This window comes from Chlorocebus sabaeus, chromosome 23, assembly GCF_047675955.1.
Source record: "Chlorocebus sabaeus isolate Y175 chromosome 23, mChlSab1.0.hap1, whole genome shotgun sequence".
NCBI lineage: Eukaryota > Metazoa > Chordata > Mammalia > Primates > Cercopithecidae > Chlorocebus > Chlorocebus sabaeus.
The window spans coordinates 2,374,694-2,516,038 of record NC_132926.1 but is presented as its reverse complement, the minus strand read 5'-3'; the positions used below and the strand labels follow the sequence as shown (position 1 = coordinate 2,516,038).

At 47.5% G+C, this 141,345-nt stretch overlaps 3 protein-coding genes, 1 long non-coding RNA gene and 2 pseudogenes across 6 annotated transcripts; 5 read left to right on the top strand and 1 right to left on the bottom strand.

The window, feature by feature from the left end:
• The first annotated feature begins 2,052 nt into the window (after positions 1-2,052).
• LOC140710001 (uncharacterized) lies at positions 2,053-9,019 on the top strand (annotated as a pseudogene).
• Positions 9,020-15,462: 6,443 nt separating this feature from the next.
• CBY3 (chibby family member 3) lies at positions 15,463-31,420 on the bottom strand (the record flags this gene model as incomplete). Its single annotated transcript, XM_073010800.1, has 3 exons — positions 15,463-15,672; positions 17,199-17,300; positions 30,428-31,420. A coding segment is annotated over one exon (684 nt), but the record flags the coding sequence as incomplete, so codon positions are not given.
• A 24-nt stretch (positions 31,421-31,444) lies between these two features.
• LOC119621914 (uncharacterized) lies at positions 31,445-40,761 on the top strand. Its single transcript, XR_005238543.2, has 2 exons — positions 31,445-32,536; positions 40,467-40,761. It is a non-coding gene; the product is annotated as an uncharacterized lncRNA (long non-coding RNA).
• Positions 40,762-45,052: 4,291 nt separating this feature from the next.
• LOC103245106 (high mobility group protein B3 pseudogene) lies at positions 45,053-47,313 on the top strand (annotated as a pseudogene).
• A 4,149-nt stretch (positions 47,314-51,462) lies between these two features.
• On the top strand, positions 51,463-83,747 carry CANX (calnexin). Of its 3 annotated transcripts, XM_073010418.1 has the most exons (16): positions 51,480-51,642; positions 54,764-54,838; positions 58,533-58,706; positions 59,117-59,190; positions 60,006-60,064; positions 61,422-61,563; positions 62,013-62,094; positions 62,912-63,104; positions 69,071-69,260; positions 72,495-72,608; positions 73,231-73,387; positions 75,607-75,822; positions 76,465-76,584; positions 77,439-77,565; positions 78,877-78,956; positions 81,424-83,747. In XM_073010418.1, the coding sequence occupies exons 3-16, from the start codon at positions 58,536-58,538 to the stop codon at positions 81,475-81,477; spliced, it is 1,779 nt and encodes a 592-aa protein (XP_072866519.1). In that variant the 5' UTR covers positions 51,480-51,642; positions 54,764-54,838; positions 58,533-58,535; the 3' UTR covers positions 81,478-83,747. The 3 variants fall into 3 exon arrangements, with proteins under 3 accessions (XP_008013709.3, XP_072866520.1, XP_072866519.1); XM_008015518.3 differs by lacking the exon at positions 54,764-54,838 and having other exon boundaries at positions 51,463-51,642; XM_073010419.1 differs by lacking the exon at positions 54,764-54,838 and having other exon boundaries at positions 51,474-51,590.
• Positions 83,748-85,605: 1,858 nt separating this feature from the next.
• Positions 85,606-140,455, top strand: MAML1 (mastermind like transcriptional coactivator 1). Its single transcript, XM_008015524.3, has 5 exons — positions 85,606-86,250; positions 128,145-129,560; positions 131,693-131,932; positions 134,337-134,433; positions 137,077-140,455. Exons 1-5 carry the CDS (start codon positions 85,915-85,917, stop codon positions 138,057-138,059), a joined length of 3,072 nt encoding a protein of 1,023 aa, XP_008013715.2. The 5' UTR covers positions 85,606-85,914; the 3' UTR covers positions 138,060-140,455.
• Positions 140,456-141,345: the final 890 nt, after the last annotated feature.

Sequence of the window (141,345 nt, the reverse complement as noted above, 5' to 3'; positions counted from 1 at the left end):
GGCGTTCAACAAATGTGTTTTATATTTAGGTCTATGGCCCCGGAGTGGTGGCTCAGGCCTGTAATCCCAGCACTTTGGGAGACTGAGCTCGGCAGATCACCTGAGGTCAGGAGTTCAAGACCAGCCTGGCCAACATGGTGAAACCCCATCTCTACTAAAAATACAAAAATTAGCTGGGTGTGGTGGCGCACGTCTGTAATCCCAGCTACTCAGGGGGCTGAGGCAGGAGAGTCACTTGAACCCGGGAGGTGGAGGTTGCAGTGAGTTGAGATTGTACACAATAAATTAATGATTTAATGCCTATATAATGGAGTGCTGTGAAGCTCTTAAAAAGAATGCCATGAGGATGACCAACACATACTGTTCTCCTGGATGAGGATGATTACCATCAGCTCCATTTTTCAGATGAGAAAACCGAGACTTAGAGAGGTTACATAATTTTCCGAAAGTCACTCCCTACTGAATGTAGGAGCGGGGATCTGACAACCACCTGATCACACAAAAGAATAGCATTCTCTCCTCCACTCTCCTCCATGACCCCCTGTGACTCCCAGGAGACCTCCCCAGCTCTGCAGTCCCCAGGGCCCTGGTGTCCATAACCCGAGGAAGGGGAAGGGCTGTGAGATCTTGGGCTTTCTCACTCTCCGAAAATGAGCAAGTGAGAATGAGACTTTGCTTAGAAGTATAAACAAATGCGACATTTATTGCCTATCAAATATGAGAAGCAGTTTCTCTGTTTAACATGTGTGTTAGTATCGGTGTCCCTTGTTATTCAAACTCTCCCTATTGAGCTCAAGAATCAAAGTCAGATAACTTTGTCGATAAATCCCTTCCTCTCTGCACCCTTGCTACTCACTGTCTCAAGACCCAAACTCACTGGGACAAGACGCTGGCCCTCCTGATTCTAGCCTGGTGTCTGCCTCTCACTGCGCACATCGGGAGCCAGAGAGCAGAGGAGGGGCGGCTGTGAGTGCACAGAGCACACACGTGCGATTGCCCCCACCCCGCCCCCATTATCTCTATGGGTGTGATGACGAGAAACTTTCACCTTTCCAGTGAGCTACTGTGCTGCTTTGACTTTCACAGGCGTGTTTACGTGATGGATTTTCATAAATACAGCCCTCAGTGGAGGCCTCTTGTTCCCATCTCGGGAACCATAACCCAGATTCCCAAAGGGGAGCTTGCCCTCATGGATGGAAACTGAGGCCCTCAGAGATGCCATCGTCCTTGATCCCTTGCTCCTATTCAAAGATCTCGACATTACCGGAGATTCCTTGGGGCAGCCGGACATTCCTGTGTTGAGGAAGCACCCACTCACGTGCCGTGGGAACGTTGTAGATTTTACTGTGATGCAAACAACTCCCGATGAGGCCCCCGGTGCCCAGGGTCCATTGTTGGGTGCTTTTGAGGGTGGGAGGTGGAGGCGTTTCCATTTTGCTTGGGGGATCAGCCTCCTTTCTTTCTCCTTTTCCTCTAGGCTGGTGCTCAGATGGTGAGAGCACAGTGCTGATGAGGTGGGCCCTGGGGTGGAACCCACGGTCGCCTCTGACTCCCAGGAGACCTGGCCAGCTGCAGTGGACCCCGTGGACCAGCAGAGAGACAAGAGAGGAGCTGACGTGGAGGAGCCGAGGCCCACTGGGGGCTCCTGGAGAGTCCGTCTGCCTGTGGACAGCAGCTCAGGGCTTCAGCTGCTTCCGCAGAGGAAACACCGCTCCCTAGACTGAGGCATCGTTTTGGTTAAAAAAAAAAAAAAAAAAAAAAAGTTGAGTTTTTTCACCTTCGTGTAAATTTTTGTTTGTAACAATATGTTAGTTGTGACAGTTACCACTTTTTTTTTTTACATTTTTGAAATTATTTTTAGAGATGGGCTTTCGCTATGTTGCCCAGGCTGGTCTCAGACTCCTGGCCTCAGTGGTCCTCCCACCTTGGCCTCCCAAAGTGCTGGGACTACAGGTGTGAGCCGTGGCAGCTGGCCTGTTTTCCTTTATACTACAGATGTTATCTGGAGCTTTAAAGCCTCCTGGAGTGAGAGCTAGTTCATAACCACGCTGTTTGGAGAGAAGAGAACTACCTGGAATTCTTGTTCTCCAAAGATGTGGAATTATCATCCCAACAACAGCCATCCCTCGCTCTGTCCTGAGGACCCTCAGGTGTGGCCCATCCATCCTCTTAGTGTTTCCCTCCGTCCTTGGTACACTCAGGTGTGGCCCATCCACCCCCTCAGCGTTTCCCTCTGTCCTTGGTACGCCCAGATGTGGCCCATCCACCCCCTAAGTGTTTCCCACGGTCCTGGGGCCGCTCAGGTGTGGCCCATCCATCCCCTCAGTGTTTCCCTCTGTCCTGGGGGCCGCTCAGGTGTGGTCCATCCCCTCAGTGTTTCCCTCTGTCCTGGGGACCCTCAAGTGTGGTCCACCCTCTCAGTGTTTTACCTCCCACGTTCTCTATGTTTTGTTTCCAATCTTCCCACACAGGTGGAGAGAGGAGGGGATCCCATTGCCTGTGAGGAGGACACGGCTCCTGGGTGGGCCCTGCAGATTGTGAAGTTCAAGTCACAGCTCCTGGGAAGGTCTCTGTGTGTCAAGATCATGGGGGTGAGACAGATGCAGGGACCACACTCTGCCCTGCTCTGTACCTCTGAGTGTTGATTCAGCTGCCTTGTGACCAGGACACTTAGAAGAACCGTAGATCCTGCAAGAGGGCAGGTTTGGAGAGTGAGATGAGCATGCCTGAGGGATTAAAGTGTAACTTGAACCACTGCCTTGCAAACTACGTGAGGATGTGCAGGTGTGTGTGTGTGCTGGGGGGATGTTTAGCAGCCTCACGGAGGGGTAACTGACATACAAGAGAACAAGGCTGGGCGCGGTGGCTCATGCCTGTAATTCCAGCACTTTGGGAGGCCGAGGTGGGTGGATCACCTAAGGTCAGGAGTTCGAGACCAGCCTGACCAACATGGTGAAACCCTGTCTCTACTAAAACTACAAAAAATTAGCCAGGTGTTGTGGTGGGTGCCTGTAATCCCAGCTATTCTGGAAGGGTTCCAGATGCCGGGAGCCATGGAAATTATCCTCATCCCGATCATCTGGCTTGGCAAATGATGATGAAGGTAGTTTTCCCACAAGATAGGCATAGCCTTTGGGACATTGCCTTGTTTATTTTCTAGCACAAAATAGGCATTATAACAGTGGGACTTTGTAGGCATATGGAGATTTTTAAGGTTCCTTAGGAGTCAGGTAAAAATTTCTTCAATAAGACAGACAAAACACTATCCCCAAAGAAAATGATTGATACATTGGGTGATAGTAAAATGAAGAATTTTTCGTCAATAAGAGAGCAAAAAGATGGGACTGGGTGTGGTGGCTCATGCTGTAATGCCGGCACTTTGGGAAGCCAAGGTGGGAGGATCTCTTGAGGTCAGGAGTTAGAGAACAGCCTGAGCAACTTAGCAAGAACTTATATCTAGCAAAAACGAAAAATTAGCTGGGCGTGGTGGTGCATGCCTGTGGTCCCAGATACCTGGGAGGCCGAGGCAGGAGGATCACTTGAGCCTGGGAGGTTGAGGCTGCAGTGAGCCATGACTGTACCACTGCACTCCAGCCTGGGTGACAGGGTGAGACTCTGTCTCTTAAAAAAAAAGAGACGGGGCCGGGCGCAGTGGCTCACGCCTGTAATCGCAGCACTTTGGGAGGCCGAGGCGGGCGGATCACAAGGTCAGGAGATCGAGACCATGGTGAAACCTCGTCTCTTCTAAAAATAGAAAAAATTAGCCAGGCGCAGTCGCGGGCGCCTGTAGTCCCAGCTACTCGGGAGGCTGAGGCAGGAGAATGGCGTGAACCCGGGAGGCGGAGCTTGCAGTGAGCCGAGATTGCGCCACTGCACTCCAGCCTGGGCGACAGAGCGAGACTCCGTCTCAAAAAAAAAAAAAAAAAAAGAGACGGGAATGGAGGAGGGTGAAAAGATAAATCACAGGTAGAGTATAAAGAGAATTCCTGTACATTAATAAGAAAAATTCATGCAGGGCTTAACACCTAGGTGACGGGTTGACAAGTGCAGCAAACCACCATGGCACATGTTTACCTGTGCAACAAACCTGCACGTTCTGTGCATGTGTCCCAGAACTTAAAGTAAAATAAAATTTTTTTAAAAATTAAGAAAAAAGCTGGCAGACCAATAGGTGAAATAAATGAAGAGGGACAAAAAAGGGAAGGAGGAGGGAGGAGGGAGGAAGGGAGAGGAAAGAACAAATGAACATCCCAGTGGCCAAAAAGCATATAAAACATGCTCAACCTCATAAGCCATCAAATTTAAACCACAGTGAGAAACCAATATTACACCTACTCGAATGGCTAAAATTAAAAACACTGTTGATACCAAGTTTGGGCAAGAATGTGGAGTAACTGAAACTTCATATACTACTTTTGGGAATGTAAAATAGCACAACTACTTTGGAAAACCCTTGGGTAATACCTACTAAAGGAGACCACACCTGTGATCCCCACATTCCACTCCTATGCATAGACCCAAAAGAACTGTGCACTGGGCCGGGCGCAGTGGCTCAAGCCTGTAATCCCAGCCCTTTGGGAGGCCGAGACGGGCGGATCACGAGGTCAGGAGATGGAGACCATCCTGGCGAACACGGTGAAACCCCGTCTCTACTAAAAAATACAAAAAACTAGCCAGGCGCGGTGGTGGGCGCCTGTAGTCCCAGCTACTCGGGAGGCTGAGGCAGGAGAATGGCGTAAACCCGGGAGGTGGAGCTTGCAGTAAGCTGACATCCGGCCACTGCACTCCAGCCTGGGCGACAGAGCGAGTCTCCATCTCAAAAAAAAAAACAAAACTGTGCACTGTACATGTGTTCACCAAATGATGTGCACTAGAATGTTTATATCAGCGCAATTCACAGTAGCCCCAACTTCCAACAGGAGAATGGGTAAGTACCTCTCAGTATATTTATAGAGTAAAATTCTTACAGCACTGAAAATGGATTAACAGCCGCCATGCACAGTTGGTGAATCTCAGCAACATAATGCTGAGCAGAAGAAGCCAGACACAAATGAATGCGTACTGCACGATTCTGTTTCTGTGACGCTCTAAAACAAGCCAAAGAAACATCTGGTGAGAAGTCAGGATAGCAATTATCTTAGTGCTCTGGGGGAGGGTGGCTCTGGTAATATTCTTTCTTGATCTGAGGGCTGGCGTTCAGACATATTCACTCTACGATAATTTACCAAGCTGCCCTCTGGGGATTGGTGGTTTCTCTGTATGTATATTATACTTCAATTAAAAAAAATAGTCAGCCGGGCGCGGTGGCTCAAGCCTGTAATCCCAGCACTTTGGGAGGCCGAGACGGGCGGATCACGAGGTCAGGAGATCGAGACCATCCTGGCGAACACGGTGAAACCCTGTCTCTACTAAAAATACAAGAAAATTAGCCGGGCGAGGTGGCGGGCGCCTGTAGTCCCAGTTACTCGGGAGGCTGAGGCAGGAGAATGGCGTGAACCCGGAGGGGCGGAGCTTGCAGTGAGCTGAGATCGCGCCACTGCACTCCAGCCTGGGGCACAGAGCAAGACTCTGTCTCAAAAAAACAAACAAACAAACAAACAAAAACCTAACAATCAAATTAAGAAATGAGCAAAGCCAGGCGCAGTGGCTCACACCTGTAATCCCAGCACTTTGGGAGGCTGAGGCGGGCAGATCACCTGAGGTCAGGAGTTTGAGACCAGCCTGGCTAGAATGGTAAAACCCTGTCTCTACTAAAAATACAAAAAAATTAGCTGGGCGTGGTGGTGGGAACCTGTAATCCAAGTTACTTGGGAGGCTGAGGCAGGAAAATCATTTGAAAGCAGAAAATCATTTGAAAGCAAGTGGAGGTTGCAGTGAGCACAGATCGTGCCATTGCACTCCAGCCTGGGCAACACAAGTGAAACTCTGTCTCAACAGAAAACAAACAAACAAAAAAATTAGCCAGGTGTGGGGGCACATGCCTGTAATCCCAGGTACTCAAGAGGCTGAGGCAGGAGAACCACTTGAAGCCAGGAGGCAGAGTTTGCAGTGAGCAGAGATCATGCAACTGCACGCCAACCTAGGTGACAGAGGGAGACTCCGTCTCAAAAAAAAAAATTCTAGTTTGTTGTTTAGTGTGTGTGTATACATATATGCACATGTGCGTGCACACACACATATAAAACAGTGTGTTAAAATATTTCATATGAATGCAGGAAAATCATAATTTTTTTTTTTTTTTGAGACACAGTTTTGCTCTGTCGCCCAGGCCAGAGTGCAGTGGTGCGATCTTGGCTCACTGCAAACTCCGCCTCCCAGGTTCACGCCATTCTCCTGCCTCAGTCTCCTGAGTAGCTGGGACTACAGGCGCCTGCCACCACGCCTGTCTAATTTTTTGTGTGTGTTTTTAGTAGAGACAGGGTTTCACTGTGTTAGCCAGGATGGTCTCGATCTCCTGACCTTGTGATCCACCTGCCTCGGCCTCCCAGAGTGCTGTGATTATAGGCGTGAGTCACTGCACCCGGCCAGGAAAATCATAATTGTTTTGGTAAATTGATCACTTTGCAAAGCATGTGAATTCAGACCATTACAGGAAGGTATTAACATAAATTAAGAGGGTAACGGTTAACTCTGTTTTTGTAAATGTGATTTTTTTTAGGCTTGCCACAGAATTCTGAAGGAATGCTACTCACTAAATTCATTTTTCCTCTACTTCAAATAGTGCTATTAATATCCATGTGGAAATTAGAGTGTGAAGGGGATAACCGAATCGAGAATGGTAATATTCTGTACTCCCGAATAATTGATATCATCAGTCCTTTAGAGGCATATTCTTAGCCCAAGAAATTCGCAAATTACGCTTTGAAATGGCAGTGGGATAATTAGGGAATCAGAGAGACCCAGGGTTTGAGGAGGAATTATTTAATTATTTAGGTGCACCCACCCAGTCGGATTAACATCCAAAGGACTGAGCCCCGAACAAAGAGTCGAGTTACCTTTTAAGCATTTCGTGGGGTGGGGGGAGATCTGTGCAGGGGGAAGCACGTTACAGAAGTGAGAAACAAAGACAGTTATTCAATTGAGACACGCATTACATCATTTTTTACTTCTCAAGGAACAACATGTTTTACGACTTATCTGTCTAGTGCCCTTGCAGCTGCACAGCTGGAGAAACAGGGTCTTCACAATGCCTGGGATAGGGAGAGATAAGGCTCAGTAGCCACAGACAGAAAAACAGGCAGTTAATTTTTAGAGGACTCCACCTCTTTCTCTTCCTCAGGGGGAATTGGGTTTTCTTACATACAACTGAGTTTTTGTTTACACGTTCTTTAATTTCTTTTCATTCCTGTTTCATTTCCCCCCTTTGGTGCTTTGTATAACAAAGGTGTTAATAGAAAGCACCACTATTTGCCACCTCTTGGTGGAGCTGAGCTGCTGCTTTTACTGGCAGTGGCTGATATTTGGTTAATGCCATCCACAGCGTGGTAGTGTGTTGGGTTACTGCTGCCTCTGTAGTTGACTGAATACTCCTAATACACAGGGTAAAAGGCAAGGGAGGATGAGGCAGATGCCAAGAATAAGCAAAAACCTACCAATGAGGGTTTTGAATCCTCCAAAGGTTGAGAACCATCCTCCAAACAAGGAATCCGGGGACCATCCGGACCAAGTCTAAACTGGAGCTTGGGCCAACTTGCGTATTCTAGCTGTGATTATGCTTCTTCTAGTGTTTTTATTTTTATCATAAATTGGATACCCTAAGAGTTCCCCTTGGTTTAGAGGAAGTAAAAAGAAGGATGGCTTGATTGTTTCTAACACACATGTCCTTGTCCATTTAGCCGGCAGTTGCCGATATGCCCGTGCTCCACATGTCCAATATCGGCCAGGGGGTGCTTTCCAAGCATCTGGAGCCTCTAGCTGATGCCAAGAGTGGCTTAGAGTAGAGAATCGAGAGAAAGGGTTTGGAGCTGGTAGGTAGGAGTGGTTCTGGGCATTTCTCCGTTGAGTTTTGTTTTCGGCTCGTTGTAATACGTCGCCCTGGGCAGGTTGTTTCTCGTACTGCCTCTGGGAAAGTCCTTAATGGGAGATACAGTATTTTCCAATTATGGAGGGTTTTTTTTTTTTTTTTTTTTTTGAGGCGGAGTCTTGCTCTGTCGCCCAGGCTGGAGTGCAGGGGCGCGATCTCGGCTCACTGCAAGCTCCGCCTCCCGGGTTCACGCCATTCTCCTGCCTCAGCCTCCCAAGTAGCTGGGACTACAGGCGCCAGCCACCTCGCCCGGCTAGTTTTTTTTTGTATTTTTAGTAGAGACGGGGTTTCACCGTGTTCCCCAGGATGGTCTCGATCTCCTGACCTCGTGATCCGCCCGCCTCGGCCTCCCAAAGTGCTGGGATTACAGGCGTGAGCCACCGCGCCCGGCCAATTATGGAGGTTTTAACAACCAAACACTGGCTGAGGCTGTAGGTTCACTGGCAGGGTTAGGCGAAGTGAAGTTATCTTGTGGCATTAATTTCTTTGCCTCTCCTGGCCACTGGTTCCCCATATCAGTTCCTCCACATACGAAGGATGAGGAAATTCCTAAGCTGCCCGCTATGTTTTCAGCTGGTTGAGTAAGTTTTTGGTTGATGGGAAAACTCAGGCACTGACTGATCAAAATGCTTATTGAATGACTTATGGACCTGAAATTGTGGGGTTGGACGTATTTGAGTCTTTTTAGTCTATTTGACCATTAGTAGTGGAACTTTTTTTGTTTGTTTGTTTGTTTTTTGTTTTTGTTTTTGAGACAGAGTTTCGCTCTTTTTGCCCAGGTTGGAGTGCACTGGCGCGATCTCGGCTCACCGCAACCTCCGCCTCCCAGGTTCAAGCGATTCTCCTGCCTCAGCCTCCCGAGTAGCTGGGATTACAGGCATGTGCCACCACCCCGGCTAATTTTGTATTTTTAGTAGAGACGGGGTTTCTCCATGTTGGTCAGGCTGGTCTTGAACTCCCGACCTCAGGTGATCCACCTGCCTCGGCCTCCCAAAGTGCTGGGATTACAAGTGCTGGGATTACCGCGCCCGGCATTAGTAGTGGAACTTCAAGGCCTGCTTCTTGTCTATTAACTCGTAATAGTGCTGTCTGTCCTGTAGACCAAAAAGGTAGCTCTGGCTTTAAGATAGTAAATTTTAAAGGATTGCATGTTCTTGTCTTACAATTTGGTTTGATTGACATACTACTTAGCAGAGCAGTCCTTCCTGAATATAAGTGTTGGAGCTGTGTTAGCATAGACCACTGAATGTTACAGTCTGGGCATCCGATTTGTGGTTCTCTGTACAGATACTTAGGGCTGCTCCTGCTAAGCCTCTCTTGTGTTAAACCATTGCAGACTGTTTCTGGTTGTATGTGTAGGTTTGTAACTTGGTTCTTATACATTTATAGTAGATATGATACAGTAGAGTTTTAACTATCGTATGTTTTTACTCAGTTAGTGTGTACACAGTGTGGGCATCCTTCTAAAGGTTCCTCCTCTTCTAGTATAGGCGGAAATGGTAACAACATCAGTGTATGTAATAGAAACATGCTAACACTACACATGGGCAGAGCAAACCTTCTTCTGGGCATAGACATTTGCAGCATTTGCAGTAATAACATAACAGAACAATCAGTACTGATAGAATTATAACTAGGCTTATAAATGGTATCCACATTCACCTATCCGGAGATGGTCCTCTTAGCTTCAGCTGTGCATAGATTTGTCAGCTTCCAGGATGTGACTAGAGCAGAGCTTGCAGGATCCTCAAGCTTCAGCCGTGCGTAGACTGACCAGCCTCCGGTGTGATCAGAGCAGGGCAGTCGTCCTTCTTATCGGTGGGAGTAGGACTATTCGGGTGGGGAGATCTGGGTCTTGTTCGTTAATCCACTGGTCATCGTTGGGAGTCACTGCTGCCGCTGGTTTCAGCCAGCTAGGATGAATCCAAGGTGTGACACCTGCAACTTTCACAGCAGTGGAAGTAGACATGATTACAATATGAGGCCTAGCCTATATGGGTCCTAGATTGGTTGGATTCCATTTTTTTTTAGCTTAAACAAAATCCTTAGGTTTAAAGGGTGTACTGGGTCTGTTAGACTTACAGTCATTTTTCTATACCTAGCCATGCATTTTTACATGGCCATACCTAAAGTGTGCATTTGCCTTCTTAAAGTTAGTTGTTCTCGTTTATAGAAATTACTTTTAATCTGACTTATGATGGGGGTGGGGGTGGCCGGCCAAACAAAATCTTAAAGGGCGAATACCCAGTTTGTTTGGTGGAGGTGCACCCGACTTGGAGGAGGACCATGGGCAAGACCTGATCCTACCTCTGATGAGTTTCTTGACACAATTTCTTCAGTAGTTGTTTGAATGTCCGGTTCATGCGTTCCACCTTCCCTGAACTCTGTGGTCAGTAGGCTGTGTGCAGTTTCTATTTGATCTTTAAAAGTTGAGTCAGCTGTTGTACAACTTGTGCCACAAATGCAGGACCATTGTCTGATCCTAGGGTTAGAGGCGACCCACACTTTGGTATGGTATCTTTCAGTAGCACCTTTGTCACCCCTCGTGCCTTTTCAGTTCTAGTGGGGAAGGCCTCAACCCACCCCGAGTAGGTGCAAACAAACACTAGTATATACCGGTAACCCCCTGCTTGAGGCAACTCGGTAAAGTCTACAAGCAGGTTCTCACAGGACACAGCTCCCACTTCCTGAATTCCTGGAGGTTGAGTAGGTCCTTGTTTTGGATTTTTCCCGGCACAGGATAGACACTGTTCACAAACAGCACGGGTGATGGCAGAGAGCCGTGGCACACAGAAATGCCGACCTATTAAAGTGTCCAGGGCCGTCCTTCCAATGTGTGTTCCTTGATGGATCTTCTTCACAAACCTTGGGGCTACTGTTTCTGGGATGGCTAGCCTCCCATCAGAGAACAGCCACCATCCACCTTTAATATATTTTCCTGTTTCCTGAGCAAACCAAGCTTTTTCACTTGAGAGTAATTGGGTACCTCCGGTAAAGGGGGCTCTATAAGGAGAGGCATTGCTAGAGTTCTTTCTTCAGGTGAAGCCCTGCTCCTTGCTGCCCGCCGAGCCTCCTGATCTGCCTTTCTGTTGCCTTGTGCCTCATAGCTTTTCCTGATTTGGTGTCCTTTGCAATGAATGACAGCCACCTTCTTTGGAGCTTATATGGCTTCTAATAATTGCAAAATGTCCTCTTTATTATTATATGTTTACTTTCTTCCCCTTGGCCAATAACAGTGCTCTGGTTAATGCTATTAATTCAGCCTTCTGAGCAGAAGTCTCAGAAGGTAAGGCTTGAGCCTCAACTACCGAGTGTGGGTCACTACTGCATACCCCGCCTATCGCACCCCATCTGTTATGAAACTGCTACCATCAGTGAAGTATTTAACATCTGGGCTTTCCAAGGGGGTATCTCTGAGATCTTCCCGGCTCGAGAACACTTGGTCCACCATATTTATGCAACAGTGGGGAAGCTGCTACCAGCAGTGAGGCAACCCATGGTCCTTCCAATCAGGTTCCTCCACAGGCAGCAGGGTAGCTGGGTTCAAGGTATCTGCAGTCTCCAGTGTTACCTGGGGATTTTCACACAGAAGACTTTGATACTTTAGCATTCTACAGTTGGACAGCCAACGATGTCCTCCTTGCTCCATTAAGGTGACTACAGCATGTGGCACCTGGACTATTATCTTCTGACCTAGGGCCAACTTGCTGGCATCTTCTATGAGGATTGCAGTAGCTGCCAATGCCCTGAGGCAGTGGGGCCAACCTAAAGCCACCAAGTCTAGTCTTTTGTATAAGTATGTTACTGGCCAGTGCCAAGAGCCTAACAACTGAGTTAAGACTTTGACTGACATCACTTTCGTTTATCCACATACAAAAAGAAGGGCTTTTTAAAAATCTGGCAACCTTAGTGCCGGGGCTTGAATGAGAGCTTCCTTTATACCTTTGAAGGCCTTTTTTTGTTCCTTTTCCCATAGAAGGGGCTCTCTTTCTTTTCCTTTGGTAGCGCCATATAAGGGCCTTGCTATAAGGGAGAAGTTTGGAATCCAGGTTCGGCAGAATCCCACCGCACTGATCTGCTGCCTTGTAACTGGGGTGGGCAACACACATCCAGCTTCCTTGCATGCACTTCCAAGCCTGCACTGGCCTTGGGATACTATGAATCCTAGAATCCAACCTCCTGAAAACAGACTTTTGCCTTGTCCTTGGACACTTTGTAAACTGGCCTGTAGTCACCATTTGGTTTGCAAACAGGCAGCAGAGGAGTATTCCAGGAGGACTTGCATTTTACTATAATCCCATGTTTATAGGGCTGATTTAAATGGTTTGTTATGCCATCAGTTGCCTCTCTGGGTAGGGGGTATTGACGGACTCATACTGGGGCAGTGTGAGGGTTAAGCTCTACTACCACCGGGGGTCTGTTTGCAGCAAGTCCAGGGGGTTGTCCTCAGCCCACACACCTGGTACCTTGAAAAGCATTCCCCACATATTGTGTAGGTCCGGCTGTGGTAGCTTGCTGGCACACAGTTCACAGAGCCGCCATTCCTCAGTTCTCCAGACAGTTAGAGTCAATACCATTGCCTTAGTCTTTTCAAACTCCAGTGTCATATTCCCTTTAGATGTAAAGGAAATTTGTGCCTGCAGTTTCTGGAGTAAGTCTCTTCCCAACAAGGGCACTGGACAGTTTGGCATGTATAGAAACTCATGCTGCGCTTCTTGTCCCCCAATAACACATCTCCTGGATTTGCAAAAAGGTCTCTTTTCTTTGACCCCAGTAACCCCTACAATAGTAGCACAGTTCTTCGTTGAGGGGCTAACTGGGTGAGTTACCACAGAGAAATCAGCACCAGTATCGACCAAAAAATCCATTAATCGGCCCTCTACTTCCATAGACACCATAGGCTCCCCAGGGCCTAAAAGGAGGGAGGCCAGTCTGTCTCAGTCCTCTAAATTCTCGGCCCCTGCTAAGCCAATCATCAGGATCTGCCTCACAATTGCTGATCCACATGCGCTGATGAACCCTCACAAAGTCTTTCTTCAAACTCATTGGTGCTTTTATCTGCACCCCGGAGCACCTCTGAGAGTTTTTTTATATTGGTTGCCTTTTTCTTTTACCATCCTTTAGACTTTGCAGAAGTGCTTCTCAGCACTTTTGTAGGTGCTGAAGCTGGACTGCATCATCTGGGTCCTAGTGGGGGTCCTTTTGTCCTCTTAAGAGGCATACGCATAATTTGGCATGGCCAGACCTGAGACAGCATGCCTGACTTTTCCAGCCTTTCACTTTAACTTCCAGGAGCTCTGATTTCTGCTTCTTGGGTGATACTAGGAGCCTGTACCTCTTAACCCCTTAGGGGCAGTTAGCCTTGGTAAAGGGGGGAAGATTGGAATGTAGGGAGGAGGGGTCTCTATTCCCTCCTCTGGTTCTTGCAAAACCGGTTTTCTCTTTCCTGAGACTTTTCTTTTGTTTCCATAGCTGCCTGGGCAGCTGATTTTTACTTCCACTTTTCGCTTTTTACTGTTGGAGTTACAAGCCTCTGTGACTTTCCCTTTAACTCTGTAGCTGCCAGCGCAGCTGGTTTATCTTGGCATGAGCTGCGAGCATTCTACAGCAAACTGCTAGGCAGGGCTGCATTTATTTAGCCATGAATCAATATAAAGACTAGGTCTCACTGCCCTGGCTGTCCTTCGACCCCAGTCACCACCTTAAAACACATGGCCAATTTCTCTATATTGCCTTCGGCCAGCCATCCAACACTAAAAGAGGGCTGTTCTAATTCATAGTATGTCCTTAAGTTTTGAGCATCCAGTTTCATCCCACAATCACCTCTAAATCCTTTTTAAAAACTTTTTTTTAACATGCACTCCAAAGGAGTTGGTTTCGATGCTTTTCCTCCCATTTCCTTCCTTGTGGCACACTTTCAGTCTCGGGTCTACCAGACCAGGTCCTATTATGAGAGTTTCGGATGCTGCTTAGCCAGGAATGTGCCTTCCCATCTCACAGCCTGCTGCAGCCGTGGGGCTGGTCCTATCAGCCGTATGCAGTGCCCTAGGTCGGATTTCCCCTGCACTCACCTCGGAGCACACAGCCCACACTAAGGGATCTGTGCCTCCCCACGTCACTCCCTGCGTTGGCTTCTCCCATACCATCTCTTTCACACACTTTCACACACCTCCTCTGCCCCAGGACTCCTCATCAGATGAAACGGGCCTCTCCTGTGTCCCGGGTGAACCTAGTTAGGCTCCCACGTTCACACACATACATACATACACCACTGCTACCCCAGGGCTCCTCATTGGATGAAATGAGCCCCTGTCATGTCCCCGGTAGGTTCATACGCACCCACACACTCCCAGTTCACATGCACCCACACACCCCCAGTTCACATGCACCCACACACTCCCATTTGGGGTAGCAAACCACTCTTGCCACCCTGCCAGCAAGCTCTTTCTTGCTGTACTTGCTACTCTGTTGGCCTGTTTTCTCCCTTCCACCTTATTAGTGGGGACATGAGGTCCATCCAAATTGGCAGGCCACTCCTGCCACCCCCAGCCACTCTGGGTTGGATTAGTGGTCGGTCCCCAGGAGGTGATCAGGCTCCCCTTTGTCCCTATGGGACGGGTTTCCTGCCTTGGGCCTTTCTCCTTACAGCAGTTCCTGAAGTGCTGCTGTCGTCCTGCAGCCCTGTCTCTGGTTCCACTGCACTGTGGGGCAGGGCACCAGGACACAGGCACAGCCGGTCTCCATCCAGTATTTTTAGTAGAGACGGGGTTCACTGTGTTAGCCAGGATGGTCTCGATCTCCTGATCTTGTGATCCGCCCGTCTCAGTCTCCCAAAATGCTGGGATTACAGGTGTGAGGCACTGCGCCTGGCCTGGCCTCCTGCTTTTTAATTTAACATGGTGCAGATGACAGTGTTCACTAAAAGCTGTGATCCATCCTGACTACTGACTCATGAATATATAACAACTACAAAAAGAACCCAAACAAATAAGAAACAGGCTTGACCTACAGGGCTAGAGCCAAGGAGCCCTGTAGGAGGAATGAGGAGGCTGTTATCAGAGCCCTGTGGGATGGCCCACAGCCCCAGAGTCCACTCCAACCTGCAGCCTCACAAGGCCATGATGTAGATGAGCACAACACAGAGCAAGGGCTGGACCTAACTGAGTAGCTGTGACCATGGCCCTCCAGCTCAGAGTGGGAGCTCCCACACCTTCAGCTCAGTGTGAACGTGAGGTGTGCCAACCTTGATTTAAGCATACTTTTCACTTGCCATCCAGCATCCAAGGAAGGAACTCTGGATTCTCAGGGCTCAGAGTTTCCAGGGAAATAATCTGTCTGCCTGTCTGTTTGCTAGTTTGCCTGTACTGTTTTGTTTCTGAAAGGATTTAGGATGTGTTAGTCAGGATGGGCCCGGTTTGCTGCAATAACAACCTCAAATCTCAGTGGCTTCACATGACAACGTTTATTTCTCACAGCTCATACTACAGGAGGGGAATGACGCCTCCGCCATCTGGATTCATCACTATGGCTCTTAAAGGCTTTTGCCCAGAAGTGACACACATTCCTTCTGCCAACATTTCATTAGTCATATAAGTCACATGGCCAAACCTTTCCTCAAGATGCCAGGAATGAAAAACCTTCCCATACACCTAGAAGGAAAAGAAGCAGAAATATCAGTGAACTACGGGAAAGACCACCCTTGGTGGTGTGTCTGTATTTATATTATATACACATTGAAAAAATATATATTTATACACATTGAAGAGGAAATGCCTCTTGCACTAAAAATAGAGCACCTTCTTGATAGCACAGCTAAATTTCATTTAGCCTTTGAACCGTTTACCTTGGTCAATACTCACCTAATCAATCAGGCAGGAGGTGATGGCAGTATACCAGAGAGCTGGGCCTCCTCAGTGACACCCAAATACACCAAAGCCCTTGCCCTTCTCCCCTTCCACACCTTTCCTCCAGGGTTTCCCCCACTCACCGCTGTGTCTATTGACTGACAAGACCTAGACTTTTGGTCCTGAAATTTGACAGATAACTATTTTATTTTAATTATTTTTTAGAAGGCCGGGCGCGGTGGCTCAACCCTGTAATCCCAGCACTTTGGGAGGCCGAGACGGGCGGATCACGAGGTCAGGAGATCGAGACCATCTTGGCTAACACGGTGAAACCCCGTCTCTACTAAAAAATACAAAAAAACTAGCCGGGCGAGGTGGCGGGCGCCTGTAGTCCCAGCTACTCGGGAGGCTGAGGCAGGAGAATGGCGTAAACCCGGGAGGCGGAGCTTGCAGTGAGCTGAGATCCGGCCACTGCACTCCAGCCTGGGCGACAGAGCGAGACTCCGTCTCAAAAAAAAAAAAAAAAAAAAAAAAAAAAATTATTTTTTAGAAATGGGATCTTGCTGTGTCACCCAGGCTGGAGTCCAGTGGCACAATCATAGTTCACTGGAGCCTCCAACTCCTGGGCCCAAGCTCTCCTCCCGTCTCAACTTCCCAACAGGCTGGGACCACAAGCAGGTGCCACCACACCCAAGTAATTATTTTTAATTTTTTATAGAGACGAAGACTCGTTTTGTTTTCTGGGCTGGTTTTTTTTGGTTTTTTTTGTTTTTTTTTTGAGATGGAATCTTGCTCTGTCACCAGGCTGGAGTCAGTGGCATGATTTTGGCTCACTGCAATCTCCGCCTCCCGGGTTCAGGCAATTCTCCTACCTCAGCCTCTTGAGTAGTTGGGACTCCAGGTGCACGCCATCACGCCCAGCTAATTTTTGTATTTTTAGTAGAGACGGGGTTCCCCCCATATTGGCCAGGATGGTCTCTATCTCTTGACTTCGTGGTCCACCCGCCTGGGCCTCCCAAAGTGCTGTGATTCCAGGTGTGAGCCATGGCACCCGGCCCCTGTTGGGATTACAGGCGTGAGCCACTGCACCGGTCTCAAATAATTATTTTAGAGTTGACTTTTTACTGAATCTGGTGAGTTTGACTAATGCAAGACTTCCTTTTGGCCCTGGGCAAGTATAAAAGCCCGGGCGCTGTGGCTCAGGCCTGTAATCCCAGCACTTTGGGAGGCTGATGCAGGCGGATCCCAGGAGTTCGAGACCAGCCTGATCAACATGGAGAAACCCTGTCTCTACTAAAACTACAAAATTAGCCGAGCATAGTGGTACATGCCTGTAATCCCAGCTACTCAGGAGGCGGAGGCAGGAGAATCAATCGCTTGAACCCGGGAGGCAGAGGTTGCTGTCAGCCGAAAGTGCGCCATTGCATTCCAGCCTAGGCAACAAAAGAGAAACTCCGTCTCAAAAAAAAAAAAAAAATTAAAGTTAAAATTAGAAAAATGAAAACGAAAGGTAAAGCGAAGCCCATGTGTCAGGAGCAAGCACAGGACAAAACCACACAGAGCGGTGAAAGAGGGAGACTGGGAGGGCAGCCACAGCTGTGTGGGGTGGTCTGGAGAGGACATGGGGCAGCCACAGCTGGGTGCGGGGGCAGGGGCTGGGGAGGAGAGGAGGAATGTGCAAGCTCAGCTGTGCAAGTTGCGGTCAATGGCTACATCAGAAGCAGGCCCCATTGCTGGTAGCTTCTCCGTCTCGCTCTCATGGGGCCTCCCAGCTATCCCAAGCCTCCAAGAAACAAGCTCAGAGACCTGCGCAGTCAGAGGTCCAGCAAGGGGGAGCGCGGAAGTGAGCTCCAGGCCACGTGCAAGTGCAGTCCCGGTCCCCCGCCATCAGCACAACCTGTGTGACAGTACAGGGTATCGGGGCAGAAGGAAAACTAGGGGAGCCTCATCCAGCGCTGGAGATGGAGAAGCTCTGGGCTCCTCGACGGCGAGGCACCCGGGGAACGGGGAGTCACTTGGAGCCTCAAAGCAGCCTCCGGCGGGAACCAGCAAAGCAATTCCAAGCTTAGCAGGGCACCGAGGGCGCGAAACCCGCCCCGCGCTCCGGCCGGCCGGCAGGGGGCGCGCGCTCCCCGAGCTCCCGCGCACCGCGGGGAAGGCGGCCGTGGCGCCGGGAAGCAGGGTGAGGACTTTCCATTTCCAGCCCTGCTCTTTAAGTACGAAACATGCCGTCTGGCGCATGAGCAAACGTGTATTATTTTGATCCAGTGCGCGTGCCGTAGGTGACCTGGCTTGGCTTCCCGTGAAAGCGGGGGCGGTGGGGAGTTGATTGGGAAGTGAAGGGCCCTGGGCGACCCGGCGAGTGGAGCCAACACCAGCGCTGCTCCTGAGCGAGGGGTCTCCCCGCGCGGTGGCTGCCGGCCCCGAGGACAGGAGGGATGTGTGCACTGGCTCCTGGCGCCGTCCTCCAGCACTGCTCTGAAGGGAGCCTGTGCAGTGGCACCTGTGCGAAGCCAGCCAAAGCCTGCCGGGACTGCCCTGTGCAGGATGCAATAAAAGGTGAGCCCAGGGGGTCTGATAAAATGACCTCAGTAGCCACCTGTGGGAAGGGGCCACGAGGAAAGCACACACAGTGACTACCAAGCGCCTTATCTCTGGGCTGTTTGTGACGGGGGATGCGTGTTTGAGATCCATTCTGTGAAGTGGAACTGCCTGGTCAGAGGGTGAAGGCACACGCGGTTTTGCTCCCCGTTGTCAACTCTCCTTACGTAGGCATTTTCCATTGTACATTCTCTTCAGCAGTTTTATGTGAGTGCCCGCCCACAGCCCTGCTGGCAGTGGATGTTGCAAACTCTTGGGTTTTTGCTAATCCCTCAGGTGAGCAGAGATTTTTATTTTTATTTTTTTGAGGCAGTCTCCTCTCCCAGGCTGAAGTGCAGTGGCTCCATGACGGCTCACTGCAACCTCTGCCTCCCGGGTTCAAGCGACTCTCCTGTCTCAGCCTCCTGAGAAGCTGGGTATTACAGGCATGCGCCACCACACCTGGCCAATTTCTGTATTTTTAGTAGAGACGGGATTTCACCATGTTGGCCAGGCTGGTCTCGAACTCCTGACCTCAGGTGATCCACCCACCTCGGCCTCCCAAAGTACTGGGATTACAGGCATGAGCCATCGCCCCCGGCCTCTTTGTTTTTGAGACAGGGTCTTGCTCTGTCGCCCAGGCAGGAGTGCAGTGGCTCAATCTCGGCTCATTGCAACCTCCACCTCCTGGGTTCAAGTGATTCTTCTGCCTCAGCCTCCCGAGTAGTTGGGACTACAAGTGCCCGCCACCATGCCTGGCTAATTTTTTGTATTTTTAGTAGAGACAGGGTTTCACCATGTTCGCCGGGATGGTCTCAATCTCTTGACCTCATGATCCACCCGCCTCGGCCTCCCAGAGTGCTGGGATTACAGGTGTGAGCCACAGTGCATGGCCCTAATTTTTGTATTTTTTAATAGAGATTTAGTAGAGATGGGGTTGACCATGTTGGCCGGGATGGCTCTTAGTTTATTTTTAATTTTTATTTTGCATTTCTGTGATTAGGAGGAAGACTGAGCACCCTACCTTATACTCAAGACTTTTCATTACAGTTTTGTTTTGTTTTGTTTAGATGGGGTTTCCCTCTTGTTGCCCAGGCTGGAGTACAATGGCGCGATCTCGGCTCACCACAACCTCCACCTCCCTGGTTCAAGGGATTCTCATGCCTCAGGCTCCCGAGTAGCTGGGATTGCAGGCATGTGCTACCACGCCCGGCTAATTTTATATTTTTAGTAGAGATGGGTTTTCTTGATGTTGGTCAGGCTGGTCTCGAACTCCTGACCTCAGGTGATCTGACTTCAGGTGATTCGCCCGCCTTGGCCTCCCGAAGTGAGCCACCACTCCCAGCCTCATTGCAGTATTAATTGTATTAATGAAAGACAGGAAACACAAAACCACAGTGGGGTACCACCTCACACCCATCAGGATGGCTAGTATTAAACCAACAGAAAATAACAAGTGTTGGCTGGGCGCAGTGGCTCACATCTGTAATCCCAGCACTTTGGATGGCCAAGGCAGGCGGATCACCTGAGGTCAGGAGTTCAAGACCAGCCTGGCTAACATGGTGAAACCCTCACCGTCTCTACTAAGAAAATACAGAAATCAGCTGGGTGTGGTGGCAGGCACCTATAATCTCCGCTACTCAGGAGGCTGAGGCAGGAGAATCACTTAAACCCAGGAGATGGAGGTTGCAGTGAGCCGAGATCGTGCCATTCCACTCCAGCCTGGGTGACAAGAGCGAAACTCCATCTCAAAAAAAGAAAAAAAAAAAAAAAAAGGAAAATAAGTGTTGTAAGGATGTGGAGAAATTGGAACCCTTGTGCACTGTTGGTGGGAATGGAAAAAGATACAGCTGCTGTGGAAAATGGTATGGAGGTTCCTCAAAATATTTAACATAGAGTGGATATGATCTAGTAATCCCGCTTCTGTGTACATACCCAAAAGAACTCAAAGCAGGTTTTTTTTTTTTTTTTTTTTTGAGACAGTGTCTCACTCTGTCACCTAGACTGGAGTGCAATGATACAATCATGGCTCACTGCAGCCTGGAACTCCTGAGCTCAAGCCATCCTCCTGCCTCAGCTTCCCCAGTAGCTAGGACTATAGGCATATACCACTGCATCTGGCTATTTTATTTATTTATTTAGAGACGGAATCTTGCTCTATTGCCCAGGCTGGAGTTCAGTGATGCAATCTCGGCTCACTGCAACCTCCGACTCCTGGGTTCCAGGGATTCTCCTGCCTCAGCCTCCCAAGTAGCTGGAACTACAGGCACCCACCACCATGCCCGCTCAGCTAATTTTTTGTGTTTTTAGTAGAGATGGAGTTTCACCGTGTTAGCCAGGATGGTCTTGGTCTCCTGACCTTGTAATCTGCCCTCCTTGGCCTCCCAAGGTGCTGGGATTACAGGCGTGAGCCACTGTGCCCAGCCATTTTTTTTTTTTTCTTTTTGAGAAGTAGTCTCACTCTGTAGCCCAGGCTGGAGTGCAGTGGTGCAATCTCGGCTCACTGCAGCCTCCGCTTTCCCGGGTTCAAGTGATTCTTCTGCCTCAGCCTCCTGAGTAGCTGGGATTACAGGTACACACCACTGCACATGGCTGGTTTTTTATATTGTTAGTGGAAACGGGGTTTCACAATGTTGGCCAGGCTGGTCTTGAACTCCCAACCTCAGTAATCTGCCCGCATCAGCCTCCCAAAGTGCTAGGATTACAGGTGTGAACCACTGCGCCCATGCGTCTGGCTAATTTGTTTTTTTTAGAGAGGGTCTCAATTTGTTACCCAGGCTGGTCTCAAACTCCTGGGCTCAAATGATTCTGCTGCCTCAGGCTCTCAAAGTGCTGTGATTATAGGCATGAGACAGCTTTATTTATAATAACCAAACCTGGGAACAACATAAATAATTTCCATCAACAGGTGAATGGATAAACAAATTGTAGTATTTATTTATTTGAGACAGAGGCTTCCTCTGTCACTCAAGCTGGAGTGCAGTGGCACGATCTCGGCTCACTGCAACCTCCGCCTCCTGGGTTCAAGCAACTCGTGCCCCAGCCTCCTAAGTAGCGCGTGACATCACACCTGCCTTATTTTTGTATTTTTACTAGAGATGGGTTTTCACCAAGTTGCCCAGGCTGGTCTCGAACTCCTGGCCTCACGTGATCCACCGGCCTTGGCCTCCCAAAGTGCTGGGATTACAGGCTTGAGCCACCGCGCCCGGCCCAAACTTTTTTCATATATAGGCCCACCCACTTTCTCTACTCACATCCTAGATTACTTGGAAACAAATGGCAGACATCATATCCCTTTATCTGTAAATACTGTAGTAATATCTCCAAAAGATAAGAATTTTTAAAATCCCATAATCCTCATCTGTACATGTCACACATGCATCTAACAATACTGCAATAGAAATCTAAGAATACTGCAATAGAAAATCTTTGGTCTGGCCAGGCACGGTGGCTCACGCCTGTAATCCCAACACTTTTGGAGGCTGAGGCGGGCGGATCATGAGATCAGGAATTTGAGACCAGCCTGGCCAATATAGTGAAACCCCATCTATACTAAAAAATACAAAAATTAGCCGGGCGTGGTGGCGGCGCCTGTAGTCCTGGCTGCTTGGGAGGCTGAGGCAGAATAGCTTGAGCCCAGGAGGCGGAGGTTGCAGTGAACCGAGATTGCACCACTGCACTCCAGCCTGGGTGACAGAACGAGACTCTGTCTCAAAAAAAAGAAAATACTTGGTCCATTTTCACTCTTCTCCAGTTGTCTTACGTGTTGCCGTTGTTGGTAGTATATGTTGTTGTGTTTTGTTAGGTTTGCTTGAATCAAGAGGCAAATGAAGACCTCGCATTGTGACTGGTTGATCTCTCTGTCTCCCCCCAGGTCTGCTTGAGGTTTGCGAGTCCCAGCTCCCACTGCCCCTGCCACCTGCCTTTCCCTTCTCAGGACATACACAGGACTGGGAGAAAACGAACTAAGCGTTTGCTATTACAGTATTGTTAGGTTTTTATATGTGCGGTATCTTAGGAGGGAACAGAAAGCAGCAGACACACCACTGACGATGGCTCCCAGTGCAGCAGGGGCCAATGCCCTCGCTCTGTGGCTCCAGGGACAGGCTGTGCAGGCCCAGCCTGGGGCCCCTCATGCTCCCCGGCCCCACACAACGCCAATCCCGTCTCAGCATAGGCTTCCTTCTTTCCACTGTTCCTGGAGACCCAGCAGGCTGTCATGGGCCTTTGGTCCCTGCACAGTCCACTCCGGTGGCCACCAGGCTTCTGTGGCCATCATTTCCCATGTGCACATGGGAAAGAACTCAGCCAGGCTTCTAAGTTATCTAGACCTTCTTTTCTTTTTTTTTTTTTTAAGACACAGTCTCACTCTGTTGCACAGGTGGTACAATCTCGGCTCACTGCAACCTCTGCCTCAGCCTTCCAAGAAGCGGGGATTACAGGTGCACACCAACATGCCCAGCTAATTTTTTTTTTTTTTTGAGATGGAGTCTCCCTGTCACCCAGGCTGGAGTGCAGTGGTGTGATCTCGGCTCACTGCAACCCCACCTCCCGGGTTCACGCCACTCTCCTGCCTCAGCCTCCCGAATAGCTGGGACTACAGGCATGAGCCACTGCACCCAGCCTAATTTTTGTATTTTTAATAGAGACGGGCTTTCACCATGTTGGCCAGGCTGGTCTTGAACTCCTGACCTCAAGTGATCCGCCCACCTCAGCCTCCCAAAGTGTTCAGGTTACAGGCGTGAGCCACCATGCCTGGCCTGGACTCTCTTTTTGACATGTGTGAGCATAGGCAGCAAGCAAGGCTGTGCAGAGAAGGGGTGCTTCCAGACTGACCAGGCCAGGGGCATCATTAAGGATGGGAATGTGTCAGGAGTGTCATAGGAGAGTTGAGACCAACATGCAACTGTCAGAATTGACGGTTGAGGCAGGAGCAAGATTTTTTGGGGTTTTTAAGATGGGGTCTTGCTTGTAGCTCGTAGCAATCATAGCTTACTGCAGCCTCGAACTGCTGGGCTCACGTGGTCCTCCCAACTCAGCCTTCGGAGTGACTAGGACTACGAGGACTACAGGTGGGCCCCACTGCGCTGGGCTAGGGTTAATTCTTACCATAGGTTTTATGCTTTGTACTGGGTTTGCATAGGCCATTTCCCCTCTGTCTGCAGGGTACTGATGTCCCCATCTCTCTGCATAGCTGCAGACGGGACCAGGGAGGCATTACTGTGGCAACAGCCATGGCAGAGTCAAGGAGTTCCTTGTGTGACTTTCATACTTCTGACGGGCTGAGATCCAGGCCCCAGACCTGTGGTAACGCTGCCCATCTGGCCACCACCTGGGCTGAGGGGCAGAAACGAGACCCCCAGGCCAGAGCAGAGACCTGCCAGAGCAACCTCCATCATCAGCCCTGATGTGGGGCCACCCTCTCATGTCCCTCATTCTCTTGCCCAGCGAAGCAGTGGCTGCTCCAGCTGGAACTCCAGGAGACAGGGCTATGCTATGCCTTGAACCAGAGCCTGGGTGATGGAAGGGCCCCAAAGTGGGACCAGCCTGACTGTCCCCATCCACCAGGCAGAGAGGAAAAGCATGGCACTCCCCTGCTGGGAAATACCCCTGCAGTCACAAGTCACAAGATGAACTGGCTAGATGTGTGGACACTGCTAGGCCTTTTTTTTTTTTTTTTTTTTAAATTAGAGATGGGGTCTCACTCAGTTGCCCAGGCTGGAGTGCAGGGGCACAATCATGACTCACTGCAGCCTCGAACTCCTGGGCTCAAACCATCCTCCCATCTGAGGCTCCCAAGTAGCTGGGACCACAGCTATGTGCCACCACGTCCGGCAGGAGCAAGATTAAAGTACACAGTGGGAAGCCATTCAGAGCTGAGCAAGATGTAGGCAGGAAAAATAGAGAAGTGGCGACTGTGGGCAGGGCGCGGTGGCTCACGCCTGTAATCCCAGCACTTTGGGAGGCCGAGGCGGGCGGATCACGAGGTCAGGAGATCGAGACCATCCTGGCTAACACGGTGAGACCCCGTTTCTACTAAAAAATATAAAAAATTGGCCGGGCGAGGTGGCGGGCGCCTGTAGTCCCAGGTACTCGGGAGGCTGAGGCAGGAGAATGGTGTGAACCCGGGAGGCGGAGCTTGCAGTAAGCTGAGATTGCGCCACTGCACTCCAGCCTGGGCCAGAGGGAGACTCTGTCTCAAAAAAAAAAACAAAAGAGAAGTGGGGACTGTGGTTGTGAACACTGTGCTCCTGGCCAGACATGGGGCAGGCAGGTGGTTTTCTGGAGAACACTCTGCCAGCTGTAATCAGACACCCTGGGACCCCTACGGAAAGGAGGGCACACTCCCATCCTGGCTAACACAAAGCCAATGCGTGGGTCCTCCATGGGACCTGTGGCTGTGGCACAGTCGCATATGTTTTTCATCCTTTTTACCCTGCCCACGCTCTCTCAAGCACCTTTTATATTTACTTTTTATTTTTTTCAGACAGGGTCCTGCTCTTTTGCCCAGGCTGGAGTGCAGTAGTGTGATCATAGCTCACTGCAGCCTCAACCTCCTAGGTTCAAGCGATTTTCCTGCCTCAGCCTCCAGAGTAGCTGGGACCACAGGTGCATGCCACTATATCTGGCTAATTAAAAAAAAAATTTTTTTTGTAAAGATGGAGTCTGGCCATGTTGTTCAGGCTGTTTTTCTTTGTTGTTGTTGTTGTTTTTTGAGGTGGAGTCTCACACTGTCGCCCAGGCTGGAGTGCAGTGGCGCAATCTTGGCTTACTGAAACCTCCACCTCCCAGGTTCAAGTGATTCTCCTGCCTCAGCCTCCCAAGTAGCTGGGACTACAGGTGGACGCCACAACACCTGGCTAACTTTTGTATTTTTAGTAGACACAGAGTTTCATCATGTTGGCCAGGCTGGTCTTGAACTCCTGACCTCAGGTGATCTGCCCGCCTCAGCCTCCCAAAGTGCTGGGATTACAGGCATCAGCCACTGCACCCAGCCTCAAGGACTTCTGACCTGGGCTTTGCAAGGTCAGTTTTTCCTCTTAAGAGTTGTGCTTCTTGTGCTTTTCTGGCTAATATTCCATTCTGGACAACCATCCCTGCACAATCGCCACTGACAATTTTTTTTTTTTTTTTTTGAGACCGAGTCTCATTCTGTTGCCCAGGCTGGGGTGCAGTGGTGTGATCTTGTCTTACTGCAACCTCCGCCTCCTGGGTTCAAGCGATTCTCCTGCCTCAGCCTCCAGAGTTGCTGGGACTACAGGTGTGTGCCACCACGCCCAGCTAGTTTTTGTATTTTTAGTAGAGATGGGGCTTCACCAAGTTGCCCAGGCTGGTCTTGAACTCCTGACCTCAAGCGATCCGTCCGCCTCCGTCTCCCAAAGTGCTGGGATTACAGGCTTGAGCTGCCACCCCGGCCGCCACTGACAGTTTTTACTGCCACTTGTTACAGTCCCAGATGCCACCTGCCACCTGCATTAGGGGCTTCTGAGTGCTTAGCTGCAGGTTGAGGTCCTGGTCTCGTCACTGGGCTCGCTGAGCCTGCTTCCGACGCACACATCACATTTACTTCCCCACAGGCCATTCCTTAGCATCTCCTACTGCCTGGCCTCCTCCTTAGTCCATGTGGCTGGCACAGCTCTCACTCCACATTCTCAAATGGTTTTAAAATGTTTTTCTTTTGGCTGGACGCGGTGGCTCACGCCTGTAATCCCAGCACTTTGGGAGGCTGAGGTGGGTGGATCATGAGATCAGGAGATCGAGATCATCCTGGCCAACACAGTGAAATGCTACTAAAAATACAAAAAATTAGCTGGGCGTGGTGGTGGGCACCTGTAATCCCAGCTACTTGGGAGGCTGAGGCAGGAGAATCACTTGAATCTGGGAGGCAGAGGTTGCAGTGAGCTGAGATCACACCACTGCACTCCAGCCTGGGCGACAGAGTGAGACTCTCTCAAAAACAAAACAAAACAAATGTCTTTTTCTCTGATTTTCTTTTTTTAGAGATGGGGGTCTCATTATACTGCCCAAGCTGGTCTTGAACTTCTTGCTTCAAGCAATCTTCCTGCCTTAACCTCCCAAAGGGTTGGGATTACAGGCGTGAGCCACTGCACCTGGCCTAAAATATCTTTGTGTAATTCAATCTGTGGGTCAAACCTGCCACTCTACTGTAGTGGTAGAAACTGAATTGCAGTTAATTGAGAGGTTTTCCTGTCTTTCCCAAAGGGGTGTGGCACCGTCAGAGGAAGACTGTCAGATCTCCGCAGCATGACCCTCGTCCTTGTTCCCAACCTTTCCTGTCAGTCACCGTCTGCCTCCCTTTCTTTGGTTGGCTGCCCATCAATGACCTGTTATTGTCACTGCCATAGATCCCTGAGCAGCACGCCCCCTCCCACAGTTGCCATTCCAATCTTGCTGCACAGTATGATAAGAATGCCCTCTTGGCTTCTGAGGGTTAAATGTTGCCATCCAGAACGGTTAAATGCCATTCCAGAATTGTGTCATCCCCAAGACACTGAGGAGCCAAGTTCCATGGCAGCATCTCCTAGCCACAAAGCACAGCCACCACCAGCTTTCTGACACCCGTGCCCCCTCACGTCCACATTCTGCATTGCCTTAGTGAAGGGCAGCTCCATGCAACACTTCTGGTCTCATGTAATAAATCCATTCTGACACTCCCACTTCCCTGAGCCTTCATCTTTTTTTTTTTTTTTTTTGAGACAGAGTCTGGCTCTGTCGCCCAGGCTGGAGTGCAGTGGTGCGATCTCGGCTCACTGCAACCTCCGCCTCCCGGGTTCAGGTCATTCTCCTGCCTCAGCCTCCCGAGTAGCTGGGACTACAGGCGCCCATCACCACGCCAGGCTAATTTTTTGTATTTTTTAGTAGAGATGGGGTTTCACCGTGTTAGCCAGGATGGTCTCAATCTCCTGACCTCGTGATCCGCCCGCCTTGGCCTCCCAAAGTGCTGGGATTACAGGCATGAGCCACCGCACCTGGCCTGTGGATACCCCTTTCTTTTTTTTTTTTTTGAGACGGGAGTCTCGCTCTGTCGCCCAAGCTGGAGTGCAGTGGCGCGATCCTGGCTCACTGAAAGCTCCGCCTCCTGAGTTCACGCCATTCTCCTGCCTCAGCCTCCCGAGTAGCTGAGACTACAGGCGCCCGCCACCGCGCCCGGCTCATTTTTTGTATTTTTAGTAGAGACGGGGTTTCACCGTGGTCTTGATCTCCTGACCTTGTGATCCGCCCGCCTCGGCCTCCCAAAGTGCTGGGATTACAGGCGTGAGCCACCGCGCCTGGCCAGATGCCCCTTTCTAAACAGGGCCTGCACTCGGCTGTAAGGCTCCCTGCCTGCTGCAGGTTTGGTGGGGCAGATGCCTTTCTCCACCCTAGGACTGTGTGTGTTTTCAAGTACTCTGGCCAAAGCAATATTCCCTAAACTTTAGGCATTCTTGGATCCCTTTATGAGTTTTGCTATTTTTGGCATGCTACATATAAGTTTTGCTTCATGTTTTTATGTAAAGCATCTTCCTCCTTTTACTTCTTTTATTGTGATAAAATGCACATAAAATTCACCGTTTTGGCCGGGCGCGGTGGCTCAAGCCTGTAATCTCAGCACTTTGGGAGGCCGAGACGGGCGGATCATGAGGTCAGGAGATCGAGACCATCCTGGCTAACACGGTGAAACCCGTCTCTACTAAAAAATACAAAAAAAACTAGCCGGGCGAGGTGGCGGACGCCTGTAGTCCCAGCTACTCGGGAGGCTGAGGCAGGAGAATGGCGTGAACCCAGGAGGCGGAGCTTGCAGTGAGCTGAGATCCGGCCACTGTACTCCAGCCTGGGCGGCAGAGCGAGACTCCGTCTCAAAAAAAAAAAAAAAAAAAAAAAAAAAAAAAAAAAAAATCACCGTTTTGAAGTGTACCATTCAGTGACTTTTATTACAATGTTGCAAAACTATCACCACTATAGTGCTAATTTCTCACCACCCCAAAAGGAAGCCCCCTTGTGTTCTCACACACACAAACACACACACACACTCTGTCCTCCCATCCCTTGGTAACCTAATCTGCCTGGTTTTTTTTGAGACAGAGTCTCACTTTGTCATCCAGGCTAGAGTGCAGTGGCTCACTGCAACCTCCACCTCTCCGGTTCAAGTGAGTTTCCTGCTTCAGCCTCCCAAGTAGCTGGGATTACAGGTGTCTGCCATCACGCCTGGCTAATTTTTGTATTTTTAGTAGAAAGAGTGTTTCACCATGTTGGCCAGGTTGGTGTCGAACTCCTGACCTCAGGTGACCCACCCACCTTGGCGTCCCAAAGTGCTGGGATTACAGGTGTGAGCCACCGTGCCCGGCTGGATTTCTAAATTTTATTTTATTTTTTTGAGACAGAGTCTGGCTTTCGAGTGCAGTGGCATGATGGTGGCTCACTGCATCCTCTGCCTCCCCGATTCATGCGATTCTCCTGTCTCAGCCTCAGCAGTAACTGGGACTGTAGGCACATGCCACCAAGCCCAGCTAATTTTGTTTTGTTTTGAGACAAGAGTCTCACTCTGTCTCCCAGATTGGAGTGCAGTGGCATGATCTCGGCTCACTGTAACCTCCACCTCCCAGGTTCAAGTGATTCTCCCGCCTTAGCCTCCAGGGTAGCTGAGACTACAGGCATGCGCCACCACACCCGGCTAATTTTTTTGTATTTTCGTAGAGATGGGGTTTCACCATGTTGTCCAGGTTGGTCTCAAACTCCTGAGCTCAGGCAATCCGCCCACCTCAGCCTCCCAAAGTGCTAGGCTTACAGGCACCCGACACCGCGCCCGGCCGATTTTTGGTATTTTTAGAACAGACGTGGTTTCACCTTGTTGGTCAGGCTGGCCTTGAACTCCTGACCTCAAGTGATCGGCCCGCCTCGACCTCTCAAAGTGCTGGGATTACAAGCATAAGCCACCATGCCTGGCCCCAGGAAATCTGGATTTTTAGTGTGGTATCTCCAAATTCTGAAACTTTGGCAACTAATGCAATTTTTAAAAGATTGTGAGCCAGGCAGACTGCATTCTATGGAGGTAGAAAAGGAGGCCTGAGGACGGGCGCGGTGGCTCACGCCTGTAATCCCAGCACTTTGGGAGGCAGAGGCGGGCAGATCACGAGATTAGGAGTTCGAGACCAGCCTGGCCAATATGGTGAAACCCCATCTCTACTGAAAATATAAAAATCAGCCGGGCGTGGTGGCGCGCGCCTGTAGTCCCAGCTACTCAGGAGGCTGAGGCAGGAGAATCGTTTGTACCCGCGAGGCGAGCTTGCAGTGAGCCGAGATCGCAGCACTGCACTCCAGCCTGGGTGGCAGAGCGAGACTCTCTCAAAAACAAAAAAAGTAGCCGGGCGTGGTGGCGCATGCCTGTAATCCAGCTACTTGGGAGGCTGAGGTAAGAGAATCGCTTGAACCCAGGAGGCGGAGGTTGAGGTGAGCCGAGATCGCGCCATTGCACTCCAGCCTGGGCAACAAGAGCCAAAGTCCGTCTCAAAGAAAAGGTAAAAGAAAGAAAAGAAAAAGAAAGGAGGCTTGAGCCCGGCGCAGAGGCTCACGCCTGTAATCCCACGTTTAGGAGGCTAAACTGGGAGGACTGCCTGAGCCCGCAAGCTCGAGCTTGCAGTGAGCCATGATCGTGCCACTGCGCTCCAGCCTGGGTGATAGAGCGAGACCCCGTGTTTAAAAAAAACGGGGGGGCCTGTAACACAGACGCCACTCCCCAAAATGCCGCACAGGCAAGTGGGTGCCGCACAGCCCATGGTTTCCAGAAAGCTTCTCTTGGGAATGTAAAGTAACACTTACCCTGGGACTCCTAGTTTCTAGACCTCCTGAGCCTAGAGGCCCTGAGGACGGACTAAGTGCAAAGTCCCCGACCCCCCACACCGTCCTCGGCTCGCTCTGCACCGCACCCTTCATTCCCCGAGCACCGCGGTTCCTCCGTCTCCGGGACTTCGCCCTCCGTTACCTGGATGGCCTACAAGGCCATTACTCGCCACTCCGCCCTAGCTGGGTTATGTCGGCGGCAAGCCTTGCTTCCACTCCGCACCACGGAGAGCCACGCGCAGACCCTCCTCCACGGCCCCATCGCACCCTCCCAAAACAGGCAGCTTAGGCTTGCGTCCCCCGCCGACAGCCAGCACCGAGGGGCAGTCCCGGAGGCCACGCAGACCTCCCCCACCCACGCGCAGAGCCCGGCCCAGGGATCCGCGGGGGCCAGTCTAGCGCAGAGGCAGTGGCAGAAGAGAGGCGCATGCGTAGCGCAGCCTTTATTTCGTCACTGCGAGTCCGGAGCGCACGGCTGGATCATGAGCACGCCCCCGCTGGCGCCTGCGCGCTTGCGCATCTTCCTCTGCCAGGCGCGCGCCGCAGCCGTAGGGGTCACCTCGGGGTTGAGCTTCTTCTCCAGCAAGTGCATGCGCGCCATGGCCTCAGTCATCATGTCCATGAGCAGTTCCTGCCGCAGCTTCAGGTAGTTGTTCTCCTCCAGCAACACCTGGCTCTTGGTCTGCTGCACCTGCGCCTTCCGGCTCGAGGCGGTCCGCGAGAGCAGCGGCGACCGCGTCCGCGCCAGCGGGCCCTCAGTGGTCCACCGCCCGCCGCGGAACACGAAGGCCTGGTTGCTGAGGCGCACGCGCGGCGCGCCGTAGGCGAGGTCCAGCTCTGCCTCGCGCGTGTTGTGGTCCAGCAGGTAAAAGGTGGACTGGGAAGACATGCGGCGCGGCGGCGGCCGCCGTGGCGAGAAGGGCCGCGAGATGTGATCGGTCCAGAACTGCTGCAGCTGCCCCCACAGGCGGCTGGCATGGCTTGTAGCCAGGCACTCGAAGGTTGCCAGGGCGTGGACCTTGTAGGGCACGCAGGAGCTCGGAGGGGAGCCTCGGGAGCGCTGGCGACTCGTGCTGCGCGCTTGTCGCGGGAGCCCGGATGTCCAGAATGATGAAGGCGAGCCAGGGGGCGCTGCTAGGAGACAAGAGTCCGGGTGAGCAGCGTGCTTGGTACAGGCCGCCTCTCAAACCGCGAGGCCGGTGGACATGTCTTAGCCCTGCACCTAGTGCTGCGGCTGTGGCTAACCGGCTGCTGGCCACCGAGGCGCCCCTCCCTCCACGCTGCACAGGCAACAGTCTCACCTAAACCACCTTCCCCAAAGACCACTGAGGGTTCAGGCCCTGGGATAGATATGCAGATGGAGGACGGGAGGAGGGCCCTGTTCTCTCAGTTGCAGCTGGAAGGGTGAGGGGTAGGGAATGATAGCAAGACAAGTAAGTAGATATTTAAAGGAGGAGTAGGAGTGTGCCAGGTGGGTTGAGGATGGAAAATGGAGAGCTTCTAGGCAGAGGGAAGAGCCGAGCAGGGCTTTTTCTTTTTTTCTTTTTTTTGAGACCGAGTCTCGCTGTTGTTGCCCGAGCTGCAGTGCAGTGGCACAATCTTGGCTCACTGCAACCTCCGCCTCCAGGGTTTCAGCAATTCTCCTGTCTCAGCCTCTTGAGTAGCTGAGATGACAGGCGCCTGCCATCACCCCCAGTTAATTTTTGTATTTTTAGTGAAGACAGGGTTTCACCATGTTGGCCAGGCTGGTCTCGAACTCCTGACCTCAGGTGATCTGCCTGCCTCGGCCTCCCAGAGTGCTGGGATTACAGGCATGAGCCACTGTATCCGGCAGGGCAGGACTTTCATATTTCAGATGTGAACACGAGCTTGGATAGGATTGGTGCTGGGAAGAGCAGAAGAGGAACCTGGGAAGGTGGACCAGTGCACTACGTGAAGGTGCTGTACAGGCAGGCTCAGAAGCTTAGACTTCCTTTTGTGGGTAAGAGGGAATTGTGGAAGGATTACAAAGCCAGGGTTAGATCTGGATTCTGAAAACAATCTGGGAGGATGTCTAGCATAGCCAACAGCATTATTGCCCTCATCATTCAGTCATTTGATGGACTTGAACTAGCATCCGCTCTGTGCCAGGCTCTGGTCTTGGGAAGGGGACCCGGAACAGCCTCTACCTGCCCTCAAGATGCTCCTAATCCAGCTTGGAAGACAGATGTGTATACGGACCACAGTCCAGTGTGTTCACTGACATCCTGGGGTATGTGCTATAGGCTAGACCTATGCATAGGGCTCCAAGTAACAGGAATTGTGCACACTAAACATGACCTTTGTTCCAAACAAACTATGCCCTCAGGGAGTCCAAAGTCCAGAAAACAGACAAGTCCCATTTTGCTCACTTCTCCCTGCACCCACCCACCCCCCAGCCCAGTAAGTACTGATCCTGTTATGTGAAAAAGGGAGTTATGTGTTGTTTCTAATTCCTCTTCTGCCCATGGACAGTAAGAAGAGAAAGAACTGGAGCAGGGTTCCCCCTCTGTTATGTCTTCGTTAATTCATAAGACACTTATCCCTCACATATAGGTGGACAGAGGCTGGATGGTACATACCGTCCCCAAGATCTGGTTCAGGGAGATGGTCTCTGGAAGCCCACATCCAGGCGCACCCTTGAGATTGTATCTTCTCAGAGGATCCTTCCCTGTTAATCCTCACTGTATGTTGTGCCTCACCTGGAAGATGTGGTGGAGTTGCGGAGCTGCTGTCCCAGGGCTAGTCCCATCTCTGACCCACTCAGCTCCTGTCCACCTGCTGTGACTCACAATGCCTCCAGGCCAGGCCACGCCCGGACAAGAAGGGGTGCTGACCACTGAGCTGTCAAATAGACTCCGGGCTCTCCCCTGCATGCATTCAGTGCATCATTGAGCACCTACTGTGTTCTAGGAACAGTTCCAGGGAAATGAAGAAGATATTCCCTCCTTAAGCTGTCATTCTTGGCAGGGGAATGAGGGGAGTGGTCATAAGCAGAGTCCAAGACAGGAATTTGTTCTAGGGGAACTAACAAGATAGTCTCTCAGGAAGCTAACGGAGGGTGTCATGAGTCAGGTTCCCCGGCAGAGCCTCAGATGCGCATTCTTATTCAAGTGAATTATTGGGGAAGTGTTCTCAGGAGAAGGGGGTGAGGGAAGCAAGACGGGGCAGAGAAAACAGGCTAAGGCTGAGCCAGAGTGTGGTCTCACATGGAGCCTAGCTTCTGCTTGCTCTCATGGGGAACTCGGAGCACAGATGGCACCACAGTTAGGCCTCCTTAAGGCAAGGGAGCCAGCCTTTTGTACCCTCCTTTTACATGTCAGTCAGTTATTGGCCAGGGCAGCTGAGAGTTATCATCCAGCACCTACAGCACCTTTGGGTGCACCCAGGGATCTGGGTTCTCAGTAGGGTGCCAACTGAGGAGGGAGGAAGATAATAGAATAGATGATAAAAATGAAAGGGTAGACTAGCCAACATGGCAAGACCCCATCTCTACAAAAACAAAGTAGCTGGGTGTGGTGGCATGCGACTCTAGTCCCAGCTACTCAAGAGGCTGAGGCGGGAGGATCACCTGAGCCCAGGAGGTGAAAGCTGCAGTGAGCAGTGATTGTGCCACTGCACTCCAGCATGGGCGATAGAGACCTTGTGTTAAAAAAAAAAAAAAGAGGGCCAGGCATGGTGTTTCACGCCTGTAAATCCCAGCACTTTGGGAGGGGAAGGTGGGTGGATCACCTGAAGTCAGAAGCTCGAGAATAGCCTGACCAACATGGTAAAACTCCATGTCTACTAAAAATAGAAAAAAATTAGCTGGGCGTGGTGGCAGGTGCCTGTAATCCCAGCTACTCAGGAGGCTGAGGCAGGATAATTGCTTGAACTCAGGAGGCAGAGGTTACAGTGAGCGAAGATTGTGCCACTGCACTCCAACCTGGGCAACAAGAGCGAAACTCCATCTCAAAAAAAAAAAAAAAGGAATGACTAAATCAATAAGAATATTCAGGCCAGGTGCGGTGGCTCACACCTGTAATCCCAGCACCTTGGGAGGCCGAGACAGGTGGATCACCTGAGGTCAGGAGTTCGAGACCAGCCTGACCAACATGGAGAAACCCCATCTCTTCTCAAAATACAAAACTAGCCAGGTGTGGTGGTGCATGCCTGTAACCCCCACTGCTTGGGAGGCTGAGGCAGGAGAATCACTTGAACCCAGGAGGCAGTAGTTGCAGTTGGCCGAGATCGCACCACTGCGCTCCAGCCTGGGCAACAGAGCGAGACTCTGTCTCAAAAAAAATCAAAGAATAAATAAAAAGAATGTCTAATTCTGATACATACAGTGAAGAAAACAAACCAGGGAAATACAGAAAGTGATTTTGGGACAGGGTGAGGAGTAGGAACTAATTTAGATGTGGTGCTCAGTGAAGGCCCTTGACATTCATGCTAAAACCTGAACAATAAGGAGACTCCAGTCCCTTGAAGACCTGGGGGTAGAGGAAGGAAGTGGCTGGGCATGTTTGAAGGACAAGTGCCATGTGTGCGGACAGTGGAAGGAAATGAAGTCAGTCCTAACTGCTAAGCCCACCCACCTGGCTACAAGGGACAGACCCAGAATCACAGGGCAAGCTGTGGCAGAGCCCACTGGTAGTGCCACCTCCTAGGAAACTTCTGTAATCGTTTTATTGAGGTATAACTGACATAATCAACTACATTTATTTATTTTTTTATTTTTATTTTTATTTTTTGAGATGGAGTCTCGCTGTGTCGCCCAGGCTGGAGTGCAGTGGCGCAATCTCAGCTCACTGCAAGCTCCGCCTCCCAGGTTCACGCCATTCTCCTGCCTCAGCCTCCCAAGTAGCTGGGACTACAGGCGCCCGCCACCTCGCCCGGCTAGTTTTTTGTATTTTTTTTTTTAGTAGAGACATGGTTTCATGGTGTTGGCCAGGATGGTCTCAATCTCCTGACCTTGTGATCCGCCCGCCTCAGCCTCCCAAAGGGCCGGGATTATAGGCGTTGAGCCACCACGCCCGGCCAACTACATATATTTATAACATATAATGTGAAGTATTTCAATAATTTGTTACGTGAAATCATTCCCAAAATCAAGATAATGAATGTATCCATCTGGTGGTATCCATTACGTTTTTTTCTTTTTTTTTTGAGAGGAGTCTCACTTTGTTGCCCAGGCTGGAGTGCAGTGGTGCGATCTCAGCTCACTGCAACCTCTGCCACCTGGGTTCAAGTGATTCTCCTGTCTCAGCCTCCCAAGTAGCTGGGATTACAGGCGCACACCACCACACCCAGCTAACTTTTGTATTTTTAGTAGAGATGGGGTTTCACCATGTTCACCAGGCTGGTCTCAAACTCCTGGCCTTCAGTGATCCGCCCACCTCGGCTGCCCAAACTGCTAGAATTACAGGCACGAGTCACCGTGCCTGGCCTCAGTATAGATTTTTTTGGCATTGGCTTCTCACCACATAATTATTTTAAAATTTATCCATGTTGTTGCATTTATTAACAATGCATTACTTTTTATTGCTGAGTAGTATTTCATTGTATGGAAACACCACACAATTTGTTTTGCCATTCAGCTGTTGATGCACATTTGGGTTGTTTCCAGTTTGGGGGCTACTGCAAATAAAACTGCTCTGAACATTTTTGTTCCTCTTTATGTGGACATATGCTTTCATTTCTCTTAAGTAAATCCCCAGGAATGGAATGGCTGGGTCATATGGCAGGTGCATGTTTACCTTTTTATTAAGCCACTAACAGTGAGTGAAAGTTTCTGTTTCTGTGTAGCCTGGCCGACACTTAGTTTGATAAACGTTCATTTTTAAAAATTTGCTTAATTAAAGGTGGTGATGGTGTTTTGTGAGACAGGGTCTCACCGTGGTGCCTAGGCTGCAAACTCTTGGGCTCAAGGGATCCTTCCACCTGGGCCTCTGGGCCTCCCAAAGTGCTAGGATTATAGGCAGGAGCCACAGGACCCAGCTAGTAAGCCCTTTTTTTTGAGACGGAGTCTCGCTCTGTTGCCCAGGCTGCAGTGCAGTGGTGCGATCTCTGCTTACTGCAAGCTCCACCTCCTGGGTTCACGCCATTCTCCTGCCTCAGCCTCCTAAGTAGGTGGGACTACAGGTGCCTGCCACCACACCTGGCTAATTTTTTTGTATTTTTAGTAGAGACGGGGTTTCACCATGTTAGCCAGGATGGGCTCGATCTCCTGACCTCGTGATCCACCTGCCTCGGCCTCCCAAAGTGCTGGGATTACAGGCTTGAGCCACCCTGCCTGGCCAAGCCTTTTTAATTTTAGCCATAGTGGTAGCGTGTCGAAATTGTGGGGTTTTTGCTGTTTTGTTGTTGTTCTTTTAAATTTTTAACAAGCTCATCCTTAATTAATTTATTTTATTTATTTGTCTATTTATTTTTTGAGATGGAGTTTCGCTTTTGTTGCTGAGGCTGGAGTGCAGTGGTGTGATCTCGACTCACTGCAACCTGCACCTCCTGGGTTCAAGCGATTCTCCTGCCTCAGGCTCCCAAGTAAGTGGGATTACAGGCGTGTGGCACCACACCTGGTTAATTTTTTTTTTTTTTAACTAGAGACGGGGTTTCACCATGTTGGTCAGGCCAGTCTTGAACTCCTGACTTCAAGTGATCCATCCACCTCTGCCTCCTTCAGTGCTGGGATTATAGGCTTGAGCCACTGCGCCCAGCCTTAATAAATCTGTTTGTTTACTTATTTAATTTTTGGAGGCAGAGTCTCGTCCTGTCACTCAGGCTGGAGTGCAGTGGTGCAGCCTTGGGTCACCGCAACCTCTGCTTCCCAGGTTCAAGCGATTCTTCTGCCTCAGCCTCCTGAGTATGTGGGATTACAGGCACACGCCACCATGCCTGGCTAATTTTTTTTTTTTGAGATGGAGTTTCACTCTTGTTGCCCAGGCTGAAGTGCAATGGTGCAATCTTGGCTCACCACAACCTCCACCTCAGCCTCCCGTGTAGGTGGGATTACAGGCATGTGCCACCATGCCTGGCTAATTTTGTATTTTTAGTAGAGACGGGGTTTCTCCAAGTTGGTCAGGCTGGTCTTGAACTCCTGACCTCAGGTGATCACCCACCTCGTGCTGGGATTACAGGCGTGAGCCACTGTGCCCAGCCTTTTTTTTTTTTTTGAGATGGAGTTTCGCTCTCGTTGCCCAGGCTGGAGTGCAGTGGCATGATCTCGGCTCACTGAAACCTCTGCCTGCTGGGTTCAAGAGATTCTCCTGCCTCAGCCTCCCAAGTAGCTGGAATTACAGGCACCTGCCACCACGCCTGGCTAATTTTTATACTTTTAGTAGAGATGGGGTTTCACCATGTTGGCAAGGCTGGTCTCAAACTCCAGACCTCAGGTGATCCACCTGCCCTGGCCTCTCAAAGTGTTGGGATTATAGGCGTGAGCCACTGTGCCCGGCCCAATTTTTGTACTTTTAGTAGAGATGGCTTTTTACCATGTTTGCTAGCCTGGTCTCAAACTCCTGACCTCAGGTGATCTGTCTGCCTTGACCTCCCAGAATGCTGGGATTACAGATGTGAGTCATTGCGCCCGGCCTCATCCTTAATAAATTGAGGTTTTAATTTGCATTCTCTAACAGCTAATGCTATTAAGCATCTTTCCATGTGGGTATTTGTTATCTATTTTAATGAAGTGGTTGTTCAAGTCTTTTTTTTTTTTTTTTTTTTTGAGACGGAGTCTCGCTCTGTCACCAGGCTGGAGTACAGTGGCACCATCTTGGCTCATTGCAACCTCCGCCTCCCGGGTTCAAGTGATTCTCCTGCCTCAGCCTCCCAAGTAGCTGGGATTACAGGCACATGCCACCACACCCAGCTAATTTCTGTATTTTTAGTAGAGGTGAGGTTTCACCATGTTGGCCAGGCTGGTCTTGAACTCCTGACCTTATGTGATCTGCCTGCCACGGCCTCCCAGTGTGCTGGGATTACAAGTGTGAGTCACCAAGCCCGGCCATCTTTTTTTTTTTTTTTTCAGTGGTTCAAGTCTTTCTGCCTATTTTAAAAATTGGATTGTTTGTCTTAACACTCTTGTCTTAATGCTCCTGTTGCCCAGGTTGGAGTGCAATACGCGGCTCACTGCAACTTCCGGCAGCTCACTGCAACTTCCGGCTCTGGGATTCAAGCAATTCTCTTGCCTCAGCCTCCTGAGTAGCTGGGACTACAGGCGCCTGCCACCATGCCCAGCTAATTTTGTATTTTTAGTAGGGACAGTGTTTTGCCACATTGGTCAGGCTGGTCTTGAACTCCTGACCTCAGGTAATCCATCCGCCTTGGCCTCCCAAAGGTCTGGGTATATAGGCATGATTGCAGCTTTTCTTGTTGTTGTTGTTTTGAGACAGGGTCTCACTGTCACCCGGCTGGAGTCCAGTGGTGTGATCATGGCTTACCACAGCCCTGACCTGCCCAGGCTCCGGTGATCCTCCCACCGTGCCTCCCAAGTAGCTGGGACTGCAGGCAGGCACCACCACAGCCTGCTAACTTTTGTATTTTTTAGTGGAGGTGGGCTTTTGCCATGTTGCAAAACTCCTGGGCTGGAACTCCTGGGCTCAAGCGATGTGCCTACCTCAGCCTCCCAAAGTGCTGGGATTACAGGCATGAGCCACCACGCCTGCTCAAATTGCAGTTTTTGTTTGTTTGTTTTTCTTTTTTTTTTTTTTTTTTTGAGACAGAGTCTCGCTGTGTCGCCCAGGCTGGAGTGCAGTGGCGCGATCTCGGCTCACTGCAAGCTCCGCCTCCTGGGTTCACGCCATTCTCCCGCCTCAGCCTCCGAGTAGCTGGGATGACAGGCGCCCGCCACCTCGCCCGGCTAGTTTTTTGTATTTTTAGTAGAGACAGGGTTTCACCATGTTAGCCAGGATGGTCTCGATCTCCTGACCTCGTGATCCACCCGCCTCGGCCTCCCAAAGTGCTGGGATTACAGGCGTGAGCCACCGCTCCCGGCCTGTTTGTTTTTCTGTTTGAGACAGTTTCGCTCTTGTTGCCCAGGTTGGAGTGCGATGCGTGGCTCACTGCAATTTCCGGCTCCGGGATTCAAGCAGTTCTCCTGCCTCAGCCTCCTGAGTAGCTGGGACTATAGGCGCCTGCCACCATGCCCAGCTAATTTTGTATCTTTAGTAGAGACAGGGTTTTGCCATATTCTTCAGGCTGGTCTTGAACTCCTGACATCAGGTAATCCGTCTGCCTTGGCCTCCCAAAAGTCTGGCTATACAGGCATGAGCCACCGCACCCAGCCTGCAGTTTCTGTTTTTGTTTTTGTTTTTGAGATGGAGTCTCCCTCTGTAGCCCAGGCTGGAGTGCAGTGGAGTAGTGCTATCTCGGCTCACTGTAAGCCCCGCCTCCCAGGTTCACGCCATTCTCCTGCCTCAGCCTCCCGAGTAGCTGGGACTACAGGCGCCCGCCACCACGCCTGGCTAATTTTTTGTATTTTTAGTAGAGACTGGGTTTCACCGTGTTAGCCAGGATGGTCTCCATCTCCTGACCTCGTGATCTGCTCGCCTTGGCCTCCCAAAGTGCTGGGATTACAGGCGTGAGCCACCGTGCCCGGCCTTTTTATTGAGATGGAATTTTGCTCTTGTTGCCCAGGCTGGAGAGCAATGGTACAATCTCGGCTCACCACAACCTCTGCCCCCTGGGTTCAAGGGATTCTCCTGCCTCAGCCTCCTAAGTTGCTGGGATTACAGGCCAGCTAATTTTTTTATTTTTAGTAGAGACAGCATTTCTCCATGTTGGTCAGGCTGGTCTTGAACTCCCGACCTTAGGTGATCCGCCCATCTCGGCCTCCCAAATTGCTGGGATTACAGGCATCAGCCACCACGCCCAACCCCAGCCTGCAATTTTTACATTCTAGATAAAATCCTTTGTTGGATATGTTTTGCAAATATTTCTTCCCAGTCTGTGGCTTGCCTTTTAGGGCAAAAGTTTTTAGTTTTGATGATGTCCAATTTGTCAAGTTTTTCTTTTTCACGTTTTTTTGTGTCATATTTATGAACTCTGCCAAATATAAAGTTACTAAGATTTTCTCCTTTTTATTCTAGAAGTTTCATAGTTTTAGCTTTACATTTAGGTCTCTGCTCCATTTTAAGTTAATTTTTGTTTATGATGGTTTTTTTTTTTTTTTTTTTTTTTGACAGAAATGCCAAATTGACTCAGCACCATTCACAGAGAAGACTGGCCTTTCCCACAGTAACTGCAGTGACGTCCCTGTTGTTCATCACGTGACTGAGGACGTGGCTTTGGTTCTGTGCTCTGTGTTCGTTTGCTTGGTCTGTTTCTCGTGGCACCAATACTGTTGATACCTGGTAGTGTAAACCTTCCGATACTATTCTTTAAGATTGCTTTGGCTTTCTAGATCCTTTGTATTTCCATATAAGTTTTAGAATTTGATTGTCAGTGTTCACAAATAAACCCTCATGCTCACTGTTTAAAGCTTTCTCTTCTTGTCATGAGGACACTCAAGAACTCAAATCATCCCCCAAAGGTTGTCCGATAAGACACGGAATCAGAGCCCAGGAATATTTTAGCCAAGCCAGTGATTCATATTCTTTATGTCTCCACATTGTATCTATGTTATTAAAGTTAATTTTCGGCCATGCGCAGTGGCTCATGCCTGTAATCCCAGCAATTTGGGAGGCTGAGGCAGGCAGATCACTTGAGGCCAGGAGTTCGAGATGAGCCTGGCCAACATGGTGAAACCCTGTCTCTACTAAAAATACAAAAAATTAGCTGGGTGTGGTGGCACACACCTGTGGTCCCAGCTACTTGGGAGGCTGAGGGAGGAGAACTGCTTGAACCCAGGAGGTGGAGGCTGCAGTGAGCCGAGATCGTGCCACTGCACTCCAGCCTGGCAACAGAGCGAGACTCCATCTTGAGGAAAAAAAAAAAAAAGAATACTGACTTTATCTATCTATTATCTATTAGGCGGCACCCAGCCGCCTAAGGTCACTTTTCATTAGCAATCATGATATTTGGCCAGGCATGGTGGCTCATGCCTGTAATCTCAGCACTTTGGGAGGCCGAGGTGGGTGGATCACTTGAGGTCAGGAGTTTGAGACCAGTCCAGCCAACATGGTGAAACCCCATCCCTACTAAAACTAAAGTATTAGCTGGGCATGGTGGCATGCGCCTGTAATCCCAGCTAATTGGGAAGCTGAGACAGGAGAATCGTTTATACCCAGGAGGTGGAGGTTGCAGTGAGCAGAGATCATGCCACAGCACTCCAGTGTGGGCAACAGAGCGAGACTCTGTCTCAAAAACAACAAGAACAACAACAAAAAACAACAAAAACATACTTCAGACAGATCATAGATGGCCACCAGGAATGGCATGCAGCTTCCCTTATTTCATGGCCTACCAAAAAGAGAATACTACAAAACCCAAGGAAGTCTTTCCCTTTTTTTTTTTTTTTTTTGAGACAGAGTTTTGCTCTCGTTGCCCAGGTGGGAGTGCAATGGCGCGATCTCGGCTCACTGCAACCTCTGCCTTCCGGGTTCAAGCAATTCCCCTGCCTCAGCTGCCTGAGTAGCTGGGATTATAGGTGCCCGCCACGATACTCGTCTAATGTTTTGGTATTTTTAGTAGAGACGGGGTTTCACCATGTTGGCCAGGCTGGTCTCGAACTCCTGACTTCGGCTGATCCACCTGCCTCAGCCTCCCAAAGTGTTGGGATTACAGGCGTGAGCCACCGCACCCGGCCTCTTTTATTCTTCTTCTTTTTAAAGTTCTTGCCTACTCCTGGAAGTCCTTATTTGATTATTTGAACAGGAAAAGTTAGGAGAGATGATGGATAATTCCCAGTTAACATGGATGTTAACTCCTTTCACAAGAAGACCTTGATTTTGAGGACATTTAATGAAGCCTTCAGAATTTAAAGATTCACAATTTTAAAAATGGCTCCTGGTTCCTTTGAGGATCCCCATCTCAATGTCACTGAAAAGACAAGGTTTGAAGCCTGTGAGGAAGGGAAAGGTGTGCCACCGGGTCCCAGCAGGTCTGAATTGAAGGACATAAGGTTTATTCTGATGGCAGAAAGGAAAGGAGAAGAGCATCTGAAAATTTTTCAGATTTTTCCACATCACAAGCATTTGTACCACACTGGCTGTGAATCACACTGGGTGTGAACGTCAGTGGGTCCCTTCTGGCAACCAAGAGGAATGTTAATATTCCCCAAACTAAGGAAGCTAAATCTTGTTTTTCCCCATGGAAATTTCAGTCTGGCTTCTGAGATATTCTGTTAATGACACTTGCCCTTCCCTGAAACAACATGGTGTTCTCTGTGCTAATATAGTTTTAAAAAAGAAGTTGGCCAGGCATGGTGGCTCACGCCTGTAATCCCAGCACTTTGGGAGGCTGAGGCGGGCAGATCACCTGAGGTCAGGAGTTCAAGACCAGCCTGGCCAACATGGTGAAACCCCGTCTGTACTTAAAATACAAAAATTAGCTAGGCGTGGTGGTACACTCCTGTAATCCCAGCTATTTGGGAGGCTGAGGCAGGAGAATCAGTTGAACCTGGGAGGCGGAGGTTGCATTGAGCCGAGATCGCACCATGGCACTCCAGCCTGGGGGACAAGAGTGAGACTTTGTCTCAAAAAAAAAAAAAAAAAAGGCCGGGCGCGGTGGCTCAAGCCTGTAATCCCAGCACTTTGGGAGGCCGAGACGGGCGGATCACGAGGTCAGGAGATCGAGACCATCCTGGCGAACACGGTGAAACCCCGTCTCTACTAAAAATACAAAAAAATTAGCCGGGCGAGGTGGCGGGTGCCTGTAGTCCCAGCTACTCGGGAGGCTGAGGCAGGAGAATGGCATAAACCCGGGAGGCGGAGCTTGCAGTGAGCTAAGATCCGGCCACTGCACTCCAGCCTGGGAGATAGAGCGAGACTCTGTCTCAAAAGAAAAAAAAAAAAAAAAAAATCTGAAAAAAGGCTGGGTGCAGTGGCTCATGCCTGTAACGCCAAAACTTTGGGAGGCTGAGGCAGGTAGATCACAAGGTCAGGAGTTCGAGACTAGCCTGACCAACATGGTGGAAGCTGTCTCTACTAAAAATACAAAAATTAGCCAAGTGTGGTGGCACAGGCCTGTAATCCCGCATACTCAGGAGGCTGAGGCAGGAGAATCACTTGAACCTGGGAGGCGGAGGTTGCAGTGAACTGAGATCGCACCACTGCACTCCAGCCTGGGTGACAGAGCAAGACTCCATCTCAAAAAAAAAAAAACACTTAAGAAAGTCACTTTGAGAGGTTGTGGCAGGCAGATCACTTGAGGCCAGGAGTTTGAGACCTACCAGGACAACATGGCAAAACCCTGTCTCTACGAAAAATACAAAAATTAGCTGGGCGTGGTGGCACAAGCCTGTAATCCCAGCTACATGGGAGGCTGAGACATGATAGTCACTTGAACCCAGGAGGCAGAGGTTGCGGTGAGCCGTGATCATGCCACTGCACTCCAGCCTGGACGACAGAGTGAGACTCTCTCAAAAAAAAAAAAAAAGGTAACATAAATGTTAATTTGACTTTTTGGTTTGTATTATAGGTAAAATTATAAACTTACGGTTTTATATTGACATAGAGCTGTAAATTAATTTATAGTGGGTTTATGTTTATAGACATTGATTTATTATTTTTTTACTTTAGTTTTTTGAGACCATGTCTCACTCTGTTGCCCAGGCTGGAGTACAGCAGCACGATTTTGGCTCATGGCAACTTCTGCCTACCAGGTTCAAGCGATTCTCTTGCCTCAGCCTCCCGAGTAGCTGGGATTACAGGACCCACCACCATGCCTGGCTAATTTTTGTATTTTTAGTAGAGATGGGGTTTCGCCTTGTTGGCCAGGCTGGTCTCTAACTCCTGGCCTCAGGTTATTCACCCGCCTCAGCCTCCCAAAGTGCTGGGATTACAGGCATGAGCCATCGTGCCTGGCCTATATACATTTAAACAAGACTGTGTGGTGGGTTAATATTTTGAAATGTTAGCCAGTGTATGGTTGTTTTTTCAGGCTGACTAAGCTGTGTAAAAAGGTGAGTGGGCTGGGCACACTGGCTCATGCCTATAATCCCAGCATTTTGTGAGGTCAGGGCAGGAGGATCCCTTTAAGCCCAGGAGTTTGAGATCAGCTTGGGCAACACAGGGAGATCCCATCTCTGCAAAGAAAACAAAGAAAAAAAATGAGTGAAAGTGCCTGATCAAGAAAGGGAGGTTGAAGCAGATGTCAGTTGGCTCTGGAAGACAGCAAGAGCCGCTACACTGCAATCCCAGCTCGGGATAGCATGAGGCAAAGCAGTACTCTCTTCCTCTCCTTGGGTTCTTTGACATCCCTATGTACTTTCCTTGAGGTAGTTTCAGTATATCTCTCTTCTTTATTATTATTTATTTACTTATTTATTTTATTTATTTTTTCGAGACGGAGTCTCGCTCTGTCGCCCAGGCTGGAGTGCAGTGGCACGAACTCGGCTCACTGCAAGCTCTGCCTTCCGGGTTCATGCCGTTCTCCTGCCTTAGCCTCCCAAGGAGCTGGGACTACAGGTACGCACCACCATGCCTGGCTAATTTTTGTATTTTTTTTTTTTTTTTTTGAGACGGAGTCTCGCTCTGTCGCCCAGGCTGGAGTGCAGTGGCCGGATCTCAGCTCACTGCAAGCTCCGCCTCCCGGGTTCATGCCATTCTCCTGCCTCAGCCTCCCGAGTAACTGGGACTACAGGCGCCCGCCACCTCGCCCGGCTAGTTTTTTTGTAGTTTTAGTAGAGACGGGGTTTCACCGTGTTAGCCAGGATGGTCTCGATCTTCTGACCTCGTGATCCGCCCGTCTCGGCCTCCCAAAGTGCTGGGATTACAGGCTTGAGCCACCGCGCCCGGCCAATTTTTGTATTTTTCGTAGAGACAGGGTTTCACCATGTTGGCCAGGCTGGTCTAGAACTCCTGACCTCAAGTGATCTGCCCGTCTCGGTCTCCCAAAGTGCTGGGATTACAGGCATGAGCCACTCTGTCCGGCCACCTCTGTTCCTTATAACCAAAAAGAGCCCCCAGTTTAAAAGCTCTTGAAGGTCTGGGCGCAGTGGCTCCCATCTGTAATCCCAGCACTTTAAGAGGCCAATGTAGGAGGATCACTTGAAGCAGCCCCTGGCCAACAAAGAGCCCCTGTCTCTAGTTATTTGATTTTTTAGAGACAGGGTCTTGCTCTGTTGCCCAGGCTAGTGGAGTGCAGTGGCATGATCACGGCTCACTGCAGCCTCAACCTCCTGGGCTGGATCTGTCCACCTACCTCAGCCTCCTGAGTAGCTGGCACTCAGGCACATGCCACTGATTTTTTATTTTCTGTACAGATAGGGTTTTGCCATGTTGCCCAGGCTGGTCTCAAACTCCTGGGCTCAAGTGATCTGCCTGCCTCGGCCTCCCAAATTGCTGACATTACAGGCAAGAGCCACTGCATGTGCACATAGTACCTAATGATTCCTTACAAACCAGTATGAAAAAGACAAACCCTATAGTGGAAAAATGGACAAACGACATGAATAGAGAATTCACAAAGGAAGAAATATACGTATGGTTAATGAACATGAAAAATGTTGGCCAGGTGCTGTGGTTCACGCCTGTAATCCCAGCACTTTGGGAGGCCGAGGCAAGTGGGTCACCTGAGGTCAGAAGTTTGAGACCAGCCTGGCCAACATGGCGAAACCCCATCTCTACTAAAAATACAGAAATTAGCCAGATGAAATGGCACATGCCTGTAGTCCCAGCTACTCTGGAGGCTGAGGTATGAGAATTGCTTAAACTCAGGAGATAGAGGTTGCAGTGAGCCAAGACTGTGCACTGTACAACAGAGTGTGCCTGGGCAACAGAGTGAGAATCTGTCTCAAAAAAATAAAATAAAAATAAAAATTAGCCACGCATAGTGGTGCATGCCTGTAGTCCTAGCGACTTGGGAGGCTGAGGCAAGAAGATCCCTTGAGCCCAGAAGTTTGAGGCTGCAGTGAGCCATGATTGTGCCACTGTACTCTAGCCTGGCTGGGAACTTGTCTTAAAAAAAAAAAAAAAGGTTTAATTTCACTGTAATAAAATAAACTTCAATTAACGTAGTTACATATCTTTTTCTTTGTCCATCATTCTGACAATGCCAGATTAGCATGAGTATAGAGAAACTATAGAGAAATGACCATTACCAGCCTAACTATTAAGAAAGTAATGGACTGGGCGTGGTGGCTCACGCCTGTAATCCCAGCTACTCAGGAGGCTGAGGCAGGAGAATCGCTTGAACTCAGGAGGCCAAGGTTGCCGTGAGCCGAGCTCGTGCCATTGCACTCCAGCCTGGGCAACAAGAGAGAAACTCTGTCTCAAAAAAAAAAAAAGTAATGGGAGTGAACAATATAGTCAGGATGGCTAAAGGTGACCCTGAGAAACCAAAGGGCAAGATGTCTGCTTATGTCTTCTTTGTGCAGACGTGCAGAGAAGAACGTAAAAAGAAACCGTCAGTTTTGCAGAATTTTCCAAGAAGTGCTCTGAGAGGTGGAAGACGATGTTCAGAAGAGAGAAGTCGAAGTTTGATGAAATGGCAAAGGCGGATAAAGTGCGCTGTGATCAGGAAATGAAGCGTTATGGACCAGCTAAGGGAGGCAAGAAGAAGAAGGATCCTAATGCCCCCAAAAGGCCACTGTCTGGATTCTTCCTGTTTTCTTCAGAATTCCGCCCCAAGATGAAATCCACAAACCCCAGCATCTCTATTGGAGACATGGTCAAAAAGCTGGGTGAGATGTGGAAGAACTTAAATGACAGTGAAAAGCAGCCTTACATCACTAAGGCAGCAAAGTATGAGAAGGATGTTGCTGACTATAAGTTGAAAGGAAAGTTTGATGGCGCAACGGGTCCTGCTACAGTTGCCCGGAAAAAGGTGGAAGAGGAAGAGGAACAGGGAGATGAAGAGGAGCAGAGGAGAATGAATAAACAAACTGTTTATCTGTCAAAAAAAAAAATAAAGTAATGGATAAAAATGTGAGTGCGCCCTTTCTCTGTGTGCCCACTTTCTCCTTCAAGCAAAAGGTAGGCATGAGCAAGGATGAGGGTGGCTTTGAGGGAAGAGTGGAGAGACAAGTTAAGCTATGAGAAAAAGCTGGATACAAAGGACAAATGGATCAACAATTTTGTTTACTGTTTGAAATATACTGCCTATTTTGAAAAAAGCACAAAAGCTAAAGCTAAAATTTATTATTCTTTTTTTAAAATTTTTATTTAGTTTATTCATTTTTTTTTTTGAGACGAAATCTCGCTCTGTCTCCCAGGCTGGGGTGTGGTGGCGCGATCTCAGCTCACTGCAAGCTCTGCCTCCCAGGTTCACGCCGTTCTCCTGCCTCATCCTCCCCAGCAGCTGGGACTCTAGGCGCCCGCCACCATGCCTGGCTAATTTCTTTTTTTTTGTATTTTTTTTTTTAGTAGAGATGGGGTTTCACTGTGTTAGCCAGGATGGTCTCGATCTCTTGACCTCATGATCCACCCACCTCGGCCTCCCAAAGTGCTGGGATTACAGGCATGAGCCACTGCGCCTGTCCTAATTTTTATTTATTTATTTATTTATTGAGACGGAGTTTCACTCGTTGCCCATGCTGGAGTGCAATGGCACGATCTCGGCTCACTGCAACCTCCACTTCCCAGGTTCAAGCCATTCTCCTGCTTCAGCCTCCCAAGTAGCTGGGATTACAGGCATGCACCAGCATGCCTGGCTAATTTTGTATTTTTAGTAGAGACGGGGCTTCTCCATGTTGGTCAAGCTGGTCTCCAACTCCCGACCTCAGGTGATCCACCCGCCTTGGCCTCCCAAAGTGCTGGGATTACAAGTGTGAGCCACCACACCCGACCTATTTTTATTTTTTTAGACAGGGTGTCACTTTGGTACAGTGGCCTGATCTTGGCTCACTGCAGCCTCAACCTCTTGGCCTTAGACAATCCTCTCACCTCAGCCTCCCAAGTAGCTGGGACTACAGGCTCAAGCCACTATGCCCAGTTAATTTTTGTACATTTGGTAGAGATGGGGTCTCGTCATGTTGCCCAGGCTGGTCTTGAATCCTGGGTTCAAGTGACCCACCCACCTTGGCCTCCCAAAGTGCTGGATTACAAGCATGACCTACCTCACCCGGCCTGATTCTTTGTTAAAAAAAAAAAAAAAATCACATGCATGTTTAAAGAAAGTGTCTTTTTTTTTTTTTTTTTTTTTTTTGAGACAGTCTGACTGTCACCCAGGCTGGAGTGCAGTGGCACAATCTTGGCTCACTGTAACCTCCGCCTCCCAGGTTCAAGCGATTCTCCTGCCTTAGCCTCCCAGTAGCTGGGACTATAGGTGTGCATCAGTATGCCCGGCTAATTTTTGTATTAGTAGAGATAGGGTTTCACCATGTTGGCCATACTGGTCTTGAGCTCCTGACCTCAGGTGACCCTCCTGCCTCCCAAAGTGCTGGCATTACAGCCGTAAGCCACTGTGCCTGGCCAAGAAAGTATTTCTGCTTCTAGAGTTTCAGGTCCCCTCTCCAGCATTAACCTCTCCTAGCAGTTTCTTGTGTATCTTTCTAGTAAGCTTGTTTGGCCAAGCTTACATGTATGAGAATACATCTCCCTTTTCAGTGTGAAACACACCTTTCTCTGTGCTTTTTCACATAACACTAAATCTTGACTGTTCCTCCATGTCAGAATGTAATCAGGCTGTAAACCTCTTGTTACTGCACTTCCCTTTATTGCTTTTCACAGATACTGTGTTTTTTTACAAATTGAATGTGGCAACCCTGCATCAAGCAAGTCTATAAGCACCATTTTTCCAACAGCACGTACTCACCTCTGGTCTCTGTGTCACATTTTGGGAATTCCTATAATATGTTTTCATTATTATTATATCTGTTATGGTAATCCAGGTTGATGTTACTATTGTAATTGCTTTGGACCACACAAATGGTGCCCATGTAAATTTGTTTTTATTATTTATTTATTTAGAGACAGGTTCTCTGTTGCCCAGGCTGGATGTAGTGCAGTGGCCCGATCTTGGCTCACTGCAGCCTCCTCAACCAGGAAGGAGTCAAGGATACTCCTGCCTCAGTCTTCCTAGTATCTGGGTCTACAGGTGTGCACTATGCCAGGCTAATTTTTTTTTTTTTTTAGATGGGAGTCTTGCTCTGTCACCCAGGCTGGAATGCAGTGGCGCGATCTCGGCTCAGTGCAACCTCTGCCTCCCGGGTTCACGCCATTCTCCTGCCTCAGCCTCCCGAGTAGCTGGGACTACCGGCGCCCGCCACCATGCCCGGCTAATTTTTTGTATTTTTAGTAGAGATGGGGTTTCACCATGTTGGCCAGGATGGTCTGGATCTCCTGACCTCGTGATCTGCCCCTGCCTCGGCCTCCCAAAGTGCTGGGATTACAGGCGTGAGCCACGGCACCCGGCCATGCCAGGCTAATTTTTTTATTTTTATTTTTGTAGAGACAGGGGTCTCACTATGTTGCCCAGGCTAGTCTTGAACTCTTGGGCTCAAATGATCCTCCTGCATCAGCTTCCCAAAGTGCTCAGACTACAGGGAGAGCCACCGCACCCAGCCAATTCTAACCTCTTTGCTGGTCCATTCTGGATGGAAGCAGTTCCTCCCCCTCAGAATCCCACTGAATTCTCCATAGTACCACAGTCTTTCGGCACTTACCTTTGCAGGAGTAGCTCTTTTGCTCACAAATGTGGTTCCTGTAACTACATTTTAAGCTCGTTATTTGGATCATGTACCATCCAGAATTTTATTCTGCTTTGAATAGCTGCTTCCCCAGGTAGACAGGAAACCAAAATTCTCCTACACAAATTTTGGGGCTGACGGCAGGGGCCTGGCTCATGCCTGTAATCCCAGCACTTTGGGAGGCCGAAACAGGTTGATCACCTGAGGTCAGCCTGGCCAACATGGTGAAACCTGTCTCTACTAAAAATACAAAAATTAGCCGGGCGTGGTGGCGGGCGCGTGTAATCCCAGCGACTCGGGAGGCTGAGGGAGAATCGCTTGAACCCGGGAGGCGGAGGTTGTAGTGAGCTAAGATCGCACCACTGCACTCCAGCCTGAGCGACAGAGCAAGACTTCGTCTCAAAAAAATAAAAATAAAAATAAAAAATTGGGGAGCTGAGGGTTGGATGACAGTAACTCATGCAAATACCAAACCCTGCCTTTCTTCCCCTTCCAGGTGGCAAGAGGGCTTCGAGATCAGTGCCACATCCGCTGATTCTCGTGTTTTCCACCCAAGTTTTCAAGCCTTTGGGTGTCCAAACAAACAGAGGACAAGAGATCAAGATCTCTAAAGGTCTAGAAAAACCCGGGGCCACTTCCATTTTGTGAGGTTCTCAGCATACTGAAAACTGAAGACGTGCTAAGAGTGGGTTACTAAAATGGTGGCGTATCTGAAATCTTTCCACGGCACCATGCTTTCTCTCATCCTGTCATCCCTGTATCTCAGGGCTCATCCTCTGCCCTGACACCTAATCTCACTTCAGGAAACATAAATTGAAAGTTCAAATAACCTCGGATTATGTTACTCTGGACTGTGTGTTATGCTGGGCGACGAGGCTGCGCAGGCTCCTGGGCCGAGCCATGACTCTGCAGGAACTGCGGCGCCGGCTCACACGGCGCGGAGCGGTGCACGGCTGGCCGGCCAGGCGCCCGCGCTGCGTTCTGCTCACGCCCATAGAGGCCCGCGTTCGCTGCAACCGGCCCTCCTTGATGGCTGGTCGTCGGACTCCTACCCCTCCTGCCTGCTGCCGTTTGCCCCCTCAGCTAAGGGCGCGCGATGCGTCCCAAGTCTCGGCTCCAGCAACCGGACGGGTGAGGGCCGCTGGGGGTTGGGTCGGAACGCCCCCGAAGGCACCACGGCAACCGAGCGCGGGAACGCCTGTTAAACCAGCCCCGCCCCGGGAAGCGCGCGCCCGGCGGTCTCGATCCAGCGTGGCCCGCCCCTCACCTCCCGCCCAACCAACAGCCACTTCCTGCCTCACTCCCGACCAATCTTCACACTCCACGAAGAATAGCCGTAGGGGGCGTATGGGACGGTGCGTAGAGCGATGCCCACGCCGGCCAACCGGATGTCGGGGCTTGCGCGGGGGGGCGGGACTTGGCGCCGGCTGTGGCTACTCAGGGGCCAGGGGCGGGCGCAGGGCCGGGCTTAGTGCGGTGGGGCTCGCTCGCGCGGCAGCGGTGTCCGAGGCTTCTTGGTTCTGCGGCACGTGACGGTCGGGCCGCCTCCGCCTCTGTCTTTACTGCGGCGCGGGGCCAGGTGTGCGGGCGGGAAGGGGCACGGGCACCCCGCGGTCCCCGGGAGGCTAGAGGTGAGACGGGAGACCTGAGTGCGTCCTCGGGCCTGTGAGGACCCCGGGGGCTGGGAGCGCCTCTGCGGCTGAGGGGTCGGGCGTGGCCGGGGACTGAGGGGTCGGGCTGGCTGTTGAGGGCCCAGGCCCTGTCCGACGCGCCCACCGTGAGCGGGGAGGCCCGAATTCGGGCCTCTTTGGTTGGGGAGCGGGCCCAGGCCGCGCGGCCGGGGTCGGGAGGCGTGGCAGGTGGCCCTACAGCCTTCTTTGACCTCTGGGAAAGCTGACTTATTCCTGTGGCTTTGCTTCTAGGGCTTTCTTCGGCCTCTTTGCCTGCTGCCTGGCAGCCGCGAGGTGGGCTGGAGTAACTGGGTAAAAGTGTGGAGTGGAATCGGGCCTGCTGGGTACCCCTAGTAGTAGGGAAGGATGGTGTTAGACCGAGAGGGAATGTTTAGGCTTAGCGTTACAGTTTAGTATTTGAAAATCCAAAGAGTAGACTGGACCCTAGCTCCCTGAAGAGAAAGGGGAATGTACTAGAAGGAGAACACGCAGTGGTTGAGAAACTTAACAGTTACAGCACCTATTCTGGAGGGGAGTCGTCCAGTTGGAGATGGACAGGGCGTTAAAAGCAGGAAAGCACCCGAAAACTCATCTAATGCATCTGTTTTTACAGTGGAGGCCTAGAGGTATGAAATGACTGGCCCAAGGTCATGCGATTAGTTTAATGATGGTGCTGGGATTATAGTTCAGGGATAGGCAGTGCAGTGGTTAACGTTAAGGCCCTAGCTCAAGTCTTTCATTGGTCATTTGTTCCTCTGTGAACTTCGGCAGTTTTCTTACCCTTTGTGCCCCCGTTCTTGTCAAGTGATGGCTATAATAATACCTGATGGATCTGTGAGGATTACATTCAGATATGTATACAATAAGGGAAGTCCGACATTTAGTAACTGCCCTATAATTACTGCAATACATTACTGTAATCTGAATGCCTTTGGACCAATACACTGCCATCCTAGTGAACTGGTTCAGTCCTGTTTCCCAGGACCTGAAGTCACAGTTATGGTGATGGAAGAAACTGGGCATTGTGTATTAACTGTTAGGTATGACACAAGTGATTGCTGGTTGAGGGAAGTTAAACTGAGCTTAATATTAAAAGATTGAGAGGACAAGATGAACTATAGTTAAGTCTTTTTACCTCTGATTTAGGAAATGGAATATTTTGCTTAATTTTTTAATTAGATTTTTTTTAAGGGGGAAGAATTTTATTGATCTTTAAAATCATTCTGTATCTCAGTCTTTGCCCAATATTGTTTGAGGGTCATGAATAGAATCAACTGCCATGTTACTCAACTGTTGTACATTTGGTGTAATTATACTTAGAGCAGAGGTAAAGGACTATGTGGGAGTTCTTTGCATCAACCAGGGTGCACAAACAAGCCAGGTAACTGGGTCATGAGAATGCCCGAGTGAACTGTGTGTGGGGTCAGTGTTGCACAACAGACATTTTCTGACTTGGCTGCAAGTGCGTGTCAGCATTCCCCCACACCTTACTATCTGGACTCCACAGTTCATTTAGCGCATTATCTTCTCAGGGCCATAAGGGGTAAATGTTTTGACAAAAGTCGTTGCTGCCGTTTTGGCAATCACACTATTGCATCCTTGTAGTTAGAGTTCTCTTTGCCCTGGAAGACAGCTTAAGGGGATGAAGTGGCAGTTGGTGAGCATGAATTGCAGGCTCATGAAGCTTGAATTGTGGCCCCAGTGTGGTAGCTTTGTTTTTTTTTTTTTTTTTGAGGCGGAGTCTCACTCCGTCGCCCAGGCTGGAGTGCAGTGGCGCCATCTCGGCTCACCGCAAGCTCCGCCTCCCGGGTTCCCGCCATTCTCCTGCCTCAGCCTCCCGAGTAGCAGGGATTACAGGTGCCCGCCACCTCGCCCGGCTAGTTTTTTTGTATTTTTCAGTAGAGACGGAGTTTCACCGTGTTAGCCAGGATGGTCTCGATCTTCTGACCTCGTGAACCACCCGCCTCTGCCTCCCAGAGTGCTGGGATTACAGGCATGAGCCACCACCGGTAGCTTTTGTCCCACTTTGGTTTCCGTAACTTTAGGAATAAGAAGTCTGCTGGGTTCTTCACCTTTAGGGGACAATTGGGAGGGGCAGATAAAACGGTGAACATGGAACTACTTTAAAAAGTGTAATGAATTGGCTGGGCACGGTGGCTCTCACGCCTGTAGTTCGAGCACTTTGGGAGGCTAAGATGGGCAGATTACTTGAGGCCAGGAGTTGGTGACCAGCCTCGCCAACATGGTGAAACCCTGTCTCTACTAAAAATACAGAAAAAAATTAACCTCTAGCTACTCGGGAGGCTGAGGCAGGAGAATCACTGAACCTGAAAGGCGGAGGTTGCAGTGAGCGGAGATGGTGCCATTGCACTCCAGCCTGGGTGACAGAGTGAGACTCCATCTCGGGAAAAAAAGAAAAAAAAGTGTAATGAACTGTGGAAATAGAATACGTAGTTCATAATAACTCCTAGGAAATAATAAAAGTACCTAAACACAGTTATAGCCTGTATACTTATGGTAAAACTTGTCAGGAAAGTCCTGGTTGAATTCTTTGTTACTGCAACAGATGTACTTTTTTTTTTTTTTTTTTTTTTTTTTTGAGACTGAGTCTCCCTCTGTCACCATGCTGGAGTGCAGTGGTGTGATCTTGGCTCACTGCAACCGACGCCTCCCGGGTTCAAGCAGTTCTCCTGCTTCAGCCTCCCAAGTAGCTGGTACTACAGGCACACGCCGCCACGCCCGGCCCATTTTTTTGTATTTTAGTAGAGATGGAGTTTCACTGGGTTGTCCAAGCCGGTTGCGAACTCCTGAGCTCAGGCAGTCTGCCTGCGTCGGCCCCCCAAAGTGCTGGGATTACATGTGTGAGCCACTGCGCCCGGCCCTACTTTTTTTTTTAGAGACAGGGTCTTGCTCTGTCATCAGGCTGGAGTGCAGTGGCGTGATTATTGCTCACTGCAGTCTTAAACTCCTGCACTTATTGGTTCAAGTGATCTTCCTGCCTCAGCCTCCTGAGTAGCTGGAACTACAGGCGGATGACACTACTCTTAGCTAATTTTTTTTTTTTTTTTTTAATTTTTCGTAGATACTTCACTTTGTTGTTCAGGCTGGTCAAGCGATCATCCTGCTTCCTCCGACTCCCAGAGTTCTCGGATTACAGGTGCGAGCCACCATGCCAACCAGGAGACCAGAAATTAAGCTCAGCTTTCTCTCCCTCCCTCCCTTTCTTTTTTTTTTTTTTTTTTTTTTTTTTTTGAGACGGAGTCTTGCTCTGTCGCCCAGGCTGGAGTGCAGTGGCCAGATCTCAGCTCACTGCAAGCTCCGCCTCCCGGGTTTACGCCATTCTCCTGCCTCAGCCTCCGGAGTAGCTGGGACTACAGGCGCCCGCCACCTCGCCCGGCTAGTTTTTTGTATTTTTAGTAGAGACGGGGTTTCACCGTGTTAGCCAGGATGGTCTCGATCTCCTGACCTCGTGATCCGCCCGTCTCGGCCTCCCACAGTGCTGGGATTACAGGCTTGAGCCACCGCGCCCGGCCCCCTCCCTTTCTTTCTTCCTTCTTTTTTAAAACTTTGTGGTATCTGTTTGTGAATTGCTTATTTTACTTAGCATATTGTCTTCAAGGGTTCATCCATGTTATAGCCGGTGATGGGATTTCCTTTCTTTTTGAGATTGAATAGTATTCCATTGTATACCTGTACCACATTTGGTTTAATCATTCATCCATTGATGGACATTTGGGTTGCTTCTGACTCTTGGCTGCTGTGAATAGTACTGCTATGAACATGGGTCTGCAAATATTTCTGAAACTCTGCTTTCTTTTTCTGTTTGTTTGTTTGTTTGAGACAGTCTTACTCTGTTGCCCAGGCTTGAATGCAGTGGTGCCATCACAGCTCATTTTATTTTTTATTTTTTTGAGACAGTCTCACTCTGTCACCCAGGCCCAGTGCAGTGACATGATCTCAACTCACACTGCAAACTCCACTTCCCGGGTTAAAGCGATTCTCCTGCCTCAGCCTCCTAAGTAGCTGGCCACCACGTCCGCCTAATTTTGTATTTTTAGTAGAGTCGGGGTTTCTCCATGTTGGTCAGGCTGGTCTTGAAGTCCTGACCGCAGGTGATCCACCTGCCTCGGCCTCCCAAAGTGCTGTGATTACAGGTGTGAGCCACCATGCCCAGCCTGCCCAGCTAATTTTTGTATTTTAGTAGAGACAGGATTTTGCCATGTTGGCCAGGCTGGTCTTGAATTCCTGACCTCACGTGATCAGCCTGCCTTCGTCTCCCAAAGTGCTAGGATTATTGGCATGAGCCACTGCGCCTGGCATATTTTTTATTTTTATTTTTTGAGGAGATGGAGTCTCTCTCTGTGGCCCAGGCTGGAGTGCAGTGGCGCCATCTCGGGTCACTGCAACCTCCGCCTCCCAGGTTTAAGCGATTCTCCTCCCTCAGCCTCCTGAGCAGCTGTGGCTACAGATGTGCGCCACCACGCTTGGCTAATTTTTTGTATTTTAGTAGAAAGGGACTTTCACCATGTTTCCCTAGCTGGTCTCAAACTCCTGAGCTCAGGCAGTCTGCCAGCCTCCCAAAGTGCTAGGATTGCAAGCATGAGCCACCCCACCCTGCCCAACGGCTCACTTTAGCTTCAACCTCTCAGGCTCAAGCTTCTCCTATGTTAGCCTCCTGAGTAGCTGGGACAACAGGTGTGTGTGCTACCATGTATGGGTGAAGTTTTCTTTTTTTGATTTTTTGTAGAGACAGGATCGTGGTTTTTGTTTTTTGTTTGTTTGTTTGTTTTGGTAGAGACGGGGTCAGGCTGTGTTTACATTGGCCAGGCTGGGAAATAAGGTCTTAATCGAGGGAGTTGAAGATTCTTGGGGAAATGGCACGTAGAGCAGCTGTGGAGGGAGAGGGTGCTGATTGCTAGCTAAAGACTTAGACATTTTTGCAGACATGGACTCATGATAGTTTTTGGGTGATGAGTCTGTCTTGTTGTAGGATAGCTTGAAAGAGGAGGAAGAAACTAGAGGCCATAGTAATATAAGGTAACATTAAGTATCCTGATGTCAGTAATGGAGAAGAATGAAAGACTAGGATTGATCGGGTGACTGTGTGGGCAGAGGATGTGAGGAGAAAAGGACATCTTGTGTGTGTGTGTGCACACATTTCTAGTTATATATTTTCTACTTGTTTTCTCCCCCACCTTTTAGCTGTGCTTTCTCAGGGCCAAAAATGAAAATTTCCCTGCTACCGACCATATCATCTTGTGCATCTGTGTAGCTCAGTTTTTATTTCTTTAGATCTGTGGTCCTTGGAAAGAGAGCCCACTACCACCCAAGACACGTCTAATATAATACACAGGGCACTTACGTGGTTAGCAAATAAGAGATAAAAGTAGCTTGTTGGCCAGGCACAGTGGCTCACTCCTGTAATCCTAGCACTTTGGGAGGCTGAAGCGGGCAGATCATGAGGTCGAGAGATTGAGACCATCCTGGCCAACATGGTGAAAACCCGTCTATACTAAAAATACAAAAATTAGCTGGGTGTGGTAGCACACACCTGTACACCTGTAATCCCAGCTACTTGGGAGCCTGAGGTAGGAGAATCACTTGAACCCAGGAGGCGGAGGTTGCAGTGAGCCGAGATAGCACCAATGTATTCCAGCCTGGCGATAGAGTAAGACTCCATCTCAAAAAAAAAAAAAAAAAAAGTAGCTTGTTTTGTCCAGGTGCAGTGGCTCACACCTGTAATCCTAGCCCTTTGGGAGGCTGAGGCAGGCAGATCACCCGAGGTCAGGAGTTTGAGACCAGCCTGGCCAACATGGCGAAACCCCGTCTCTACTAAAAGTACAAAAATTAGCCGGGCGTGGTGGCGGGTGCCTGTAATCCCAGCTACTCAAGAGGCTGAGGTGGGAGACTTGCTTGAACCTGGGAGGTGGAGGTTGCAGTGAGCTGAGATGGTGCCACTGCACTCCAGCCTGGGCCACGGAGGGAGAATCCATCACAAAATAAATAAATAAAGTAAATATATGAATTTTAAAAGTAGCTTGTTCTTAGTTTAATATTCTTGTTGAGTTCTAAAACACTAATTTGAAAACATGTCTATTGATGATATTTGAGCAACAGTATCCATATTAAACCTTTAATGTGAGAGGAATTATCTTCTGTGTTATTTTTTTTTTTTGAGACGGAGTCTTGTTCTGTCGCCCAGGCTAGAGTGTAGTGGCGCGATCTTGGCTCACTGCAGGCTCTGCCTCCTGGGTTCAAGCAATTCTCCTGCCTTAACCTCCCAAGTAGCTGGGATTACAGGCGCCCACCATTGCGCCCAGCTAATTTTTGTATTTTTAATAGAGACAGAGTTTTGCCATGTTGGCCAGGCTGGTCTTGAACTCCTGACCTAGTGATCCACCTGCCTTGGCCTCCCAAAGTGCTGGGATTACAGGTGTGGGCCACGGCGCCCAGCCATCTCTGTTATTTCATTGTAATGTTTTAACAGGTACCCATTGTAAATTAGTGTAGGAAAGGTCTTTTGTCTGTTGTAAAGCACTTTACAAATGCAAAAGTTTGTTGGAAATTGTATTTGAATGCCTCACATCTATGTAACCAATCCTCTCTATATGAGGATGGTTGTGTATGTTTCAGTTTTATTTTGAAATTTTCTAGAAATGGAATCTTCTAACTGATTTTAGGGAAACCCTTTATCCTCTCTAGGCTGCCTTTCCTTATCTATAAAATGAAATAATAAGTTCTTTTTAGCTCTGTGATTTGAAAGCTTTAATTTTAAATGAGAGAGGTAGTGGTCTTTATGAAGTTTGATAAATGGCAATACATTTAACTGATTTTGCTCTTTTTATGTGTAGATCATGGAAGGGAAGTGGTTGCTGTGTATGTTACTGGTACTTGGAACTGTTATTGTTGAGGCTCATGATGGACATGATGATGATGTGATTGATATTGAGGATGACCTTGACGATGTCATTGAAGAGGTAGAAGACTCAAAACCAGATACCACTGCTCCTCCTTCATCTCCCAAGGTTTGAAATGGTCTTTGAATCTATTCCTTTTACCTCTTGAGATGATAAAATTTTGAAGATAGCCAGGTGCAGAGACATGTAGTCTCAACTACTCAGGAGGCCTAGGACAGGAGTGTGAGTCCAGCCTGAGCAACACAGGGAGATATCATATCTAAGAAAATATAAAAGAAAAACATCGTGAAGATAAATGTGGAACATTTTCAAAGGCAAAGCAAAATTTGCTAAAATACTTATTGATCTCTCTGGCAGCCTTTGTTATATCTTGCTAGAGGCCAATTATATGGGTTGAATTTGAAGGCTAGCTATGAAATTTTTGTGACAGTTGAAAGCAAACCAGGATAAATGATTCTAGGTAAAAAGGCATGTTGCTGAAAATTTAAATTTTTAATTCATTTATATATTTAACACAGGTCACCTACAAAGCTCCAGTTCCAACAGGGGAAGTATATTTTGCTGATTCTTTTGACAGAGGAACTCTGTCAGGGTAAGTGTTTTCCAGAGAAATATATCTTAGAGGCAAACATTATGTAAATAAGATGGGATAGTGGATTCCTTTTTGGATAGCATCTTATATAGTGAAATGTCTTACTTTATTTTATTTTATTTATTTATTTTTTGAGACGGAATTTCGCTCTTTTGCCCGGGCTGGGGTGCAATGGCGTGATCTCAGCTCACCACAACCTCCACCTCCTGGGTTCAAGTGATTCTCCTGCCTCAGCCTCCGAGGTAGCTGGGAGTATAGGCATGTGCCACCATGCTAGCTAATTTTTGTGGGGTTTTTTTTTTTTGTTTTGTTTTTTAGTAGAGATGGGGTTTTAACATGTTGGCCAGGCTGGTCTTGAACTCCTGATCGCAGGTGATCCACCTGCCTCAGCCTCCCAAATTGTTGGGATTACAGGTGTGAGCCACCATACCTGGCTTGAAATTTCTAACTTTAATATCTTCAGTGTTAACATCCATGTAGGAAAATAGTCTTTTGGAATTTGTGGTTTTTACTTCCACTCCTTTCCCTCCCCTACTCTACCCTGTATTTTGTTCTTTGATTGAGGAAAAAAAATCTTCTCTTGATCTTGAAACATCAGTGGAATTATCTCATAGGTTTGGTACTTTTTCATATAGATTTGTGAGTTGAAGATAATATATTATTATTAGTTGTGTGACAGATTTAAAGGTTGGAAGTAGAGTGGTTAAATAGGCTAAGAGCAGAATAAGTCTTATTTTTATGAGTATTTACATAATTTTCCCTCGCAAGACAACTGTCATTTTTAAGACTGATTTTGGGATTTGTGTTACTTACAGGTGGATTTTATCCAAAGCCAAGAAAGATGATACCGATGATGAAATTGCCAAATATGATGGTGAGAATTCCATTTGGTTTAGATATAATAGCAGATAGAAGTTTGACATGTTGTCTCCATGGCATTTCCTAAGACTAGTTTAAAAGGAAATCGTAAGCTTTAAGATTTTTCCGGCCGGGCGCAGTGGCTCACATCTGTAATCCCAGCACTTTGGGAAGCCAAGGCAGGTGGATCACGAGATCAGGAGATCGAGACCATCCTGGCTGACACAGTGAAACCCTGTCTCTACTAAAAATACAAAAAATAAGCCGGATGTGGTGGCATGTGCCTGTAGTGCTAGCTGCTGGGGAGGCTGAGGCAGGAGGATGGTGTGAACCTGGGCGGCAGAGCTTGCAGTGAGCCTAGATCACACCACTGCACTCCAACCTGGGCGACAGAGAGACTCCATCTCAAAAAAAAAAAAAAAAAAAAAGGCTGGGCATGGTGGTTCATGCCTGTAATCCCAGCACTTTGGGAGGCCGAGGCAGGCAGATCAGGAGGTCAGGAAATCGAGACCATCCTGGCTAACACGGTGAAACCCCGTCTTTACTGAAAATGCAAAAATATTAGCCAGGCGTGTTGGCGGGTGCCTGTAGTCCCAGCAACTCGGGAGGCTGAGGCAGGAGAATGGTGTGAACCCAGGAGGCAGAGCTTGCAGTGAGCAGAGATCATGCCATTGCACTCCAGCCTGGACAACAGAGCGAGATTCCGTCTCAAAAAAAAAAAAAAAAAAAAAGATTTTTCCATGAAAGTTTTGCCACCTTTGTGCGTTGCCTCATGTTTCTTTTCTTTTATTTTATTTAAGGTTCAGGGGTGCATGTGTAGCCTTTTATTTAATAGGATTAGATCTGTTTAATCACCCGTGCTGCTGAATGTTGGAAATAAGTTATTTCAAGACAGTATAATATACTACAGTTTTATAAAACCATATCCTAATAATATTTGCCAAATAAAGTGTGTTTATTTATTTATTTACTTTCTTGAGACGGAGTCTCACTCTTGCTGCCCAGGAATAGAGTGGCGCGATCTTGGCTCACCGCAACCTGTGTTTCTTGGATTCAAACGATTCTCCTGCCTCAGCCTACTGAGTAGCTGGGATTACAGGTGCCCATCACCAAGCCCGGCTAATTTTTGTGTTTTTATTAGCAATGGGGTTTCACCATGTTGGCCAGGCTGGTCTTGAAGTCCTGACCTCGAGTGATCCGCCTGCCCTCAGCCTCCCTAAGTGCTGGGATTACAGGTGTGAGCCACCATGGCTGCCCCAGTATAATATATTTATGCAACTAGGAGTTTTTTGTTTTTTTTGTTTTTTTTTTGGTGTCTGTAGGACCTTCAGAGGTAGAGTTAAGGAATAGAACCTTTTTGTTTTGTCTTGTAGGAAAGTGGGAGGTAGATGAAATGAAGGAATCAAAGCTTCCAGGTGATAAAGGACTTGTATTGATGTCTCGGGCCAAGCATCATGCCATCTCCGCTAAACTGAACAAGCCCTTCCTATTTGACACCAAGCCTCTCATTGTTCAGTAAGTGAAATGCTTGTTGGATAAAAGCTTTCTACAAAGGGTAATCTTAGAAGACATTATACAACTTTTATTCTATGTTAAAAAATTATAAGATTATATAACTTGTGGTAGGGATTTTTGGGTGAATTTAAACACCTTGTAATTAATAGTTTTTCCTGCCTAATAAATTATTTTGAAACAAACTGGCTACTCATTTTCCTGACTGTAAATAACTTGTAGATTTTGCAGAACAAACTTACTGGAAATCTGCATTAATGTTCAATTTAATTTTATTTATTTTTGTGGGATTTGATAGCTATTCAAAAACAATGGAAGATGGAATCCTTTGTAAGGGTAAACATTTGACCTATGATAAAACATGACCAAGATGAGGGAGAGAGGAAATACATTAAGAGAGTTTTGATCTTTCAAAATGCCATACGGTTTTCTGCTTTTCTCTCTGATATTAGGTACGAGGTTAATTTCCAAAATGGAATAGAATGTGGTGGTGCTTATGTGAAACTGCTTTCTAAAACACCAGAGCTCAACCTGGTATGTAATTCCCATTTCTGGAATGTAGCTGGACACCCACTATTACCTTGTAAGAATTTTGTAATTTGCGCCAGGTGCAGTGGCTCATGCCTGTAATCCCAGCACTTTGGGAAGCTGAGGCAGGCGGGTCACGAGGTCAGGAGATTGAGACCATCCTGGCTAACACGGTAAAACCCCGTCTTTACTAAAAATACAAAAAATTAGCCAGGTGTGGTGGTGGGCACCTGTAGTCCCAGCCACTCAGGAGGCTGAGGCAGGAGAATGCCGTGAACCCGGGAGGTGGAGCTTGCAGCGAGCCGAGATTGCACCACGGCACTCTAGCCTGGGCGACAGAGTGAGACTCCATCTCAAAAAAAAAAAAAAAAAAAAAAAAAAAAGAATTTTCTAATACTTGTGAAAATAAAGGCTTCCTCCTGCTGTTTAACTCTTTTGATGAGTTGGGAATATTGACTTTGACACTAATGTGCTTTTTATTCAAAGTGTAAATTACAAAGTTGATACCAACTGTTTTTATCTGAATTTCTGGTTTTGCTTCTGTGTAAGTTTTAGTTTTAGCAAGCTTATTTCTTTGTTTTATGAGGAAGCAGTAACTGTCTAGATGTGTGCATTACTTTTTTTAGGCACTTAAATGTTATTTTAAATTTACTGATGATTGCTTGTTATTCCTTTTCACTAAATAAACTTGTAGTTAGCTTTTCCTGTAACTGTCATTAATATATTTGGAATTTTATAAGAGGAATTACCATACACTTTTGAAATGTTGCTTTTGAACACTTTGACTACAGTGACTTCAAATACTCCTTTTTTGTTTCTGAAGGATCAGTTCCACGACAAGACCCCATATACGATTATGTTTGGTCCAGATAAATGTGGAGAGGACTATAAACTGCACTTCATCTTCCGACACAAAAATCCCAAAACGGGTATTTATGAAGAAAAACATGCTAAGAGGCCAGATGCAGATCTGAAGACTTATTTTACTGATAAGAAAACACATCTTTACACACTAAGTAAGAAAAACCATTAGTTTGGGGGCTTATGGTATTACATATTTATCATCCATTTACTTTAAAGATTGTATATCTGGCTGGGCACTGTGGCTCACACCTGTAATCCCAGCACTTTGGCAGGCTGAGACAGGCAGATCACCTGAGATCAGGAATTTGAGAACAGTCTGGCCAAACTGTTGAAACTCCATCTCTACTAAAAATACAAATATTAGCCAGGCGTGGTGGCACACGCCTGTAACCCCAGCTACTTGGGAGGCTGAGGCAGGAGAATTGCTTGAACCCGGGAGGGAGCCAAGATCATCGTGCCACAGCACTCCAGCCTAGGCAACAGTGAGACACCATCTCAAAAAAAAAAAGATTGTAAATCTTACCCCAGCCTCCAAATAAGAAGAATCTCATCCTGGTATGGTTGCTCATGCCTGTAATACTAGCACTTTGGGAGGCTGAGGCGGGCGGATCACTTGAGGTCAGGCATTCGAGACCAGCGTAGCCAACATGGTAAAACCCCATTTCTACTAAAACTACCAAAATTAGCTGGGCGTGGTGTCAAGTAGCTGGTATAATCCTAGCTACTCAGGAGGCTGAGGCAGCAGAATTACATTAACCCAGGAGGCAGAGGTTGCAGTGAGTCGAGATCGTATCACTGCTCTCCAGCCTGGGAGGCAGAGGAAGATTCTGTCACCCTTCACTAAAGAAAAGAATCTCTTTAATATCTTAGTTGGGAAATGACCTTAATTTGTCAGCATTAAAAGAAGCTTCTTGGCCAGGTATGGTGGCCCACACCTGTAATCCTAACACTTTGGGGGCTGAGTCGGATGGATTGCTTGAGTCCAGGAGTTCCAAACCAGCCTGGCAACATAGAGAGACCTTGTCTCTACAAAATATTAAGAAATTAAATGAGTACAGTAGCATGTGCTTGTAGTTTCAGCTACTCAGGAGGCTGAGGTAGGAGGATTGCTTGAGCCCAGGAAGTCAAGATCGTAGTGAGCCATAATCTTGCCACAGCACCGTAGCCTGGGTGAGAGATGCTGTCTCAAACAAAAAAACACACACAAAAACTTCTTTTCCACAAGAATTGAGGTTCGAGATAATTTTAAGAATAGGTATTTTTGGCCGGGCACAGTGGCTCATGGCTATAATCCCAGCACTGTGGGCATCCAAGGTAGGCAGATCACCTGAGGTCAGGAGTTTGAGACCAGCCTGGCCGACATGGTGAAGTCCTTTCTCTATGAAAAATACAAAAATTAGCCGGGCGTGGTGGAGGGTGCCTATAATCCAGCTACTCAGGTCGCTGAGGCAGGAGAATTGCTTGAACCCTGGAAGTGGAGGTTTCAGTGAGCCGAGATTGCGACAGTGCACTTCAGCCTGGGCGACAGTAAGACTCTGTCTCAAAAAAAAAAAAATTGGTGTTTTTTGCTGGATATGGTGGCTCACGCCTGTAATCCCAGCACGTTGGGAGACGGAAGCGAGCAGATCACTTGAGGTCAGGTATTCAAGACCAGCCTGGCCAATATGGTGAAACCTCGTTTCTACTGAAAATACAAAAACTAGCCAGGTGGAGTGGAGGGTGCCTGTCATCCCAGCTACTCGGGAGGCTGAAGCAGGAGAATCACTTGAACCCGGGAGGCAGAGGTTGTGGTGAGCCAAGGTCATGCCGTTGCACTCCAGCCTGGGCCACACAGTGAGACTCCGTCCCCAACCCACCCCCCAAAAACAAAGTTTTTTTTTTTTTGTATCCTATAAAGAGCTTTTCTGATCTACCTAATTTCTTCCTTTTGTTGTTGTTGTTGTTGTTGAGAGATGTTGAATAATAGAATAAGTTATATATATAATTATACATAAATCCAATGAAAATAGTTTTTCAGAAGTAACTTATAGTTGAACTTCTTTGGATGTTCTAATACCTGGACAATTGACAATTGAGTTGAATCATTTTGATACAGGTTTATTTTGGTTTGTTTATTGAAGCTTTTCCTGCTAGTTTGAGATCATATATAGGCATGCCTCTTTCTGAAGAATATAATAACCTTTTTTTCTTTTCTTTTCTTTTCTTTTTTTTTTTTTTTTTTGAGATGGAGTTTCACTCTTGTTGCCCAGGCTGAAGTGCAATTGCGTGGTCTCGGCTCACCACAACCTCTGCCTCTTGCGTTCAAGCGATTCTCTTGACTCAGGCTCCCGAGTGGCTGGGATTACAGGCATGTGCCACCACGCCTGGCTAATTATTTATTTATTTTTAGTAGAGATGGGTTTTCTCCATGTTAGTCAGGCTGGTCTCAAACTCCTGACCTCAGGTGATCGCCCGCCTCAGCCTCCCAAAGTGCTGGGTTACAGGCATGAGCCACTGCACCCAGACTACCTTTTTAATTTTTTTGAGGCGGAGTGTTGCTCTGTCACCCAGGCTGGAGCACGGTAGCGTGATCTTGGCCTACTGCAACCTCTGCCTCCCGGGTTCCAGTGATTCTCATGCCTCAGCCTCCTGAGTAGCTGGGATTACAAGCTTGTGCCACCATGCCCAGCTAATTTTTCTATTTTTAGTAGAGACCAGGTTTCACCATATTGGCCAGGTTGGTCTTGGACTCCTGACCTCAAGTGATCTGCCCGCCTCAGCCCCCAAAAGTGCTGGGATTACAGGTGTGAGTGACTGTACCCAGCCTAGAATATAATAACCTTTTTTCTTTTTTTTTTTTTTTTTTGTGACGGACTCTTGCTTTGTTGCCCAGGCTGGAGTGCAGTGACGCCATCTTTGCTCACTGCAGCCTCTGCCTCCTGGGTTCCAGCGATTCTCTCGTCTCAGCCTCCCTGGTAGCTGGGATTACAGGCACACACCATCATGCCCAACTCATTTTTGTATTTTTAGTAGACAGGGTTTCAGGGTTTCACATTGTTGGCCAGGCTGGTCTTGAACTCTTGATCTCAATTGATCCGCCCACCTCGACCTCCCAAAGCGCTAGGATTACAGGTGTGAGCCACTGTGCCCGGCCCAACCTTTTTTTGTTATTTCCAAAAGTAATACATATTTAAGGTATAGAAATTCAGAAGCCATAAATAAGCAAGAAGAAAACACTTCAAGTGAGGGAGAGGGTTGAAGACAAGTTGGTTAATTGGTACAGAAATATAATGAGGTAGAAGGAATAAATTCTAATATTTGATAGTACAGTAGGGAAATTATAGTTAGAACAATTTATGGTATATTTCAGAATAGCTGGAAGAGAATTATAATGTTCCCAATACAAAGAAAAAGTAAATGGAGTCAGGTGCAGTGGTTCAAGCCTATAATCCCTGCGCTTTTGGGAGGCTGAGGTGGGAGGATCACTTGAGGCCAGGAGTTCTAGACTAGCCCGGGCAGCATAGTAAGACCCTGTTCCTACAAAAAAACAATTATTCAGGCTTGGTGGCATGTACCTGTAGTCCCAGATGTTTGGGAGGCTGTGGTGTGGAAAGATCCCTTGAGTTCAGGATTTCAAGATTGCAGTGAGCTGTGATTGGGCCACTGCACTCCAGCCTCAGTGACAGAGTGAGGCTCTGTCTCTATAAAATAAAAAGAAAGAAAAGGTAAATGTTTAAGGTTACAAATATTTCAATTACTGTGATTTGGTTTTTTGTTTGTTTGTTTGTTTTTTGAGATGAGAGTCTTGCTCTGTTGCCCAGGCTGGAGTGCAGTGGCCTGATCTCAGCTCACTGCAACTTCCGCCTCCTGGGTTCAAGCGATTCTCCTGCCTCTGCCTCCCGAGTAGTTGGGACTACAGGCGTGCGCCACCATGCCTGGCTAATTTTTTTGTATGTTTAGTAGAGTTGGGGTTTCACCGTGTTGGTAAGCCTGGTCTCAGACTCCCAACCCCAAATGATCCGTCTGCCTCAGCCTCCCAGAGTGCTGGGATTATAGGCATGAGCCACCAGGCCCGTCCAATTACTGTGATTTGGTCATTACACGTTATATACACCTGCCAAAATATCACACGTACCCCAAAAATATGTACAAGTATGATATGTCAATAAAAACATAACACAATGGGCTGGGTGCAGTGGCGCATGCCTGTAATGCCAGCACTTTGGGAGGCCGAGGCGGGCGGATCATGAGGTCAGGAGATTGAGACCACCGTGAAACCCTATCTCCTAAAAATACAAAAAATTAGCTGGGTGCATTGGCGGGTGCCTGTAGTCCCAGCTACTTGGGAGGCTGAGGCAGAAGAATGGCGTGAACCCAGGAGGCGAAGCTTGCAGTGAGCTGAGATCGCACCACTGCACTCCAGCCTGGGCGACAGAGCGAGACTTCATCTCGAAAAAACAAAAAACATACACAAAGAGGTCACTTAAAATTATCTTAAACATCAACATTGTGATATATATTTGTCCATATGTGTATGTACACATATACAACTTTACGTGCTGTATCTAACTTTTTTTTTTTTTGAGACGGAGTCTCACTCTGTCGCCCAGGCTGGAGTGCAGTGGTACGATCTTGGCTCACTGCAAGCTCCGCCTCCTGGGTTCACGCCATTCTCCTGCCTCAGCCTCCTGAGTAGCTGGGATTACTGGCGCCCGCCACCGCGCCCAGCTAATTTTTTGTATTTTTAGTAGAGACGGGGTTTCACCATGTTAGCCAGTATGGTCTTGATCTCCTGACCTCATGATCTGTCCGCCTCAGCCTCCCAAAGTGCTGAGATTACAGGCATGAACCACCACGCCTGACCCTAATTTTTTTTTTTTTGAGACAGAAACACTGCAATCTCTACCTCCCAGGTTCAAGTGATACTTGTGCCTTACCCTCCCAAGTAGTTGGGTTTACAGGTGTGCACCAACGTGCCCACCTAGTTTTTGTATTTTCAGTGGAGACAGGGTTTCACTATGTTGGCCAGGCTGGTCTCGAACTCATGGCCTCAAGTGATCTACCTGCCTTAGCCTCCCAAAGTGCTGGGATTACAGGCATGAGCCACCACACCCAGCCTTGACTTTCTTAACAACAAAAGAGTGTGAAGTTCTTCCTCACAAAAATATTCGTTTTCATTATCACTGATGCAGCAGCATAGGATTTCTTGTCAGGATGTGCTATAACTCAGTCACGCACGTGTTAGATATCTAGGTGTGGAATCTGGCCTTTACGTCACACTTAAGATGCTTTTATGGGGCCCATGTGGCTGGGCATGGTGGCTCACCCCTATAATCTTAACAGTTTGGGAGGCTGAGGTTAGGTGGATTGACCAGCCTGGGCAACATGGCAAAACTCCATCTCTACTGAAAATACAAAAAATTAGCTGGGCATGGTGGCATGGGGCCATCTGTAGTTCCAGCTACTCCAGAGGCTGAGGCAGGAGAATCACTTGAACCTGGGAGGCAGGAGTTGCAGTGAGCCAAGATCACACCACTGCACTCCAGCCTGGGAGACAGAGCAAGACTCTTTGTCTCAAAAAAATAAAATTAAACTAAAAAAAAGCTTTTATGGATTTAAACTTGTTTTTTCATTCTCCATGGGAGTTAAAAAGGAGAACCATGAGTGGACATGCGTTTTAATAAATTAGAGGTTTGTGTAATTTCAGTGACGTGGTAATAATACCAGCTCTATTAGAAATAAAGAAATGGACCTTTTGTACTGGGAAGTAGTTATAAGTCCACTAATTTGTCTGCTCACTGTTATATATATGTAAGCCCAATAATCGTGTTAGTTTATTAAGGTTTCTTGATTTATTATTTTTTTTAGTGTCTATAAGTAAAGTCTTTGGTGTTAAAGATTTTAACTATCATTTGTTGTAATTCTTAGAAATCTGAGAAACTAAGCATTCATGTTTTGTGCATAAGGAAATGGGTGCTAACTTGCCCAAGACCCCAAGAACCAGGCATTGTTCTTACCCCAAAGCCTCAGGTCATACTTCTGTTCTGCTGCTTCATGTTAGAAGTCATGATCTTTTGTATTATGGTAAAGGGAGCTTGGGAAATTAAGTACTTTTAATTCCATTTAATGTTTTTTTCAGTCTTGAATCCAGACAATAGTTTTGAAATACTAGTTGACCAATCGGTGGTGAATAGTGGAAATCTGCTCAATGACATGACTCCTCCTGTAAATCCTTCACGTGAAATTGAGGACCCAGAAGACCGGAAGCCCGAGGATTGGGATGAAAGACCAAAAATCCCAGATCCAGAAGCTGTCAAGCCAGATGACTGGTGAGTCTTGGGGACCTGTCTTCAAGTGTAAGGAAGCATTTCACATATTCCATGTGGCTGGAACAGCCAAATGTTGGTTAAGTGAGCTCTGATAATTTCAGTAATCCATGATGCAGTCCAATCTGTAGGGAAACTATTAGAGTAGCTGGAAAGGGGTGAGAGTCAAGGAGTTGGTGAATACAGGAAGGGGTGTTTCTGATTGAAGAATGTCATATGCAGAGGTAGAGGAGCAGCAATAAGCTTGACATGCAAGGGAGAAATTACATGGCCTTTTATGTAGGGTGCACATTGAAGAGTGAGGAGAAATGAAGATAGCTGGGGCTGGATTCTTGTATATGGCTATCTTTGAGCTTCCAGCTTCCATACAGTGACTCCAGAAATGTCAGAAACTGAAGAAATTCTTACCCTTTGTAAAAGTATCCTCCTATGCCTAGCAATTAAATTCTAGATGATCTTTTTCCTCCTTGAAAGGTAAGATACATATAACTGAACTTTTATACTGCACTAGTATAAATGCCAAGTTTATTTGTATATTTGGTGCATATGAGATTTGGACTTAGCCTTGTTCAGTATTATACACCTTAACTAGCTTTATCACCTAAGAAGACTCCTGTACCCATTCAGCAGTCACTCCCTGTTTCCTCCCCGCAGCTCCCGGCAACCACTAACCTGCTTTCTGCCCCTCTGCAGTTGTCCACTTTGTACATTTCATATAAATGGAATCATACAGTCTGTGGCTTTCTCTGTCCAGTTGCTTTCATTTAGCACAGTGTTTTCCAGGTGTATCTGTGTTGAAGCATGTATCAGTACTGCATTCCTTTTTATGATTGAATAAGTTCTACTGGTTTGATAATGCCACATTTTATTTATCCTGCCTTGGTGGACATTTAGGTTGTTTGCTCCTTTTTGTCTGTGATTATGAATGATGCTGCTATGAATGTTCATGTACTGGTTTTTATATAAATATGTTTTTTCTTTTCTTGCTTTTTTTTTTTTTTTTTTTTTTTTTGAGACGGAGTCTCGCTCTGTCGCCCAGGCTGGAGTGCAGTGGCCAGATCTCAGCTCACTGCAAGCTCCGCCTCCCGGGTTTACGCCATTATCCTGCCTCAGCCTCCCAAGTAGCTGGGACTACAGGCGCCCGCCACCTCGCCCGACTACTTTTTTGTATTTTTTTAGTAGAGACGGGGTTTCACTGTGTTAGCCAGGATGGTCTCGATCTCCTGACCTCGTGATCTGCCCGTCTCGGCCTCCCAAAGTGCTGGGATTACAGGCCTGAGCCACCGCGCCCGGCCCTTTTTTCTTTTTTTTTGAGATGGAGTCTGGCTCTGTTGCCCAGGCTGGAGTGCAGTGGCGTGATCATGGCTCACTGCAACCTCTGTCTCCCAAGTTCAAGTGATTCTCCCGCCTCAGCTTCCCAAATGGCTGGGATCACAAGTGCGTGCCACCACGCCCAGCTAATTTTTGTATTTTTAGTAGAGACAGGGTTTTACCATGTTGGCTAGGCTGGTCTCGAACTCAGGTGATCCTCCCGCCTCAGCCTCCCAAAGTGCTGGGTTACAGGCGTGAGCCACCACGCCTGACCTCTTTTCTTTAGACATGGTCTCTTTGTGTTGCCCAGGTGGGAGTGCAGTGGTAAGGTCATGGCTCACTGCAGCCTCCACCTCATCGGGTCAAGCGATCATCTCCCGCCTTAGCTTCCCAAGTAGCTGGGACTGTCGATATGCACACCTGGCTAATTTTTGTGGGTTTTTTGTTTGTTTGTTGAGACAGAGTCTCGTTTTGTCGCCCAGGCTGTAGTGCAGTGGCACGATCTCGGCTCACTGCAACCTCTGCCTCCCGGGTTCAAACGATTCTCGTGCCTCAGCCTCGAAGGAGCTGGGACTAAAAGCGTGCACCACTGTGCTCATGCCTCAGCCTCTAAGTAACTGGGACGACAAGCGGCACCACTACAAAAAATACTTGTATTTTTAGTAAAGATGGGATTTCACCACGTTGGCCAGACTGGTCTCAAAATTCTGATTTCAAGTGATCTACCAGCCTCGGCCTCCCAGAGGGCTGGGATTACAGGCATGTGCCACCGTGCCTGGCTGTGTATGTTTTTTCTTTTTTGTTTTGAGACGGAGTTTCGCTCTTGTTGCCCAGGCTGGAGTGCAATGGTGCGATCTCGGCTCACCGCAACCTCTGCCTCCCAGTTTCAAGTGATTCTCCTGCCTCAGCCTCCTGAGTAGCTGGGATTACAGGCATGTGCCACCACACCTGGCTAGTTTTATATTTTTAGTAGAGATGGGGTTTCTCCATGTTGGTCAGGCTGGTCTCAAACTCTGGACCTCAGGTGATCTGCCCACCTTGGCCTCCCAAAGTGCTGGGATTACAGGCATGAGCCACTGCACCTGACCTAATTTTTGTGTTTTTTAGTAGAGACAGGGTTTCATCATATTGTTCAGGCTGGTCTCGAACTCCTGTCCTCAGGTGATCCGCCCGCCTTGGCCTCCCAAAGTGCTGGGATTATGGGTGTGAGCCACCACACCTGGCCTTGTGTATTTTTTTTACTAGAGACTGTGTTTCACCTTGTTGCCCAGGTTGGTGTGGCCTCAAGTGATCCTCCTGCCTTGGCCTCCCAAAGTGCTGAGATTACAGGCATGAGCCACTCTGCCTTGCTATAGATATATATTTTCATTTCTCTTGGGTATATGTACCTAAAAGTGGAATTGCTGGGTCATGTGGTAACTATTTAACTTTTTGAGAAACTGCCAAACTGTTTTCCAAGTCAGCGGTACCATTTTACTTTCCCACCAGCAGTGTATGAGGGTTTTCAGTTTCTCTACATTCTCTCCAACATTTGTTTTTATGAGTCTTTTTTATTATAGCCATCTTGGTACTAAGTGGTATCGTGGTTTTGATTTGCATTTCCCTGATGGCTAATGATGTTAAGCATCTTTTCATATGCTTATTATATGTTTGTATTGTATATTTATACATTTGTATGTCTTCTTTGGAGAAATGTCTATTAAAATCATTTGCCCATTTTTAAATTGGCTTGTCTTTATATTATTGAGTTGTAAAGAGTTATTTTACTAGACCCTTAGCAGACATATGATTTACAAGAATCTTCTAAGAAGAATTATTTAAAATTTTGTGATTAAAACCAAAATATTTTCAGAATACTCTGTTCTGATCCACAAAGTGGTACTGTACTGTGACCAGCATTGGCATAATTTTTCTTTTGTGTTTAAGGGATGAAGATGCCCCTGCTAAGATTCCAGATGAAGAGGCCACAAAACCTGAAGGCTGGTTAGATGATGAGCCCGAGTATGTACCTGATCCAGACGCAGAGAAACCTGAGGATTGGTAAGAACTTCAGTTAACTTTCTTAATTATGTAGGTTGTTTTGTTTGTGTTTTTGAGATGGAGTCTCACTCTGTCTCCCAGGCTGGAGTTCAGTGGCAGTTTCAGCTCATTGCAACCTTCATCTCCTGGGTTCAAGCGATTCTCCTGTATCAGCCTTGCGAGTAGCTGGGATTACAGGTGTGTGTCACCACACCTGGCAAATTTTTGTATTTTTTGTATTTTTAGTAGAGACGGGCTTTAACCATGTTGGCCAGACTGATCTTAAAAAGTCCTGACCTCAAGTGATCTGCCTGCCTTGGCCTCCCAAAGTGCTGGGATTATAGGCGTGAGCCACCACACCCAGCCTAAGTTACCTCTTTTTATTGAAGTCAAACTTAATACTTAAATATAGCCAAGTTCCCCAATTTCAGGGTAGAATTTGACAATTTTAATTATATTTTCTTCTTTTTTAAAAAATATATTTTTCCTGAAAAACTGTTATTACTGGAAAAACAGAAACAGGAGAAGCTGGTCTGATACTGTGAAAACATTTCAGCAGGATCTTGGCAGCCCTGGGCCAGCCAGCTGTTCATAGTCTTGCATCACAGAACCTGTTTATAATTTGTTGTTTGTACCTCCATAGGGATGAAGACATGGATGGAGAATGGGAGGCTCCTCAGATTGCCAACCCTAAATGCGAGTCAGCCCCTGGATGTGGTGTCTGGCAGCGACCTATGATTGACAACCCCAATTATAAAGGCAAATGGAAGCCTCCTATGATTGATAATCCCAGTTACCAGGTTTGTGCCTCTTGATGGTTGAGTTGCTTTCATTGATCTGTTTGTATTCAGATAGAAGTTTTATCTAGAGTCAGGCTGCCAGGGTGGTCATTATGGTTGTTCATTATATTCAAGCTATTGAATTAAAAGCAGAAGGTAGACATCCTAAGTTGAAAGAGAGCTTATTGGGTAAGGTGTTGCAAAGATAAACCTAGAAACTGGAGTGAATAACTTTCTGTAACTTTTTTTTTTTCTTTTTTTTGAGACGGAATTTCGCTCTTCTACCCAGGCTGGAGGGCAGTGGCGTGATCTCGGCTCACTGTAACTTCTGCTTTCCAGTTTCAAGCAATTCTCTTGCCTCAGACTCCCTAGTAGCTGAGATTCCAGGCGCCTGCCACCACGCCTGGCTAATTTTTGTATTTTTAGTAGAGACGGGGTTTCACCATGTTGGCCAGGCTGGTCTCAAACTCCTGACCTCGCGATCCCCCACCTCAGCCTCCTAAAATGCTGAGATTACAGGCATGAGCCACCATACCTGGTCAACTTCCTTTTCTTTGAGACTGAGTCTCACTCTAGCGCCCAGGCTAGAGTGCAATGGTGCAATCTGCCACCTCCACCTTGGGTTCAAGCGATTCTCCTGCCTCAGCCTCCTGAGTAGCTGGGAGCACAGGCGTGCACCACCTCACCTGGCTAATTTTTTGTACTTTCAGTCGAGACAGGGTTTCGCCATGCTGGCCAGGCTGGTCTCGAACTCCCGACCTCAGGTGATCCACCTGCCTCGGCCCTTCAAAGTCCTGGGATTACAGGCAGGAGCCACCGTGCCCAGCCAAGAATAACTTTCATAATTCCTTTGTAACTATATTTAAAAACAGAAGGAAAAGAAAAATGGAAAACTGTTGATTTGGGTACCCTGCTCTTGGGTGCCAGGGTTGCTTCAGCCATAAGATCCACAGCTGAGTCTGGACAGTCTGTGACGTGGTGGGTAGAGGACTGTGGTATGAGTCGGCATCTTGACTACAAGTCAGCTCACTGCTTGGCCTCAATGCTTGCAACTAGAAAGAGATTGAGGCCCAAAGGGGAGATGGTAAGGATACAAGTAGTAAGGTTGTGAAGCTTTGGGCCTCATGCAGAAATGTACACCCTCAGACCTTTGTTTCTTTTATCTTTCTAGCCAAGTAAAATTATTTATAATCTCTACAAAGAGTGGCAATTAAAATTATTTATAATCATTAATTTCTACTTTGTTTATATACATATGCTAATATATGTACATAGATATACAGAAACGGGGAAGCTGCTCTGATACTGTGAAAACATTGCAGCAGGATCTTTGCATAGTTACGTACATATACATATACTAATACATGTTTTTCTGTTTGTAAATTTTTTTTTCCTCATAATCTTTAAAGATGTTATGTGAATATATTTTTAATTGTGTAGTCAAGCAATAAGATAAAATAAAAATTTTACTTTAAAAAAGTTGCCCTTTAGGCCGGGCGTAGTGGCTCAATGCCTGTAATCCCAGCACTTGAGAGTCCGAGGTGGGTGCATCACCTGAGGTCAGGAGTTCGACACCAGCCTGGCCAATGTAGTGAAACACCATCTCTACTAAAAGCACAAACATTGGCTGGGTATGGTGGCACACACCTGTAGTCCCAGCTGCTCAGTCACGAGGCTGAGGCACAAGGATCACTTGAACACAAGAGGCAGAGGTTGCAGTGAAAAAGAAGTTGCCCTTTAGTTGTTCTCCTGTTGGTGGCCATTTAGGTGGATTGTCACTTTTGCTTTCAGAGTCACTGCTGCTGTAATAATCCTTGTACATATGTGGGTGTATGTTGTAAGTATTTCTCTAGGTAGTTATCTAGAAGTGACTAGCTGGTTGATGATCATGTATGTTTTATTTTAAATCACCACTGAAGAAGTATGTACTGACTTACACTCCCATTCTCATTAGCAGCTGATAAGAGTGGAGGCTGTTGAATGGGCCAGGAACTTGAGGGGCTGGTTTGGACCAAGGTCATGGGTGATAGTAGAAATTGGAAGCAGTTGGAGTCCTGCAATCTTAGAGGCAGAGTGTGTAAAATAATCTGTAGCATTTATTATTTATTTTCCTGTTATTTCAAGTTTCATGAAGTTGGCATTTCTCTCCATTGTTCATGCAAAATTTCTCTTACAGTAGATTCACCACAAACTTTTGTTGATCATTATCTGAAATCATTTTCTAAAACATTTTTTTCTAGGGAATCTGGAAACCCAGGAAAATACCAAATCCAGATTTCTTTGAAGACCTGGAGCCTTTCAGAATGACTCCCTTTAGTGCTGTTGGTTTGGAGCTGTGGTCCATGACCTCTGACATTTTTTTTGACAACTTTATCATTTGTGCTGATCGAAGAGTAGTCGATGATTGGGCCAATGATGGATGGGGCCTGAAGAAAGCTGCTGATGGGGCTGCTGAGGTTCGTGTTTGCTGCTGGTGCATTTGTATGTTATTGTAAGGAGCTGTTATTTTGTGAAAGTCTGTGTTAAGGTTTATCTTTTTCTTCATTTGGCAATATTGGCATAAAAAGTACAACCATATATATGCCTGTAGAAGACACAACATTGGGTTTGGGGCATGATTTCATTAGTCTAATGTAGTGGCTTTAGAGTCTATTTGTGTTATGTTCAGGGTTTTTTTTTTAATCTGGGTATATATTTCAAAATTTGTCATTTAGGCTATATTTTTATGCACTCTTATATGTTGAATCTCGGTTTACACTACATACAGAATTTTCAAACAACTGGTCATGTGACCAACCTAAGAATTGGAGAGCCAGGGATACTGAGATAAGAAATTCACTGGACCCTGAGGTTGGGGAGCCTTTTGCAGGTGATGTAGAAGCCAGCTTTTGCACCTATGAGAGTGAAATCACCTTGATTATAAGGAGAGCAAGAGGATGGAGGCTTTCTCTAATTTCTTTTTTACATTTAATGAACATTTTCTCTGAAAAAGAAGGTCCTGTGTAGTGCCGTGCCATAACTAAACTGTGGAAGAACAACGCGGTCTATGTTTGGTGTCCAAAGCCGGAACTTTGAGCCAGTCCTGTCTTGTTTTCCAGCCAGGCGTTGTGGGGCAGATGATCGAGGCAGCTGAAGAGCGCCCGTGGCTGTGGGTGGTCTATATTCTAACTGTAGCCCTGCCCGTGTTCCTGGTTATCCTCTTCTGCTGTTCTGGAAAGGTAGGAAGTTTGGTTTTTTTAGAATCACTTTTAGAGACATCACTCTGGTGATTATTAAAAATAACTAAGAAATGTTGCCTGAGGTTTTCTTTGTAGTGGCTCAGTAATAACTGAGCCATGTTTGGTGATGACTTCAGAAACCTTACTTACTGTTCCTCAGTGGCCATTTATTCTGCCCAAATGGGAACAGGATTTATAGCCCCTTGGTTGCTTTTATTATTTATCCTAATCTATTACTCTCCATAATGTTCGGCAGCAGCTTTCTAAAAAAAACCAATAAACTTCGATATAAAACTAGTCACTTGGCCAATAATCAGCTTTTCCTGCTGGCATACCTATTTCTATTATTTGAAATTCAGTCTTTGATTCCTCATTATCCATTTTGCCTTCACCTTCCCCACTCTGAAAACAGTATGTTGGGGTACCACAGCCTTATTGTTAGTTTTTCTTGTCTAGCCTTTTTTGCATGTGCTATCATAAAAAAAGGAAGTCTTATTTTGGCCCTCTACTTCTACTAAATGAGGATTATGCTTCATCTGGCATTCATAGCACTTTGTAACTGGATCCCAAGTTCCTTTTCCAGCCTTATCCTCTGACACTATTCTTTGTATCTGTGCTGCAGTCACCTTTTTTGACCTGTATTTTCCTGTCTGGCCCTTTTGTTTTTATTCTACCTTGAAACACACAAGCGCATGTCCGCACACGCTCTTCAGGGTAGGAGTTACATCTTATTCGTTTCTATATATCTATCCCTGTATACAGCCTGGAACAGAACTTTGCCTGTAGGCATTCAGGAATTATATAACATAATACCTGAACATGTAAACAAAATTGTACTTTGGGGAACGTTTCAGAAACAGACCAGTGCTATGGAGTATAAGAAAACTGATGCACCTCAGCCGGATGTGAAGGAAGAGGAAGAAGAGAAGGAAGAGGAAAAGGACAAGGGAGATGAGGAGGAGGAAGGAGAAGAGAAACTTGGTAAGAAATAGAGTCCAGAAAATCTGCTTTAAGCCAAGACCCTACGATGTTGTTAAACCTTTACAGTCAAGTTAAAGATTGTTTTTAGCCAGGCATGGTGGCTCAAGCCTGTAATCCTAGCACTTTGGGAGGTTGCAGCAGGAAAATTGCTTGAGCCCAGGAGTTTAAGGCTGTAGTCAGCCAGGATAGTGCCACTGCACTCCAGCTGAGCAACAGAGTGAGGTCCTGTCGCTCTCTCTCTCTTTTTTATGTTTATTTTGTATGTATATATGTATGTATTTATTTATTTGAGATGAAGTCTCGCTCTGTTGCCCAGGCTGGAGTGCAGTGGTGCGATCTCGGCTCACTGCACGCTCCGCCTCCTGGGTTGACACCATTCTCCTGCCTCAGCCTCCCGAGTAGCTGAGACTACAGGCGCCCGCCACTATGCCTGGCTAATTTTTTGTATTTTTAGTAAAGACAGGGTTTCGCCGCATTATCCAAGATGGTCTCGATCTCCTGACCTCATGATCCGCCCACCTCGGCCTCCCAAAGTGCCAGGATTACAGACGTGAGCCACTGTGCCCGGCCTCTATTTTTATTTTTTAAGACATGGTCCCACTCTGTCACTCAGGTTGGAATGCAATGGCACAATCACAGTTCACCACAGCCTCGAACTTAGAGGCTCAAGTGATCCTCCTACCTCAGCCTCCCCTGTCCCCAAGTAGCTGGGACCACATGCCCAGCTGATTTATTATTTATTTATTTATTTGATGTGGTCTGGCCCTGTTGCCTAGGCTGGAGTGCAGTGGTGTGATCTTGGTTCACTGCAGCCTTTGCCTCCCGGATTCAAGCGATTCTCCCACCTGGGCCTCCCAAAGTGTTGGGATTACAGGCGTGAGCCACCACACCCAGTGAGATCCTGTCTCTTAAAAAAAAAATTGTTGACCAGGCACGGTGGTTCACACCTGTAATTCCAGCACTTTAGGAGGCTGAGGCGAGTGGATCACAAGGTCAGGAGATCGAAACCATCCTGGCTAACACGGTAAAACCCCGTCTCTTCTAAAAATAAAAAAATTTAGCCGGGTGAGGTGGCGGGCGCCTGTATCCCCAGCTCCTCGGGAGGCTGAGGCAGGAGAACCGCTTGAACTTGGAGGCAGAGGTTGCAGTGAGCTGAGATCGCGCCACTGCACTCCAGCCTGGGTTGACAGAGCGAGACTCCATCTCAAGAAAAAAAAAAAAAGTGATGTAGATCTAGAGATTTGTTCTAATGCTAATGTATAATCACCAGGAATAGTCAGGTTTTGCTCAGTTGTTTAACTTCTGTCTTAGAAGAGAAACAGAAAAGTGATGCTGAAGAAGATGGTGGCACTGTCAGTCAAGAGGAGGAAGACAGAAAACCTAAAGCAGAGGTAAAGGAAAGGGGCCACACATTTTATTTTTCCAAGTTTAAGGTACATTTATTTAAAGGGAATATTTTAATGGGGTAGTTTACAGTGGCTTATGGCAGTAAAAATTCTGTTAAAACCAATTTTGTTGAAGTGGAATTCTTTGTGATACTAGTCAGTGTTTTGTTTGATAATCTTAAGCTACATCTGCCTCTCCAAAGTATCTTTTTAGCTGAAAATGATTTTCTGGAATAAGCAGAAGGTTGTAGGGGGATAATAAAATGCTTGCTAAGAAGGAAACTTCGGGTCATTAACAGTCTATTTGCCTCTCCTCACAGTGCCCTGAAAAGTATTTCTTTTTTTTTTTTTTTTTGAGATGGAGTCTGGCTCTGTCGCCCAGGCTGGAGTGCAGTGGCCGGATCTCAGCTCACTGCAAGCTCCGCCTCCCGGGTTTACACCATTCTCCTGCCTCAGCCTCCGGAGTAGCTGGGATTATAGGCGCCCGCCACCTCGCCCAGCTAGTTTTTTGTACTTTTTAGTAGAGACGGGGTTTCACCGTGTTAGCCAGGATGGTCTCGATCTCCTGACCTCGTGATCCGCCCATCTCCGTCTCCCAAAGTGCTGGGATTACAGGCTTGAGCCACCGTGCCCGGCCGAAAAGTATTTCTTATACAAATCACTGTGTTCTAAACTTTTTGTCCCCGTTATCCATAGATTGGTTCATTCATTCATTTACCTGATGTGTGTTGAGTGCCCATTTTGTTGCAGGCATTGTCCGTGAATAAGACAGACAAAGATACCCTGCCTTTAGGGAGCTGAAACTCTACTTGGGGGAAACAGGCAATGAGCAGTAAACATTGTAAGGAAGTAAACAACACAGCATATTAGGAAGCGAGAAACTATGAAAAATTAAAACAGGAAAAAGTATTAAAAGTGCTAGAGGTAGGGCGGGTCACCATGTCAAAAACCTTACTCGAAAGATGACACTGGACCAAAGACTTGAAAGAGAGAACTTTTCCATGGGGATGTAAGTGGGAAGAGCATTCCAGGCAGAGAGAACAGCCAGTATTGAGAGCCTAAAGTGGTCTACAAAGCCAGTATGGTGAGTGGACAGACAGAGTGGAGAAAAGAAGGGTGGAGAAGTCTCCGGGTTAGATAGGCTGTTGTGTGGACTTGGCTTTCCCTCCTAGTGAAGCAGGCAACCATCACAGGCTACTGGACACAGTTGTCACAGGATGATGACCGTCTGCTGTGTTTCCTATATACCAGTGAGAATCAGGGAGACCAGTTAGGAGGTTCCTGTAATCATCTAGGAAAGATATGGTGGCCCCACAAACGGTGACAGGAGAGGAACAGAGGGTATGAGAACTAGTTGGGGTTCTGGATCTTGGTTTTGTGGTGGATTGGATATATAGAGTATGAGAGAAAGGGAACAGTCATTGTACCATTGCCCACTAAAGTCCTTCCCCCAGCACCTCTGTGTCTCAGTCTGGTCTCTCCTGGAAAGCTCTCCTCAGGTTTTACTTCCAGCTACAACTCTGCCTTCCTATTAATAAAGGTCATTGCTATCTGTATCTTTTGTATATTTTCTTTTTTTTTTTTTTTTTTTTTTTTTTTTTGAGACGGAGTCTTGCTCTGTCGCCCAGGCTGGAGTGCAGTGGCGCAATCTCGGCTCACTGCAAGCTCCGCCTCCCGGGTTCACGCCATTCTCCTACCTCAGCCTCCCCAGTAGCTGGGACTACAGGCGCCCGCCACTGCGCCCGGCTAATTTTTTTTCTATTTTTTTAGTAGAGACGGGGTTTCACCATGGTCTCGATCTCCTGACCTTGTGATCCGCCCGCCTCGGCCTCCCAAAGTGCTGGGATTACAGGCGTGAGCCACCGCGCCCGGCCATCTTTTGTATATTTTCAATGGATATGTTCTGTCTTAACTAGAATGCAGTTCTTAAAAGTAGAGACCATGTTTCCCCCAAACTCCCTCACATGTTAAAAAGTTGCTGGCGCATTTAAAAAAGGAATATTTTCATAGGGTAATTTACAATCTTAGCAACTTGTGATAGAGTACAAAGAGCAGCAGCCTTGGAGTCAGTCTACTTGGATAGTCTTCCATCTTCATGAATCCTTGGTTTCTTACCCTCAGACTGGGGCGAGTGTGCCATAGGCCAGTAGATTGTTTGGGATTAAGCAAGATTAAGAAATCACTTAAGCAAGATTAAGAAACCACAGTGTCTGATCCCTTTTTAAGAATATGTTTATGGGTTAGATTGAGAAAGTGTATGCTTATAGAAAACAATGAAGACTAAACTGAAGTAGGAATAATTCCACCACCTCTGAGACAACCATTCTTCTTGGTGCATTTTCTTCTAATCATTTTTCTCATTTTTTCCTCAAATAAGTTACCCTCAGCCTGGCTGATCTTGAAAATATGGTGAACTTTTATTATGTTTTAAATGTGCTAATTATAGTGAATTTATTTTCTTTTCAATCAATAGGAGGATGAAATTTTGAACAGATCACCAAGAAACAGAAAGCCACGAAGAGAGTGAAACAATCTTAAGAGCTTGATCTGTGATTTCCTCTCCCTACCCCCTGCAAGAGTGGTCCTAGGAGAGGACCTGGCACACCTTAGATTGAAATTCAGAAAACTTCAAGACATCACCATCAGCAGGCTCCAGTTGAACACTAGTCTGTGTAACTTTAAACATCTAGCAGTAAATACTTGCAGTTGTGATATAAAGGACCCTGTTTCTGTAGAAAAGAAAACATTTAACATAATGGTTGTGAAATGTAACATGAAGCAAACTAACTTCTTTTTTTTTTTTTTTTAACATCTTTGTTTTTTAAAATAGAATGATAGAACTTTGCCAGTCTTTAAGATCTTGGCTTAATTTAATGTATTAATCTGTTTGTGCAAACATAATACCACCATTTAAAAATGTTAGGGAGATGAGTTGCAGTTTTTATAATAGATTTTTTTTAAAGTTTGGTATTGTAAAACATTCACATCTCTGTCCCTCAAAATTGATAATCATGTTTAAAGTGCAGTCATTTGTGGTTATAATCTTGTTTTGTTTGCTTCCATTACTCAGTTCCTCCTAAGGAAATTGAGGAGAGGGACTGAATAGAAGCCCAAATTTATATAAAAGTTGCGTTTAAGTTGTATTAAAAATAGATATATAAGAAAAAAACTCTTTCACTTGATGTTGGTTAGACCAGAAAGCGCGTGTGTTCTGTAGCTCAGTTCCCAGACAGCTTTGCAGGTAGTGGAGGAGGTGGCTTCATGTGGCACTTGGGCATTCATACTCCACTTGGGAGGGTCAGGCTGTGGCCTTCTGGAGCAGGTGGCTTGTTAAGGAACGCTAGCAGGGCATGGCACGTGAGCTCCGGAGTAGATGTCTTCATCACTTCTTCCACTGTGTTGACACTGTTTTCCTTACCTATTTCCTCAAATCCCCAGCTTTCTCCTCTGCTATGCATTTTCTTCACAGTGCAGCTTGCAGTCCGTTGCTGAAAATGATTATAAGCCCTGCATAATGTTAAGCTTTATTGTGATTATGTGTATGTTTCTTCTTTCTTTTAAGCAGACCCGTACCTTTCCAGGGTCAAAGTACAGAATAGAATACAATCTTTGATTTTTATCCATTTCTTTTACTCTGTGTAAAGACTTTAGAAGTCTAATTCACAGGCGAGCCAATACAGAATTGACTGCAGTTGAACAGACTAGAAGTATTTGTGGGAGGAGTGACATGAAGCATGAGTTATCTGATTTTTTTTTGTAGCTGCTAAATATTTTAAGCCTTCATTTGCAATTCATGTAACAGTTGTGTCATAAATTACACAATAAAGCAGTCCTGTTCAAATTTTTTTTTAATGTGGCTTGTAGAATTTTTAAAAAAGTGATCTTAGGTTTTTTCATGCGGAATGCAGATGGGTGCTATCAGAGCCTCTCCCACACCACTATAGTGTAATAATGTTGTTATTACTCTACACTGAAACGTATTCAGAGTTAGATGTTATTTTAGCTTTAGTTGTTCTTTAGAGGCTTTCAAATGTACCGATGATACTGTTTCTTGCACTGATTATATAAACACTCCACAGTGTTTATATTGGGAAGATATTGGGAAGGAAATATATTTGTAAAAGATGAAGGCTGTATGTATTTTTTTTTCTTTTTAAACTGGTTCACTTAAATTCTTTAGAGGATGGGATGTATTTTTCTTGCTGAATGTTCAGTGCTTTTTCCTTTTCATTTGTTGTTCTGTGGTCACACTATGACCTTAGCTACATAGCAGACTTTCCCAGATGTATTGATTACAAATAAACAGTTGTTACTTAGCAAGACCTGAAAATATGTCTGCAGGTTTCTCCTTGAAGCAAATGTGTGGGATCATTGCATTTCCAGAAATCTGCCTCCTTCACCCTCCGTTGACAGTATATGTCATGCCTCACTTTCTTCTAGCTGAGCTTTAAATCATTAGAGCTTAAATTGTCAGATCGTTCATTGCCTTTCCAGGGTTATTTAGTAAAGTTTGTTCAAAACAAAAATGCCTTTTCTGGGTTCTTTTTTCAGTTTTTTTTTGAAGGTCCAGCTTCCTGATTAAATGTCTGACATATTAATGAATGACCAGCAGCAGCTTTCAGCTCTTAAAAAGACACTTATATTATGATTTTACATGCTGCTTACCTGTTCCATTGTTGTCAAATGCCCACTCTCCATCAGATGTGTTCCTCCATTTTCTTGTCCACAAAGTACTCCTCACTTTTCAATTTGTCACGTTACTAAATGGTGTTACATTAAAGCCCTGTGTTAAGTGTCTGCTTTTGACTGAATTTCTTCATAGTAACCTTCAATGTGTGTGTGTTACTATGTTCAAGTGGGTTGATCTTCCTTTAATTGGCCACTATGTGAAAGTTCACTAATATGCAGAAACTATTATGGACAGTGAAATAATGATTTTGTCTCACCACATGAGTTTGATGCAGTCTTTTATGTTTAGCCCTTTCCTCTTCCTGCCCACATGATTGCAGTGCAGTAGTTTCTGTTGTATAATAGTGTGGACAGCAGCTCACAAAAGGAGGGAATGCTACTGGTAATTTGTAGATAATATTCTTTAAGACTTAGGGGAACCATTGAACTTTGAAATGTTTATTAGAAAATTCTTTGTTCAGAATCAGACTCCATATTTTACGTATACTTAAATACTTCAGGGATATTGTTGAAAGTTAGCCCAGTTTTTTTATGTGCTATTAAATTTTTAGGTTACATACTGAAGAAAAGTATGTACACAGAATGTAGTGCTCCTAGTTACTATTTTTTCTATTAATGAAATAGTTTAGTTCTGGTGTAAAAGTTCTATGTTTGAATGCTAAAAAAAAAAAGCTGGACTGCATTATGGCACTTTTGCCTTGGTGGCCCACCTTCTCCATTTGAAACATTAGTATTTGTATTTTTCTGCTGCGTTTGTATGAAGACATACTTGACTGTTCTCTTGATTTTAAAATAAAACCTCATGGGCTAAAAAGCTAGAGTAACAAATGTTTGAGCTACTGATGGTGTATCTCAGTGTGCAGCCTCCTGCCACCTCCTGCTTAACCTTTTAGCAATTAGAGTGCCAATATCTAGAGTTCCTGATATCCTTTGGCATCACACTACCTAGTTTTAGTACTAACACTGTTTCATTGCTCCAGTCCCTCTACTCCCCTTTGCCTATTAGTTTTAATTATGGGTCATAATTTGTCTTGGTTTGGTTTTGTTGAGTAACTCAGTTTTATCTAAAGGACCGTATTTGGCCGGGCGCGGTGGCTCATACCTGTAATCGCAGGACTTTGGGAGGGCGAGGTAGGCGGATCACCTGAGGTTGGGAGTTGGAGACCAGCCTGACCAACATGGAGAAACCCCGTCTCTACTGAAAATACAAAAATTGCCGGGCGTGGTGGCTCATGCCTGTAATCCCAGCTACTCGGGAGGCTAAGGCAGGAGAATCGCTTGAACCGGAAGGCGGAGGTTGCAGTGAAATGTCATCCTTTGCATTTCCAGTTCCCTCTAATGGAGCTGGACTCCTGCATGCTTTTGCTCACATCTTCTGGACTTTTTTTTAAAGTAGTGAGTAATACTGCACTTTTGAAACTTGCTCGGGCTTTTATAAATAGGTGGAAACTGACTACCAGTGATTCGGGATCGTGCAAGAGGAAACTACCAGCTCACTAGATTCTGACCAATTATGGGGCTGGATACAAGGAATAAGGTCAAAGTAAAACGGTTAAAATAGCATAGTTACTTAGAGTTCATCAAAGTCGAAATTTGAAAGATAAAAAGAAAGGTCTCTGTACCGCCAGGTGGGCGACGGGGACTGGCCAGCTGCGCCGCACCCGCCTGCCAGATTCCCGTTTCCTCGGGGGAGCCGGAAGGACCTGCCTTCAGCGGGCGACGTGCAGGAAACCAATAGCCGCCTCTTGGACGGACTCCTGTCAGTCACGTTTAGCTCCGCCCCCAGGACTAAGGCCCGCCCAGGGGCTTCCCTCCGCCCTTCGCTTGAGAGTTCCTTTTAAATACCGCTCTGGAGCCTGAGCGCGCCTCTTGCGTGCTCGTCCCCACGCCCTCGGGCGGCCGGTCCTTCCTTCTCTGATTGGCCGGGGCCCCTGCTCATCAGCCGTGACGCACTAGGTCTCTTACCGAGGGCCCGCCTTCTTCCGAGAGGCCCGAAAACAATTTTAAGATGGCGGCCGCGGAGGTAGCGCGGAAAACAATGGGGCCGGGGCGGTGGGGACAGGCCGAGGCTTGAGGTGGGCAGTAAGCGCCGGCTGGGGGTCGGGCCGAGCGGGGCAGGAGGAAAACCCGCCGCCGCGCGCGAGCCCGCTCCGCTACCCTCGGGGGCATGGCGCGGCCGTGAGGCGTACAGAGGTAGCCGCGGGGAGCGAAGCCCGCAGTGCCAGCCGGCCCCGAGAGGCCCGGCCCCGGGCCCGGCCCGTGCAGCCCGCGGCCCATGGTGCTGCCCACCTGCCCCATGGCGGAGTTCGCGCTGCCGCGGCACAGCGCGGTCATGGAGCGCCTTCGCCGGCGCATCGAGCTGTGCAGGCGCCACCACAGCACCTGCGAGGCCCGCTACGAGGCCGTGTCGCCCGAGCGCCTGGAGCTGGAGCGCCAGCACACCTTCGCCCTGCATCAGCGCTGCATCCAGGCCAAGGCCAAGCGCGCCGGCAAGCACAGGCAGCCGCCCGCCGCCCCGGCCCCGCCGCCCGCCGCCCCGGCCCCGGCGCCCGCCGCCGCGGCCCCGCGCCTGGACGCCGCTGACGGCCCCGAGCACGGCCGCCCGGCCACGGTGAGTAGGGCGCGGGAAGGCGCTTGTCGGGGCGGCAGCCCCCTCTCCCGAAAACGCTTCCTCTGACGAGGATCGGGCCGCTGGGCGACTTCCCCAGGCGTCCGCGACTCCTGGATCTGGCTGGAGGGAGGGGAACATGGCAGGGAGCTGAGAGGTTGTCATCTTCGGGAAGTAGCACGGTGGCGTTACTTTGGGAAAACAGCACCGTGAGGGCCTTGCAGGAGGCCCGACCTGGGAAGGCTGGCGAACGTTAACCGGAGGGTTTTTCTTCCAGACTTGATTCCTGGATGTTGAGATATTTATTCGAAATAGACTGGCATTCGAGTTGCCTGTGATGGAGGGAGTTCCTGCACCGTAGGCCTGGCCTCATTTATTCTGCAAATGTTTATTGGGTCCTTGCCCTTTACAAGATCCTGTGCTGTAAGCAGGGTCAGGGCTTTCTTATGGAAATAAGTCGGCCTTCGGTTGACCAACTCAAACTTCTCTGAATGGAAAATCAAGAAATCTTTGGAAAACTTAGTAAAACGTTCAGTGAGTTGCATATAAGTATTCCTTGTTTAGGTAGCCTGAACTTTGTGAACTTGAGATTCCTGCAATATTATTGACAATTCTAGTTTTAATTTATCAGGCCTGTTTAAAATCTCTGATGATGTTAGATTGTTGGTCAATTATTACTCCCTTTGGGCTCTCAGTAAATGTTCCTGAAATTTGTTGGTTAGAGGTTTTTCTCCCTGAAACAGATTCACAAAAGAGACAAGATTTTTCAACGGTTTTCTTGGGGATTTTAGTTTAAAACGAATGTTAAAATCTAACTTGTTCTGTGTATTTTTAAATTCATACCTTTATTATCTCTCACCTGGGCTATTGCAGTGCCCGTCCCTAGCTAACTAACCAGTCTTTAGGCATCTAGTTTCTTTCTCTCTTCCTCTCGAAATGCTAGAAATCCTTCTTTTGCTTGAAGGGATGAAGTTCAGAGTCTTTGGTTTGGCAATTGGGACCAGTCTGACCTAACCTATCTTTTAATGTCTCTCACAGGTCCTCTGCTCTGGTTGAATTATATTTCTCATTCTCTTCCCCACTAGCCTTGATTGCTGGGCTAGAAGGGAAAAAACCACTTAGATTTCCTTGCTTATTGTATCAACTGGTCAAGGCTTCTCATCTTCACTTTTGTCATCTGTAAACTAGGGGCATGTTGGGCTTATTATCTCCCAGTGTTCCTTCCCTGCCCTCCTCTCACTCTGTTGCCCAGGCTGGAGTGCAGAGGCACAGTCATGTCTCACTGCAGCCTCAACCTCCCTGGCTCAAGACTCCTCAATCCTTCCGCCTCAGCCTCCTGAGTAACTGGGACCACAGTTGCACACCACCACGCCTGGCTAAATAAAAAAAGTTTTTTTTCTGTTAGAGATGGGGGTCTCATTATATTGCCTAGGCTGGTCTTGAACTCCTGGGCTCAAGTGATCCTTTCTTCCAGCTTGGCCTCTAAAAGTGCTGAGGTTATAGTCATGAGCCACCTCACCCTGCCACCCCCAGGGTTCTTTTAAAAATAAAAAGAAAGGAGTGTGGACTTGAAAATACAGTATTTCATAAATTTAAAGACTGCCTGTGGGACCCTCCTCCATGCCTTTCAGAATCCTGCCACCCTGCCAGTCCCAGCTTATCTCTTCTGCCTTAAAGCTAGTTCCTGACCACCCTAACTCACAGCAGTAAGAATCTCCTTTGTCAAAACATTTAGGAAACATATTGTCTATACTATTTATTTTATTTATTTATTTTGAGACGGCATCTTGCCCTGTCGCCCAGGCTGGAGTGCAGTGGCGCGATCTCGGCTCACTGCAACCTCCGCCTCCCAGGTTCAAGTGATTTTCCTGCCTCAGCCTCCCTGCTAGCTGGGACTACAGGCGCTGGCCACCATGCCCAGCCAATAATTTTTATGTTTTTAGTAGAGATGGAGTTTTACCATGTTGGCCAGGCTGGTCTCAAACCCCTGACCTCAGATAATCCACCCGCCTCAGCCTCCCAAAGTGCTGGGATTACAGGTATGAGCCACCGTGCCTGACCTATTTATGTTTTTTGAGACGGAGTCTCGCCCTGTTGCCCAGGCTGGAGTGCAGTGGTGATCTCTGCTCACTGCAACCTCTGCCTCAGCGATTCTCCTGCCTCAGCTTCCTAAGTAGCTGGGATTACAGGCGCACACCACCACACTCGGCTAATTTTTGTATTTTTAGTAGAGACAGGATTTTTCCGTGTTGACCAGGCTGGTCTTGAACCCCTGACCTTGTGATCCACCCGCCTTGGCCTCCGAAAGTGCTGGGATTACAGGTGTGAGCCATTGTGCCCAGCCTGTGCTATTTATTTTTAGCACATGGTCACTTATTACTTTAGGTCGCATCTTTCCAACTAGACTGTCAGCTCTTGGAGGCAGGGAGGGCTTGGGCTCACAGTTGGGTAGTACACATCTTAGGTGTATCTTAAGTGCCTGTTTGTTGAGTTATTGATATAAACTTGGTAGTGCTTTACTCAGTAATCTCTCCTCCTATACACTGACCTCAAGCAAGATGATGTAACTTCATGAGCCTCCTTTCATGGCTCAAGAGTAACAACTCTTGTAAGGCTTTTTTTTTTTTTTTTTTTTTAAGGAGTCTTGCTTTGTCACTAGACTAGAGTGCAGTGGCGCCATCTCAGCTCACTGCAACCTCCACTTTCCAGGTTCAAGCAGTTCCCCTGCCTCAGCCCCCCAAGTAGCTGGGATTACAGACATGAGCCACCACGCTCGGCCTGTGTTAGGAAGGACTTTTAGGAGTAGTTTGTGGTCGTTGCAATTGAAGGAAATAATGAAAGCTCATAAAAATCATTGTTTTATACACAAATAGTTGCCTTGAACCCTCCTTAGAAAGTATATTAGTGGGGGCTGGGCGCAGTGGTTCACTCCTGTAAATCCCAGCACTTTGGGAGGCAGAGGCGGGCGGATCACCTGAGGTCAGGAGTTCAAGACCAGCCTGGCCAACATAGTGAAACCCCGTCTCTACTAAAAATACAAAAATTAGCTGGGCATGTGATGTGCGCCTGTGGTCCCAGCTACCTGGGAGACTGAGGGAGGAGAATCACTTGAACCTGGGAGATGGAGGTTACAGTGAGCCAAGATCGTGCCACTGCACTCGAGCCTGGGCAACAGAGGAAGACTCTGTCTCAAATTAAAAAAAAAAAAAAAAAAGGTATATTAGTAATGATTCAATTTTTGTTTAAAGTTATTCTAAGAATTTAGACCCTGTTTGATTTTTTTTAGTCCTGAGTCAGTGGAGGAAACTGGGCATGCTGTTTGAAGATAAATTAATTCTGAGTGTGTTAGAATTTGAATCTAATTTGTCAGTCATTCCCTTTAATGTCAGAGCTTAATCAGATGTGCCATGTTAAGGTGATGTCTTTTTATCACATTAAACCTTGATCTATGGATTTCTTGAGTTTAAACTCTACAGTTGGATGTGCTTTTCTGTGTCTCTGCTAGGAAGAGGGACCCTTTCCACTTGGACTGCGAGTTACTCTAGCTGATCTCTTTGGTCTTGGAATGGGGTCATAGGAATAGAAGATGAGTGTCATTAAGAAAACAGTGGCTCCTTCAATTCGGGGGGAAGAGAGTCCTTGAGTGTGTAGGATTTTGGCTTGGAGAAAACAGCTTTGCACACACAGATGGAAAGAAGGTACCTCTTAGTCATTGTTATTTTTGACAACTCCATGTATTTGATCTCATTAATATTTCTTACATAAGGAATATTATAAGTTCTTAATTTTTTTCCAAGTGAACTGTATACTTTTTGGCAGTCATTTCAAAGTTACTTCACCAGCAGCCCATTTGTACAACTGAGAAGAGATCAGATTTACTGCTAGAGTTTACTTCACTTCAGGTTATTGTTTTCTCAGGATATCCCACCACAGCAAATTCTTAGCTACTATCAGCTTAGTCTGTTAGAGATGAATCAGAAACACTGTTTCAGGCTTTTTCTCTATTCTAATTTTCTTTTTTTCTTTTTCTTTTTCTTTTTTTTTTGAGATGGAGTCTCGCTCTGTCACCCAGGCTGGAGTGCAGTGGCGTGATCTTGGCTCACTGCAAGCTCCGCCTCCCGGGTTCACGCCATTCTCCTGCCTCAGCCTCCCGAGGAGTAGCTGGGACTACAGGCGCCGCCATCACGCCTGGCTAATTTTTTGTATGTTTTTAGTAAAGACGGGATTTCACCGTGTTAGCCAGGATGGTCTCGATCTCCTGACCGGGTGATCTGCCCGCCTCGGCCTCCCAAAGTGCTGGGATTACAGGCGTGAGCCACCATGCCCAGCTTCTAATTTTCAAGGAATGAGTCTATTAGGTTTTCATTTTTTTTTCCTTTTTCTTGAAACAGGGTCTGGCTCTGTCACCCAGTGGCGCCATCGTGGGGCACTGCAGCCTTGAACTCCTGGGCTCCAGGGGTCCTCCCACCTCAGCCTCCTGAGTAGCTGGGACTACAGGTGTGCACCACCACGCCCGGCTAGGTTTTAAAGTTTTGTGTAGAGATGTGTGTGAGCCACCTTGCCTGGCCGGAAGTTGCTTTTCTTACTTAGTTTTAGGTGTGTGAAGTTTCTTTCTCTCTTTTTTAACCTTTTATTTGTAAATAATGTCAAACTTAGAGAAAAGCTCTAAGCTTGGTACAAAGAATATCTGGATACCCACTACCTAGATTTACCTGTTGTCACTGTTGTGCCCCATTTGCCTTATCATTTGCACGTTCTCTCTTTCCCACTCTCTGCTTCTTTCTCTCTCTCTCAAACTTTTATTCTCTGAACCACCTGAGAGTGTGCTGCACACCTCATAGCTCTCTGCTCCCAAACACCCCATGTGTACCTTTTAAGAGTTAAGAAAGCTGCCGGGCGCGGTGGCTCAAGCCTGTAATCCCAGCACTTTGGGAGGCCGAGGTGGGTGGATCACGAGGTCAGGAGATCGAGACCATCCTGGCTAACACGGTGAAACCCCATCTCTACTAAAAATACAAAAAAATTAGCCGGGCGTGGTGGCAGGTGCCTGTAGTCCCAGCTACTCGGGAGGCTGAGGCAGGAGAATGGCGTGAACCCAGGAGGCGGAGCTTGCAGTGAGCCGAGATAGTGCCACTGCACTCCAGCCTGGGCGACAGAGCAAGACTCCGCCTCAAAAAAAAAAAAAAAAAAAAAAAAAGAGTTAAGAAAGCTGTTAATTTTGTAGACCAAAGGCATGCAAGAATTACAAAATAACAAATTATTTCCAGGAGGTAGATATTTCTGAATATAAAACAGATACTGTACTGTAATCATATGGGGTAGGTTTTTTGTTTTTTGTTTTTTGTTTTTTTTGAGACAGTCTCGCTCTGTCGCCCAGGCTGGAGTGCAGTGGCGCGATCTCGGCTCACTGCAACCTCCGCCTCCAGGGTTCACGCCATTCTCCTGCCTCAGCCTCCTGAGTAGCTGGAACTACAGGCGCCCGCCACTGCGCCCGGCTAATTTTTTGCATTTTTAGTAGAGACCGGGTTTCACCGTGTTAGCCAGGATGGTCTCGATCTCCTGACCTCGTGATCCGCCCGCCTCGGCCTCCCAAAGTGTTGGGATTACAGGCTTGAGCCACCGTGCCCGGCCTGGGTAGTTTTTGTTAAAAAGATCATCAGTGTGGCTTTAGGATCTCGTTTCTTCCTGTAATGCCTGAGACCTTGTCTAGAACCCTCTTTCCTTTTTTGTCTTCTGTATCTCCCTTCCCAACTGAGTCTTTCCCTTCAGCTTGAAATTATGAACAAATATTCTCCACACCGACAAGTCCTGTGTTTTCTCACTGTCAAAATAGTATTCCATATTCTTCCTTCCCTTTGCCCTTCCCACTTGAACTTCTCATTTACTCATTAGCCCATGGTAATATGCCTTCCACCTCTTCTATTCCTCTGAAGTTGCCTCCATAAAGGACACCAAGGATGGATTTGCCAAATTCATTGGCATCTTTTTTTTTTTTTTTTTTTTTTTTTTTGAGACAGGGTCTCACTCTGTTGCCTAGGCTGGAGTGCAGTGGCACCATTATAGCTTATTACAGACTCAACCTCCCAGGCTCAAGTGATCCTCCCACCACAGCCTCCTGAGTAGCTACAGGCATGAGCCACCACACCCAGCCTCATTGGCATCTTAGTCATCATTCTTCATGACTTCTTCCTTTTCTTAGCTTCTCTCTTCTGATTTCCTTTTCAGCTTTCTGACTTTTTTTCTCTGTCTCCTTCCTATTTTCGCTTATTAATTCATACAGCAAATATGTGAGTGCCTGCTGTAGGCCAGAGTACAATCAGCCCTCCATATCTGTGCATTCTGCATCTGCAGATTCAACCAATTGTAGATAGAAAATATTTTTTAGGAAAAAACAGTTTAAAAATAACAATATAACAATTAACACAAATTTTAAAATGCAGCTGGGCATGTTGGCTCATGCCTGTAATCTCAGAACTTTTGGGAGGCTGCAGTGGAAGGGTAGCTTGAACTCAGGAGTTTTAGGCCAGCCTGAGCAATATAACAAGACTCCATCTGTAGAATAGAAGAGAAGAGAAGAGAATGGATAAAAATAAAACTATAGCTGGGTATGGTGGCTCACACCTGTAATTCCAGCACTTGGGGAGGCCAAAGCTGGTAGATTTCTTGAGCCCAGGAATTCGAGACCAGCCTGAGCAGCCTAGTGAGATGTCATCTCTATAAAGGTACAGTAGCATGCACCTATGTTCTCAGCTCCTTGGGAGACCGAGATAGGAGGATCATGTGGGACTGGGAGGTAAAGGCTGTAGCGAGCTATGATTGTATCACTGCACTTTAGCCCCTGGGTGACATCAAGACCCTGCCTCAAAAATAAATTAAAAAATAAAAATATGACAACATTTACATAGCATTTCTGTCTTACAAAGTATTATAAGTAATCTAGAGGTGATTTAAAGTATACAGGAGGATGTGTATATATTATTTGCAAATACTAGGCCATTTTATATAAGGGACTTGAGCATCCTTGGATTTTGGTATCCTGGTGGGGCTGGGCAAGGGTCTTAGAACCAATTCCCCATGGATACCAAGGGAACTACTGTATACAGTAGTGAATAAAACAAATTAAAATTCTCTCATGGGGAAAAAGGAGATCAATAATTTTAAGTTAATTTTGTTATAATAAGTGCTAAGCAAAAATTAAAAGCAGAGTAATGTGATACTAAATGACAGTAGTAGCTTAAGATGTCTTGATTTGAGCTTGATAATTGAGAAGCTGTCAGTCAGCTGAAAGTCTTAGAAAAGAACATTCCAGTTAGAGAGAACCACCAGTACAAAGTGTCTGGGGCAGGACCCTTCTGCGCTGGCGTGAAGAACAGAAAGCAGGCCAGTGTGTCTGGAGTAGCGTGGCACGGAGGGCCAGATCAAGTGCGGTGGGAAGCAGTAGCAGGATGGGGAGCAGAAACATGATGTGATCCAACTTAGGTTTTTTTTTTTTCTTTTTTGAGGCAGAGTCTCGCTCTACTGCCCAGGCTGGAGTGCAGTGGCGCCATCTCAGCTCACTGCAAGGTCCGCCTCCCGGGTTCACGCCATTCTCCTGCCTCAGCCTCCCAAGTAGCTGGGACTACAGGCGCCGCCACCACGCCCAGCTAATATTTTTTTTTTTTTTTTTTTTTTAGTAGAGACAGGTTTCATGTGTTAGCCAGGATGGTCTCCATCTCCTGACCTCGTGATCCGCCCGCCTCAGCCTCCCAAAGTGCTGGGATTATAGGCATGAGCCACTGTGCCTGGCCGATCCAACTTAGGTTTTTAAAGATTGTTCTGGTGCTCGGTGAAGGATGCCTGGGATTGGTATGGACAGGAGTGGATGCATATAAAGCTTTTGCAGCTCTCTAGATGCCAGGGCTGGGGCGGGTGGTAGGCAGCAGTGGAGCTGGAGAAGAGGAGATGGGTTTTGGACAGTTTCTGAGGGCAGAGGTGGCAGGACTGGGTTGCTGGACTAGATGGCTTTGTTTTGGGGGCAAGAGTGGGGAGTATTCAAGGGAAATTCCTAGTTTCATGGCTTGAGAAACTTTCTTTGTGCTTTAAAAATATTAGTGTTCCCTAGGCAACTATATCCCTGACCATTTTCACTCTTTTTTCCCTGAGTAATGTTGTTGATTTTTTCATAGCTTCATTTGTCACCTGTAATAAGATTCTCCAAATCCCCAGTCCAGATCTGTCTTCCAGATTTCAAGTCCACATTTCCAGCTGTCTACTGGACATTTTCATCTTTCCAGGATATATTGCCCACATATCCAAAATGGACTTTCCCTTTTTCCTACCAAATCATATGCTCTTTCTGAGTATTTTCCCTAACACAGTCATCCAAAGTAAAAACCTGAGAATTTTCCACTCCTTTTCCACCATTCCCAGTGTTTAGTTGGTGGTTCTTTCAGCCTGCGTTGAAGTCCTGTTGGAGCCAGGAATCGTGGTAGATGCTGAACCTGTACTGCGGAGCCTGAGTAGGAGCAGATGATACATAGGTCATTGCAAAGCCAAGTTCAGCGCTAAAGCCTGTGAGAATATTGAGGAAGGGGGATGCCTTTTTGTTGAAGTTTGGAAGGCTTTAAAGAATTGACTTTGGCCAGTCGTGGTGGCTCACGCCAGTATTCCCAGCACTTTGAGAGGCTGAGGTGGGCGGATCACTTCAGGTCAGGAGTTCAAGACCAGCCTGGCCAAAATGGTGAAACCCGTCTCTACGAAAACATACAAAAATTAGCCAGGCGCGGTAGCATACACCTGTAATCCCAGTTACTTGGGAGGCAGAGTTAGGAGAATAACTTGAACCCAGGAGGGGGAGGTTGTAGTGAGCTGAGATTGTGACATTGTACTACAGCCTGGGTGGCAGAGCGAGACTCTGTCTCAAAAAAAGAAAAAGAGAGAGAACTTACTTTTAAGATGGATCTTAAGCTTTAGCCAGATGCTTTCCCCAAAGGTGTTCCATGGAACACTAATTTCATGGGCTATTGAAAGTTACAGTGGAATACATTTGAGGAACACTGGCCTAAACAGTTCTTTCTTCCCCCTGAACATTTGTACATGTTGGCTAAACAAATTTATTTTATTTTATTGATTGATTTTATTGATTTATTCTTTGAGACGGAGTCTCCCTCTGTCACCAGGCTGGAGTGCAGTGGAGTGATCTCGGCTCACTGCAGCCTCCACCTCCTGGGTTCAAGCAATTCTCCCACCTCAGCCTCCCAAGTATCTGGGACTACAGGCATGCACCACCATGTCCGGCTAAGTTTTTGTATTTTTAGTAGAGACTGGGTTTCACCATGTTTGCCAGATTGGTCTCCAACTCCTGACCTCAGGTGATCCACCCTCCTCAGCCTCCCAAAGTGCCAGGATTACAGGTGTGAGCCACCGCACCTGGCCAACAGATTTAATTTGCTTTATTAAGAACATTTTTGGCCAGGTGTGGTGGCTCAAGCCTGTAATCCCAGCACTTTGGGAGGCCGAGGCGGGTAGATCACCTGAGGTCAGGAGTTCAAGACCAGTCTGGCCAACATGGCAAAACCTCGTCTCTACTAAAAATACAAAAATTAGCTGGGTGTGGTGGTGCGTGCCTGTAATCCCAGCTACTCGGGAGGCTGAGGCAGGGGAATCCCTAGAACCTAGGCACCGGAGGTTGCAGTGAGCCGAGATCTTGTGTCCAGCCCAGGCGACAGTGAGATTTCATCTCAAAAAAAAAAATTTTTTTTTGCCACATTCGGTGTCTCACACCTGTAATCCCAGCATTTTGGGAGGCTGAGGTGGGTGGATCATTTGAGATCAAGAGTTCGAGACCGGTCTGGCCAACATGGTGAAACCCTGTCGCTACTAAAAAAATAAAAAATTAGCTGGGCGTTATGGCACACACCTCTAATCCCAGCTACTTGGGAGGCTGAGGCAGGAGAATCACTTGAACCCAGAAGGCAGAGGTTGCAGTGAGCTGAACTCGTGTCCCTGCACTCCAGCCCAGGTGACAGAGAAAGATTCCATCTGTAAAAGAAAGAACATTTCAAATCTTTAATATGTGGCTATGCATGAAGACATGAGCTCTCATCAAGAAGCACTCAGTAGGACTGATTTCCTTTAGGGCACTAAGCAAAAGCACTAAATTATGATAGTGAGTAGTTCTTTGAATTTGGGACTTAAAGGCTGAAAGGTGAGGGTGAGTTAGGTCATGAAAAGCCTTATAGTTGAGACGGAGTGTTTGGACAAAATAATTTTGAAATACTGTGAACTCCTTGACGCTTTTTTTTTTTTTTTTTTTGAGACGGAGTTTCACTCTTGTTGCCCAGGCTGGAGTGCAATGGCGCCATCTTGGCTCACAGCAACCTCTGCCTCCCGGGTTCAAGTGATTGTCCTGCCTCAGCCTCCTGAGTAGCTGGGATTACAGGCATGCGCCACCACGCCCAGCCAATTTTGTATTTTTAGTAGAGACGGGTTTTTCCATGTTGGTCAGCCTGGTCTTGAACTCCCAGCCTCAGGTGATCTGCCTGCCTCGGCCTCCCAAAGTGCTGGGATTACAGGCGTGAGCCACCACGCCCAACCCCCCTCACACTTTTGTTGTTGGTGTTATTGTTTTTAAGACAGAGTCTTGCTCTGTCACCCAGGCTGGAGGGCAGTGGTGTGATCTCAGCTCACTGCAAGTTCCACCTCCCGGGTTCATGCCTTTCTCCTGCCTCAGCCTCCTGAGTAGCTGGGACCACAGGTGCCCGCCACCACGCCTGGCTAATTTTTTTTTTTTTTTGTATTTTTAGTAGACAGGGTTTCACCTTGTTAGCCAGGATGGCCTCAATCTCCTGACCTTATGATCTGCCTGCCTCAGCCTCCCAAAGTGCTGGGATTACAGGCGTGAGCCACCACGCCTGACCTCCACTCACACATTTTTAAGTTGACACCTAGCACTTTTCATCCTAAGTTTTTAAGCTTATGAAAAGTTATAATGCATTTTTTTGTTTATCAATTATAAACTAAGTTACCATAATTCAATTTTATTAAATGAAATGTATGAAATAATACATTTAGGTAACACAGCCTTATAAATGCTACATATACTTAATTTGAATCAACTATTTTAAAAGAAGAAAGGGGCAAAAAAGTGCTGCTTATAGTTACAGGGCATATAACTTCCAGAGAATTATAAATATTAACATTTAAAAATAAGATGGTTACATCAGTTTTTAAAATGTAGCCAGTGGAATCTGAATATCTTAGCGATATGCTATCTTTCGTCAACTGTTTAAAGAATGCTTTAACAGAAATTTTAAATTCCTTTTTCTCCTGGAACTTGCATTCTTTTTACACTTAGCCCACATAATATGTTTTATTTTAACATAATATATGTTTGGAAACCTTTTATTTATCATTCTAGCACATTTCTTTGTAACAAAAATAGGTATAAAAATTAAAATAAAATTTTTTTTTTCTTCACAATGGAGTCTTGCTCTGTTGCCCAGGCTGGAGTGCAGTGGCATGATCTTGGCTCACTGCAACCTCCACTCCCCCAGGTTTAAGCAGTTCTCCTGCCTCAGCCTCCGGAGTAATGGGATTACAGGCACCTGCCACCACACCTGGCTAATTTTTGTATTTTTAGTAGAGATGGGGTTTCACAATGTTGGCCAAGGCTGGTCTTGAACTCGACCTCATGATCCACCTGCCTCAGCCTCCTAAAGTGCTGAGATTATAGGTGTGAGCTGCCACACCCGGCCAAAAGAAAAATCGTAAATTAATTTGCTTTCACCATTAAGCTGGATCCTTTGCGGTTTTTTGTTTTTGTTTTTGTTTTTTTGGAGACGGAGTCTCACTCTGTCTCCCAGACTGGAGTGTGGTGGCACGATCTTGGCTCACTGCAACCTCCGCCTCCCGGGTTCAAGCAGTTCTGCCGCAGCCTCCCAAGTAGCTACCATGCCCAGCTAATTTTTGTATTTTTAGTAGAGACGGGATTTCACCATATTGGCTAAAGCTGGTCTCGAATTCTTGACCTCAGGTAAACCACTGCACCCAGCTGCTTTTGCTCTTTTTAAAGTTGATTCATGCAAAATAATATATGTAGCATTTATAAGATTCTGGTACATCTATTTCTTATTTCAACCAGTTGAGTTATAGTAGTTTAGTACAAAACAATGCATGAATTATAAATTTTTGTAAGTAATTATTATGCAAAAAAGTACAAGTTTATTAGAAACGCCCTCCTTAATGAGATAGACAGGGCTCCCTTACCCGCCTTGATTTATTCATGTCATTATGGAGGAATATTACTTGTAGCCAAAGTAAGAGTTCTCAGTTCAGTTCTTGTTTTTGTTTTTGTAAATTTAAGTCCCAGAAATTCTTGCTCACATAAATAAACTATAAAGGAAAGTAATAATGGCTGGGCGTGATGGCTTGCACCTGTAATCCCAGCACTTTGGGAGGCTGAGGCGGGCGGATCACCTGAGGTTGGTAGTTCAAGACCAGCCTAGCCAACATGGCAAAACCCCCCATCTCTACTAAAAATATAAAAAGTAGCTGGTCGTGGTGGCATGTGCCTTTAATCCCAGCTACTCGGGAGGCTGAGGCAGGAGAATCACTTGAACCAGGGAGGCGGAGGTTGCGATGAGCTGAGATAGCGCTATTCCATTCCAGCCTGGGCAACAGAGCAAAACTCTGCCTCAACAAAAAAAACGGTTAGGCACGGTGGCTCACGCCTGTAATCCCAGCACTCTGGGAGGCTGAGGCGGGTGCCGATTACCTGAGGTCAGGAGTTCAAGACCAGTCTGGCCAACATGGCAAAACCCCATCTCTACTAAAAATGCAAAAATTAGCCGGGCATGGTGGCTGTCACCTGTAGTCCCAGCAACTTGGGAGGCTGAGGCAGGAGAATCACTTGAACCCAGGAGGCAGAGGTTGCAGTGAGCGGAGATCATGCCACTGCACTACAGCCTAGAGACAGAGCGAGACTCAGTCTCAAAAAAAAAAAAAAAAGGGCGGGGGGAGGGGATGAATAAGGTTAGTCAAAGGAATGTTGTGTTTTTTTGAGACGGAGTTTTGCTTTTGTTGCCCAGGCTGGAGTACAATGGCGCAATCTTGGCTCACCGCAACCTCTGCCTCCCGGGGTTCAAGCAATTCTCCTGCCTTGGCCTCCCGAGTAGCTGGGATTACAGGCATGCGCCACCACGCCCGGCTAATTTTGTGTTTTTAGTAGAGACAGGGTTTCTCCATGTTGGTCATGCTGCCCTCAAACTCCCGACCTCAGGTGATTCGTCCGCCTCAGCCTCCCAAAGTGCTGGGATTATAGGTGTGAGCTAGCACACCTAGCCAGCAATGTTACTCAATATTTTGAAACCTGAATTGTGTGCCAAAAAATCAGTTACGTATCATCAAAAATTAACTTATCAGTTGACAGCTTGGTTAGTCTTTTAATTTCGTTGAAAACTAAGAATTAGAAACCATGCGACTTGCAAAAGGATTTATCTAGTCATTAGTCTTCACTCTCAGTGAGAAATATAACAAAAAGGCTTTAGCAAGTCTTGTAAATTGGTTATTGATTATGCCTATTGTTCTTTCGGTTAGAGGTACCTTGTTTCTTTCTTTCTTTGTCATTTCCCAGTCCCCGACCCCTGAAACAGAGTCTCAGGCTGGGTTTATTTTTTATTTTTTGTAGAGAGTAAGTCTTGCTCTGTCTCCCCTCCTGGAGTGCAGTTACTAGAGATGCTATCATGGTGCGCTACAGCCTTCAAATCCTGGGCTTAGCTCCCTAGTAACTGGGACTACAGACGTGTGCCAACGCACCTGACATTCACACTTTTAATTAGTGTGTTTTTGCTGTTCTATATTAAACTATGAGCAACTTAAGAGCAAGACCAAGAGTTTGGCATTATACCTGCTGTATTTGGCAGTCATCAAGCACCTGTTGAATGTGTGTTAGTGGTATTATAGAAGGAGCTCTGAAGTGAGAGTAAGAAGCTGTGTGATTTTGGGCTAGAACCAGTTTGGAAGTGGAGTTGGTAGAGATAAGGCAGTAGACCCTGATTTGCACACCCATGTTTAGGGCATCATTGATCACACTAGGAGGGAGCAACCTAAATGTCCATCACAGATGAATGGATAAAGAAAACGTGGCATATCCATACAACAGAATATTATTCAGCCTTAAGAATGAAGGAAATACTGTCATATGCCAAAACATGATCTTTGAGGACATTATGCTAAGTGAAATAAGACAGTCACAAAAAATAAATATTGCATGATTCTACTTATTTGAGATGTCTAAAATAATCAAACTCATAGAAACAAAGTAGAATGGTAGTTGTCACGGGCTGGGGGAAGAGAGAGGGGAGTTTTTCATGGGTATAACGAGATGAGTAAGTTCTAGTTACGCAACAATGTGCATTTGGTTAACACTATCATATACTTTACTTATTTATTTTTTTTGAGGTGGAGCCTCACTCTGTCGCCCAGGCTGGAGTGCAGTGGTGAGATCTCAGCTCACTGTAGCCTCCACCTCTCGGGTTCAAGCGATCCTTGTGCCTCAGCCTCCTGAGTAGCTGGGACTACAGGTGCCCGCCACCAAGCCTGGCTAACTTTTGTATTTTTAGTAGAGACGGGATTTTGCCATGTTGGCCAGGCTGGTCTCGAACTCCTGACCTTAAGTGATCCACCCACCTCGGCCTCTCAAAGTGCTGGGATTACAGCCACGAGCCACTGCACCCAGCCGACTACTGTATAGTTTAAAAAGTTAAGATGGTAAATTTTATGTTCTGTGCCTTTGACCACAGTTTTTGAAAAATGAGACAGAAACTGATTTTATAGACCACATGCCCTAAAAATGTTCTAAGAGTTGTTTAATAAAGGCATATCAATAAAATTTAAGGACCAGTGTAAGTGGTCCAACATCTGAATAATAAGAATTACAGGAAGAGAAAAAACAAGGTGGGAAGTGACTTGTAAAATAGTTGATAACTGAAGCACATGAGCCAACAGATTAAAACTGTATACTTGTGCCTAGCACTAGGGAAGAAAATAGACCGGCACCAGGCATGAAATTTCTGAACACCGAGTTTATAGAAAAGATTTACAAGCTTCTGGATAGGAGGGTACCAGGTCACATATCAAGAATCAGAATGTCTTTAGACTTCATGGCAGCAGCATAGGAAGCAAAAAGAGAATTAGAACAATGTCTTCAAAATTCTGAAGGAAAATGATTACTAACCTAGACTCCTATACCCAGCCAAATGATACAACAAGAATAAGTGTAGAAAAGGGTGTTTTTTTGTTTTTTTGAGATGGAGTCTCACTGTTGCCGGGGCTGGAGTGCAGTGGCATAATCTTGACTAACTGCGACCTCCACCTCCTGGGTTTGAGCAATTCCCCTGCCTAGGACTCCTGAGTAGCTGGGATTACAGGTGCCCGCCACCACGTCTGGCTGATTGTTGTTGTTGTTGTTGTTTGAGATGGAGTTTCGTTCTTGTTGCCCAGGCTGGAGTGCAGTGGCGTGATCTCGGTTCACTGCACCCTCCGCCTCCGGGTTCAAGCGATTCTCCTGCCTCAGCCTCCCGAGTAGCTGGGATTACAGGCATGCGCCACCACGCCCGGCTAATTTTGTGTTTTTAATAGAGATGGGATTTCTCTGTGTTGGTCAGGCTGGTCTTGAACTCCCGACCTAAAGTGATCCGCCCGCCTCGGCCTCCCAAAGTACTGGGATTACAGACGTGAGCCACTGCACCCGGCCAATTTTTGTATTTTTAGTAGAGAAGGGGTTTCACCGTGTTGACCAGGCTGGTCTTGAACTCCTGACATCAAGTGATCGACCCACCTCGGCTTCCCAAAGTGCTGGGATTACAGGCGTGAGCCACTGTTCCTGGCCGAAAAAGGTTTAAAAAATTTAAACGTCACATATTCCTCAAGATGCTACTGGAAGATGTGCTCCACCAAATTGAAAGACTAAATCAAGAAAGAGTAAGACACAGATACAGCAAACAGGAGCCTAACACAGAAGACACGGCCTGGGAGGCCCATGAGGATGGCGAGAAGGATCCTGGGGTGGCGGCTCTGCGCCAGACGTGGAGGGTGACAGAGCCATGCTGCAGCAGTGCGACCCACCGAGAGCTGAAGGCAGGCCATGGTGAGCTTAGAAGCAGGAAGTACAGGGCAGCCCCCTCCCTCTGACTGTATTTCCACTGCAGGTCCAGTGCCTGGTCCCCACCTTCGCCCTCGCAGGTGCCTGACTGTGCTGAGCCCTGTGTTTCCCAAAACTGCAAGACCTTGCTCACGACTTCCTCAAGAGGGCCTTGTCTGGGCCCTGTCAGCTCCCAGAGAAGCGGAAGTCAGATCACAACCTGGAGACTGATCTGCTCGCCTCCTGGAGCCTCCGTCCCGCAGGGGCAGTGCTGCTCTCTCCTTGCACTGCCAGTGTGTGCCTGCTGTCCGCTTTAATACTAATCATCTTTGATACTCATTTATATGTAGTTATAATAGTTGCGGAAATAGTGAAATAGTAAATAAAATTGCCAAATGATCTTCTGTGCTTGTGGCCATGTGCTCTTATCTCCTGCGGATTCTTGCTCAGACTTCACGTGCTTACTCTGTGAGCCCTTTCCTGAGCACCTTATTTGGAATCATAAGTCCCACCAACTCTCTTTCAGTGATTTATTTTCTCGGGAGTACGTCTCAGCTAGAATATAGGCTCTAGGAGAGCCTGTGGTTTTGTTTGTTTGTTTTCTCTGCTGTATCCCCAGGGCCCAGAGAATGGCTGGCTCAGTCAGCTCTCAATAAATTTTTTTTTTTTTTTTTTTAAGGCAGGGTCTCTCTGACTCCCAGGCAGGAGTGCAGTGGCCCGATCTAGGCTCACTGCAACCTCCACTTCCCAGGCTCAAGCTATTCTCCTGCTTCAGTGTCCTGAGTAGCTGGGATTACAGGCATGAGCCACCATGTCAGGCTAGTTGTTGTATTTTTTGTACAGATGGGGTCTTGCCATGTTGCCCAGGCTGGTCTCGAACTCTTGAGTGCAAAGCGATCCACTTGCCTGGGCCTCCCAGAGTGCTGGGATTACAGGCCTGACGGCTCTCAATAGATTCTTATTGGATAAATTGAATGAGATGATGAGGAGGAGTTTGCTAGGAAGAGAAAGGTGGGCAAGGATGACGATTTCCAGCAAGGAGGCAGCTGGCATGGAGGCACAAAGTGCCTGCTGTATTGAGCCCTGTGTGCAGTAAGGAGCCTGCTGCTAGACCCAGGCGGCAGGTACCGGGGGCTTCCATTATCTTCAGTGCCATCCTGAAAACTTAGTTTTTCAGGGCTACTTTCCTTTTTTTTTTTTTTTTTGAGTCAGAATCTCGCTCTGTTGCCCAGGCTGGAGTGCAGTGGCATGATTTTGGCTCACTGCAACCTCTGCCTCCTGGGTTCAAGCAGTTCTTCTGTCTCAGCTTCCCGAGTAGCTGGGACTATAGGCACATGCCACGATGCCTAGCTAATTTTTTATTTTTAGTAGAGTTAGGGTTTCGCCATATTGGTCAGGCTGGTCTCAAACTCCTGACCTCAGGTGATCCACCCACCTCGGCTTCCCAGAGTGCTGGGATTACAGGCTTGAGCCACCGTGCCTGGCTGGCTACTTTCTATAGTTACACTGTTCATGAAGGTAGCCACCAGCCAGACCAGGTTCTTAAGCACGTGGAATGTACCTTATTCAGACTGACTTGTGCTAAAAGTGTAAAATACACACTGGATTTCGAAAATTTAGTACCAGAAATATTTTTGGGACACTCACTTCGGTGGCTGTCACCTGTAACCCCAACACTTTGTGGGGCCAAGGCGGGCGGATTATGAGGTCGAGTTCGAGACCACCCTGGCCAGCATGGTGAAAGCCTGTCTCTACTAAAAATATAAAAATTAGCTGGGTATGGTGGCACATGGTGCACACCTGTAATCCCAGCTACTCGGGAGGCTGAGGCAGGAGAATCACTTGAACCCAGGAGGCAGAGGGTGCAGTGAGCCAAGATTGTGCCACTGCACTCCAACCTGGGCGACAGAGTGAGACTATATCTCAAAAAAAGAAAAAATACTGATTATGGCCAGGCACAGTAGCTCATGCCTGTAATCCCAGCACTTTGGGAGGCTGAACTGGGCAGATCACTTGAGCCCAGGAGTTCAAGACCAGCCTGAGCAGCATGGCAAAACCCCACCTCTACAAAAAATTAGCAAGGCTTGGTAGTGTACACCTGTAGTCCCAGCTACTAGGGAGGCTGAGGTGAGAGGGTCTCTTGAGCCTGGGAGGTCAAGGCTTGCCAAGAACTGTGATTGCGCCGTGCACTTCATCCTGGGCGATAGAGTGAGACCTTGTCTCAAAGAAAAAACATACTGATTACATGTTAAAAAGATAATATAGGCCCGGCGTGGTGGCTCACACCTGTAATCCCAGCACTTTGGGAGGCCAGGGTGGGCGGATCACGAGGTCAAGAGATCAAGACTATCCTGGCCAACATAGTGAAACCCCGTCTCTACTAAAAATACAGAAGTCAGCTGGGTGTGGTAGTGTGTGCCTGTAGCACCAGCTACTCAGGAGGCTGAAGCAGAAGAATCGCTTGAACTTGGGAGGCGGAGGTTGCAGTGAGCCAAGATCGCACCACTGCACTCCAGCCTGGTGACAGAGCTAGACTCTGTCTCAAAAGAAAAAAAAAAAGAGAATATATATGGGGTTAATAACATATTATTAAAGATATTATTAAAATTGTTTTCTTAAAGAATACTAATACATGTTAAAAAGGTCATATATATTGGGTTAAATATATGAAAATTAGCACCATCTGTTTCTTTTTATGTGCTACTAGCAAATTTAAAGTTGCATATTTTGCCCACGCTTGTGGCTGGCATATTTCTATTAAAGTTGTTGAGTAATGAGTACGTTTGTACTGTGTTGAGTTTAACACTTTATTAGAGACTCTTTTTTTTTTTTTTGAGACGGAGTCTTGTTCTGTTACCGAGGCTAGAGTACAGTCGTGATCTCGGCTCACTGCAAGCTCCGCCTCCCGGGTTCACGCCATTCTCCTGCCTCAGCCTCCCGATATTAGATACTCTTTATGTTCTCTTTCATCTGTGGAACTTGTTTATTTTATTTTATTTTATTTTATTTTGAGACAGAGTCTCAGTCAGCCACCCAGGCTGGAGTGCAGTGGCGCCATCTCGGCTCACCGCAACCACCATCTTCTGAGTTCAAGTGATTCTCCCATCTCAGCCTCCCGAGTAGCTGGGATTACAGGCACCCGCCATCATGCCCAGCTAATTTTTGTATTTTAGTAGAGACAGGGTTTCACCATGTTGGCCAGGCTGGTCTTGAACTCCTGACCTTAGGTGATCCACCCGTCTTGGCCTCCCAAAGTGCTAGGATTATAGGCGTGAACCACTGCGCCCAGCCCATCTGTGGAACTCTTATCTCACTGTCACTTCATACTCACTGGAACAGGAAAGACTGTATTTATAATTATTGATTTCAGTTTGCTCACCCAAATCCTAGATGCTATTTGTGTGTGTGTGTGTGCTGGAGTGAAGGAGTCCTGAATTCACATTGTCTTTGGCCTCTGGCAATCTGCCTTCTGATTTCACTACTCAATTAAACTAGTCTATCTCGACATCTTTAATGCGTTTTTACTTTTATTACCCTCTGTGCTGCGTTTGATAATATTTCAAATTTTTCTCCTTAAGATGAAATTGCTGCACTTAACTCCCAGATCCATTTGGACAAGTAGTTTAAACTCTTAGAGTTTCAGCTGTTTTATTTGTAAAGGGAATAAGGGTGCCCAGCTTGGTCAGAGGAGTTTGAGTAAATGCATGTTCTGGACTTAAGCACCGAGTGATTGATGCCTCGAAGAAAGCAAATGGCAAAGGGTGAAGACAGGAGTGGATGAGATGAATCATGGGAGGAGAAGTGTTTCTGTTTGGGTTGTTTTATCTGTCTCTCTCTCTCTCTCTTTTTTTTCTTCTTTTTTTTTTCTTTTTTTTTGAGACAGGGTTTCGCCCTTGTTGCCTAGGCTAGAGTGCAATGGTGCGCGATCTTGGCTTACTGCAACCTCCGCCTCCCGGGTTCAAGTGATTCTCCTGCTTCAGCCTCCCAAGTAGCTAGCTGGGACTACAGGTGTACACCACGGCGTCTGGCCAATTTTTTATTTTTAGTAGAGATGGAGTTTCACCATGTTGGTCAAGCTGGTCTCAAACTCCTGACCTCAAGTAATCCACCCACCTCGGCCTCCCAAAGTGCTGGGATTACAGGCGTGAGCCACTGTGCCTGGCCCTTTTTTGTTTGTTTTGTTTTAATTAAGACGGAGTCTCACTCTGCCGCCCAGGCTGGATGGCACGACCTCGGCTCACTGCAACCTCCATTTCCTGGGTTCAAGCAATTCTCCTGTGTCAGCCTCCCAAGTAGCTGGGATTACAGGCATGCACCACCACATCCGGCTAATTTTTTGTATCTTTAGTAGAGACAGGGTTTCACCATGTTGGCCAGGCTGGTCTCGAACTCCAGACCTCAAGTGATCCACCTGCCTTGGCCTCCCAGAATGCTGGGGATTACAGGTGTGAGCCACCGTGCCTGACCTTGTTTGGGTTGTTTTAGAATGTAAAATTGGGCTGGGCACAGTGGCTCACGCCTGTAATCTCAGCACTTTGGGAGGTCAAAGTGGGTGGATCCCTTGAGCCCAGGGGTTTGAGACCAGCCTGGGCAATATGGCGAAACCCCATCTCTAAAAAATTGCGAAAATTAACTGGGTGTGGTGGCTGCATCTGTAGTCTCAGATACTCAAGAGGCTAAGATGGGAGGATCGCTTGAGCCTGGGAGGTGGAGACTGCAGTTAACCGAGATTGCGCCACTGCACTACAACCCAGGTGACAGAGAAAGACTGTGTCTCAAGAAAAAGAAATAAATGAATATAAAATTAAAGGCAGCCATGGTGGTTCACGCCTGCAATCCTAGCTGTTTGGTAGGACGAGTCAGGAGGATTGCTTGAGGCCAGTAGTTCCAGATCAGCTTGGGAAATATAATGAGACCCCATCTATTTGAAAAATAAAAAATTAGCTGAGTATGGTGGTGCATGCCTGTAGTCCTAGCTGCTGGGGAGACTGAAGTGGGAAGATTGAGCTCAGGAGCTGGAGGCTACAGTAAGCTAGGATCACCCCACTGCACTCCAGCCTGAGTGACAGAGCAAGACCCTGTCTCAAAAAGAAAAAAATAAATAAATGTGAAATTGAGCATATATTTGAAAGAAGCCACTACCACAGTGGTTCTCAAACTTGGCATGTGTCAAAATCACCTGAAGGGCTGACTAAAACTACTTTCTGTGCCCCACCCTTAGAGTTTCTGCCTCAGTGAGTATGGGGCAGTGCCTGGGAATTTGCATTTCTAATAGATTCCCAGGTGATGCCGATGCTGCCGGCCTGGGATCACACTTTGAGAACCACTGCTCTAGAACAAAACAAATTCAAGTTATTTTTGAAGGGCAGAAAGTCTCAGATGAGGCAGGTCCAGAGGGATAAGAAGGTGCAGCTGAAGGTAGTTAATCTTTGCAAGGAGAAGTGTTTCCCTTTATAGAAGAGAGAAAGAAAAGAGTTGATAAGACACTAAAATGTTTTGAGGTGAAAGAGAGGCATGTTTAAGGGAGTCACCTAAGCTGGACTTTGAGACACAGCTTTAAATCAAATACATCTGTGTCCAAATCCTGGTTCAGCACTCACACTCACATTCCGAGTTGTGTAACTTCTCTAAGCCTTAGTGCCTTTATCTTGAAATCCAGGATAACCAAACAGTACTTACCTTGTAGGTTGTTGTGAAGATTGAGTGATGAGCTAGTACTGCTTCCTGTTAGTGAGCAGAGAGAGCGAGCCTGTGAAACAGAGTGCCCTTGATGGTAGCAGTGGGGGAGGTGGGAAAGTTAATTCTGTGAACCTTCACTGGATCCCTGTAACTTGCTGAGCATTAGACTTGGCCCTGGGGATGAAAAGGGCAAGGCTTTGGTCTTCAGGGGTGGAAAGAGATGCAGAGAAAGTGAACATGTACAGTACGACACAAGTGCTTTACCACAAACATGAAATGTAGTATCATGTACAAAATACAGTTAGAGCTTTAGGGATAGAATAAAGAACTTGACCAGCAGTAGGGTAAGTGGTTGGAGAGAAGACACTACAGAGTTGATGTTTGAGCTAAATGAAGCTCGTCCAGCCTGCGGCCGAGATGGCTTTGAATGCAGCCCAACACAGATTCATAAACTTTCTTAAAACACTATGAGATTTATGCATGGACCTTTTTTTTAGCTCATCAGCTACTATTATTGTTAGCTTATTTTATTTGTGGCCCAAGACAGTTTTTCTTCTTCTTTTTTTTCTTTTAGACAGAGTCTCATTCTGTCACCCAGGCTCAAATGCAATGGCGCGATCTTGGCTCACTGCAACCTCCACCTCCCAGGTTGAAGCAGTTCTCCTGCTTCAGCCTCCCGAGTAGCTGAGATTACAGGTGCCCGCCACCGCGCCCAGCTAATTTTTTGTATTTTTAGTAGAGACAGGGTTTCACCATGTTGGCCAGGCTGGTCTCGAACTCCTGACCTCGTGATCTACCTGCCTTAGCTTCCCAAAGTGCTGGGATTACAGGCGTGGCCACCGTGCCCAGCAGTTGTTCTTCTCTCAGTGTGGCCCAGGGAAGCCAAAAGATTGGACACCCTGAGCTAAATCTTAAAAGATTAGTAGGAGGTGGCCAGTCCCGGTGGCTTATGCCTGTAATCCCAGCACTTTGGGAAGCTGAGATAGGCAGATCATGAGGTCAGGGATCGAGACCATCCTGGCTAACACGGTGAAACCCCGTCTCTACTAAAAATACTAAAACAAAATTGGCTGGGTGTGGTGGCGGGCTCCTGTGGTCCCAGCTGCTCGGGAGGCTGAGGCGGAGGAGTGGTGTGAACCTGAGAGGCGGAGCTTGCAGTGAGCAGAGATCTCGCTACTGCACTCCGACCTGGGCGACAGAGCGAGACTCTGTCTCAAAAATAAATAAATAAATAAATAAATTAATTAATTAATAAATTAAAAGATTAGTAGGCCATCACCAGGCTGGAGGCATATTCTCAGTCCTGAAAGACATTCAGTTTAAGTTGGGGCCCCAAGGGAATGCCAGGGGATTCAACAGAGAAGTTAATTGGGATCAGATCAAACAGGCCTTTATGTGCCAGGTTAAGGAGTTTGAACTTTATTTGTAAGTAATGGGGAAATAAGACACTTAAAACGGTGCAGATATGTGTTCTATAGTGGTCACACTGATACCATCATAAAGGGTGTGTTAGATCAGAGAGAGAATAGAAAGAGAAGTCAGCATGAAGTTATTTCTGTCATCTAGGATAAAAAATGAGGACTTGAACTAACATGGGGGTGGTATGGAGGTATCTCACTGGAGAGAGATTTAGAAGGGAGAATCAGAACTCAATGCCTGGTCATCAGGACAAGGATTGACCCATGTACTGAGACAGGGTGCATGAGAGCAAGGTGTGGGTTTGGGGAGGAAGGCAAAGAACCCAGCTCAGACTAGCAGGTATATCCTACCTGCCATTCACATGGAGAGTTCCAGTCTACAGCTGAATATGTGGGTCTAGAGCCCAGGAGAGAAGGCTGGGCAGGAAAGATAAGGATCCCAGAAATGTTCCCTTGATAAATATTTGAGTGCCTGCTCTATGCCAGGTTGTCAGGCTGTAGCTGAGACCCTGAGTGTGATGGAGTTGCCTGGGGAGGTGACTTCATTGAAAAGGAATGAAGGCCCTGGAGGCATCGTCAGTTAGGTAGCAGCCTGTAGAGTGGCCTCAGAGGCAGGAGCAGGTCCAGAGTGGTCGTGTGGGGCTTAAGGGAGGAAGGTGTCTGGAGAAGGGAGGAGTGCTCATCAGTGCCCAGTGCCTCGGGGAGGTCAAGCCGGGGTACACACTGAAGGAGGGCCCTTGGATTTAAGGATGAGGAGGTTGCCTTGGTGAGTATGACAAAGTGGAGACCACTCTTCTTTGAAGGAGCCCTGAAGGGAAGGAAGAGGACTAGCTGGACAGCGAGAGTGCCACCAGGTGCTCGGGAAGTGGCAGTGAAGTGCCTCAGCCACCCAGTAAGTGGCTGTGACTCACCCCTCACCCGCCCGCTTTTTTACATGAGGAACCAAAGCTGCTTAAGATGTTCAGTAATTTACTTGTGAGCACACAGCAGCTAAGTCCAGAGGGGGGATTCTAACCCGGTCTAGCTGCTCTTGCTGCTGCTAAATGGTACATGGAGTAGGACAAGGGTAAAAAGATGGGAGGTATTAGGCCGGGCGCGGTGGCTCAAGCCTGTAATCCCAGCACTTTGGGAGGCCGAGACGGGCGGATCACGAGGTCAGGAGATCGAGACCATCCTGGCTAACACGGTGAAACCCCGTCTCTACTAAAAAATACAAAAAACTAGCCGGGCGAGGTGGCGGGCGCCTGTAGTCCCAGCTACTCGGGAGGCTGAGGCAGGAGAATGGCGTAAACCCGGGAGGCGGAGCTTGCAGTGAGCCGAGATCCGGCCACTGCACTCCAGCCTGGGTGATAGAGCGAGACTCCGTCTCCAAAAAAAGAAAAAAAAAAAAAAAAAAAAAAAAAAAAGATGGGAGGTATTGTGAACCCTGGCCGGTGCACAGGGGAGGGAAGAACCAGGAACGAGGGAGATGAGTGGAAAACAGAAAAGTGTGGGGATCGAATGAGGGCCTTGAGAAGCCTGGCAGGGGATGGCAGAGAGAGCCCAGGCAGAGAGTGTGGCTGTGGACAGGAAGGGCGCCACTCCCACATGCACAGAGCCCCTCACTCAAATCAGAATTTCCCCATAAATGGGAAGATTGTGGTATGTACACTTTCAGGAGTTGTCATGATACATCTTTTCAGATAGAAGAGCCTGATTGTGTTCATAGAATAACAGAGTTTTAGAGGATTTTAGAGAGGTCTAGTCTAATCAACAAATAATTATCTGCCATTCTCTAAGCTAGCTCAAGTCTGTTACTCCAGAGTAACCCTCTGATCCTCTCTGGCTACTAACCAGTCTCCTCCTCTACTTTTCTTAAATAACAGCTTTCTTTCTTTCTTTCATTTTTTATTTCAGTAGTTTTTGGGGTATAGGTGGTTTTTGGTTACATGGATACATTCTTTAGTGGTGATTTCTGGGATTTTGGTGCACCTGTCACCCAGGCAGTGTACACTGTACCCTATATGTAGTCTTTTATTCTTTTATCCCTCACTCCCCTACGGCCGTCCCAAAGTTCATTATATAGTTCTTATGCCATTGCATCCTCATGCCCTAGTTCCCACTTATAAGTCATACTATACTTAAATAATATCTTTATTGAGATATAATTTACTTGCCATACAATTTATGCTTTTTTTTTTTTTTTTTTTTTTTTTTTTTTTGGTAGAGACAGGGTTTGTCATGTTCCCTAGGCTGGTCTTGAACTCCTGGCCTCAAGTGATCCACCCACCTCAGTCTCTCAAAGTGCTGGGATTACAGGCATGACCCATTGCGTCCGGCCACAATTTATGCATTTAAGGTGCATACTTCAGTGTTTTTTAGTGTATTTACAGAGTCGTGCAACCATCAGCACAATCAGTTATAGGACATTTTTATCACCCCAGAAGAAACCATCGTCATCAGTCCCCCCCACTGCCCTCCAGCGCTAGGCAACCACTAATATATTTTATCTCTTTATCTCCCTTTTAAAACTAAACTTGGGGGAGAACAGCCCATACTGTTTCTACTACTCAACTTGCAGTTACTTCTCAAGTCAAGTGTTTTTACTCCCCTACTCCTCTGAAACTGCTCAGGCAGTGTCATCCGTGACCCTCTACCTACCAGTCCCAGTGGACATGTTGAGCGTTGACCTTTGACGCATTTAGCCTGTCGGTTCTGCCTTGTGCTCTGTCTTTGGCATGGGATCTTCATCTGCCCCTTGGCTGGATTCTCACTCTTCCTGAATGATTGAATCTGCTCATATGTTCAGCTGCATGCTATGCTGATGACTATCTTTTCACAGAACTCATAGTCTGTATAATTCATTGCCTTTTGGCCATTACCTGGATGTCATGTAATCATGGCTAAAACTGAACTCAGCCTTCTACACCAAGGAAAACTCTGCTTTGCTTTTTTTTCTACTTACCCATGTGCTCAAATTAGAAACATCTTTCTCCCTCCTAATATAAATTGGTCTCCAGTACCTGCTGTATTTTCTTCCACCCTAACCCTAAAATCATCTCTTTCTCATACCCACAATCAGGTCCTCATCTCCTTCTCATGGATTATTTCGGCAGTTTCCTACTTGGTCACTGGCTGTATAGCCTCTTCTGAGATCGATTCCTCACATAATCATTATAGAGCACTTGTAAATACACAAATGTGACCTCATCTGCTAGGCCTATTAAAATGATACTCAGCACTACCACACCAATAAGCATTTATGCCCCTCCCACCCTCCCCCCAAACCCCCAGCTCTGTCCAGCCCAGCCCCAAATCTGAATCTGATCTAGCTTCTGACTACCAGATAGAAGAACTTGTAAAGGAACCATGGGGATACAAACAGCTAGCTATGGAAGTGGGAAATTCTGCAGAAGTAATGAAGCTTCGTAGACAAATAATTGTCAAAGGAAAAAAAAGAGGGAGAGAGAATTGTTGAGTCTTAAGAGTTTGTTGCCGGGCGCGGTGGCTCAAGCCTGTAATCCCAGCACTTTGGGAGGCCGAGACGGGCGGATCACGAGGTCAGGAGATCGAGACCATCCTGGCTAACACGGTGAAACCCCGTCTCTACTAAAAAATACAAGAAAATTAGCCGGGCGAGGTGGCGGGCGCCTGTAGTCCCAGTTACTCGGGAGGCTGAGGCAGGAGAATGGCGTGAACCCGGGGGGGCGGAGCTTGCAGTGAGCCGAGATTGCGCCACTGCACTCCAGCCTGGGGCACAGAGCAAGACTCCGTCTCAAAAAAAAAAAAAAAAAAAAAGAGTTTGTTACCCAAATGCATTGTGTTGGATGCTGGATCTTGATTTGAATAAACCCACTGTTAAAACAGTTTTTGTTTGTTTGTTTGTTTTGAGACAGAGTCTGGCTCTGGGATTACAGGCGTGAGCCACCACACCCAGCCAAAATCAAAATTTTTTAAATTTACTTTTACCATTAAGCTGGATCCTTTTGCCCTTTTTTTTTTTTTTTTGAAACGGAGTCTCCCAGACTGGAATGTGGTGGCACGATCTCGCTCACTGCAACCTCTGCCTCCCGGGTTTAAGAGATTCTTGTGCCTCAGTCTCCCAAGTAGCTGGGATTACAGGCGCACTCCACCTGGCTAATTTTTGTATTTTTAGTAGAGACAGGGTTTCACTATGTTGGCCAGGCTGATCTCGAACTCCTGACCTCAAGTAATCCACCCGCCTCGGCCTCCCAAAGTGCTGGGATTACAGGCATGACACACCGCTCCTGGCCCAGTTTGATTTTTTTAACATCCAATAATGATGTGGTTACTTTTCAAAGAGCTTTTATATTTCAGAGATAAAAGTTGAAGTATGGGTATGGTGGCTCACGCCTGCAATTCCAGCACTGTGGGAGCTAGAGACAGGCAGATCACTTGATGTCAGGAGTTTGAGACCAGCCTAGCCAACATGGTGAAACCCCAACTCTACTAAAAATACAAAAATTAGCTGGGTGTGGTGGCGCACAGCTGTAATCCCAGCTACTCGGGAGGCTGAGGCTTAAGAATTACTCGAGCCGGGGCGACAGAGAGAAACTGTCTCAAAAAAAAAAAAAAAAAGTTGAAGTATTTAAGGAGAAATGTGATTCCCAGGTTAGCACAAGGAGTGGGTGGGTATAAATGAGACAAGATTGGCCATGTGTTTCAACTGGGCAGTGGGTTTGTGGGGAGGCTCATTATACTTTTCTGTCTACTTTTGGTGTGTTTGAAATCTCCCATAATAAAGAAGAAAGGAGTTAGTCTGTCTTAAAAAGATACTGATGAGATAGGAAAATTTGAGCGCTGATGGGATGTGAGATAATAATTATTTTTAAAAACTGTGTTTTGGCTGGCCGCAGTGGTTCACGCCTGTAATCCCAGCACTTTGGGAGGCTGAGGCGAGTGGATCACCTGAGGTCAGGAGTTTGAGACCAGCCTGGCCAACGTGGTGGAACCCTGTCTCCACTAAAAATACAAAAATTAACCGGGTGTGGTGGTGGGTGCCTGTAATCCCAGCTACTTGGAAGGCTGAGACAGGAGAATCACTTGAACCTGGTAGACAGAGGTTTCAGTGAGCCATGATGGCGCCACTGCACCCCAGCCTGGGTGACAAGAGTGAGACTCAGTCTGAAAAAAAAAATTTTTTTTTATTACAGTAAAATACATATAACAGAATTTACCATCTTAACCGTATATAGATGTATACAGTACAGTGGCATTGAGTACATTCACATTGTTTTTTTATTCGTTTGTTTTTGAGACAGTCTTGCTCTGTCACTCAGGCTGGAGTGCAGTGGTGCAATCTTGGCTCACTGCAACCTCTCGAACCTGCAACCAGGTTCAAGTGTTTACCCTGCCTCAGCCTCCCAAGTACCTGGGATTACAGTCATATGCCACCTTGCTGGGCTAATTTTTGTATTTTTAGTAGAGACGAGTTTCACCATGTTGCCCAGGCTGGTCTCAAACTCTTGATCTCAGGTGATCCACCCGCCTCAGCCTCCCAAAGTGCTGGGATTACAGGCACGAGCCACTGCGCCTGGCCTTTTACTTTCTATTTCTATGAATTGACTATTTATACCAGGTGCCTCGTATAAGTGGAATCAATATAGTATTTATTTTTTTGTAACCAGTTTGTCTTACTTGATGTGATGCCCCTAAGTTTCATCCATGTAAATATGTGTGACAATGTTGTCCTTCCTTTCGAAGGCTAAATACTATTCCACTGTATGTACATATCACTTTTTTTGGGGGGGAGGACAGGGTCTCACTCTTGTCACCCAGGTTGGAGTGCAGTGACTCCATCTCAACACACTGCAACCTCCACCTCACCTGGCTAATTTTTTGTGTGTGTTTGTTTGTTTGTTTGTTTTCTAGAGACAGTTTTGCCATATTGGCCATGCTGGTCTTGAACTCCTGAGCTCAGGTGATCCACCCACCTTGGCCTCCCAGGGTGCTGGGATTATAGGCTTGAGACACCACGCCTGGCCTATATCACATGTTTTAATCCAGTCAGGTATTTATGGGCACTTGGATTGCTTCTCTTTTTTGGCTGTTATGAATAGTGCTGCTGCACCCAAAGGGTTACAGATGCCTCTCTGCATTCTTTTTTTTTTTTTTTTTTTTTTTTTTTTTTTTTTTTTTTTTTTGAGACGGAGTCTCGCTCTGTCGCCCAGGCTGGAGTGCAGTGGCCGGATCTCAGCTCACTGCAAGCTCCGCCTCCCGGGTTCCCGTCATTCTCCTGCCTCAGCCTCCCGAGTAGCTGGGACTACAGGCGCCCGCCACCTCGCCCGGCTAGTTTTTTGTATTTTTTTTTTAGTAGAGACGGGGTTTCACCGTGTTAGCCAGGATGGTCTCGATCTCCTGACCTCGTGATCCGCCCGCCTCGGCCTCCCAAAGTGCTGGGATTACAGGCTTGAGCCACCGCGCCCGGCCCCCTCTCTGCATTCTTGCTGTCAGTTCTTTTGGGTGGATACTCAAAGGTAGAATTCCTGGCTAGTATATGATAATTCTGTTTTTCAGTTTTTGAGGAACAGCCACACTTTTCCACAGCAGCTGCCCCATTTTACATTCCCACTAATTGTGCACCAAAGTTCAGTTTCTCCACATCTTCGCCAGTACTTGTTATTTTCAGGTTCTTGTTGTTGTTTTATTGTAGCCATCCTAATGGGTGTGAGGTAGTGATGAAAAAGAATTGTTAATGTTTTAGATATGATAATGGTATCATGATGTTGTATACACTTTTTTTTTTTTTTTTTTTTTTTTGAGATGGAGTCTCGCTCTGTGGCCCAGGCTGGAGTGCAGTGACGCCATCTGGGCTCATTGCAAGCTCTGCCTCCCGGGTTCACACCATTTTCCTGCCTCAGCCTCCCGAGTAGATGGGACTACAGGTGACCACCACCACCCCCGGCTAATTTTTTGTATTTTTTAGTAGAGACGGGGTTTCACCGTGTTAGCCAGGATGGTCTCAATCTCCTGACTTCGTGATCCACCTGCCTCGACCTCCCAAAGTGCTGGGATTACAGGCGTGAGCCACCGCGCCCGGCCAAAAAGAACTCTTAAATGTGGCTGGGCGCAATGGCTCAAGCCTGTAATCCCAGCACTTTGGGAGGCCGAGACGGGCGGATCACGAGGTCAGGAGATCGAGACCATGGTGAAACCCTGTCTGTAATAAAAAATACAAAAAATTAGCCAGGCGAGGTGGCGGGCACCTGTGGTCCCAGCTATGCGGGAGGCTGAGGCAGGGGAATGGCGTGAACCCGGGAGGCAGAGCTTGCAGTGAGCCGAGATCGCGCCACTGCACTGCAGCCTGAGCGACGGAAGGAGACTCTGCCTCAAAAAAAAAAAAAAGAAACAGTTCTTTTTGTTTATTTATTTATTTGTTTATTTATTTATTTTGAGACAGAGCCTCTGTTGGCAAGGCTGGAGTACAGTGGCATGGTCTTAGCTCACTGCAACCTCCACCTCCCAGGTTCAAGCAATTCTCCTGCCTCAGCCTCCTCGGTAGCTGGGACTACAGGCATGCATCACCATGCCCAGCTAATTTTTTGTATTTTTAATGGAGACGGGGTTTCACCATGTTGGCCAGGCTGGTCTCGAACTCCTGACCTTGTGATCTGCCGGCCTTGGCCTCCCAAAGCGCTGGGATTACAGGCAGGAGTCATTGTGCCCAGCCAAGACTTTTTTGGTTTTTTTCCAGACGGAAGTCTCTCTGTTGCCCAGACTGGAGTGGCTGATCTCAGCTCACTGTAGCCTCCGCCTCCTGGGTTCAAGCAGTTCTCTGCTTCAGCCTCCCAAGTAGCTGGGATTACAGGCGCCTGCCACCACGCCTGGCTAACTTTGTATTTTTAGTAGAGACAGGGTTTCACCATGTTGGCCAGGCTGGTCTTGAACTCCTGACCTTGTGATCCACCCTCCTCGGCCTCCCAAAGTGCTGGGGTTACAGGCTTGAACCATCACACCCAGCTAAGGGTTCTTTTTAGAGATACATACTGAGAAATATGTATTTCTAAATGGTATCATCTCTGGGATTTATTTTTTATTTTATTTAATTTATTTTTGAGATGGAGTCTTGCTCTGTCGCCCAGGCTGGAGTGCAGTGGCACGATCTTGGCTCACTGCAAGCTCCGCCTCCCGGGTTCACGCCATTCTCCTGCCTCAGCCTCCCTAGTAGCTGGGACTACAGGTGCCCACCACTATGCCCGGCTAATTTTTTGTATTTTTTTAGTAGAGACAGGGTTTCACCGTGTTAGCCAGGATGGTCTCGATCTCCTGACCTCGTGATCCGCCTGCCTCGGCCTCCCAGAGTGCTGGGATTACAGGCATGAGCCACCGCGCTCGGCCGTATTTGTTTTTTAAATAATCCAGTTGTCCAGTGGAGGGAGGTAGGAATGAAACCAAATTGGCCAAATCCTAATATTGTTTCAGTTGCATGATGTTTGCATGGGGGTTCATCATACTGTTCACTCTAGATTGCATATTTTGAAATCTTCCTTTAAATGACATTTTGGGGCCATAGTGATCATTCCCAGCCTCTCTCGCAGCACACTCCCGGTTGTGCTCTACATGTCAGCAACGGAAACTACTGCTGCTTTTCTGCTTGCCGCCTCCGCCCGTTCCCACACAGTGCTCATTTGTGCATCTTTGCCTTTGCCTCTTAGCCCAGAATGCCTTCCTCCCCTCCAGAGGACTCTTCTGTTTCCCTGATACCCTAACTCAGGGAAGTCTTCCCTTCTCTGGGAAGTCTTCCTACCATCCCTACACTGTCCTGCCCTCCCTTCTACTTCCTTCCCTAAGACTCCACCTCTGTCGCTCCTCCATCACATCCCAGAGGAGGAGGCAGATCGGCATGTCTTCGTCGTCTTATCCCTGGGCGTAGTTACCCTGCCTAGAATATAGTAAAAGCCTAGTGAATTTGGGGGGCTTTTTGTTTGTTTGTTGTTTTGTTTCATTTTGTTTTGTTTGAGACAGGGCCAGGCCAGAGTGCAGTGGCATGATCTTGGCTCACTGCAGCCTCTGCTTCTTGGACTGAAGCCATTCTCCTACCTCAGCCTCCTGAGTAGTTGGGACTGCTGGTGCGTGTCACCACGCCTGGCTAATTTTTGTATTTTTTCTTTTTCTTTTTTTTTTTTTTTTTTTTTAGACAGAGTCTCACACTCTTACCCAGGCTGGAGTGCGGTGGCGCAGTCTCCACTCCCTGCCACCTGTGCCTCCCAGATTGAAGCAATTCTCCTGTCTCAGCCTCCCAAGTAGCTGGTATTACAGGCACACGCCACCCCCAGATAATTTTTGTATTTTTAGTAGAGACGGAGTTTTACCATATTGGCCAGGCTGGTCTTGAATTCCTGATCTTGTGATGCGCCTGCCTTGGCCTCCCAAAGTGCTGGGATTACGTGCATGAGCCACCGCGCCCGGCCATTTTTGTATTTGTTTCTAGAGACCGGGTTTTGCCATGTTGCCCAGGCTGGTCTTAAACTCCTGGGCTCAAGCAAACCACCCACCCACAGCCTCTTAAAGTGGTGGGATTACAGGCGTGAGCCACTGTGCCCGGCTGTGAAGTTTGAATAATAACTTGCACTCTATTTACTGTTAATTTATACACAACCTACACCGAGCAGTATCTGCTGTATAGGAGGACTTTGGTGAGGAAGTGCTGTATGGGCCCCAGAGAGCATCTCCTTGTTCAGAGTAAAAATTGGTATCAGAAGGATAGCAATGTGGGCCAGGTGTGGTGGCTCACACCTGTAATCCCAGCACTTTTGGAGGCCGAGACAGGCAGATTGCTTGAGGTCAGGAGTTGAAGACCAGCCTGGCCAACATGGTGAAACCCCGTCTCTACTAAAAATGCAAAAATTAGCCAGGCGTGGTGGCGCGTGCCTGTAGTCCTAGCTACTTGGAAGGCTGAGGCAGGAGAATCACTTGAACCTGGGAGGCAGAGGTTGCAGTGAGCCGGAATGGTGCCACTGGACTCCAGCCTGGGTGACAGAGTAAGACTCCTCTCAAAAAAAAAAAAAAAGTGTAGCAATGTGGACTTTTAAAGCCAGTGGAACTCTAGATCATCTAACCCAGCCATCTTCAGATTCTAAATGGATTGTGTCTTAACATCACACATCTAGTTGGCAATTGCCTGCATTGTTTTCATGTCCACCAAGCAACCTTCTGAGCCTCACTGGTTTCCCAAATTAGTTTTTCTGTAGTGAAGAGAATATACTGACTGACTGCCAAGCACAAGAATCAATCTATTTAACAATTTTGTTTCTCAGTGAATTTTTTTTTTTTTTTTGGAGACGGAGTCTCACTGTGTCCCCCAGGCTGGAGTGCAGTGGCGCGACCTCGGCTCACTGCAAGCTTCGCCTCCCAGGTTCACACCATTCTCCTGCCTCAGCCTCCCAAGTAGCTGGGACTACAGGCGCCCACCACCTCGCCCGGCTAGTTTTTTGTATTTTTAGTAGAGACGGGGTTTCACCGTGGTCTCGATCTCCTGACCTTGTGATCTGCCCGCCTCGGCCTCCCAAAGTGCTGGGATTACAGGCGTGAGCCACCGCGCCCGGCCCCTCAGTGAATTTTAACTTTGATTATTCTGCAGAAAGAGATTGTATTGTTAAATGCTTACATAGCTTTGCTTTTTTAAAAAGCTATTTAAAAACTTTCTATTAAAAAAGGGTGATGGTTATATGCACATAGAACTATACACGTGCATTATACTATATCAAGTTCCTGGGTTTGATACTGTGCTGTAATTACATAAAATACAATCATTGGGGGAAACTGGGTGAAGGGTGCACAGGACCTCGCTGTACTATCTTTGCCACTTCCTGTGAATGTATAATTATTTCGAAAATGTTTAAATTTAAAAAGATGATGTGAAAAGTTTAGGCACCAAACTATAGAGTTTTCTGGAAAATGCCAGAACTGGAACTTACCTTCTCTGTGTCCTCGACAAGTGGATTCAGTGACAGGAATGGAGCTTATAGAGATCTTTAGTTCTCATCATGGTGAGTTGTTTGTATTCTAAATCAGTGACTATTCCAAACTAGTAAGACAAATAATGTCTTTAAAAGTGGGAATTTTACTAGCAGGAATTTTAGAACTTATAGACAGTTCTTTGATTTTCTTTCTTTCTTTCTTTTTTTAAATGAACAGGGTCTTTCTCTGTCTGCCAAGCTGGAGTGCAGTGGCACAATCATGGCTCACTGCAACCTCCCTCCTGGGCTCAAGTGTTCCTCTTACCTCAGCCTCCCAAATAGCTGGGACTACAGATATGCACCACTGTGCCTGGCTAATTATTTTTCTTTTTAGAGATGGGGTCTCACTATGTTGCCCAGGCTGGTCTTGAACTCCTGGGTTCAAGTGATCCTCCTGCCTTATCTTCCCAAAGTGTTGGGATTATAGGCGTGAGCTACCACACCCGACCATTTCTTTTTTTTCTTTTTAAAAAATATTTTACTGGCCCAGCGGTGGCTCACACCTATAATCCCAGCACTTTGGGAGACTAAGGTGGGCGGATCACTTGAGATCAGGAATTAAAGACCAGCCTGGCCAACATGGTGAAACCCCGTCTCTACTCAAAATACAAAAATCAGCCAGGCATGGTAGCGCATGCTTGTAGTCCCAGCTACCTGGGAGGCTGAGGCAGAAGAATAGCTTGAACCTGCAGAGGTTGCCACGAGCCAAGATCGTGCCACTGCACTCCAACCAGGGTGACAGAGCAAGACTCCATCTCAAAAAAAAAATTACAAAGATTGTTTGTGGCACTAGTATGTGGGATTTCATCATAGCACAGTTCATTTTTCTGGTAATGACACCTTGCTGGGTCTCTGTGCTTCACTCAGGGGAAGGTGCTCCTTTTTGTACAGTTTGAAACGGACTCACTCCATCCTGCTGCTGGTGTTTGATATGCAAGCTTCTCTTTTGGCATCACTCTCGGAAGTGTAATCCATCAGTTCTCTTCCGACAAATGGGGTCTGCCGACAGCAGCCCCCAACATTCAGAAGGGACCCTTCTTGAGACATCAAAACTTGGGAAATCTTGTGTAATTTTCTCAGTTACACTGGCAATAAAACAGGAACAATGATGCTCATCCTCTAGGGTAGTTTTTAAGGTTGAGTGAGATCCTGAATTAACTGGGAATAATAGGTTAATAATAATTAACTGGGAATACATCATAAGTAACTGGAAATGAGAGGTCAGCAAGCACATGACTTAAGTCAGGACTTGTTCCTACAGCACTTGGTTCAGATGTGTGCTTTATCAAAGTAACAACTTGCTACTTGACATGGATTTCCCTTCCTCAAGTCATTGAAAACTTGAGTGTTGCATGAAATGGACCTACTTTACCTGAAGAGAGGGTCAGGGCTCCTGACTGTCCTGTGGACATACAGGGTGCTGGGAGAGAAATGTTGACCATGGAATTGGGTTGGAATTGCCAATAGTTAACAATGATTGCCTTAAAAACTTCTGATGTTTTAAGTCCTGCCCTCTGGTGGAGTCCCAGTGGCCTTGCTGGTGGAGTCCCTCTGACTCTGATGAGGAACACAGGTTGGGAGGGCAGGGTCTCAACACATGGTTCAAATAATTCAAGTGAGAGAAATGGGTGTTAACAAATGGAGAGAAGTGGGTGGGTTCAAGAAATGTTAAGGAGGTAGACTCCATAGGACTTGCGTACCGATTGTATGCAGGGTCTAAGGAGGAATGGGAAGGAGGCTGTCTGGTTTCTGGTTTATGTGACAGGGCAGCTGGTAGTGAAAGTCTTATGTAGGAACAGAGGAAAGGGGAGAAAACAGGACTGGAGAGAGGCTGGCCTCAGCTTTGGACAGATATCATCTGAGTCATCACTCAAGTAGAGAAGGGCTCAGTAGGTCTTTGGATAGACAGGAGTAAGAGCTCTGCAGAGGTGGGGTATGAGATGGCCCATTTTTTCACAGACACCTTTCAAGTGCTGGACACTGTCTGAGGCACCGGGGTCTCTGCTTGGCATTCTAGTGTCGGGTTAGGCCCTGACACTAGATGAGTGCACCCTGGTGAGGGGATCGACAAGAAAGTACTGTGGTGTGGGTGGTAGGTGATGTGGATGATGGAGGAGATAAGCCACCTGAATTAGAAGCTGAGTCATCCCCAGAAAGGTTAGAGGGAAGAGGTGCTCTGGGCAAAGAGAAGAGCAGGTGCAGAGGCCCCGAGCAACACTGAGCAGGCACGTTTGAGAAGCTATAAGCTGAAAGCCAGCCGCATGACCCCAGCATGGTGCACAGCAGGGAGGGCTGTGAGGGAAGTTGGAAGGGACAAGGGCTGGGTGGATCAGCGTTTGGTTCCCAGACAGTTGGGTTTATTTGAGTGTGATGTTCAGTCGTGGGAATTTGAAGGCATGGGAATGTGTGAAGTCTCTCAGGTAGAGTATGTAGAGTAAAAGGGGGAGAGGGCTGTACTATTTGATAGAAGGGCAGAAGGGGAGACTTCTCAAAGGATACTAGAAACAACCAACCATGGAAGCAGAAGAGAATGCAAGAAAAGTGGTAAAGAAAAAGGGAACTTTAGGCTGGGCGCGGTGGCTCACGCCTGTAATCCCAGCACTTTGGGAGGCCGAGACCGGTGGATCACGAGGTCAGGAGATCGAGACCATCCTGGCTAACGCGGTGAAACCCCGTCTCTACTAAAAAATAGAAAAAACTAGCCGGGCGAGGTGTCGGGCGCCTGTAGTCCCAGCTACTCGGGAGGCTGAGGCAGGAGAATGGCGTAAACCTGGGAGGCGGAGCTTGCAGTGAGCTGAGATCCGGCCACTGCACTCCAGCCCGGGCGACAGAGCAAGACTCCGTCTCAAAAAAAAAAAAAAAAAAAGGGAACTTTAAAGATGGAAGCAGGCCAGGCGCGGTGGCTCACGCCTGTGATCCCAGCACTGTGGGAGGCCGAGGCGGGCAGATCACGAGGTCAGGAGATCGAGACCATCCTGGCTAACATGGTGAAACCTCGTCTCTACTAAAAATACAAAAAGTCAGCCGGGCGTGTTGGGGGGCACCTGTAGTCCCAGCTACTTGGGAGGCTGAGGCAGGAGAATGGCGTGAACCCGGAAGAAGGAACTTGTAGTGAGCTGAGATCACGCCACTGCGCTCCAGCCTGGGAGACAGAGCGGGTCTCCATCTCAAAAAAAAAAAAAAAAAAAAAAAAAGATGGAAGGAGGCCAGGTGCAGTGACTCACACCTGTAATCCCAGCACTTTGGGAGGCCAAGGTGGGCGGATCACCTGAGGTCAGGAGTTTGAGACCAGCCTGGTCAACATGGTGAAACCCCATCTCTACTAAAAATACAAAATTAGCTGGATGTGGTGGCACAGGCCTGTAATCCCAGCTGCTTGTGAGGCTGAGGCAGGAGAATCACTTGAACCCGGGAGGCAGAGGTTGCAGTGAGCTGGGATTGCACTCCAACCTGGGCGACAAGAGCGAAACTCTGTCTCAGTAGTAATAATAAAGATGGAATTAATAAGAGATAATAAGAGGGAGAGGAAGGGAGTGCGGGGAGAGAGGGAAAGGAAGGACTGAAAATATGGCCTGTGTATAGCAGTAGGAAGATCATTGTTGGCCTTGGAGAAAGCAGTTCTCAACTCCTCCCTTCCTTTTCCACACATCCTATCGATTTCCACATGAGCCAGGAATGTAACCCATATTGCCATAGATCAAGGTGCTGGCTCTAAGGGGTGGGAGCTGGTGGAGTTTTGCTGACAGGAGGATGACTGAAGAGGTAAAAGAGGAGGCAGGAGGAAAAGCAAATTGCCTGATGAGTAGGGCTAGACAGTGGCATTGGCTGCCAGTGCGTAAGGACCGCTGATGAGAGAACCACGCGAGTCTTCAGCAGCTGTGTCTGTCAGCTCAGAGTGGAAGCATGTAGGTGTTGTCATTTTTTGGTGAGTTTGGCCACAAAGCATTCTGGGATTGTAGTGGTGGGTGGTTGAAGGAGGAGGAAGTGGAGACTAGATGAAGGATTATGCTTCCTATAAGGCCAGTGCATGGTGGGTGAGAGGCTGACAGGATGCTGCTTAGGAGTCCAAAAGGTGTGGCCAGCTCCAGCTTGATTCAGAGCAGTGGTGGTATCCTGGAGCTCCTCTCCCAGAGCAGAGGATGGCAGGTGGCACCTGGAGAGTGTGACCTCCCAGGGAGGGAGCTGGCACAGCCTAGGATGGGAGTTAGTCAGCAGGGTGTCTTGGTGGAAGGCTGAGCACACGTGGTTCTCCAGCTGACCACGAGCATCTGGTCATATTATCTCCCAGGACTGGGTCCTCCCGGAACCCTGTACACTACAGAAACTCTTCAGTAGTTACAACAGGAACCTTTGAGCTGAGCACCCAGAAGTACCAGATGCGCTGGAGCAGGCTGCTATATTTATACATGGCAGCCAGTTAGTATTGCTTTACAGCACCTTCTGTGTTTGTTCTTACATAACTTTTAATCTGTTCAGGCTGTTTTCCTATCTCTATTGTAATTCTTGGAGTTCAGGCTCTAAGGCTTACTCATCTTTGCCCTGCATATCAGACACTCCTGCAAATGCTCAGGGCTTAAAAATCTGCCGGGGCCACCACATTACACACTCCTATCCCCGCCTACATTATTCCAGTTTAATTTTGTGAGTAGTTGAGAAAATGGCCCACTGTTTCCTTTGGTTAAAAGCAATAGGGCCGGGCGCGGTGGCTCAAGCCTGTAATCTCAGCACTTTGGGAGGCTGAGACGGGCGGATCACGAGGTCAGGAGATCGAGACCATCCTGGCTAACATGGTGAAACCCCGTCTCTACTAAAAAAATACAGAAAGCTAGCTGGGCGAGGTGGCGGGCGCCTGTAGTCCCAGCTGCTCTGGAGGCTGAGGCAGGAGAATGGCGTAAACCCGAGAGGCGGAGCTTGCAGTGAGCTGAGATCTGGCCACTGCACTCCAGCCTGGGCGATAGAGCGAGACTCCGTCTCAAAAAAAAAAAAAAGCAATAGGTATTACAAAATTGAGTTATTACATTGGAACTTGTCTGCAGCTGTTTGCATGTGGGTATTGAATGAGGGAGTGGTAGCTTTTGTAATTGCTAGGGCAAAGAAAGATTCTGTTTCTAATCTGAGACAACCAGCTGACTCATCAAGTGCCTTGACCCTTTAGATTTCTTTCTTTTTTCCTTCTTGGAAAATGGAAAACTGAGCTCCCAGATTTACAGATAGCCCAGACCTGACACTGTGGAACAAAAGAAAATGGTAGAAAAGGAGGCGGGGCGCGTGGCTCACGCCTGTAATCCCAGCACTTTGGGAGGCCGAGGGAGGCGGATCACGAGGTCAGGAGATTGAGACCATCCTGGCTAACATGGTGAAACCCCGTCTCTATAAAAATACAAAAAATTGGCCGGGCGCGGTGGCTCACGCCTGTAATCCCAGCACTTTGGGAGGCCGAGGTGGGTGGATCACGAGTTCAGGAGATCGAGACCATCCTGGCTAACACGGTGAAACCCCGTCTCTACTAAACATATTTTTTTAAAAAATTAGCCGGGCGAGGTGGCGGCGCCTGTGGTCCGGGCTACCTGGGAGGCTGAGGCAGGAGAATGGCGGGAACCCGGGAGGCGGAGCTTGCAGTGAGCCCAGATCGCGCCCCTGCACTCCAGCCTGGGCGACAGAGCGAGACTCCGTCTCAAAAAAAAAGAAAAAAAAGTACAAAATATTAGCCGGGCGTGGTGGCGGCATCTGTAGTCCCAGCTACTCGGGAGGCTGAGGCAGGAGAATGGCATGAACCCGGGAGGCGGAGTTTGCAGCGAGCCCAGGTAGCGCCACTGCACTCCAGCCTAGGAGACAGAGCAAGACCCTGTCTCAAAAAAAAAAAAAAAAAGAAAAAAAGAAAATGGTAGAAAAGATGAAAATCAAGGAAATTTTAGCAACTAATTTTTATTTCCTCTGACCATTTAAATGGGTATGAATTTACCTTCCGTAAGGAAAACTTTTAAAATAATGGCTTTTAAAAAGGGTCTATTTTATGTGCATGGTTCCCTTCCACCCCTAGGTGGCAGCAGAAAGCAGAAGAACCTGCATGAAAGGAAAGCAGACGTCCTGCAGCTGTGGGGCGGTGTTCCTGAATTCTAGGGTTGTTGCTTACCTCTGCCCTGCAGTTCCATTTGTCAGGCATTCCTGCGATTTTTTTTTTTTTTTTTCCAGACCGACTGAGTTACCCATATATGGATTTTTAAAAATACTGACTTGGCTAGGATTTATAGAGCACTGTGTAGTCAGCTTTAACAGTTAAGAAAAAAGCAAATGTTGATGTGGGGAAAAGAAGAAACACGAACATTAGAATTGGGGATTAGAGGTTGAGAAAATGGGCCTCCCTGGTGTCCAGTGGGTAGTCTGCTGTTGAGAATTGATGCCCGTGGAGTTGCCCCAGGTGGAACACCCAGGCCAGGACACTTCACCTGGGCTCCTGGGGTTGGTGTGGAGAGTCAGGTGGCCCTTCTCTGCAGCCGGAGAAGCTAGCACAGGGGGCTTCCTGTCTCCTCTGAATCCCGTCTAAACATAATAATGAGGGCTATTACTTGGAACATTTTCTAATAACATGCTATAGATGCTTAGGGTTTATGGGAAGGGGGGATGGTACCGGGGGTGGGGGATAAAGGATAAAAACGTAATAAACACAGGAAAGGAGCAGCGTGTGTTCAGAGGCTGAGCATAGGCACCTTCTCTGGGCAGTGGAGTTGAGTCCTGACTGCAGCACATGCAGCTGAGGAAGTAGTAGAACGATTCCATCTTCTTTTCCCTTCCCATCCCTTCTGACATGTTCTCATCTTAAAGTTGCTGCCCCTGAACTCCCAGAGTACTTACTGTATGCTGCTGTCAGTCTGTAGCCATGTCTGTGTATGTCCTGTGTCCTGAAAGCCCATGAGAGGAGGAGCTGCCTAGTTTGTCTCTATGTTCCCCACAGCACTTGTCTCTGGCACAAGGCAGAATCTTAACTTTAGTGGCATGAATCCATCGAGGAGGAAATGGGAAGCAGAGTCACAGTATCAGCTAGACATGATTGTGTTCAAGCAAATAGTCCCAATAAGAAGTAGTGAGGGGCCGGCCGGGCACGGTGGCTCACACCTGTAATCCCAGCACTTTGGGAGGCTGAGGCAGGTGAATCACTTGAGGCCAGGAGTTCGTGACCAGCCTGGCCAACATGGTGAAACCCTGTCCCTACCAAAAAATAACAAACGTTAGCTGGGCATGGTGGTACACATCTGTAATCCCAGCTACTTTGGAGGTTGAGGCACGAGAATTGATTGAACTTAGGAGGTGGAGGTTTCTGTGAGCCAAGATTGTACCACCACACTCCACCCAGCCTGGCGGCAGAGCAAGGCTCTATCTAAAAAAAAAAAAAGTATATATATGTGTGTGTGTGTGTGTGTAATCTCTGGCCTTTTTTCGTTGGCTCCATTCTTGGGCATACCTCCAGATGAGATGGCTGTGGGCAGCCTCATGCCTGTCTCCTGTAGAAAGAGGACTGCAGAAGCACTTTAGTTAGACCTCAGTTCTGACTGGCCAGGTACAGGACCGTCAGGGAAAATGGAGGTGTGTCCCCAGAAGTGGGAGTGTAAACTATGCAAGCAGAACCCACTGGCGAGCATTGCAGGGACGTCAGCCCTTGGCTTGTTACTGTCACAGCAGAGCAAATTCATATGTATCTAAGTCATTCTTTTCAATGTTTTTCAGCATCTTCATGATACAGTTAAGAGGAATCTTGACAGCACCACTTCCCCTCAGAATGGTGATCAACAGAATGGCTATGGGGACCTCTTTCCTGGGCATAAGAAGACTCGCCGGGAGGCCCCTTTGGGAGTTGCCGTCTCTTCCAATGGATTGCCTCCAGCCTCCCCCCTCAGTCAGCCTGACAAGCCTTCTGGAGCAGATGCCCTGCAGTCCAGTGGGAAGCACTCTCTGGGGCTAGACTCTCTCAACAAAAAGTGTCTGGCTGACTCGAGCCTCCACTTGAACGGAGGCAGTAACCCCAGTGAGTCATTTCCTCTGAGCCTGAATAAAGAACTGAAGCAGGAGCCTGTCGAAGACCTGCCTTGCATGATCACTGGGACTGTCGGCTCCATATCGCAAAGCAACCTCATGCCAGACCTCAACCTTAACGAGCAGGAGTGGAAGGAGCTCATCGAGGAGCTGAACAGGTCGGTGCCCGATGAAGACATGAAGGACCTGTTTAATGAGGACTTTGAGGAGAAGAAGGACCCAGAGTCTTCTGGCTCTGCCACACAAACCCCCTTGGCACAGGACATTAATATTAAGACGGAATTCTCTCCAGCAGCCTTTGAGCAAGAACAGTTAGGCTCTCCACAAGTGAGGGCCGGGTCTGCAGGGCAGACCTTTCTGGGGCCTTCCTCTGCCCCTGTGAGTACAGATTCCCCCAGCCTAGGGGGCTCCCAAACCTTATTCCACACCTCTGGTCAGCCCGGGGCGGACAATCCCAGTCCAAACCTGATGCCGGCATCAGCCCAGGCCCAGAACGCACAAAGAGCCCTTGCAAGTGTGGTATTGCCCAGTCAGGGCCCAGGAGGGGCCTCAGAGCTGTCCTCTGCCCACCAGCTCCAGCAGATCGCTGCCAAGCAGAAGCGCGAGCAGATGCTCCAGAACCCACAGCAGGCCACCCCGGCACCAGCCCCGGGCCAGATGTCCACATGGCAGCAGACAGGGCCCTCCCACAGTTCCTTAGATGTCCCTTACCCTATGGAGAAGCCTGCCAGCCCTTCCAGCTACAAGCAAGAGTTCACTAACTCCAAACTGCTCATGATGCCTAGTGTGAATAAGAGTTCCCCTCGGCCCGGAGGCCCCTACCTCCAGCCCAGCCATGTGAACCTGCTGAGTCACCAGCCACCGAGTAACTTGAATCAGAACTCTGTGAATAACCCAGGGTCTGTGCTGGACTACGGCAATACAAAACCCCTTTCTCATTACAAAGCGGACTGTGGGCAAAGCAGCCCGGGGTCTGGCCAGAGCAAGCCAGCCCTGATGGCTTATCTTCCCCAGCAGCTGTCCCATCTGAGTCACGAGCAGAACTCACTGTTTCTGATGAAGCCAAAGCCAGGAAATATGCCTTTCCGATCACTCGTTCCACCTGGCCAGGTAAGTGTGAGCCTTCGCTTTCTGTTCCTCTGCTGCAGGTGCTTCAGTGAGGTTACTCGCTACTTTGGATGTTAATTGGGTCCGAGGTAGTTGTGGGAAGAGGGAGGAGGGAATAGCTGCTGTCATCCTTTGCTTCTCTTGGGAGTGGAAATTTATAAAATAAACCAGGGTTGGTTCTTAATAAAAAAGAGAGTAAAGTTCCCTAGCATAGCTGGATTTTTAACTACACAAAGGTTTGAGGAATCACCTGCATTTAGTCCAGGGTCTGTTTCATGCCATAGGATTTAAATTAAGTAATTTGTGGCTGTGCTTTGCAGATAAAGATTACATTTAATGTGCTTCTTAGAGGCTTGGCTTTTTTTTTTTTTTTTTTAAACTACCTTTCAGATCTCCATGTACAAAATTCCCTAATTTTTGGTAAGCTTATAACATTTTAGGCATGTGCTGCTTCCCAGCACAGCTCAGCTCTGTGGTCACTTCATCATGGTTCTAAAGCCTGGTAGCATCAAATGGAAAATGGCCCTTTGGGTTGTTTCCTGTTTTCTACTACTGCAGATAAGCCTGCAGTGAACACCTTTGTGAATTTGTAATACATGCTGAAATTTTGCGAATTAAAAAGCCCAGTGCTGGTAATATCATGAGGACATAGACACACTCCTGTACTGATGAGAGTGTGTAAATGAGCTCACTGCTTTTGGGAAGTCATTTGACATTACATATTTTTCACATGCTGTAAAATGTTCATATGCATTGACACTATATACCTTACAAGTTGATCTAAAGAAATAATCCAAAATAAAAGAAAAAGTTATATCCAAGATATTCATTGTGTGGTTATTTCTAACAGCCAAAAACTGTAAGCAGTTTAAGCATCTCCCACTGCTGATAATTCCACTTATTTCAGCCAGTAAGATGCCTCACGCCATTAAACGCCTGAAGAAAGACTGGACCGCGCAGTGAGGGTGCTTGTCATTTGGGTACCGGCACTTTGCTCCTTACGAAGCTCTCTCAGTAGTTCTTAAGCTTCTGGTGACTAGAGTGAAGAAATTATACCACAGAATCTTAGAATGAATAACGAGAAAGGAGCACAACAAGCTGAACTGGTTTAAATAATGATTGCTTTTTGGCTATCTTCTGCTAAGTTTTCCCCTTTTCTTCTAAATGTCAGTAATGATGGGATAGTATTGTGGTAGCCTTTGACATGACTCTCACCTTTGGTCTGTGTACTGACAGAATATCTGTTAAAGTTCTCATTGATACTCAGTATTTTTTGAGGATGGGTATTTGACAAAAGCTAAGCAGTCTCTTCCAGTAAAATGCTTGTACAGATGGACAGTTTCGGGTCGTTCAGGGATAGCCCCAAATCTAAGGTTTATGCACGTGGGGCAGAGTGGTCTCCATTGACCAAAGCCCCCTTCAAAGTATTCTTCCCCTAGGCCAGGCGTGGTGGCTCACACCTGTAATCATAGCACTTTGAGAGGCCGAGGTGGGCAGATCACCTGAGGTCAGAAGTTCGAGACCAGCCTGACCAACATGGAGAAACCCCATCTCTACTAAGCATACGAAATTAGCCGGGCATGGTGGTGCATGCCTGTAATCCCAGCTACTCAGGAGGCTGAGGCAGGGGAATGGCTTGAATTTGGGAGCTAGAGGTTGCGGGGAGGCAGAGGTTGTGGTGAGCCGAGATCGCACCATTGCAGTCCAGCCTGGGCAATAAGAGTGAAACTCCGTCTCAAAGGAAAAAAAAAGCATTCTTCCCCTCTTGGCCCCGTCTGCACTCAGATGTCCTGATGAGGGAGCATTTATAAGCCTTGATTGCTTACTGGAACTATCGTGTGCAAATATGAAAGCTTACATATGCTTAATGTAAAACCATACCTTTGTCACTGGTACTCACCACTGGGAGCAAAATTTACACGTGTAGAGTAATTGTTGGTTGCTGGGTTCCTGTATGCTCAGATGTCATCACTTTTGGTCTGTGCCCCAGCCCTATGGGATGGTTGTTGGAGGTCAGAAGGGAAGCAGAGACTTGGCTTCAAGAAAGTGAACCTTGAATGAGACTCTCACTGGATGGAGCTTATTTGGTCTGATCAGAGCTTAGAGACTTCACAGTCCTCTATCTGTGTTGACAGGAGCAGAACCCTTCCAGTGTCCCGGTGCCAGCCCAGGCTGCCAGTGTTGGGACCCAGCCGCCTGCCGTGTCCGTGGCCAGCTCCCACAACAGCTCCCCCTATCTCAGCAGCCAGCAACAGGCCGCTGTCATGAAGCAGCATCAGTTGCTTTTGGACCAGCAGAAACAAAGGGAGCAGCAGCAAAAGCATTTACAGCAACAGCAGTTCCTTCAGAGGCAACAGCACCTTCTGGCAGAACAGGTAAAAAGAAAGGTGGAAGGAAACCACCACTTCCCACCTTTGCCTGCACCCTGAGTCACTGCTGCAGTCACACCTTCTGCTCGTGTGTGTGGATTTGCACTGACCTTCTTGCCTGTCGTTAGAGTGCTTTGCCTTTTAAAAACCCCTTTCCAGGAATGTGGCATTTCTCAGACAGGGGTAGTCTTATGTCAGAAGCTGCTGTGTGTCACTTAGTGGAGAGTACTCAAGGCAGACTCTGGGGCTAAAACTGTTTGTGGAAGGGACATTTTCCCATGTTTCTGGTCAGCAGCTTCCAAGCCACTGAGCTCACGTGTCTGTCAGTCCACTATGGGGTCAGCTTTGCTGCCCTTACAGAGCCTGTTATAATCCAGAACGAGAAGAGGGAAGTGAAGTTATCCCTGAAGGGCACACAGTTCACTCGCTTGGTTACCAAGTGTAGTGTGCAGGCACTAAGGGTTACGAGTGCGAGTGCGAGTTCTTTTTTTTTTTTTTTTTTTGAGACAGAGTTTTGCTCTGTCATCCAGGCTGGAGTGCAGTGGCACGATCTCAGCTCACTGCAACCTCCACCTTGGGGTTCATGCAATTCTCCTGCCACAGCCTCCCAAGTAGCTGGGACTACAGGTGAGAACCACCCTGCCTGGCTAATTTTTGTGTTTTTAGTAGAGATGGGGTTTCACCATGTTGGCCAGGCTGGTCTTAAAACTCCTGACCTCAAGTGATTCACCCATCTTGGCCTCCCAAAGTGCTGAGATTGCAGGCATGAGCCACCGCACCTGGCCTTAAATTACATCTTTAAGACATAAGAACTGGTTCCAGATAGTGAAGTTCATTGAGGACAATCATTGCCTCAGTTCTGCCTTTAAAAAAAGCAGCTTTATTGCAATGTAATTCACACAACATATACTTCACCCACTTAAGTGAACAATTTAGTCATTTTTAGTATATCACAGAGCTGTGCAGCCTTTACCACAATCCATTTTAGAAAACATTTTCCTTACCCTAAAACAAATCCCATACCCATGAGCAGCCATTCTCCCAGCCACCCGGCCCCTCCAGCTCCTGAGCCACTTTCTGTCTCTGTAACTGTCTGCTCTGAGCCGGGCGCGGGGGCTCAAGCCTGGAATCCCAGCACTTTGGGAGGTCGAGGCGGGTGGATCACGAGGTGAGGAGATCGAGACCATCCTGGCTAACACGGTGAAACCCCGTCTCTACTAAAAATACAAAAAAATTAGCCGGGCGTGGTGGCAGCGCCTGTAGTCCCAGCTACTCGGGAGGCTGAGGCAGGAGAATGGCATGAACCTGGGAGGCGGAGCTTGCAGTGAGCCAAGATAGCGCCACTGCACTCCAGCCTGGGTGACAGAGCAAGACTCTGTCTCAAAAAAAAAAAAAAAAAATTTGTTCTGGACATTTTATATTTATGTTATGTCATTTTCAATCATGTACTATGTAACAGCAATTCATTCCTCTTGATAATTAAATATTCCATTGTATGGATTTTTTGTTTGTTTGTTTGCCCTTTGTTTGTTTGTTTTTGAGACGGAGTCTCACTGTCGCCCAGGCTGAAGTGCAGTGATGTGAACTTGGCTCACTGCAAGCTCCGCCTCCCGGGTTCACACCATTTTCCAGCCTCAGCCTCCCAAGTTGCTGGGACTACAGGCGCCCACCACCATGCCTGGCTAATTTTTTGTATTTTTTTAGTAGAGACGGGGTTTTACTGTGTTAGCCAAGATGGTCTCGATCTCCTGACCTCATGATTCGCCTGCCTCGGCCTGCCAAAGTGCTGGGATTACAGGTGTGAGTCACCGCACCCAGCCGGATATGTTACATTTTATTCATTCATCTGTTGATGAACATTTGGGTTTCTTGTTTGGGCTGTTAGTGAGTATTGCTGCTGTGAACATTCATGTACAAGTTTTCATATAGACATCTGTTTTCATTTTTCTTGGGTAGATACCTGGGAGTGGAATTGCTGGATCACATGGTAATTTTTATGTTTAACCTTTGGAGGAACTGTCAGACTGTTTCCCACAGGCTGTCTCATTTTACATTCCTACCAGCAGTGTATGAGGGTGCTGGTTTCTCTACATCCTCACCAGCCGCTTGTTATCAACTGACTTTGATTCTGGCCATCCTAGTGGGATCTCGTGGTAGCTGTGATTTGCATTTTCCTAATTGGCTGTCTATTTTTTAAAAACAGATATACCTACCTTTAAACAAAGTCATTGCTTCCTAGATCTGTTTCATACTATTTAAAAACCCCAAAATGAAATCCGCACTATTTCCACAGGAGCCCATTTGTGAGTAACAAACTTGGGGAAGTTACTCTTCTCGGACCTCCCTCACTCCATGTGTTTTGGATTTTGTTATATGTTGGTTTTATTTTGTGGTTCTTGGCATTTTCTAGGAGAAGCAACAGTTTCAGCGCCATCTGACCCGCCCACCACCCCAGTACCAAGACCCGACACAAGGCAGCTTCCCACAGCAGGTTGGACAGTTCACAGGTAGGGGGTGTCTGCGTGAGGAGCAGGGACGGGGAGGCCGCTGCTTGGTGCTGGTTGAATCCCTGCCGTCTGGCCAGCTCTATGCCTTGACTTCATCAAACGCATGCATTGTCATCATATACACCTCAGTTTGCCTAACGGGCCTGGTTTTCTAGTTACTGCACGGCATCAGGAGAAGAGGGCACAGAGGCAAACCACTAGAACTACCTTTGCTAGGTTCCTGGCTGTACAGTTTTCTGAAGCAAAATCATTTCTAGCTGGAGGACATCTTATCAACAGGAAATAGCTTCTGTAATTCTTAAGAAAGTTCTTTGCTTCTGCTTTTATGTGTTCGAAAAATTGACTCTCCTATCTTCCAGATGAGGACTTAATGCACTTGCGTGGCCTTTGGCTTCTTTCTCTCCTCCTGTCTGCTCACTGAGTATCACAGATGGCAGCATCACTAGTGGACAGTCAGCCAGAAAAGGGCAGGAAGCACACTTGAGTCTAGCTGTCGCCTCTGAGATGTGCCAGGGAACTTCATAGGCCATCCCTCCAGAAATGCCCAGAGATTTCAGGGAATGGATACAGTAAGTTCTGGTCTGCCCACCCTCCTAGCTCCTCTCGGAATGTCCTAGAAACCTCTGGTTTTCCTTATTTGGGATCTTGCTACAAAGGGTCCCGGAGAGACTGACCACAGCTGTGTGTCCTGGAGGAGACCGGGTGCGCTTTCATGTTTGTGCTACCTGGGGTCAACATAGGGTTGAAATCTGCAGGCATCTCAGAAGCATGGGCCTGACCTGTGTTTTCTGCCTTCAAACCCATCTGACATTTTGTGGATTATTGATGGGAATGAAATAGCCTGTTTCAGCTCTCCTCTTTTCCTCAATCCAATTTTTTTGTTGTTGTTTTGAGACAGAGTCTTGGTCTGTCACCCAGGCTGCAGTGCAGTGGCAAGATCTTGGCTCACTGCAACCTCCACCTCCTAGGTTCAAGCGATTCTCCTGCCTCAGCCTCTCAAGTAGCTGGGATTACAGGCGCCCGCTACCACGCCCGGCTAATTTTTGTATTTTTAGTAGAGACAGGGTTTCACCATGTTGGCCAGGCTGGCCTTGCACACCTGACCTTGTGATCCGCTGGCCTCAGCCTCCCACAGTGTTGGGATTATAGGCGTGAGCCACCGTGCCCGGCCCCACTTTTTATCATATAGTTGCTAGTAGAGAGGAAGAAGAAAAAAGCACTGAGTTACGGCCAATCCCTAAACAATGACTCTCCTACCCACAAAACCTATTTCAGTTAATGGTGTTGCCATGTGTCTATTGCTTAAGCCAGGAGGCCTAGACAGCAGTTCCCTGAGCACAGGGGTGCTTTCTGTTCCATCCTCTGCTATCTCTCCAGCACAGCACCTGCCACAGAGTGGGTACTCAGTGAAGATCTGGTCATTTCCTGTGACTCCTCCCTCCCTTGGCCATCTTGTCATTTCATAGTATAAATCGTGTGACATAAGATGGTATCTTGTCTGGTGAGATGTTGTCACACAGTCCTGTGCCTCCACCCCCCATTCCCACATAGTCTCCCCCCCCCCATCTCCATGACTGAACAGCCTCTTCCCAGCATGGTCTCAGCCGCACTCTCAGTCCAGCCACTCTTGGGCTTTACAACGCCATTCTTTTTTTGTCTGTTTGTTTGGAGACAGAGTCTTGCTTTCGCCCAGGCTGGAGTGCAGAGGCGTGATCTCAGCTCATTGCAGCCTCCGCCTCCGGGGTTCAAGCAGTTCTCCTGCCTCAGCCTCCCAAGTAGCTGGGGGCGTGCGCCACCACACCCAGCTAATTTTTGTATTTTTAGTAGAGGCAGGGTTTCACCATGTTTGGGGCAGGATGGTCTTGATCTCCTGACCTTGTGATTCTCCTGCCTCGGCCTCCCAAAGTACTGGGATTACAGGCATGAGCCACCGTGCCCAGCCACAACCCCGTTCTTCATACGCCATCCACAGCTCTTCCCTATCTGGCCGGAACTAGCTCTTCCGTTTTATCTGTAATCAGCTGACCACTATCTCCATACCCTGGCCACGGCCAGCCTCTGAAAGTTTCCCACCCAGATGCCTTTTTCTGACTCTGCGTTTGCACACACTTGCCTGGAATGCTCTTTTTCCCCAAACTGTTAAATTGCTAAATTTATGTGATTGTAAACCCAGTGGATTCATCACCATCTCTCTGAAGCCTTCCCCAAGGCTTCCCAGATGCCAGGGCTTCTGGCCTGCACCCTGCAGCCTGCTGGCCAGGTGTGCCCATCACACCCCATCATGCCATGTGCTAACTTTGCCTCCCAGAGGCAGATCTTGCATTGGGTCCACCTCAGAGTCCCCAGTGCCCACCACAGGGTCCCCACAGAGCAGAAATTTGGTGGGTGCTTGAAAGTTAAATGAAGCAGGTCACTGGTTTTCTCTCCCCTGGGGCTTTGCCCTTCCTCTGTGCCTTTCTGAACCCCATCATTGTTTCAGAGACCAGACCTCCATCCCACCTGTGGGAGGCTTTCTGCCCTGTGGTCCCCAGGGCCCTCTTCCCAGTGTGCTGTGAACATGAGACTTCTGGTGCTGCGGTTCAGGTCTCAGAGGGGCCCCGTGGTGGTCCACTCCTGACTGCCAGACTCTTCTCTGTCTTGTAGGGTCCTCTGCTGCTGTGCCCGGCATGAACACCTTGGGTCCATCCAACTCCAGCTGTCCTCGAGTGTTCCCTCAGGCTGGGAATCTGATGCAGATGGGCCCTGGACATGCTTCAGTTTCCTCTCTCCCTGCAAACTCAGGCCAACAGGACCGGGGTGTGGCTCAGTTCCCTGGCTCCCAAAACATGCCTCAGAGCAGCCTCTATGGCATGGCTTCTGGCATAACCCAGATAGTTGCCCAGCCCCCACCACAGGCCACCAATGGACATGCCCACATTCCACGGCAGACCAGCGTGGGCCAGAACACCTCCGTCTCAGCTGCCTATGGGCAGAACTCTCTGGGAAGCTCTGGCCTCTCCCAGCAGCACAATAAGGGGACCCTGAACCCTGGTTTAACAAAGCCGCCGGTCCCAAGGGTGTCACCAGCCATGGGAGGCCAGAATTCCTCCTGGCAGCATCAGGGAATGCCGACCCTGAGTGGCCAGACCCCGGGGAACAGCAACGTGAGTCCCTTCACTGCAGCCTCCAGTTTCCACATGCAGCAGCAGGCCCACCTGAAAATGTCTAGCCCGCAGTTCTCCCAGGCAGTGCCCAACAGGCCCATGGCTCCCATGAGCTCAGCAGCTGCAGTGGGGTCCTTGCTGCCCCCAGTGAGTGCACAGCAGAGGACCAGCGCCCCTGCCCCAGCACCACCCCCAACGGCCCCTCAGCAGGGCTTGCCTGGCCTGAGTCCAGCAGGGCCTGAGCTGGGGGCCTTCAGCCAGAGCCCTGCCTCACAGATGGGCAGTCGGGCAGGGCTGCACTGTACCCAGGCCTACCCTGTGCGGACCGCGGGCCAGGAGCTGCCTTTTGCCTACAGCGGGCAGCCAGGTGGCAGTGGGCTCTCCAGTGTGGCTGGACACACCGACCTGATCGACTCCCTGCTGAAGAACAGGACTTCAGAGGAGTGGATGAATGATTTGGACGACCTGTTAGGGTCTCAGTAATGGAAGGATTTGTAGTGTTTTTAGTGTTCATTCATCCTATATTTTTCTTCTCAGATTCAAAGAAAGAGCAACTACTTTGGACCAAAAGTCCATGGCCTGGGGGAGCTGGGCAGTAGAGCCCAAGCTCCAGGTGAGGCCTGGCCCTGGGCAGGGTCCATGGCTGCGCCCCTCAGGCCAGCAGTTGCGGTCCATCGGGCTGGCCCCAGCCCATCTGCTGGCATCAGTACCTGGTGTTGGGACAGCAGGATAGGGTTCTAAAGGTGGTTTTCTATCCAAATGACCAAAAAACCAACAGTAACAACAGTGAAACCCCACGATATCAGGCTTATAAAAATCTGTGCCATCATGGTGATTTTATCCAAGATTTCTCCACTTACCCCAGTGTTAGGGACAAGTTTTTGTTGAAACTTTATATAGCAGAATTATTTGCAATTTGTAGCATAGAAAAGATTTTTAAATTTTTTTACAAAAGGTTTTTAAACAGATTAGGATAGGTGATGGTTTAAATCAATTAAGTGGCATTGGAAACCTAGGGTTTCCTTTTGATTAAGAGCCTTTTTTGTTTCTGCTCTTTGTCAGCTTTCAGGGGAGAAGGAGGCCACTGGAAAATTATTTCCCTAAGTGCAGGCTGTTGACTGCGTATGCCAAAAAGGGACAGGAGGCATGGAATAGCAGGTCGGGTGACACAGCTAGGGTCTTCCTAGCAGCTCCTCCTCCCTCCCAAGGCCCTCTGGAATCCCTTCCTCCCACGTCCTGGCAGCAGGACCCAGGCTACATATGGAAGGGAGAGATGTGGGGGTCCTGTGTCCTGGAGTATTATGTCTCCCCACCTTCTGCAGTTTCTCTGAACATGTATGTTGCCCATGGTGGGAGCGTGGTCACTGTGCAGTTGTGCACAGATGTCTTTCCTTTACCCGTGGCCTTTCTGTCTGCCTCTCCTTCCTCTCTGCAGCCCAAATGGAAAACAATTATTTACTCCATTGGAGGGGGAAAGCAAGAGTCTTAGAATTCCTAAGGGAACCCTGGCATAAAGGTTTTGGGGAAGGAGGCCGCAGGCCGGCCCAGAGGAAGCAATTCCACTTTGTTTGACAACTTCTGCCACTCCCATGTCAGGTGACTTGCACTTTTTAAAGAGATTGCTTTATAACACTAAGACATCCTTTCTAAAGATTCAAGTGGAGTTGACGAAGCTGAGGGTTCACAAAATAGAATATGACATGTGAGCTGTTTTTGGAAAACGAAGATGGAGAGAGCACTTCCCCGTAACGAAAGTGGTAAGCACAGGGTGAGACCCTTTTACACAGAATGGTGGAGAGAAAAGAGAATGCTGAAAAGTGGCTTAGATACAGAGTGTTCTATGGAGAAACTGCAACCCCGTTTTTATTTCCCTGGAGTCTCCAAATGGATCATTCAGGAGTACTATGTGAAGAATTGAGCCAAGGAAAATATTCATGCAACCAGCCTGAGTCGCGGTGAGGGAACAAGAGGTTGTACACACATTGGTAGTTATTTTGCACCAGCAGTGCCTTTCTCACTGGGGGTACTTGGACCCTCAGACCTTTTTTTCTAATAGCCATTTGCCACCCCAGGTGGTATGTCGGCCATTTCTCCTTAAAACACCTTCCCTACCTTTTCCATGTACTCAGTTTAGCTCTCAAAGAAGGGGTGAATCATAAAGTCAGTGAAAATTCCACCCTCTGAGCGAGTTCCCCAATCTGAAGGGGAAGAGGGTGACCTCAGCGGCTTTTCTTCCAAAAATCGGCTGAAGGCTGGTTGTGGATCCTTGTTCCTCTCTTGACCCCATCTGGCTGCTGCCCCGTCTCCCACCCCTGTCCCCAGGGCTTACTGGCCCTGCACTCTGCCTTAGTCCTGGGGCCGGCGACACAGTGGGCTCCTCACTTGCTGCAGTGTCATAGCAATAAAATGTGATTCTTGGGGTCCCCCCAGGGAGCTGCCCGTGGCTTTATTTATGAATCTGGTTTTCGGGAGTCAGGGGAGGAGATGACTTTGCTTCTGTGCACAGCCCCGTCTTCCAGGAGCCACGACTCAGAAGAAAAGGGTGCTCAGACTTTTGTTATACACATTTGCTTTGTGTAAATAAATGTTTACAATTTTATATGAAAGATGGAATAAGCGCTAGAGCTTCCAACTGTATATTTTTTACTTTTATAGATTTTAAAACTATGGTCCTTTATATGTGTGTTTTGGGGGCTACGATGAGTTTCATGGCAAACGGTTGGCATTGTTAACTTTTTATTGTCATCAAAAGTGCATAAAAGTCCTATTAATCCCCATATTCTTCTACTGCCCTTAACTCTGGTATACACCAAAAAGAAATCTTTACTTTCCTTGTTTTATCATTATAAAAATAAAGTATTTTGCTAGTATGGAAACAACCTTTGTATTTGACGTCACCTGGGGTCTGCTGGCAGAAGTTTGGGGATTGGTTTTCTTTTGTAATTTAGCTGCTTGCTTTTCTTGTTTTTTTTATTATTATTATTTTTTAAAGAACTGCCCGTTGAGTCATAGATTTAGCTGCTTTCTTATTGCACATTGTTGGGTGGGAGTTGGTTTGGTTGAAGCCTCAGAGGAGCTTGTGTTATCTGCTGATAGATACTAAATTAGAGCTAGCATCACCCTGAGAAAGCAGCCTGTGCGCTGGGACCACGGGCGTCCATGCAGCTGACGGAGGGGACCTGGACCGGATGACTCTGCTGTCTTAGCTGCTGGGTGCTTCTCGTGCTTCATGTAGAACCGTTAGGTTTGCCCCTGAGTCTGTTTGCTGCATGCCCTATTTGGTTTCTCTTCAGCATAGAGCTTGGTTTTCGCCTTTTTTAATTGTAAGAATGGTGCGCTGTGGCATGGCACACTGTGAAAGGGGACCAGATGATGCAGCCTGGACTGAAAGGGTGAATGAGGCCCCTCACCTCAGAACTCTCCCTGCTCTGCTTTGCTGGGAGCAGGGAGCAGGGCAGCCTGGGAGAAGCTGGAGTTCCTCAAAGGGCAGAGAAGAACGGCCTTCAGGAGACCACAGCGAGGAGCCATGCCACGATAGACTCGGAAAGCTAGATTATGCTGATAAAAAGGGGAAAGACAGCTGTGACACACAGGAAACAGTGTTCGTGGCCTTGCCATAGAAGGCACAGTAAAGGAGGAAAACTCTGGAGACTCCCTGTGAATTCTTGGCTAAGAATGCACGTTATGTGCGGTGATCCAGAAACGCAAATGAGAACAGAAGTGAGTGGCTCTGCCTGTGAGATGCACAGTGCTGAGCGGCGCCTGGTGC

What these genes read in the sequence shown, in the direction of transcription:
- CANX (XM_008015518.3), top strand. Translation starts at nt 58,536, where the DNA reads ATGGAAGGGAAGTGGTTGCTGTGTATGTTACTGGTACTTGGAACTGTT. An exon ending in TCTTCTGCTGTTCTGGAAAG is followed by an intron (nt 76,585 to 77,438) that starts GTAGGAAGTTTG and finishes GGAACGTTTCAG; the next exon opens with AAACAGACCAGTGCTATGGA. An exon ending in ACAGAAAACCTAAAGCAGAG is followed by an intron (nt 78,957 to 81,423) that starts GTAAAGGAAAGG and finishes TTCAATCAATAG; the next exon opens with GAGGATGAAATTTTGAACAG.
- MAML1 (XM_008015524.3), top strand. Translation starts at nt 85,915, where the DNA reads ATGGTGCTGCCCACCTGCCCCATGGCGGAGTTCGCGCTGCCGCGGCAC. An exon ending in AGCACGGCCGCCCGGCCACG is followed by an intron (nt 86,251 to 128,144) that starts GTGAGTAGGGCG and finishes AATGTTTTTCAG; the next exon opens with CATCTTCATGATACAGTTAA. An exon ending in GCAGGTTGGACAGTTCACAG is followed by an intron (nt 134,434 to 137,076) that starts GTAGGGGGTGTC and finishes TCTGTCTTGTAG; the next exon opens with GGTCCTCTGCTGCTGTGCCC.